Raw genomic sequence first — 144,179 nt, 5'->3', positions numbered from 1 at the left:
GAGTAAGGGAGAGAGAGAGAGAAAGAACAAAGTCAAATAACCAAGGCGTTACATTAGAAAGAAAGGCCTTTTCCTTGGCACAAGGTAATTGGAAGTAGAGCCAGGAAATTATGATTCTTATACCTACTCTGTCATCCGATTCCCTGTGTGGTCTTGGGCAAGTCCTTTAACCTGCCCGTCTAATTCCTTTGACTTGTAAAATGGGGACAACAAACCACAGAGGAGTTTGATGAGTACTAGCAGATGTTTTCACAGTACACCAAAAAAATGTGAGAATCCATGGATGTAGTATTGCTAGTCCCTAAGAGTACATCTAAATAAAAGGAATCTGAAATTTACAAATTGCATTTAAGATGCAAACAACGCTCCTCTTATTGCAGTGGGCAATTTTATTTATTTGAATTGAGTTATAAAAAATCCTTACCAAGACTTCTTGCTCTAAAGCCGGCTGGAAAAGAGCTTGTTGCAATCTTTCATCATCAAAAATGTCTGCTGCTTTTACTGGATCCCTAAGATTTGTTGTATGTTTCTGTTTCTTAACTACTAGAGTAGGATATTAAGGATTAAGTTGCTGGAGAAAATATGAGAAAGTTTTAATTTTTCTCAAATTTGTGGACTCAGAATGGAATTAAATCCACCCTTTCAAGGTAGACAAATCTGGAGGCTGTGTTCTGTCTCTGTATTTAATATTTCTTTTAATTATACCAGCTTCAAAAATAAAATAAAAAAAAAAACACTTCCCGGAGTCCTCACATAAAGAAAATGCAGGAAGGTTGTGCACAGGGACAAATGGAAGATATAAGAAGTTAAAATCAGGAGACAGCAGAAAGACGAGATGAGAACCTCCCCAGCTTTACTACTTGAGTGTTCAATGGCTTTCACTACAATGAGAATTGCACAGCAGAAAGTTTAAATAGTTTGATAATTTGATGTCTAAAAGCATTTTCCTTTGCTCCTAGCCAGTGTCCTAACATGGGGCTAATTTGCAAAGATGCTGACCATTTGCTAGACTTCACAGAAATCCACAGAAGCAGAGAGATGCTGAGCAGGGTCAGAAAGCAAAGCCCTAGCCTAGGTGCCACAATAAAATGTGGAAATCTAACCCTTGGTGTCTCTGCTTGAAATTTCTCTCTCATATTTGCTTTAAAATGTCTGCTGCGCTAACTCTAGCTTTGGTACAAATCAACAGATTTAGGAATTCCTTATTGGCTTGAGATACTCTGTAAAGTCCACTTCCAGCAGCTGAGGACGGGGTAAGGATTTCTTTAGTGTGGAAATCGGGGCATGACAGTACAAATTCCAGCTAATGGAGTGGATCCCATTCAAATTTCAAACACTTTCAATTCTCTGGAATAAGTGTTGCTTTAGACAAGTAGCACAAAACAAAACATCGAATAAAACTGGCACTTCACTTCCATTCTCAAAGAGTATATTCATTCAGAAGATCACCTTCTCCTAAAAACTTACACTGGTGTGTTTCCTACAGACAGGCTTTAAATCCTATCATATGTTCCTCATTTACATATCACATTAACTAGTGAAGACAACAGAAATCTAATCTTACTTCCTAACCAGCTCAGGATCTCTGCATCTCATTAGTCGCCTCTTCCCTCAGAGGACTTGTGCTGTGCTGCATGGTTGCAGTTAAGAAGTCACCAGATGGTACAGAGTCAGCACTCTGTTTTTTTACACCAGAGCTTTTAGTGTAGTTTAGTTTAGTTTTTTGTTTTGTTTTATTTTGATTTGTTTTGATTTTCTTTGGTTTTATTTTTTTCAGCATTTTGTTGTTTTTTGGTCTTTTAAGACACAATTTTTTTAGTGAAAAGAGGAAGAAAAGAGCCTCAGCCCAGGAGAGGCATGCATGTAGTGGGAGTGAGTGTTGGTCATTGGGCACTGAAGCTGCTTGGTGTCTGTGCATATGGGCTGGGGTGGAAAGAGCTCACAGCTCCGAGATCATCCCCGTCTTGGAGAGATGCTCCAAGAGCTCAGAACTGGGCATAACCTGTAGGCAGGTGCACTTCGCTGCTTCCCTTGCCAACGCTCCCAGAGCTGTACAACCTCACGTACACAAGTGTCGAAACAGTGGCCACTAAATTAATTTCACTGTCATTTATTAAAAGTGGAGCAGCTCAGCTGGCCACAGAAACCAGTAATAAACTTCTAAGAAGGAAAAGGTCTTTCAAGAGAGCTTGTTGATTTCTTTTCCTTAGAGGTCTCTGGGAAGAATTTAATTTCTTTGCCCCGTGAAAGAGAGTTATTTAAGCTTTTATGTGGCACAACATTGGTTTCATTTAAACCATTTAGCAGCTCTGTTTAAGGCATCTCCTTGTATAACCAATGCTAAGTTTGTGCTCCCAAATCTCCAGAGCTCATATGCTGTTGTGCCAACACACTAAATGGCTTCCCAGCTTCAGAAACTACGCGTTCACAATGCCTGAAAGATGATTTACTTCTGTAGCTTGCCAAGTAAACTTAATTCAAGACCATTACATTCCAGTAGTGGGTTTAGGGTATGTGTCAGCAGCTTTTGTTTAGTGCAGTTTAGTTGGGCCATCATAGATGTGATGGATGTTATCAGGAAGTAACTTTTGGGAGAGCTGAAGCAAATCTCCATTTTGAAAGCATTACAGTAGGTGACAAGTCCTATTAAAGCTGGTGGGGTTTTTTACGCAGGTAAATTTCCAGGCTCCTTCAGGATCTTCCTTTTTCAGGATGTCACTATGGAGGGGGAGTTGGTGACTTCACTTGGAGAGCCACATCACAGAAAGGATGGTGGCGTGGCCAGCTGCATTAGCAAGGAGTGTCACACAGCAGAAGAAGAAAATACCCTGGCAGACGTTTTTGGGGAAGTTTGCACAAACTGCCTTAATTAAAATTCGGATCACTGCTATTAGCCTTTTGCTTTATCAAGCAACTTAGTTTTAGAAAAGATGTTCTTCTTATAATACTTGCCCTTATATATATGCCCGACTTACATACATAAATACATATTCCCTTGAATACAAAGCCCTTGTAATCAAGGCTTTGGTTGTTTCAGAAATAATCTATTTTCTTCTTTGGGATTTTAAATTAAAACCTTTTGCACTGTAGTCTTTCCACTTAGCAAGTGGATTATTGCCACTTAAAACAATGAGGGGCAAGTATTTCCCTCCTGTTACAGAAGGATTTGAAAAAAATACAAAAGCAGTGGAAATATTCCAACTTTTGTTAACACATTTTTGAATATCAATGGTTTACAGGTGCAAGCACATGAGAGAAGGGCTGGAAAGAAAGTGACGGCATGATTGATTGCATTTTCCTATTCGTGATTATCTGTCTATGTGACATACATATAACAGTACATATGGTTAGCATAGACCTCCTGACTCAATGTATTTCACATGTATCCACCTCAAAATCAAAGCTATGACTTCTTGCTCTTGTTTATTTTGCTGGACTAATATAGAGGGAAAGGTGACCCAAGGAAAATGAAATTAATCACACCAGAGAATTCCATTTTCACTCAAAACTCATCAAGAACTAGACAGTTTTCCAAGGCATAGAGAAGACGAGGGAGTTCTGTGGCTACCTGACCCTTTTCCCACGAATGCTGCCATCTCCATCATCAATCTTTTAACTACTCTACCTATTTTTGGAAACTTCTCACACTAAATTTCCCGAAGTTGTCTCAATTGGGATAGAGTGAATGAAAAGGGAATTAGGTCCAACATTTTGTCTTCTATACCGGCAATATATTTGGAGAAAGGACCGTTTAAACCTTTTGTCTTGCTCAGAAAGAGGCACATTGACCCTGCTACACAACTGTCCATGAATAACCAGTCTTTCAATGCTACTTCCCCCTGTTACTGTCCCCTCCCCTCAGCATTTTTCTCAGGTTTATATATCTTTTCTCAGGACTCTAGGAAGTACTGAAGTCACTTTGAAAGATGTTCTTTTGATAATATTTCTGTCCCAATGCAAGGGAAAAAAAAACACCAAAACCCAGACAAAACAGAAAAAAGACAAAACAGAAAAGGTGAAAGATTGTTCTGGGAATTTCGCCACTTAGTTTTTGGCTTTAGAGGTAGAGTTCCTGCAATTTTCCGAACAGTAACCAAACAAAATCTCTTCCCTTTCAGGGTTTTAAGGTTTCTTGCGGCCTTGTTTTGGAAAAGGCACACTCAGACACATGGATGGTTGTTGCACTATACATTCTGACTGTTGATACTACAATTGCATCACCTCATGGACATGTCATTTAAAGAGAGACCCTCAGTCTCCCAGTGGATGTCATTCTGACTCTGGGTAACAGCAATCCAGTGATGCTAGATTATACCTGACGTCAGAATCTGGTCACTGTCTTTAAAATTTACTTGTCTTTGTCTCCAGTTTGTTTGGCAGTTCATTTATCAGAGAAGAGAGGACAAAAGATACTGTATTCAAAGCCCCTGGTTCAACAAATACCTTTTCTTCCCAAATGCACACAAAAAAGCACTTTTTTTCATATTTTTGTTTACATTTTATTTAATTTTAATTTAGTTTAAATTAAATTAATTTAGAATGAATGTAATTTCTTTTTTATTTATTACTTTTTAAAAGTCCCCCTCACAGCCTATCAAAAATTATGTTGGACCAAAAACATAGCTCTTGTTTCATATGAAGTATGGAGAATAATAACTATTTTAAGAATAAAAATGATACTTGAACGAAATTCTGTTACACAATACTCCCCTGTTGGGGAAAGAAAATAAGCCATAACCACGGTCTATCCACTTACTTTTTCCATTTCTATTCTCTTTCTGTCTAAGGAACATTGTCAACATTTTGAAGAGAGAACTAAGTGCCAGAGAAAGGAGCAAGAGGAATTTGATGGCTATCTTTCCAGCCATTTGTTTTCTTGACCATTTATTCCCAGTCGTTTGCTTCAGTGCTGTCTGGGAGTGCAGTGCCTGACACCCTGTAAAAATATTACTATTTTTGGTGCATGATACTTGGTGCAATTCCCATTTCCCAGGATGCTCAGTATGATAACGGGGATCTGTCCTACCTCTTCCATATGCTCAGACCAGAGCATCACCAAATATGTTTTGATGTGGTTTTTAGTTCATACATTCCTTAACTGCAGATATCTCCCACTTAAATGCACTGGCAGCAATTAGCTCTCCCAAACTTTGCAGTCTCTTCTCTCATTTTCTCTGTGTTTTTTCGAAATGCCAAATGAAAGCACTTGTTTTTCTTCACAATGCATACCTTGTACCAAATACACAGCTGCAAAGAATCTCCCTCCTCCGTGTGATCTGCAGAAAGGTCAGAGACAATTAGATCCTCCTAAAGCTGCACCTACTTCCTTGGTGAGGACACAGCAGCCTTCCAGCCACGTGGCACAGAGGCTCCTGCACTCCTTCCCCTACAACAGCCCAGGAGGCAGCACCAAGCCATGGCAAGCTCTCCCTTCCTATGGATTTGTGGTAGGATGATGCATTATCCTTGCATGCCAAAAGGGTCTGGGCATAGGTCTGCCCAGAGAGCAGCACTCAGGAAGGCTAGGAAACTCATTTGTCAGTCACCACTTCTTCTGGAAGAAGCCCTACCTGACTGCAGGCAGTTCACAAAGAAGCAAAGGAAAGAAAATTGCTGGATTGAGTCTTCCGCTCAGACGTTTTTCCCAATCCCGTCCTTTGCTTCTTGTTGCTCTGGCCAAAATGTCACTGTCCAAGCTGTGGGTTCAGTACACATGGGAAGAGCAAAACACAACCCTCAAAGAGGGGATGGGTGAGTACCCCATGGCCCTGCAGCGCAGACTGGGGCTGCTTCCAGGCCTCTGCCTTTCAAGAGAGTCTGATAGGACAAAGGTCCTCAGATCCCCCATCAGAACTCATCTTACACTAACCAAGGAAAACACGCATAATTAAATTAAGGCACTTTGTTTTCATATCATCAGTGCAATTTGTAAAGATACCAGTGTGACAGTTTCTAGGCACAGATACAGCCTTCATATTTTTCCTGGATGCAGCACATTGTTTTCTCAGCCAGAAAGCTGTGCTAGGGAGACTCTTCGGCACAAAGCAACGCTCCAGGCTATCTTCCTTAGTAAGGAGAAGGGGTGTTATCTGCCCTTAAATTGTGTTTCTACCTAATTAAATTCAACAAGATGCCTTCTTTAACCAAAACCAGTCACATGGAAATATTTGGAGCAGGGAATGATGATATATGATATAAAAGTTCACACCAGCTGTCATGCCTTTCAAAGATGATAAAACATTCAGGCAAGCCATAAGCTGGACTCTTACATTTTGACAATGTGTTTCCTGCATCCAGAGTCTCCAGTTGTGACAGGGGGGACATTTTTAGCTCACTTTTGGTGTAGACAATTTCATGAGTACAATTACACATTTACATGAAGTAATGCTTAAGTTTAGAGTGGGAAGTATCTCTGTTGCAAATTGCAGAAAAAATGTGACCCTCACAAGGCATTGCTGTGGCAGCAGAGTTTGCTGACAAGGATCTCCATCGCTGCATCCTTGAAAGCAGAAGAGGTTCCTCCCTTCTCACACTTTTTCCAGTAACACTGAGCACTGTCTTGTTCTGATCCCTGCGCTCCCCAGCGCCTTTTTTGTTTTCCCTTTACCAGAGAAGATGGGAAACGAAGAACAAAAGTCCAGCAATAACAGCATCCTGATGAGTTTCAGATCATATCTGCAGCTGCAGGAGTGGGATATCCATCATGGGGAGCAGAAAGTGGTGGAAGAAGATAGACAAAATCTCATGTGGTGCAAGCATAGAACATGTCTGAGGGAAGAGGCCTAGGCAGAGAAAAACATGTAAATCAGTGATGCCCAAATCAGTTATCCTAAAGTTTCCTCTCCAGAGCTGTGGTCCCCTAAAAGGAAGGAGAGTTTGACGTTAACAGCTCAGGATGTACACCAAGTGCTTTCCTGAGCTTCCTACACTCTGTTGAAGATCAGTTGCACCAGGTTCAGTTCAGAACAGCCAAGTTTGGAGCCAAAAAGGGTGAAGAGCTAGACAGTTTTCCAGTGACCTGGAAGAAGATGGTTGCTGCTGGCTGAGTTGTCAGACCGGTACCAAAAGGGGACTCCAAGCACATTGTCCAGCATGCACACGGGAAGGCTGCTTTAGACATGCAAAAACAGCATCTCCAAGGCCAGTGAATTAGCTGTGAAGAAGAAGGAGTGGCACCACATTCAGGCCACCACACTGGAAGAACTTTCTCCTTCAGGACAACCTCATACTGCAAGTCAAGTTAGCACCAGGCAGATGCCTCTGGAGTCTGTCCTTCTCTGGGAGAAGGCAAACCTTCCTCCCAGGAATGTGGGGAATGGGCTGCACCTTGCCTTCAAAAAGAGAAACATCCATTTTGCTGGAAGGCAGATGCCTGGGCATCATATTGCAGGCAACTGTCAGCTGGCATGTTGGGTCTGAGCCTGGACTGGCCCCGACTGAACTCAAAATTATTGTTGATGTAATTTATAGATTACTTTCTTTGATGTTTAACAAAACTGAACATGCTGTAAATTAAATTAATATTCAGGGATTCATCAGATGCAATCATTGTCAGTTACAGAGTATAGCAATAGCCCACAGAGGGTACAGAACAAATGAGATCTGGCTATAGTTTTTATAGGGGCATACCTCTGTGCCCTTGGTCACAATGAAATAGTGACTAACTTTAAAAGTATAATGGTTTTTTATTAGCATAAAGATTCTTTGAAGTGGAGGTGTTGCAATCAGCTTGGTCTAGATATTTATTCAAAGCAGAATTGATTTATTTACTATTAGATATTTATCTGTTGTCAGATGTTTATTATTTTTAGATGTTTATTATTGTTAGTTGCTTACTATTGTTAGATACTTATCTGTTATTGAATACCTATTATTAGTAGATATTTAGAATAGAGACTCGACTAGGAAAAGGCCTTGGCAAGCCTTTAAAGAGGGGAAATGATGCTTTCGGTTTTACCTTTCATGTTTATCAGTTTCTGTGCTGCTTAGGTGTGTAGTTCTGAGCCTCATATTAAGTGTCAGTCAGCTCTCTTCACAAAGTAGGTAGACAAAACAAATCCTTTTCCAGATGGAGACCAAGGACAACGGTTACAAGTTTTCAGGCCCAAAAGTATAAACAACAGTGGACTGAAGAGAGAAAGCAAGGATGGGACTACATAATCTGAAGCTGTAGTTGGGCAATTAAACCCTAATATGCAAATAGACCAAAACTTATAAAAGTGTGAGACATTGTGACTGGTCATCCATTTTGTGACCATTTTGGGTGTAGCCCTGGCCAGGCTCTTGTACTGTCCAAGGTGTACCCTTAAAGGCCTTTTAATAAATACCTACTTCATTCTCTTGGCTCTGTCTAGTCTCTGTTCTAGGTCAGCCTTCCCGAGGCATCAGAATTATTTCATGTACTTGAGGAATCAGCAACTTGGAAATTGTGCTTGATTCCTTTTGCTATAGAGAATGAACGGCACTGGTTGTGATTTGGGCTAGTCGGGGTTAATGTTACTGGCTGCACTGGGACTGTGCCAGATGTCCTATCTGCAGACATCAAGAAAAGAAAGGGTGGTGAGGGTTATTTTGAGATAACCAGCTCTCTCATAAAGTTAAACTGGATGATCCCAATAAATGCATTTCGCTTAATTCACAGCCTCCTACACTCACTCGTCAGAGGATGCTATGACACCCTTTTGTTGTGGGTGCATTGCAAAAAATCTAATCATTTCTGCTGAGTTGAGAAAAGAAGAAAAACAACTCAAGTACACATTTTATCTGTGATATTTTCTTGATTTTATGAAGTTACGTAGACATATGGTTTATGCAAGCGTAGCCACTAAAAAAGTAAGATCAGGCAGAAAAATCTACAGGCTAGAGATGGAAGAGAGGACCATCACAGCATTCATCTTTGACTACTTTGTCTTTTTGTCATTGACCCACTGAAAGCCAGTGGGTTACTTCAGATAAAAAGAACCTCCTAAAAGCAAAGTCCCAGTGATGTCAGATCAAGTTTATATTCAACAAAAAGCGGAGCATTCAACTTTCAGAGTTCAACATCACAGGCATGCAATCACCTATCTGTTTCCTGAACTAGCTCTTAGCTAGGAAAACAAGAGCAGTGAAGGGAATTTTATCAAAGACTGCAGGAGGACTATGGGGCATTATGTATCAAACAGTAAATATTTATGTCAGTATAACAATATCTATTTTGGCTCACAGGGGCAAAGGAGAGTATTTGAGTAGTGACCAAGGCCTATGGTCTTAATGGGAAGTAAATTTTCACCTGTAAACTGGCTTGGCCGTGATAACACCAGAGGGTAAAATTTTTAATCCCCTTCTGAAAACAAAGCAACCACTGGTGCTTCAGATAAGTCCTAGTACACCCACCTAAATTAGGAGACACCCAGCCATTGTAACAGCTGTGACCCTGAGCCTCCTCGGGAAAGCATGCTGTCTGCTTCAGCCATGAGTCCAGAGAGATTAACTTGGGGATAAAGTTCACATTTTCCAGGCTGACTGGCTGGACTCCTATTCAGCTGACTCAGAACTGAGGAAAAGGAGATCAGATACTCGAACATCTGCTTGAACCTCTGCAGACCTATTTACGGGCTTTCACTGAAATAGTTTTGGAAAACATAACCACTTTATGGCATTCTGTAAGAAAATGAGACATTTGTTTTGTTATAAAAACAGATTGCATTAGGAAAGGAAAGGTATAAAAGCTGTTTATGCCTATTGTGCTTTACATATAGGCACACAGGGTGGGACTTCGGCTTGAGACTGTTTTCTCCTCCCTGCATATTCTTTCTAGTGCCTGTGTTGATCCAGTGTTGATGAAGAGTTATTGTCCATACAAGGGGATTAGAACATCTTGCACCAAGACCCGTGTCTGACAGCCCTATAAAAATGTCATAGAGCATGCTCACCTAATATCTTGATCCTAAAAAGTTCCCATTTGTGGAATTTAAAATTCATTAGAAAATCAATACAACCTCACTTACCCTTAGTTTTAGAGAAAGAGTTGTGTGAGATATTCAGAGCTTTGGGATTTTTTTATTCATTTTATTGGGATCATGATGAAACATATAATTCACAAGCCCCATTCATCATATCATCGTATTCATTTGTTCTTCTCTAACTGGGATCAAAATTTTAATAAGGAATTTATACCCATGTAAAGATGAACTCAAGCTCTGCATTTGGTTTTTCTCTGTGTTTTCAAGAAACTGAAAATGTTTCATCTTCTTCATCTTCTCGCAGATAATTTGATGCAATGTATTTTAGAACATTTCTTGTGTGTTTACATTTTGGCATGAATATATTGTATTGTTACATTGTTCACAGCCTTACTATTGTCTCTGCCAACGTCTTTTGCAAAAAATCAAAGAAAAGCTGAGAAAAGATATATCAAGCCACAGTCGTTTGGCTGCCTAATATTTTATTGCTCCCTTCTTTCTTACTGGTTTCCAGTTGTCAGTCTTGTCATTAGTACTTCTAAATAAACTATTTTCTTGCTTGTTTAGTTAACAATTTTTTAACAATCCAACAGAGCTCTTTGAGCGCTGTTGTTGTATGAATCATACTCTTCTTCATGTCACACAAGTTAAAGCAAGTCCCCAAAGCTACTCTGTGGTTGACTAATTTTTGGAAGATTTCCTCTTTATGATGGTATATTCTAAACAGAAAAACAAGGTGACTTTCACTGAGCTGATAAACAAAGGACACACAATGTAACCGCTTTGGGATTTTAGGACTTTAATTGTTGAAGCCTCCTGACTCTAGAGAGTCTCACAACAAATGAATGCAGTTGCCCTCACACATCTATTTTCTCCAAGTGGTCTTACTTATAATTATGTCTGCATGTATTTACATAAAAACAATTATATCAGAGGGATAGAAAATGGTTTTTCACCCATCTGTCTCAGCCACAATCTTGCAGCAGTCTTTCTCTTCTGAGGGCTTTCATGCATTCAGTAAAGGTTTCAGTGAACTGTTTGTGCCAACCTGACCTAATTCTCACGTATAAGCCAAAAAATAGTCATTCATAAACCCTAAAGAGAATCTGCTATGGTTTGGTTTATATTGTTTTTTCCATAACATCCAGCACAACATAGATGGTTTCCTAAGAAACAGTCCATTTCTGCCTGTGGTCCCTATAATGAAAAACCAAAGCCCACTCGAATTTATTCTCAAGATATAAAGTCTGGTATTATAGAGGAACAGCAAAATCCCTTCAGTCTGTGGTAACTCTTCAGAAATTTAGGGTGAAGCCATATGAGATGTGATGAGTCAACCAAGGAGCTTGTGGTTGGTTGTACTCCCTATCCCCACCTCCCTAACTTTTCTGCACCGTGGTCCTGGGGAAAAGGAAGGTTAGCTCAGATATTTCTCTGTGTTAGGAAGGATTTCTGTTTCTGACTCCCCAGAGCCTCACAAAAGTTCCATATGGGGTAATTTTGAGGCAGTGACCAAGCAAAGAATCAAAAGGTCTTTGCCATCAAGCAAGCGTTACCATGCATCCACTGTATCGGGATTCCCAAAGAGGCAGCAGGGGCAACATCAGGCATCTCCAGTGCTTCCTGATGGCAGTTCAACAGAGGATGCAAGCTGGCTTCAGGTGTTAAATAAATAAGACTGAACTGGACATGATTCTGAACATGGGCAAAGCACCCTTTTGAATCAAGCCACTCTGCAGTCTACATTAATGGTCCCCGTAGACCTCATTAGGCATTATTTTATTTTTTAAAGTTATTCCAATACTATACTTTTTCAGTTATTCTTCCCGTGAGAGTGGATGATACTCTTTCTTTAGGGCATTTATATTTTTTTTTCCTTGCCTATTTTTCATTATATTCTCTTATTTAACTACAGATGTAGCACTAGTTAGACTCAATGAGTGTCTGCTGTTTTTCAAATCTCCCAATACTAACCACCATGTTTTCTTCTATTCTCTTAGGAGCCAATTCTCCCACATGTGGGGCAGTACAACAGCACTTCTCCGCACAGCAAAACAGAGTCCATGTTGCTAATGACACCCAGCACTGATGAAGATTTCAGTATCCCCCAGATGAAAAAATGGTCCTGGATGGGAGGGTCAGCCTGTGCTGCCTCATGGAGCATCTGAACACGTGCCCTCATAACAGATTATGTGATACCCACTTCCACAGAGAATCCCTGAGGATTTTAATTTCTCTGATGGTTTACACCACATTTCACCAAAATTTTATGGGCCTGATCTGTCCACCATCAGTAGAGCACTTCAGCACATGCTTAGCCTGAAGCATGTGCTCGGGGCCATTAAAGTTAATGGTGCTTAGGCAGATTTCAAAGTTAAATTTCTGTTAAGGGCCTCTCTGCAGCAGAAACTGTCTTTCAACAGTTTGCCCAAAAAGAAACTCCACAAAATACAGCTAGGTTGAGTTGCATAGTATTTTCACTGTGGCCAATTTGTTTGTCACAAACGGGGAAGTGTAAACCTCTGCACTAAATACTGCTAGAAGAATGATTTATACACAGCACTAAAAAAATATATTGTTGGAATAGAATAGATTAGCATAAGCTCTCTGGGGAGACACTATGCTTTCCTTGGGTTTTACAGAGTGCCTGGCATACTAGAGATGCCAGAGTTAACAAGTAGTTATTAATAATAATAAAATACTTCTACTGAGAGAGTAGACACCAGTTCTTGGTATCAATCAAATGTCAGATAGACAAATATCAGATAGAAGACAAATACCTGATAGATAAATATAAATGTGCTCAAATTTACTCTTCGCAAGTTAATAATTTTTTAAGATGGGACTGGCTCTACTTGGTATATTTTTTTTCCATTTACTCTGTCTCTTTACAGTTTAAAATGTCTTTTATCAGCCCAGGAGAGCTCTCTGCCTCAGTCACATCAACCAGCATAAAGACAATAACGTCAGCCACTCCTATTTTGCCATAGGAATACTGTAAAGCCCAAGTGTCAGCAGAGCACAAGCTGTTGACAATTAGTGCCTCTCCAGCTCACATCTGACTATTTTTCACAAAGTAATTCCTACACATTAATTTGTAGGAGGTTGGAACATCTCGTATGTTCACTGCTTTACTGCTCAGCCACGAGACGTGCCAAAAGCTCTGCTCTTTCAGATAGGAGTGACATCTGAGAGGGGCAAAGGGCACACGCTCTCAGACTAATGCTACCAACTTCAGGTGAAAAAGGTAAATTTTACCGAGTTGCCAACTGCAGCAGAACTGTTGCACTGGGTCTTGCTGGCATTTGCCAGTAAGGCTGGAAGTACCAAAACGTGCTGCACTGATAATTCACCATTACAGTGTTTTGGGGATGAAACAAGACGTGGAAGCAAGCTGGCCTGCCATGAGGTACAGGCGCTCCTTTTCTAAATCTTTGGTTTTCTGTGCCAGCTGTTCCCAACACAGCCATGGCCCACACCAGCCTAGCCCTTGGGAAATGTCCATGTGAGGCAGTGAGGCCGCAGTACAGCACGTGGCCAGGACACCTTGAGCTTGTTCTTCCTTTCCTGCCATGTCACCTCGGCCAAGCTGTGCCATGGCCTTACACCTCTGCTCATAAAAGGATTGAAACTATTGCAAGCCAGAGAAAAAACCCAGAGTTTAAAAAAAGACATGTCCCAGCCCTGCAGTCCCAGCAGAGCTCTCTTTGTTCCCTTTCTGATTTTAGCACATCCAAAGCATGTTTTCAAGCTTCTTTTACCACAGCCACAAGAGCTAGAAACTTGTTTAAAAAAAAAAAAAGAGAGAGAGAGAGAAAGGAAAAAAAAAAACCCCATAAAGCTAGGATTCCAGCCTAATCAAAGCACTCTGGGGGCTGGAACAATAAAAATAACACGGGAAGTTTTGAGAGCTGCCAGTGCAGCAAACGTTGCTATTGTGCCCCCGCCACCTCTAGCTGCCTGAAGAGACAAGTACAGGCACTCAGCCTGCTCAAGAGCCCAGAGACACTCACACTTTTTGAGGAAAACAGGATTATTTTGACAAGAGCTGCCAGGAAGTAAAAGATTCATACATACGAGGAAGACTGACTCTTCTATTTACAATAAACCGGCCCGGCGGCTCCCAGCCCAGCTCCTAAAGGCTGTCCAGGGCAAAGGTACAAAGAGGATTTTTGGAAGCCTCAGTGTTCTCCATCTGCCTCCAGGCAACCGTCCTATATTTTCTCAACAGGATCCTCCCAGCTGAAACAAATGTCCCAGACCAGAAATCAGGCACCCAATGACACCTCAGGGACCAGCCAGAAATGGGGCACACCCACCCACACCTTTCCCCCCACAGGTCCCAGTCCATCTTACTGCTGGTGTTACAGGAGGGGGAGATTGCAGGATCACAAGACCTGCCTCCACAGCAGGGGTGTAAGCTGTGAGAAAGGGGCAGGGCTCCCTCCAAACGTGCGTTTAGCCCATCACACTTTGCCTTCCACCGTCTACACCGTCTTTAAAAGCCGTTTCACAAATACATGCATTAGTATGTGGAAAGTTATCCTTGATAGGGTGTATAAAGGGTTTTGGCACAGAAAAGGTGTGTGATAAAGTGCATTCCAAACCACAGTCCTGATTAAGTATTTAAGAACGTCTTCCAGTGGGGATAAGGGATGAAGGAAAAAAAGTAAGAAACAAAATGAAAAGAACTGAAGCAGTTTGTGAAGACACAGATGAATCATAAACTGCCAAAGTTTCAAAAACACTTTCAGGTATGATATATGAAATCAACCAAGTAAGATGTGCTTGAAATTACAGATGTATGCAGATGTTTTAGGACTCCAGAATTAACTCTAAGCCTATTAAAACTTTAAATACTCAAGTGTGCTTGACTGTCAACAAAGGTTTTATATAGTGTTGCAGTTTGCAGATCGCCAGGGATTCAATTTTCCCAACTGAACACCTTAAGGCTGAGGGCTCAAGGGCTGCAGTCCACTGTGCTTTAATGAGATGCAAACCGCAAAAACATGGAACATGCCTAGGAATAAATCACATTAGGGGAACGTCCAGCAGACCTGCTGAAACCATGGTGTGTCAAAATTTAAGAATGAGATCCTTCTATGAACATTTAAGATGGTTTGAATAGGGCATCTGCTGATATGTTCATTCAGTGCATCATGAGGTATTTCAGCAAGGCACAAACTGGGCACCCCCTACCTCACCCCGCTGTTCTGGAAAACAGAAAGTTTAAACTTCCAGGAAAAACAATGGAGTCTCCCCTAATGGTGTGCTCCGAGACCTGATCTTGTGCCACAGCACTTCTGCCCTATCAGCAGATCCAGCTTCACCTGAGGTATCTTCATTTATTGATGATCTCTGAAGGGGACAAAATTATTAGAAAACTAACTTACAAAGTACAATGTTTTTAACAAAATCATGCTCAGAGCATCAAAGAAATGGACTATCATCTATTAAACTAAGTAAAAATTCCATCCCAAAAATCAAGGAACAGTTCAGAAAAGAAAGTGGTGCACAACAGACCACATTTATGGGTTTTAGTGGGCACAAAGAGGTTCAATCCTCATTTACACCAGATGAGACACTAGTCTTTGGATGTTAGTGACTCTACCAGGGCTGACTCTATCCTAATGACAAAAAAAAAGCAAAATTAATGCAAACACAATGTAGCCTTTTTTAACAAATCCACCCATGCCCTTGGGAAAAGGTGAAGCAGGAATCCCTCTCCCTTGTTGATCTTAGATTTCAAATTTTTCCTTTTCTATTAAAACCCTTCATACACTTATAAATTCTTCTGTGGTACATGGTATGTTTAAAGCCAAAATAATAAAAGAATGAGAATGTTTCTGCCCAGAGATACTTAAATATTGAATGCAAATTTCCTGATAAAAATCCTGAAGAATCACAACATAGTCTAGTGTACTATAAATTACGCTGAATCAAATAAATCAGACTATATCATCCCTGGTGGCTCCTACACAGTCTTTAAATATATTACCCACTCCTCATCAGTCCATTCCACTCAATAACCAGCTCTGTCTTCAGTCCCCAGGCCCGCTTTAATCTGAACAATATATTAGCCTTTGCAGCATAAAGGAGAAAGAAACTTCAGGAAGAAGGAAGGCCGGCTTACAAATGAATCTCCCATGGCAGCTCACTCAGACGTGTAGGATGGATGGCTATTCTGAGCAGTCCATGTCCCAAACACAGCCAGGGCAATAAATCCTTCCTTGGCCAGCAGCTGGGAGCATGAGCGGTCCCTGCCTCCACCTCCCCCAGCCCTCAGCCCCCCTCATCCCTTCCAAACAGAAAGGCTTGCAGCCTTTCCAGCTCCACTCAGAAGGCATAGCTCACGGCAGACCTGGGAAGGAGAAAACCAGGAGCTCAGCCTCCAGGGAGAGGAGTCTCCTCCAGTCTCCCTTGGTGGGTCTCCCAGCACTGGGTGGCCATAGCCATCCTTGCATGGGAGGTAGCCCTGACTTGGCACAGCCAGAGCCTCCATCCACCAGCCTCCGAAATGATGGGATATGAAAAGGATGGATCTGAGCACTGTGTCCTATAAGCTGTCATCAGGAGGGTGGAAGAAGGCAACCAAAGGTAGCTGCTCCTCCCTGAGGAGTCCTTAAAGCAGGGAGACCAAACCACCTGGTTCCTGATCGGGGTACAGGCTGGTGTCCAAGGTGCCTGAGACAGAGGGTCACAAGCTGAAACCTGATGGTGCTGAGCCAAGGCTTTGCTCAACCTTCCCCCAAGAGCAAACAGCCCTGTGTCTAACATTGTAAAACATCTGGTAAGGCTATCAGGAGGGAGACTGCTGAGGATACGGTTTAACAGAGCTGCTGGGAATTTTTTTTATTGCATTTATTTTCACAAATCATAACAATAAAAAAAGGAAAAGTTGGAGTCCACTCAATTGAGTTAATGCTTTCGGAATTTTATTAATCAACATCTCAGCATTCATAAAAAAATAACACCTTTTAAAACTAGTGGAGAGAAACATTTCCAAATACTTCCAATCAAAAGAAATTATTTTAAAACTCACATTACATGTATTTTTAAACCAAACCCTCAGGGAGATGGGTGTGAACTCTGAATTATCCCAATTAACTTTAGTGCCAGCGATCAAGGCCAAAAATTGCAAAGTCAGCTCTAAGCTTTCCGAGTAGGTTACTGAGGGTGCTACATTGTCAGTAAAGCAGCTGAGCTTTTTCCTGCCCTGTTCCTGGGTTTGTCCTGAAGCACCCCTAAGAAGAGCTCCAGCACAATAACATAGAGAACAGTGGTCTTGTGCAGAATAAAACAGTGCAGCCTATGATAGTTGGGGTATTAACTAAATAAAATCTGCCTGGTGAGGAGAAATTGGAAGCCAAATTATGTTAATGCCCTTAAAAAGATGTTTACTGACCAAGCAAATGCATTCCTTTTTCTGGTCACATGGTTAGTGTTCACTTAAGGACAGTAATTTCAGTTCTGAAATTCTGTATTTCATGCCCTGGCAGGGCTGAATACCAGTATTTTCACTGACAGTCTGTGGGTAAGTAAGGGGGCAGCACATTAACAGTGCAAGCAGCCCATGATTCCCTGTGAGTCTTCTCCTCCTAAACGCCAAATGCCACATAACAGACCATTTAACACAGAGATGAAAAACGTAGTTTGAAAAACCTGAATTTGGTGCACCAAAACTGAATCCCCAAAACCAGGGTCATAAAGGAATTACTTCCAGGGTGAACACAAAGGCAGTGAGAAATGTGGGAAGACACTAGAGTCTTTACCCTTGCTAGCTGCATTTAAGAAGTCATTTACCCCCTCATTTTCCAACACTTTCAGTCTCTTTTTCCATGTTATCTGACTGAATTTCTCTTTTCTAGGAAGTTCACTCTCCTCATCATCCTACTTTCTCCACTTGAAATATATGCTTGGCACTCCTCTCCCAGCCAAGGGATTTCATGAGAGTTCAACCTGTCTCTCTCTGGTTAGGACCACCATCTCTGTTTTCCCTGCTGTCTGAGTGAGGAAGGAGGGTGCAGACAGGGAGTTGATAACAATGAAGTGGATGTGAACAAGTAGATCTGATGGATGTGCCCAAGCTGTGAGGGTTGCACCATGCAGCTCAACCAACCACGTGAAAGAGCAGCTCCGACTCATTGAGTAGGAAGGGAGCACAGATCTGATCATGACCAAGGGGACTTGAGGTGCACAAGACGTAATTACTCTCACTGGAACATCATCTCTCTAAACAAACAAAACAGGATGCAGAGCCTCGTGTTGCAGCAGCCCCCAGCAAGGTCCTGTCTACCAGTGATGCTGCTCTCCCCTCCAGAGAATTGACTCAGCATAAGCACAATCTCCTGAGCCACTTCCAGCAGGTGCTACGGAAAACAGATGGCCATTCAGTGCACTGATTTGATTCATCTTGTGAAATCAAATGGAAGAAGAGCAGAGTTGACAGAAGGGAGTGGTTATCATTGTCCCCATGAGATACAGACACTTTTTTGCAACTATGAATGAAAGAATAACATTCAGAAACTACTAAGGTCATTCATCCAAATACAAACTGATACTACAGAGCACTATTCATGCCACAAAGGCTTATTTATCCAGAAGACAGTGAGGGTCCAGGAATCAAAAAACACAGGGTTTGAAAATTTTCAAGGGTGCTAAGATAAATTCAGAATGATCCCTTATGAAGGCTAACTGTTGTGGAGTTCACAGAAGTTCACTGTGAGAAGAAAGTTAGCAGAAGTTCACGTGAGCAGAAGTTACTGTGCACACCTGAGCTTTAGTGTCATACAAAGACAAAGCCGAGAGTCACTTAGCCACTCAGAGCTAGGCAAAGTTTCACAAGTCCCCATTCTTTAAAACAAGTTCTACTGCAACAGGTAACACTTGGTGAGGTACTGCCTGAAACAGCAGCCAAGTAGCCCATGATCCTCAAAGGACCAGATTTCTTTCAAACATGTTTGAGCCAGTACTCAAACCCAGTTTGCAAAGGCAACTTCCAGTTGGAGTGAGTGTGAACCTACTCATTCAGCAGCTGGTGCTGTTCAAATAAGTGTCTGGGAGGGAGGAATTCAATAATTCCATAATTGGATCTTAAATTGCATTGACTCATCCCTCAAATAATTCAGCAGACTGCAATATTTACAGTCCATTGTTTTAAGAAAATGATGCAAACTATATGTCTTTGTCAGACGAATTAGTCACATGAGTAATACGCTCCTACCGTTGTTCACAACAAATTCAGCTCCTGACCCAGTTATTTCTCCAGTTGTCTAACTGCTGCTTCAGTTAGCTCAGGCTTTTGAGAAGTTAGAGGCTTCATCAAAAACAACCCCCCCCTCAGTAAGTTAACATAGCTCTGCAGTGCCACAACTCCTCTCTTGGTTAGGGCACTGTACAAATAAGACCAAGATTCTTACCTTAATTTTATGTATAAGGCAACCGAGTCATGGTAAAGGTGCTGTCATATCTAAAAATGAACAGTGATGGAGCCATAAGCTCAATCCTTGTTGAAGGTGCTCAGTCCTGTACTGAAACCCACATTTTTTCAGACAAGGCTGGCAGCCTTTCCTCTTGAAAAATGTCCGTTTATATTCTCAGGTGTGTGAGATGTTATATAGTTGTCGAGTTGGGAATGGAGTAACACAGGAGGACGCTTGGGGATCCCAGCATGATCCAAGACTGAATCTCATGATGCTCTGGACACCCCAGAGAGCCACAGATCCCATTTGAAGACATTCAGGTCAGAAAGGTATGCATAGCCTGAATTCAGGAGGAATTTTACATGGAGATCCATTTTCTGTGGCACAAACTAAGCAGAGAGTTGGCATCTGGAGAAAGAGTCCAGATCCATAATAAGATTTCCTTGGTGCATTCAAGTTCTAAACTAGGCTAGTGCCAGGAAGAGTAACATTAACATTACAAGGAAAACAACAGGAGACATGAGTGTTAATAGTGAAAGCACTGGTATTACCAAATGGAGAAAGGAGAGGCAAGGAGGCAGAGAGAGAGCAGAAATAGTGAGTGCCCAGACTTTGCAGAGGGGCAGAAATATGGCCAAACCTTTAGAAGTCTTATTTATGTAGATTATTGAAAGAATGTAACACAGAAAAATGGAATTTTTCCATCTCAGGGGAGAAGTCTTTGGGGAGGTGGTTGATGCTATGTGCTTTCCCTGTGCTTGATACAAGGTTTTGGCAGGTTCCAGTGCACAAATGGAGCACAGATTTGTGTTCATGTAGCAAAGGAGAAGACCTCTACTCTACAGGGATTGAAAGTTCAATGGCTCTGATGATTTGAATGAACACATTACATTTTTGATGGTGGAAAGCCTGAAAAGGTTTACATAAACAAAGTTTTGATCAGAGGGAAAATACCAGGGGTAGAGACTCTGCCCAAGACTGAAAAGAAACAGTGCTGGCCTAAAGCTGAAAAATTAAAGATACCCTATATGTGTAATATAAATACATTCCTAGGAGAAAAATGAACAGAACAAAAGGGCCAGAGAGGTAACATGACTAAGAGCATCACAGTAAGTATGCAGAGGTGGGTAAAAAAGGACAGGCACACCTCAAAATTAAAAATGAAAAAAGGAAATTTATACTTAATCCAGCTACTTGACCTGAGAGTCTGAAAAATGGATCCGTGCAGATAGGACCATAAAATGCTGGTAACATTAGAAGGTCTGAGGTAGTTAATCAGACGACTTTATTGGAGAAGTTCAGCCCTGAGCTGCTAAAACAGTAAGTGAAAAACAGAGAAGCCCTTGGACTCGTCCATGGGAGTTACTGGTGAGGTCCTCCCTAAAGCATGAGTTTAAGTCTCACAGAGTCTAATAAAAGTGTCAGCGTATTTTAAAAGAGAACAAGGTTTGACTATGGCATTTGGTTTCATGTCTCCATGGACTGGTTGCTTGTAATAGTTGGAAAGGACACTATGTCACCTACTGCTACTGCTGAAAGGAGCATGACAAACTTGCCCTGGGAACAGTGAAGATTTCATTGTTTTTAAGGGAGAATATTAGTATAGCAAAAAAAAAAAAAACACCTAGAAGAGAGATCATAGTCAGAAACACAGTCTCTAGAGCAACACTCTAAAACGCAGGTGAAAACACCGGCGGTGGGTGATGCTGCAGTGGCCTCTAGTGAATGGAGCAGCTGAGTCCTCCTCCTCCAAGGACTGCAGTACAGGCCAAAGGGAGCACGAGACACATCTTCATGTTACAAGGAGAATTGTCATTTCCTTCCCAGTAAGGCAGGGAGGGAAGATCAACCAGCCATCCTTAGGATGCTCTCTTGGTACAGACTTTCACAGGGACAGAGGACTTGCCCTGCTTCTACACCTCAAGCCCCACTCTGAGAAAGTGACCCACTCCAAGCTCTGCCCTTGCAGAGTCCAACTCCTGGCACAGAGCATGCAGTGGCTGAGCACCTCCTGACACAGCTCAAAACCTCCCACTCCCGGAGAGAGGATTAGCAGGAGAGAGCACCACTAAACAAGCACTACTGTACTAAGCATGTCACTCTTCACATAATGGTACATGACCATGGGCTGCACTCACCAGTGATCCAGAATTTTAAATAAATTGCAGCAAAGTTCCAGACACATGCCTGCAAGTCCCCTTTATACCAGCATGATGGGCCACTGAGCAAAGCCATCAATGTAAGAAAGCACCTATTGGCAAAAGAGAGAGAGAGAGGTAATCAAATCTATATGTAGTACTCTCAAATTATAAAATAACAAAAGGGGCACATGGGCTGTCAGCTGCAGATATTTTTTTTGAAAAGAAATGAGAAAGCGAGATTGCCTATGCCATTAGAAATTGAGCTCAGGAACTTGCTGGTGCACGAAGAAATATAAATATTTCATAAAGAGAAGCCAATAATAAAACACAATGGGCCATCCTGAAAGCTGCTGCTGTGCAGTGGAAATGATGCTGCACATCTGTACAGGAAAACAGAGGTGGTTCTGCATGTCTGTGAAACAACTGTCTCAAGCACCTTATTCAGACTGTAGGCAGGAGGAAGATGAGGAATGTGTCTACAGAAATTTTGACCAGAAAGGATAATTGCAGTAGCCTGAGCTCCCCACAGCACTAAATGGTTTGCTTCTGCCCAGTGCCCATGGGGGAACCAGGAGGAGACAGAATGTAAATTGGATGATCATGGTTATTTTGATTAACAAGAAAGTGAGAGGCTTTTCATATCCTTTCTAATCTCAACGCTGCTTGCTAAATGCTGTTAGAACAACAAAGCTTAGCTGGGTAAGGGCAAGGTAGGCAACTGTGTGTTTACAGGCCTCTGGCATGACTTGCTTGGACTGACCACTGTGTTACACAATAGTGGGCATTTAAATGTCAGCCACTAAAAGAAATCCTCTCTCTCAAACTTCAAGACCTCATGGGCTTTTTGACCCAACACACAAATGCCAACTGAATTATAGGAAACTCTTGTTACTACACAGCCTGTGCACATGCTTCTGGGATCTTTGAGCAAAGATGATGCTCAGAGACAGCACAGCAGTTTCTTCATGCAGACGTCCCACCAAATACACAGATTCCTAAACATGAAAGGAACAGTAAATATCTCCAGCTATGGCCTGGTTCAGTCAGAGGACATCTCTAGCTCCCTCATGGCAAGCAATCAGTGGAGTTTGTTTTGTTACCCGCTGCTACAAAAAAATACTCCCGGAAACTTGCCTTTCTTGACAGGAGAGTTGATGTTTCTACGACTGAGGTTTCAACACAGCTGAGGTTTCCCTCACTAAAAGATGTGTCTCTGAATTCACAGTTTCCTACAGACATCTGTAGAGCCAAGAGCTCTCCCAGTCTCTGTAACATGAGTGGGATGTATGAGAGTCTGTTTGCCACAGATGCCATCACTCTTGCAGCAAACACACACATGGAAATGAAGCCGTTCCTTCAGCCACAATTATCTGGTTTCCTTTACACAAACAGCAAAGTATGAGACAAAGAGAAGTCCTGGAGGGTACCCATTTCACACTGGTTTCACATTGGTGATCTGAAGCCATAGATGAGGTTTCTTGGCCAAAATATTAAAAGTGCTTATTTCCTCTTTGCAATTACTTGGGAACAACTGCACCCAATGCTGTAACAGACAGGAGTGCTGTGCTGAGAAAGGGGTCGTGTTTCCATCCCTGGGGATTCATGAGCGGGCACAGATGTTAAGCCTTCCCTTCCCCTCCAATCCATATCCCTTATTCCCCTGTCAGTCCGTCCTTGACAAAGCAAGAAAATAATTTGCAGAAAGAAAGATGCATTTCTCCCCTTTGTTTGGATATAATGGCATATTTCTCTTTTATCCTTTGAAGTACATACTTGTTCCATAGAGTTCATGGAGATTCAGAACCAGAAAATACCGACTCATGATAATGGCTGATTGTTCGTGTCTTCTGCATGTCTGTCTCTGCCAGGCTGTGGCCTACACTGATGTTTCATTTGCAGGCAGAGACAGCAAGACTGCCCCCTGCAATTGGAGAGCAGCTTTATTGCTCTAAGAGGTGTCATTTAAAGCAACGCTAAAGACAACTTTTTGGTAGCTACCTTGTATATAAAAAGTATTAAAAAAAAAAAAAAAAAAAAAAAAAAAAAAAAAAAAAAAAAAAAAAAAAAGATTGCTGTCCAGCACAAAATTAGTGGATCTCCAACTTGCTGGCACTTGCTTTTGGACTGAAGAGGGAAATATCTCTGTGAAGTTTCCATTGATCTATAAAGCAGAAACATCTGCTGCAAGTGTTGTCCCAGGCCATCTCTGACTGCAGTCAGCAGGAGGCGAGCCTGTGGTTAATAAGCTTTCTCCCTCCCTCCCACAGTAGATGTCATTGCAATGAATACGAAGCACAATAAGTAAGTTTACAGGATACGGTCTAACTCAGCCAGAAAATACAAAACACAAACATGGAAAAAAGGCATCACTAGAAGACTCTCAACAGCTTTCAGATTAGTGATGCACTCCTGCCAATGAGAAAAGAGAAACACTGGACCAGCTGCCTTGAGCCAGCCCTGGGACTTGCTTCCATTAAAAATGCCATAAGGACCATTTTAAAGCTCTCCTCTGCAATCCTATATAAAAGTGCTTGCAAGGCTGGGATTCAATAAAATACTGTCCTCTCTGGCAGGACTTTTTGAGAATATAATTCAATTTGCAGTCTAGTTTAAGCCACATACGCACACTGAGAATTTTAATTTCCTCAGTGATGCTAATCGGCATGCACTTCCAATGTGGCTAATAGCATCCCACAGTATCAGAGTAGTGGAAACTTCCCAGCACAGAGATGAGCATGGAATTTACTGCTAGCAGCAGTATTTAAAAAAAAAAAAAAAAAAAAAAAAAAAAAAAAAAAAAAAAAAAAAAATCAAGCAACGTTGGTGCTCTCTTGGGTAAGGTTCTCCCAGGCTGCTTTTCATGACACTGCTGGTTGTTTCCACCTACAGGACATGTCAGAGAGCAGAAAGCATTTCAACTGGATGCCTTCCCTGTGAAACCAGCATCACTTCTCCACCACAGCCATCAGTGATGCAGGGCACTGGTGGGTCCTCCACAATTCCCACCACAGTGCCTGCCACAGCTTCCTGCACCCTGCAGTTCTGAACACCTGCTGCTTCACTCCCCCTCCTATGGGAAAACAGAGACAACAGAGAGAAGGACAGTTTTCTGCACCTGATGCAGCCAACAAGCCCCAGACTGGTTTGTGAAAAAGGCTTTTTGCTGCACTGGGGGCATCTGCTGGTCTGAGGCTGAGGTGGCTCTCTCTGCTCGGGGAGGGCTCGGTTGGGATCAGCACCCCGAGGCAAGCGCCCCAGCTAGGTCCACCCATGGCACAACCACTCCTGCCCCCAGGGAGTGCCAGGACCTGCTGAGGCTTTGCCACCCCCAGGGCCCTGAAGGGGTCCTTCAGAGCCTTGGGGTAAGTGTCCAGCAAAGGGCATGGCTATAGACACAGCCAGTGCTTCTGTGAGGCTTAGCAACATCGCCCTTCTCCTGGGGAGCCACAAGTTAGCTGGTACAGAGAACAGCCTTTTTAATAGCAGGATCAGCAAGACTCTTCTTATTATGCCATGCTGGTTACAGCATGTCACTCTGTCATCACCCTATCATTCCTCTGCTGCGCACACCACTTCTTGTAACTTTAATGGTGTTACACTTACCAAGGTTATAATTACACATTATGGTGCGGCTTTCCTGCGCCAGAAAAGGACTAAACGTACAATTACACAGCCCATAAATAGGAGAGGGCCATACTACCGCACAAGTGCACATGTCCACATAAAACCTTTAATTACAGTTGCAGCAAACAGATTATAGAGATTTTACAAATATGTTATTCTGACTGTGGCAATTGTTAGCACCGCTTGGAGAGAACCTCCAGCCGCACAGGGCTTCTCCCAGCAGTGCTTCTCTGTGTGGTGCTGAGGGCTATCGTACCTGCAAAGCCAGCCATTAACAAGAAAAGCATCATTAAAAGCAGTTTGATAGATTTTATTGTTAGTGTTCTTGTTTCAACTATTTAAATATCTGAACCTCTTTAAATTATTTGAGTGTTTAGAAACACTGACTCCTGATAATCAAAGGTGTAGTCAAATGAAAAAGCGTGTGCGCCAGATTCAGTGACCCCTCAAAAGTTTAACATTAGAGCTAAAGAGAAAAACATATGGCAAATACAAATGACTAGACAATTATAGATACTAAGATTAACTGCCACTATGACAAGATGAGAACTAAGGGCTTTCCTCCAAAACCACCTCTCATCTGAGCCATAAATACCCATCAAAGGGGATCAGAGGGAAAAATAATCTCATCTCTCATCTCAAGAGGGTTTCTGGGAAAAACCTACTGCGTGTTATTGATGTGAAAAATCATGATGCAATCACACTCTACCAAGAGGATCTCCTAAAAGAAAGAGACATTTATTCTATTAATTCCTTTCTACTTAGTTTTCAATTTTAATTGTGTAGAACAGGAAAATAGAAATGAATGATTGATGTTTTTTGAAATGTACAAAACCTGAAAAGTATGTACTTCTCTTAACATATATTTTACATTACTTACAGCACTTTGCACTCAGAGTTGTTCACTGTGGTGCAGAGTCCTGTGATTTATGAGGGGCAAGAGTTTCACAAATGGGAATGAGCCACATTTTCTTCCCTTCCTTCTTTTTCTCTCCTTAGAATATCAACAGACAAACAAAACACACAAAATATGACAAAAGTATCTCAGTGTCACTTAGATTTCCTACCTTTGCCTCTGTTTTCTAGCGTCATATTCTCATGTGTATTTCTTCAGGAGGGAAAGTTTTCTACTTGGCTACAGTAATTTTATCTCCCTTCCTCTTAGTTTCAACAACAAAAACATCTCAGTTTGTGGGGTCATAAAGGCAGAATTAACAAGAATATACACATTTACTGAAACACATAAATGCTGATCATAGATTCAGATAGGAGTACACACAGGCATAGATACAGTCAACTTCTGCCTCCCTTATTCATTGCAAAGTCCAACTGGAAGTACTTAACAGAGGGATATGAAGAAAGTGTGCAGGATATGGGTCTGGAACTTGGAGAAAGATGAAAATTTCAGTTCTGAGGGTCAAACGAGTTTGCGATGCTTTTTGTAAAATAGCAGGAGCTTAAGTCAGCATCTCAGGATTTATTTTCAATTTTAAGTGTTTTAAAATGAGACTGAGCCCTGATCTTTTTAAAGGGGCATGATGATTTCTCAAAACCAGACCCCTTGCTCCAGTCACATGAAATGCAGGGCAATCAATATCAGTTGTAATTTTTTTAAATTCCGCATTTTGACTACGACGGTGTTTGGCTTTTGGCAACACTATTGGCTGTGAAGTCTGAGCTGAAAGTGTGCATACTCACAACTTAGCCACCTTTCTGTCAATAGGATAAATCGACAGGAGGAAATGGAAGAAATTTTACAGTAATTTTTTGCAACACAAATTAATTCTCTGCCAGGGAAAACAATGGGAAAACACACATGTATTTGATGGCCTCATTCCCTGAATAACGAGTTTGTGATGCTTTTTGTATAATAGCAGGAACTTAAGTCAGCATTTTCAGGATTTATTTTCAATTTTCAGTGATTTAAACTTAGACTGATTTTAAGATGATCGTGACAATTAAAAATCCCATGAGCCCTCACACCTCCATATTCTGCTACATTAGGACAGTTTTCTAGTGAAAGAAGGACATCCCTGTGAGGAGACAGGAGAACTTAATTGTACCGAGGCCTTGAGACAACACTAGTGGCATCCACTCCAGCAGGAATGGAGGGAAGTAGGCTGGGAGAGGAAAGCTGAGTAAGGTCCTCTCAGATTTTAGAGACTGGAGTGGGAAAATAAACAGGCATAAAGCAGTCCCCTGAGTCTGAAGGCAAAGGAGAAATGAGAACAAAGTAACTGAGAGGAGGCACAGGACAGCATTCAGAAATAAGAACTGGGAAAGAACTAGTTAAAAGCAAATAACGAGTGACTGGGTCATTTCCACCCCTTGCAGGATACTCTGAGAGCTGTATTTGTTCCCAGAGGTTAAAATACTGACCGTTCGACACAATACACTGATGGCATCGGTATATCAGTCTAAAGAAAAGAACAAAAAAGCACTGGAGGAAAGACTAAGCTCACCCCTCAGTACACAATGAAATAGAGCTCCCTTCGGCGTACAGAGAGTCATGGCGTGTTCAGCTCAGTGCTTCCCAATCAAAAAGCGGGAGCAGACAGCCCAGGTCCTGTCAGTGTTACAGGGAAATAGCCAAACCCACTGAACGGCATTTACCAGCGGTTACAGGGCCTTAACAAAAACGGCCAAGTCAGCATATCCTTTGACCTAAATCAACAAAACAAAGTGCTTGGGAGAAGCACTGTCGTATTTGCAGTGGACAGCATCTTTCCAAGATGAATGCCCAAGTTTTATTCCCCTTTTAGATGCCGCAAATGGTTTTTGGCAGATTTTTCTACACCCAGATGGCGCCAAGTTAACTACTTTTATTATGCCTTTTGGATGGTAATCCTTCCACAGACTTCCTTTTGGCATTGCTACTGCACCCAATATATTCCAAAGGAAATGACAAAGCTACTGCAGCACCTGGAAAGGGATAGTTGCTTGTACAGAGAAAGTCCTGGGATATTGCCATTGGGAAGAGAAACATGATAAAAGCCGGTCTAGATTTCCAGAGACACTTGGTATTCGGGCCTGAAAGGCAATAAACACTGGGCTACATCAAAACTAGCTGAACTACTGAGATAACACACATGAAATCTAGCCTTTAAGGCAAACAGAGGAAGGGTAAACTGGCCTAAGAAAGTAATAAATTAATGCTAACTCCTGAATCTATGTCAAAGTGAAATGAAGGTGGGTTTACGAATGGTAGCAATATATCCTTGTAATGAACTCCTGGAAAATGAAATCACATGATATTTGAATATAATACAAGAGTATGTTTTCAACGGAGTGGAAGCCCTACCCAAAGTACATAATTCTCCCTTCCCATAATCACTCAGAGCCACCTGCAACATTACAACCTGGTCAGACTGGTAGGGCTGCTACGTACTGCTCCTAGACATTTGCTGATGATATAAATCACTCTCTGCAGACTGAGAACTGTCTCATTGTAAAAGAAACATGTGAAAAATGTAGGGAAAAAGCTCTTCCAGAGAGTTAATTCAACTTTTGACTGACCACAAACCACTTGTAGCCCTGATAAATAAGAAAGACTTGAATCATGCGCCAGTGACTTGTCAAGCCCTACTTAGGGCTTAACTAGGTACAATCCGCAGACATAACACAGTATTGTGCCTGGCACAGCCTTGCCCATTGGTGTTACCCTGCCCAGATACCTTGCAAATGTGACAGATGTATGAATATTGCAAATCGTTAAGGAAATTAAAGCTTTATGACAGAGGTCTGCAAGCCTTAAAACCAGTGTCTGATTCATATTTATAACACATCTCATTGGCTAACACCAAAAATGTAGAGCTGCAGTATTAGGGTGTGGGAAAAGTACATTAGAATCATACCCTTATTCCAGAAAGAAGTAACCTTTCAGAGCCAACATGGTTATCCCAGCAAAAATATCCCTGTGGTACTGCATTACTGAGTATTATGAGTAAGCCAAGATGTCCATTTAGTGGTGTGCCACAGGCAGAACACATTCTGCTCTTTCTAGCTACGCCTGTGTGTAGTTCTCTGTGAAACACATAGACTACTGCAGTCTCCCACTAAAGGCTGAGGTACCTGCCTCAATCCTCTGAGTTAGGTGCATTCCTCACAAATGACCTGCAGACCCAGTCCTTTCCCAAGGGGACTCTGCTGGTTAGGGCAGTAGTGATGGAGCATGAGTGGAGAAACACAATTAGTTCCCACTTATTCGCGATTCTCTTGGCTAGGTTATTATCCTTTAACACAGTGACTTCTAAATTGGAATGCCTTTACTCAAATGTTTTAAGGTTTAAGTCTTCCAGCAATGCATTGTACATCTCTATCTGACATTTTCTCTCTCTCTTCACCCTCCTGGAATTCTTGCTTTCAGCAACCACATCCCTGGGTTTTGATTCTTGGAAAAAATTCTCCTTTCTCATGGTGTCTCGCTCGATCATTGAAGTTGACATGCCAAAAGCTTCCCACCAAGAACTTGTTGGCTTTTTTGGCATCCCACTTCTCCACATCTGTTATTTTATATAGCTATCCATAATATTACAAATTGTGCCAGTAGCTTGTCCTCTTCATATGCAGACCATATCTCTCACAGATTTCTCCCCAAATGTAGCCTTCTCTGCTACATTAGCTACTCCAGTCCCCAAAAATCCAGCTGTCTAAAGCTCTGTGTTTTTCCAAAAACATAAATCACCGAGGCCCAAAATATCTGACAGCCTCATATATCATAAAATCAATGACCAGAAAGTAATGCATTCATAACTTGTGATTGAAGGCCAATGAAAGTGACACAAGAAACTTTCCCTTCCCTCATGCTGTTGCAGCTTAAGCAACATCCAGAAACTTCCTAATGACTGATGCCCACAAAACCAGAAATTAATACTATTTTTCAAGGTATTATCAGGATTACTTTTTATTTATATTAAAGGGAACTTCTATTTGTAGACCCTTAAGTGATACCACACATCATTCCCTTACAAATCAGGAAAAGAACACAACCAGTGTGTCTCAGATGATACGCCATCTTTTGCACACAATCTAAAAATTTGCCTTGAAATGCTGATGAAAACTATGAGACGGGGATAAAAGAAGAGGCATCCCCAAACAGAGGAACATCATCAAGGAGCCATAACCATTTTTTACCATATTCAGCAACACAAAATATCTAAGTCTATAGAAGGCAATTGGATATGATCATAACATGCTCTTATTCAATGTAAGACAAAAACTAACATTTATTGCCTACTTAACATTCACACTCATTCTACTAAAATTTTGCTCACAGTCTCATTTCATCTGTGCAATTTGCTGGGACCTGGATACTGCCTACTGGACATTGCTCATTTTTGGGGAGAGGGGGCGGAAAACAGATGAACAGGCACCACAGCTTCTCAAGCCACAGCTGAAACAGATGAATAACAAAAGCCAGTGGGTTATAAACCATGATAACAGTACCACTTTTCCCCTTATCCTACCCTTTCCATAATGCTTTTCTATCCTATCCCCTATAACTTGAAAAATTTACTCACGGGTCTACAACGGTGTATGGGGTTTGCAACTGTCTATTGGTTGGGCACCTTCACCAGCCAAGGTTAAACCACTACAGCCTGTCAAGAATAACATGATTTGTGAGACCTTACAGGAAAAGTATTTTTTTTCCCCCCAAGTCAGAGTTAAAAGCAAAATCAAGTATATTTTCTAGCCAAATCTCACAATCAAAAAAACCCACGACCCCAAATGAAAAGCCAGCAGAACCCCAAACCCCAAAGCAAGTAGTTAATGAGTCTTAATGACTAAATTATCATTAAAAAGTCACAAACAGAAATAAAAACTTCACCAAATATTTGAGAAAATCAACATAGAGACTGATCCCAGCCCTTCTCAGGAACTGCTCAATACTAGAACAGGTCAAAGCTCTGAAAAGCAAATGTCTTTGTCTCCAAGCATGTGCACAGCTATGCCTAAAGAGTTCAGTGTTCAACTTACACTGGTCCTTTTTTGGAGAACAGGAAATAGGTGCTTTCTTACCTGCCTCTTAGAAGAAGGAAGAAAATTCTTGTCACAGGGCACAGCTGAGCACAGGAACTCAGAAAGGGACTGCAGCATCCCTGCTCCCAGAGAGAGCTTCACCAAACTAAGCCTTGGAACATATCATCTAATTGCAAAGTCAAGTCTGCTTTCAGCATGGGGTTGGACCAGATGGCCTTTAAGCACCCTTTGCAATCTATAATTTGATGATTCTAATCAGTAAACAAAAATTTTAATATTCTGCCAGTGAGAGGGTTTTGATATGTTATTGTCATAGCTATAATAGCTGATCTAAAGTATTCACTGTGAAAAATATATTGTCATGCAAATTCCTCCTTATGCACTGTGCTGTTCATGTTTTTTATAGCACACTTTAAAATTAGGACACAATGATACGCGTTTACTTTGGTTGACTCTTTACAAAGAAGAGTAAAGAGGAAGGGAGGAAGAATCTCGTGCTAAGAGGCTTAGGGCTAGCACATCTGCAGGGAAATCATGAGCTGCTCTGACAAGCATCTTACATCTTTTTCTGCCTCTCCCTGTATGGTCTCTGGTCCTCACGGCACACATCCTGCACTGCCCAATGACTTGCACTTATCTGCAGTATCTGTAGAACTTTCTGGGTTTTGTGACCAGCCATTATTTTTGTACCAATTACCTTGCAGCAATTGCTGGTAACCACAGCATTACCTTTCCAAGCTGTCACACAAGCTGTGTGCTCAAAAATGTTATCCATTTCAATAGCAAAGAAAGCTCAAGGACACAGATGTTGAGCAAGAATCTAACTGCTTAGCTTTCTACCGGACAACCAAGGGCTTTTGCTTAACTGCCAAAAGCAGAAGAACAAAACTGTTTGCCAGATCCTACTCACTGTCTGTGCAAGTCCCTTCTCATCCATTAGAGACTGTTCAGCTCCAAGACAGGACAGGGCAGAAGAAACCAGCCCTTTCCTTCAATTTTATTGCCCACTACAGGCATGTGTCCCACCCCTGAGCATGTCAGGCCACTGGCCATTGACATAATAATTCCTTTGAAATGCCAGTGCTCAAAAACAGTAGAGTCCCCAGCTACCCCTGCAGTAGTGAAAGCCAAGTTTCCAAGGACTGCAAGGCAAGGGCAAGAACAGCAGTCATGCTCCTGACTGGTTGCTGTCCTTGAAAAAAAAAAAATCTGTCTTGCATGTGTGAGCAGCTGGGGTAGGGCATGATCTTCCTCCAGGGACATCCTCTCTTCGCATTGTTTTCCCTTTTTAAGAGTACAAGTGTTGGGCAGCTGCCTGCAACTGTTTCACTGTAGGATGAAATGAAATACAGTGTTCTTAATAAAAGAAAAAAGTAACTCACACAATAGGAAGATTTAGTTAGGTTTCTGCAAAAGGAAGAGCAAAGAAGCAGTTCTCCCCACATGTCTAAGGCATTCAAGAGTGAATATTTGAGTCATATAGCTGCAAGGAGTTTGGCAGCATATGCCAAATTTCCAGTGGGACAGGCAGAAGGGCCAATGAAAAGGGATGCTGACAGGCTAGGAATGGAGTAGCAGTGTGGTATTTTAACAAAGATGAAAAGTGTAGCTCTACATCTGAGAGTAGCTTTGTTAATGCAGTTGAATTTCTCAGGCCACATAGCTGAACTGTCAGTGGGTTTGGCTGTGTCACCTCAGTATAAGCAAAGCTTGATGAAATGTGAGTAATTTCTAAAAGAAAGCATTTTTGTGGGTTTGATTCTCTGTTTTGTGGTCATTGTCTTGGAAGGAACATTACTAATTTTGGGCTTTTGCACTTGTATTAAAAAAAAAAAAAAAAAAAAAAAAAAAAAAAAAAAAAAAAAAAAAGAGTTGGAGAAAGTTTTAGCAGTGGTTAAATGCTTGCTGAGGGCCTGCAGCCAGAGCCTTACTGGACCCACAGGGTCACCTGGACTGCTGGCAGCCAGCTGTGTAAGGGCAAGGGAAATGCCTGCCCTGGGACTTGGCACTGGCTGCTCTCCCCTTCCACCTCCTCCATGCTGGGAGCTGAGCCGAAGGTGAGGCAAGTACAGCCTCGCTCACTGCCATGCCAGACGGAGCCTGGGAGGGCACACACACGGCTCCTGCTCCACATCCAGCACAGGCTGTCTCCTTCCCATGCAAACCTGAGGGTCAGGAACTGGCAGGATGAGCAGGAGACACTGGAAATCAGCCACTGCACAGCAGTGACCATGAGTGCTCAGGGTCCAATCAACATCTAGAGCCACTTGAAGGAAGACACCTACTTCCCTTTGGCTTCATGTCCCTTTATGGTCCCCTTAGAGATATTGTCCCCTTAGAGACTGGTCTCCTACAACCCTTTTTTTTCCAGAACAGTTAAACACTGTGCAGAATGGTAAGACTCATGACTTCTCAGCCCAAATTAAAACATGCCTTTGCCTCATAGATGCATCTGCTGTTAAGGACACTTTCCCCTCTGACCATTCGGGAGCACTCTGGCAGTCACAGTCCCACGCTTGGAGACTTTAAATACTGGGACCGAAGCTCCTTCGCAGAGGGCAGCTCCAGTGACCTGACAGGCGCCCTGCCTGACTCCCTACACATCCCACATTCACACGAACAAGATTTCCTTAGCAGCTCGATCCCAGGTTTCCCAAGGCAGGTGCTCAGACCTCTGGTTCCTTTAAGTAATTTTATCATGGTGCAGCAACAGAATAACAGCTCAAGCTTGTGCCTTGGAGAAGGGACTCTGAACAAAGGAAACACTGGGCTCATACCCAGAGGCTGGGGTCTTCCATTTGAGTCCTCAGCTCCTGCTGTGTTTCTGAGTGTCTGGTCACCTAGCCAGGCCAAAGGTCCTCATGTCGTTTGTTGGGCAAAGGGGTAGCACCAGGTCACAACCTCTTGCCTTGAGCTGTCCCCACCCAGGGCTCAATCCACAGCTGAACTACCTGCACTACATGGATTTTTCAACAACTGCCTTACGGTTAAGGGCCTGGCAGCTCCTACCTCTGGCCAAACCTGGCAGGAACTCACCTGTGAGCTCACAGAAATCTGTCAAATCCAAGGCATTTCAAAAGCCGAAGTAACTTGCATTATTAAAGCTATGTAGATGTTTCCAACAAAATTTTGACTTGCTGAAACATTTCCAAGGAAATCCAAGAGTTGACTTTGCAGCTGGGAGTTGAGGGGAAAAAAAAAAAAAAAAAAGGCATGGTCTTACTTGGGTTGTAATTGTAGTTCAGTTACAGTTATCTGCTCTAAAAAAAATCTTCATTAAAATTTTTGAACAATAAAAAGTTGCCTCTCTCCCCCCCATAAATGCAGCGTAAGCTTTGTAGCTAACTAGGAAAGAGACCTGTAACATGTATTATGCCATTTGACACATTCCAGAAATCATTTTCCTATCGCATTTAAACAGAATGAGTGTAGTGCATATAAACAAACATAAAGTACTTTGGGGCTTGTTCCTTAAGGGTTTACCTCCCAATTCTTCCTGCAAAAGTGGTGTCTCTGACACTCCTGCAATGGATGTGCAAAAATTCACAGATTTAGCCTTGTAACTGCCCCAAAACATGGGTTTGATTCCCACATAAGCCGTGGCTTGCTGATTTCTTTGGTTTACAAAGCTTGCAGAGCTACATTTTTCTGACAGATTAAAGGCTTACTACAGAACTGTTTTAAAGGGCATGATGGCTGCATGCACTTGGGCTTATCTCAAGCCATGACAACACCTTTCCACAAGCAGGGAAGGGAAGCTTCTGTCCTGTGTACCTGGCAGGTCTGCCGAGTGAGAGATGCCTGAAATATCTATGGAGTGTAATACCATAAAGCAAAGACTGCACTCACCCATAGCTCAGGTGAAGATGTTGGCATTGTTGGTAGATTTTTCTGGACTGTTGCATCAAACTTAGTTGTCAACAGTGGATGCTGTAGGCAAAGGCAGCTCTGTGATAATGGAGGAACAATGACGCTCCCTGCCCGGAGCCAGAGAAAGGGCCAGCCCAGACCAAAGATCTCAGTCCAAGAATCAGGTCTCCCTCCCTATGCTTAAAGAGAGGTTTCCATCCTGCCACGCTGATGGTTTACGTGTTCCATCCACAGGGTTTAGGAAGCCGTTCAAACCAAGTACCTTCACTCAGAGCAGCCACAGAGGGAACATGGCTATCACAAGTCATTCACAATTACTCACAACTTAGTTCCATCCTTTAAATGGAAAGAGACCAAGGAAATCAGTGAAATGCATTAATAGGACTATTTCAGTTACTTTTCTCCACTTACTTACCAGTCACTTTTACACTCTGCATCTGTCTCTCACTTACTGGCTTGCAGATACTTTGATAGCAAGCCACAGAAACCACTGCAGCAAGTACTTCACCAGTAGTGGGGAAACTCTCAGGGGAGAGGAGAAGAAATACGTACAAAATTGTTACTCTTTTTGCTCTCCGCGTTTATTTATTTTGGACCCATTGGGCTAGACCGCAACTAAAACTTTATGAACCTAATAAAATTCCCAACATTCTCAGACATGGGTCGTGATGTTTATATATTAGGCAGAATACAAAGGTGTATTTATGAGGAGATTGGAAGTACTTAGAGATGCTTGAGCTCAGGCAAAGCATAAAACACACATAAGAAATGTTTTCAAACTTAACATAGGTAAAATCAAGCTAACCAGATGACACATCAAAACCAGAAGTGCTTCAGAAATGTTGTGCTCCTCATCACACGTAGCCATCCCACATAGTCACAATGGTGAAGTACAGGACAAATCCACTATTTTTCAATAGATTTTATTTATTATTGTTTTGCTATGTCTAAAATACATCTCCCTCATTATGGTAGTGGCAGTAACTATAAACACTAATAAACAGGAGAAGGTTGCAAGAGTAAACTTATAGTTTCCTTTCTGTCTTCATAAAACACACTATTCCCTGATTCAATAAGCAAGATGTACTGTTTGACTGAAGTGGAAGGATAATGGGTCTTGGCAACAGATAAGGCTTTCCATCTCTGTAAATAAGAAAAAGCTAGAGGGAATATATGCTGGGATTTATTTCTGCCAGGGGCAAATAAACAGTTCTGTCAATATACAGATAATCCCAACTCACCGCTTGCCCCATTTCTGTCTTGTCTTTGTCCATCTCCATTTCCACCTCATCAAAAAAAAACAAAAAACAAAAAACAAAACACAAAACAAAACAAAACAAAACAAAACAAAAAAAAAAAAAAAAAAAAAAAAAAAAAAAAAAAAAAAAAACACCAAAACCCACCAACCACTTATGTGTTCATTTTCCTCCTGTCACGCATGGTTGTTTTACTGATTTCAGCATTAACTTTTTTTGATACTTCCTGTCACTGGAACACCTCTCACTCTCTCTCCCCACAATTGAAACATACGTTTTCAATTTTGGTTATGTTCCAAGCAGATGTTTCAGGACATGAAGGATGAAGGTCTTGCTTTCTCTTTCATTAAAAAGGCACTTGTAATACATTTTATTTTCTTGGATGGAAAATGGCATATATTGCAATATTCAGGAATCGGTCCATGTGATTTCATAAATTCTATCTTTAAAAAAAAATTAATGAGTTAACAAGAAAGAATAGAAAACAAGGTCTGTGTGCCATTTCCCTGAAGAGTATTTGTAACCATCCTCCAAAGGGTGCTATGGAAGGTAAGTTTTAGTATCTCAGAGGATCTCCCCAACTCTAACATCCACACTCATCCCAAGAATCACTTCTTGTTTTCATGATATTTTATATGAAAATTTCAAGTGCATTCCGGTGCCTTTGGTTCTCCATGTGGGTCTCTCAGCTGTGCCATGTGCATAATTTAGACCTGTTAACACAAATCCTCTTGTTCCCAAGGCGTGACACCAACAGCTCACATGGAGCCTGAGGTATGGGTTGGAGTGTCATGTCAAGATATGCTATTCTTGACTGCTTGCTGCTGGCCATTGGCCTGGCCAGGGCCACATCACACGTCTTCCTTGCAGCAGGACTGATTTAAAATGGATCGGAGCACCAAAAAACCTCAGTGCTTTGAGCTTACCCAAGAAAGACGGACCAGAACAAGTAAGCTCCTGCTTCATTTACTGTCACCCAAGAGCAAGGCTTGAAAGTAAAGGAATAAGGCAGGCTATATTGAAAAATAATAGACAATGAAATCTAATTAGAAACTCAATATACCAGAAAATGGTATATTACAGTCCTCAATTTTTTTTTTCAAAACCCTTTAAGCTTATGCACACTAGGAAATTGTTGTTTGTAGTCTGTAAGATGTTCACAGTGTCATAGAATCATCTGTTATCTGACTTCACAAATACCTACTACTAAACACATATATGTGTGAATGTGTTGCATCTTTGTGCGTATACTTTACATGCACTCGTATTTACTTACTCCATCCTTTGTGTTGAAACTAGGAACAAAATGAGGTTACACCCTACAGCAAAACATACACAAACATAATGTGGATTCACCAGAGCTGCCAAAAAATCCCTGCTGTAGAGAGAAGATTAAGTCATATGAAACGGACAGCAAACCACAAGTTTCATACAGAATGCTTGTTTCCAATATACTTAGATTTTATCAATCCATTGTTTCTTCCTGTATTATGGAAGCAATTGCTTCTTACTAAAGCATAGGTATGTCAGAGCCAGGAGCAATGGTCCATCTAAACCTTCATTTGTGACAGTAAGTAATACAGACATCGTAAAATACATTGGTATCTCAGCATCTATTCCCAACCACATAAATCCAGCCAGTGGCTGTGTCTCAGGTTTCCCCATTTTCCATAAATTAGCCTATCTTCTCTTCAGCTGATACGCAGCGCTTTTTATTGCTCACTTTGGAAATTGCTCCATAATTTAAAAACTATTTGTGTAACAGAAATCTAGCTTGGGTTATAACTGAGGTTGGTGTTTCCACCTGGGATATTGGGTTTCATGATTACACACACTAACTTTCCATTTGTACCTTTCTGTAAGCATTTGAAGAAGAACTTACTGCTTGAGGTGGCTGCTGGCACCCTGGGACCAACAAGGAGAGATCAGAAGCAATTCTGCACAGTGTTTACCTTCTCCTGGCCATAGGCTCCTGGATCTGGGTGGTGGCCCCACGCTGGATTAAGTTCAGTGTGGATCCTTCCTTCCTGGCTGCTCCTGGCTCTCAGCAAGCAGCAGCAGGGCTCAGCAGCACCCTGCTCATCCCTGAAGCCCATCGGATCACTCCCCAGCGATCTGCCTCCCTCCACATGGATTTATTTGTGACCCAGGACCTTTCTAAGCAAAGGAATCCCAACAAGGGTCACACTGAACTCTGGTCAGTCCATCAAATGATCTCGTTTTGACTGGGCACTTGCCACCGTGGCCAGGGGGGCTGCTTGCCCAGAATCTGTGCCCCATGGGGCACACTGTGGCCCTGCTCCACCTGCCAGAGATGATGCAATGTCCAGATGATCACAACTGAAGAGCTATCCAAGTTATTTTCCATCTCAGCAAGAAGCAGACATTTTCTCAAACCCCAGGGAAGTCCTAGTGCTCAGCTAGTGATACCATAACCTCCTGAGCCATGCAGGCACCAGGGGCCAGCAGCAGCCCTGTGAAGTCAGGAACACTTGGGAATTCAGCCACTAGGTCTCTAGGCCCAGCAACCCTCAGCGTGGACTTGTTTTCCTTCCTGCAAATTACCTGTTTTGTTTTATTTTCATAACTAATCACAGCAAAACCAAGCCTGAAATGCCTCCTAGCAGCGTGACAAGCCCTCTCCACAGCGCTCCTGTACCCGGCTGTGACAATCCCCATCCTGCCGGCATTGCGGCGGGGCTGCCCAGTGCCCAGTGGAAGATGGACCCTGCCTGCACACCGAGGGACACCACCCTGGAGCTGGGGTAGGGTGGGCTTGTCCTTCATGGCATTGGAGGGCACTGAGACCCAGACAAAACCTGGTGCTGCAGGAGCAGCCCCAGCCCCAGGCACTGCAGACACATGAGCGCCTCAGGCAGAAAAGGAGCTCAGGGGCAGAGCTAGGATGTGCAACAGGAGATGAGATTTCAATAATCTGTCAGAAATACTGCTTACAAACGCCAGCTTGTAAAAATTATCAGTGTGCAGACTGAAAAATTCCTTCTCCCAGGATACCTTTTTTTTTAAGATTGAAATTTTTCCTTCTTCTGTATATGCTAGTTGTTTGTAGCCTAGGAACTAGCATTCTGACATATCTCTATGCCTTTTCAGGCTGCATGCTGCTGTGCACAGAGACCCCTCTAATTTTTTCTTTATGCTCCTGACACTTGTCACTTGTCAAGGCTCCAAGGCCTTGACACTCAGGCTTGCCTTTGCACATTTAAACAGTAGCACAAAGCTGGGCTTCAGGAGCCCAAATGAGGCAGACAGCCCCGAGGAACACAGAGGGATGGCAAAGAAAGCAGCTGAGAGATTCTGGAGTGCACCAGTGAGTGGGAGCAGCGATATCAGGGTGAGGAGAAGCAACTGAAGCTGCAGGGATGGACATCCTTGCTTCCCTGTGCATGAGAAAGAATCTCCAGGAGGACAGCCCCCCACAGGGATGGGGAAGGAGAAAGGCAAAAGGTTATCTTCAGGATACAGAGGCTCCTTGCAGGCAAGAAATCTGAATTGAGCATATAAACATCCCATGCTTCCCAGCATGGTTTTCAATTAAAATAAACCCATTCTGTAACACCGCCAGGGAATAGTTCACTGAGAAATTTGTAGTCTGAAGTATAAAGGAACTCAATCACTATTACTCTGTGAACATTTATTAAGAATATAAAAATGAAATTAAAATTGCCAGATTAGAGAGATTTGATGCCCTTTGTGGACACATACTTTTATTTTCATGACAAAGTTACTTTGCTTTCAAGAAGTCTGATGAATTCATAGATGGGAACTCACTAAAATCATCCACCATGGTATTGCATGGCACTCATTTTGCTTGCTGTTAAGTGATATTTTTTAGTTCCTCTGTTACCTCAAGAGACTGAGCTGATTGGCCTGGGTTAAGCCAAGAAACCAAAAATAGAAAACCACAAAATAATGTAACATATATCCAAAATCATAAATCTGTAATCAGCAAAGAAGAGAACCTCTGTTAACATCTTCACGTAAAACAAGTATTTTTTGAGGCATGCAAATAAAGAGAGTTAATGAGACCAATTTTAAAAAGTAGCTTTTGCAAGCCCAAGAGTTTTGGATTACTTGGTATGCCAATTGCTGACGGCTGGGCTGCTCTCAAGAATCCCACTTTTTGACGGCTCAGTGCTGCACATTTACATCCCTGTGAGCTGTGCTGGTCCTGCCTGGAAGAGCCAGCCTTCCCAAGGAACTAGTAACGCATTTTCCACGAGCTGGTCCCTACAGCTTTTTAACACAGTTTTGCACCGCACTTATAACCAGATCAATAACATAAATTGGCACACCAATGCCAAAATCCCCACATGCTTCTTTCTCCTGAGAAATTCAACTGCTCAATAAAAATGAACAGGAAAAAGGCTTTATCACATGCATTATCTTATATGAAAACCCACCAATGTTTGGTCTTAATTTAGGTTGTTTCTTAATGCTGCCACAAGATGTTAGCACCTTGATGTTTTATTATTATTATTGCTGCTTTCATTTCTAAGCTGGTGCATTTTCCACCTTATTCTAGACAGGTCCCGTGCTCTTGCCCCAGGGTACAAAACTCCACCTCTTTCCTAGTCTTTTAGTGATTATCAATGAACATATAGTAACTATGAAATAAATAACCTGTAGATCAATCTCTTCTCACAACTACACAACCAAGTCAACTGGTAAACTCAGTAATATGTGCATGTTTTTCAAGAGATAAATATGTTTCTGTGTATGGCATATACCTGGAAAATATCCAGCACGTCTGAAAAAAGTTACTTACTAGATGCTTCCGTACGTATTCAATTTTTACCTTTAGATCCCAGTTTTTCAGTTTGCTGTGACACATACTTTCACCCTGAAAGCTACACAGCATCTAACACCACAGTCTTGGCAGAAAAGTCCTTGTTGATATTTCTATCACTGTAAAATCCACTCATGCTGAGTGAATTAATTACCTACTAAGCTGACAGTTTTTAAGACAGTGCAAGATAAAACCAACCAAAAAGAAAGCCAAATATAAAATTCCAAATAAAACCACAATGTCTGTTTAAATGTTAAAATAAGAATGGGATAATGTGTGCAGTGTTGAACGTTGGTCCTTGGATGAGTTTTTAGTATCACGTTTCAAAACACATTGCTCATACAGCTTTCTTGCAATGCTTTTCAACATGCATATCAGCCAGTCCCAAAACCTCTCGGGCCAGCTCTGGAAACTATTTAGCACCTGAATCTCATTTATTTCTACATAAACATCTCAGTTCCTTAATCATAACTGGGAGGACTCTACTCCTCTACCTCCTGGGATTTATTTAATAAATTTTACATAATATTCCTAAAGTACTTTAAATTCCACTCTCTGGGCAAGAGGAGAGACCAAAGATATCCTAAACAGATCAAAGTGAAATAAAAAATTAAGTGAGATCAGCAGCAACAAGATGAGCTTTGCTTAGGCTCCCAGAGATGGAGATAGATAGATAGATAGATAGATAGATAGATAGATAGACAGACAGACAGACAGACAGCATGTAAGCACACTACTAAAAGCCTCAAATATCAACTCATAATAAACTCAAATATCAACTCCAGATAACAGCATTTCAGTATGCATACTAAAAGAAACTCAAAACTATTCTTAATTCATGGCATTGAATTTTTCCTCTACTGGCACTTATATAAAATTATTTCCATTATTCACTAGAACAGATAAATAGCAAAATCCATAAATTCATACCACAAGTTATATTAATGGAAATATTGCCTAATTTTTGAAGAAACAACTTTGTGCCATGTCATTGGTTCAAGACAGATGGCCTCATAAAGCTCTCAGCAATGTATTAAACCCAGGGTTATATTTTACAGGCTCCAAGACCTGTATTTCACAGAGATGACTGAGTGCTGCAGCAGAGAACCAGAAGCCATCTCTGCCTAGTGGTGGGATGTGAGCTGAATGGGCCCATCACCTGCAAACAGAGCAGGGTGAGACCAAAATGTGGAGTGACCAAGAGCTGCTGTCCCCACCAGTGTGTTGCACCATGCTGCACTACCAACAGCAAGCTGAAGATCCATGAACTTCTGGATTTCTTAAATTAATTTTTTGTCATATGCTCGCTCCCAAGACGGAGTGGTGATGATGAAGCAAAAACCCATGGAATCATGCATCTACAGCTATGCTACATAGCAGAGCCTGAATTTATACACTCTGCCCTTTCTGGCTCCACAAATATTCATAGGCAGCGCTTCTCTGTTATTAGTATACATGGTAACAACCTCAGGCTTCATATGACATATTCTCACTTACTTGGCATTTTACAAGAGACACCTGCTTACTTTAAGTCAACAGATCTACAGCTGAAACACTCCCATTTATCCCACTTATCCCTACTCCTACCTTCTCCCATGTAACAAATCTGCCTGAGGTTTAATTACTGGAAAACCTCTGAAAGAGTATGGATTGCAGATGTTAAGGGATGCCCTGTCCCAGGCCCACGATGTGCTTGCTCAGGGATGCTGCCCATGCTGGGCGCAGCTGACTTACATGACCACATACCTGTCTTGTCTCCTCGGCCCTGCTGGTGCTTTGTGTTGGACGTCGGTGCTGAGAAGGAATAATCCATCATACTCCAAAGCAGAGTAGCACAGCTGGAAGGAGGAAGTCTAGGAGAAAATATTTCCACAAAAGTAGTCTGCAGAAAGAGTGTGGCAGGGAAGTAATACCAGGAAATTACGCACAGAAAACTCTGTTCAAAACAGGATATTAAGGTTTCTCCCAAAACACTGCTGAAGAAACCCAGAGTAAAAATCATCCATGCTGTTTAATTTTAGCCCTTGCAAGTACATCTTCCAGGGACATATGGGCCCGGAATGCCATTACCACATAGTACTTTCTTCTGTGTCTCAACACACAAGGTGGATGGCACAACCTAATGAGCAGTGGCAGCAAAATATCTTTATTTCCATTGTCTACAGCATTGCCAGCCTTCTGCATCTGAGCAAGGAGAAGCAAAGAGTGAGTAGTCTGTCAGAGCTCTCCAGGGACATGGACATGTGATCAGTGACCTCTCCAGGCATCTGCTGGCAGCAGAGAAAACATGAACTCATAAATCTCACTGTTTTACAGATCCTTAAGGCAGTTGTGGGTCTCTCTCACAGCCGTGCTCAACATGCTGAACTTCAGCTTGTTTTCATCCAGGTCTGTCTCTTCCACCTCCTTGGCCAGGCCTCCTCAGCTCTCCCCAAGCCAGCAGTGCTTGGTGTAGATCTAAGAGTCCTGAGGAACATCAGCATGGCTCCCAACCCAACCTGAACTGGAGACCTAACTCACCCCACCCTCATCTCCTCCCTGCCCAGCCTACCTTTCCTTGTGTCCTCCCTGCCATGGCTCTTCCCACCTCACCCACCTTCTATTTAGTCTTTGTTCTCCCCGGGTCACCTCCTTGCCCCAGAGCTTCCAGTTTCCCTCATTCACTGGTGGTGGGTGGATGTGTGGCTGTTTGCATGTTGCCATGCCTGAAGACTTCTTGAAGAACAGAGAAAGGAGAAGAAACACCAGGACACACATTCATGGAGGACATGAGCATATGAATTATGCAGAGACCATGTTTCACTCTTACTTTGGTGGCCACAGGATTAAATATGCCAAGTTTTGCTCTTCCAACTAGTCTCCATATTCTTTTTTCTATTCATCTGGAAAACATGCTCATGCTGATGGCCACTTAAGAGAATGCAAACAACTAGACAACTGGATGGACATTATGTGTGGGATCCCAGGGCCACTTCAGAGGGCTCTGTGAGTTCAGAACTGTGAATGTCATAAATGCTATCACAAGTGGTTCACTGACACAAATTCCAAGTGGTCAAGAAACAATTTCCCCACAGCGACTTGTGACTCATTTTATAGCCATAGCCATGCTAGCCAGAAGAGCGCTCTTAGAAGGCTGTACCAGTGACATTTTTTGAATAAAATTTTCAGGGGTCCCTACCTTCAAGAAAGTACAAGTATTCTTCACATTTTCTACCCATTTTTTACCCTGTTGCCTGTTTATTTGTACACTGGAGACTGTCTGATGCACACATTTCCATCTGCTGATTTTTTAGCACTCCTGGTTTTGAGACATCTTTCTTCTGTTTTGATCAGTAGATACTTTACTTGAAACCCCTATCTGGCTGCTAACATAGCTTGAAAAGGAAATTGAGTATCTGCAGTGTGGAAGGTTTTGGGTTACTTTCCTCACAGCGATTATCAGACCATTTCATGGTACCATTAAAATGCTTATAAATGCCCCTCCCCATCCCTGAATTGCTGTGTCCTGCCCAGTTTTAACTCATCATGGCTTTTAACTCTCATTTTTCCCCGCTAGCAGTAACTTAGGTTATGTCCTTGTGTAGCTGCCACCTCTGTTTTCCATTTCCTGAGTTCATTTGTTAACCTCAGATTTCTTAAGTAGTCCCTTGTGAAGTCACGTTGATTTTTAACTTGTTCTCTGCCTATCTTTTTTCAGAGGAATTTTGATATTTTGCATCCTAAATTCAGATTTCTTAATATAATTCTCCATCTTGTTTACACATCCTTGTACCACATCTGAGGTGCTTCTCATCGTATCCAGGCCACTAAGACCCTGATCTAATGAGGCAGTTAAGTGTGCACATAATTTAAAGAACATGTATAATCCGATCCCTGTTTAACACATATACCAATGGCTGTTCCAATGGGACAAAAGCACATGCTGAAAGTTTCTGTAAATTTGTAGAACTTCTGTTCTTGAAATCTAAGCCTTCAGTACTACTGCAGCACCTTCTGGTTCCTAAATATTTTTTTCTCAACTAAACAAAAGGAGATTTGCAATACTCTGTTGTTTTCATCCTTTCATTTTCATAGGACTTGTCACCTTCAGGACTTTTAGGTCACTGCAGGTTTTTTAACATCCTTTAGAGAAAAGCAACAGCATGTTTTACTATACTGGGATGATAAGTCACAGTGCTCTTGAAAAGCAAGAGATCACTTACTCAGACTAAGCAAAATGAAGACTTTTCAGACCTCCAATTTCTGACCAGTGGAATTTGCATTTGTGGAAGAACCTGAAGAAATCAGCTGTGAAGGCTCAAGCTTACACATCTTCCTCAGGGTTCAGGCTGAGAGGCTGCACAAAGCCTATATGCTCTCAGGCCAGGCTTCAGCTCAGTTCTTTGTTCAGGTGGCTTCTTTTCTTCTTGCAGAAACTAACACCTACCATGCATACAGAAGTCTGATTCCATGAGATGAAGAAAAGCGGAAGAAATAGGAAAGCAAAGTTATAATTCAGTAGTATAGTACTGTCCTGGTGATTATTTTGTTTATTTTCACCCCAAACTTCCAAAAATATTCATTTTTGCTTTAATAACCAAATGCAAATTGAAAAGAAATGGAAATTAAGTGACATGACCGAGAAGCAAATGTTCTTTTTACCAGTCAGCTTTGCATTTTAAATTAGAGATAATATAAAGATAATGCTTTAAAACTTTGCACCTTAAGACAATCAAATAACATTCCCGCAGTCAACCAGTTGCAGTACTTACAGCTTCACTCACTGTCTCCTAAGAAAAAAGTTGTTTTGCATCCTGGCTAAACTGTTGACTTGGGGTAGAACATCATTTTCAGGCAAAAGGCAGAACAGAGCACAGGCCTGTTTGATTCCTGGCTTGATGTCCTGTCATTGGCTTACACAACATTTCAGTTTAAATTATTTTGAGCCTTTTCTCTCTCTATTTTCTTTCCTTTTCTTTTTTTTTTTTTTTTTTTTTTTTTTAAGATTTGCCTCATGTTTCAGTATTATCTGTTAAAAAATGCTGCGCAGCTTGATACTATCACCAACACCCCAACAGCATTTTAGCACTTTATCACTTTCTCCCTTTCAAGCAGAAAAGGAATTTTTCTTGGTGTTAATGGAAGTGCAGTCAAGGGCTGTGTGAGACCCCTCTGAGAAGAGAAGAACATACTATACATTTAGTTTAAATGAGGTTTGGAGATTTTTTAATTAAAAAAAAAGGGGATTTATTAACACAGGAAATTATTCAGAAGAATCTGCATGCTACAAAGCAGGGTAATATCCCTCACATGGTCCAATTACTCAGACAACTGGAAAAGCTTCCAATTATACAAATAAGGCACAGCTCTGCAAAGCTGATAGCAATGTGGAAAGTTACAGAAAGGTATTCAGCAAATTCTTCTAGAGAATAAAGGGCGAGCATGTTGCAATCAGCAGCCAAACTTGGATAATATGATATTAACGTATTAAAGATGTTTGACATTTCTTCATAACAAAATGGAGGAGTCATAAATCACAAAGCACTGATTCCTTTGGGTATCACAATTCTACAAGTTTGAAGACAAAGAACATATCAAGTTTCCTTCTCATTATAATCTCCATGTAGTAACCCTGAAGTTGGAGAGAGAGGTGAGAGTTTGTGGAAATACGCCTTCAATGAGGGAGAGGCAAATATGCTTTGGATTGCTTGAATTTCTTAGGGGAAGTGTCTGCTGCCTGAATAACTGCATGCGTTTTGCCTCATAGGGATGAAATAACAGGAAAAAATGGTATCATATTAAGTGATCTGCATATTATTTTGTAACCAAGACTGGCCTTTAAATTTATCCACTTTCCTTATCAAATGCTCTCTTCCAAAAACTAATTATTGAGTCATTCTTTTCTTGTCTCATATAAGTACTGCTTCTTTCCATCTTCAGGGGGTTTTGTGTTTGCATGAACTATTTCTGTTTCTCCATGCTAAGGCAATTTAGCTACTGAAAAACCCCAAACAAACACAGAAGGGACACTTCAAAGTTGCCAGACATCATGCGTCAGAGGAGAACTAGAGAATTCTAATAACTGTCTGGGCATTTATTTGCAGTCATTTGCCTGATAATTTCAAAGTACTTTTGAGCCATTAAAGCTTTACAACATCCCACAGAGTTGGTGGTTTTAACCTTCTTTCACAGACAGTAAAAATGATAAAGAAATAGCTTAGCCCCCGTGCTGTAGGTCATATGCATCGTAAGAGAGAGGTGCTATAAACAAGGTGACAAGGCTACAAAGTTCCAGCCATTATGCAACACCATCTCCTGGAATGAGCCGTCAGTAACGTGGCTGTCTGAGGGTAATGGGGAAATCACTGCAGCTTCTTGAAAATTATTACACAAGGCAGCCTTCCCTTAAAACTGGAGAGCCAAAGGTGAATTCTGAATCACACCATGTATCTTTCTACATTAAAATAAAACCAGTCAGGTGCTCAGATGGTGCTCTAAACAGCCGAGGGGGACACATGAAAGAAGATCCTGCTTCCTGGCATCTGCATCTCCCAGGAGCTGTGGGGGTACAAAAAGCCCACGTGGGCAGCAGGATCAACAGGAGCATAGGGACAATGGGTGGGAAGAAAGGCTGCACTACGTGAAAGCCCATGAGCAAGCTTTTGTGTGCCGCTGCACCTGGAGCCCACAGCCCGCAGCAGTTTGCCTGTTTGCCGGGCAGGGCAGCTCAGGGGTGGGAACACCTGCGCTGTACCTGTGCTGTGCGTAGAGCCACTCCGCCCACCTGGTCCAGTGCCACACGGGAGGGTCCCTGCAAGTACAGCTCACAGACTGGACCTGAGGGCATGGCACAAAGCTGTGTCAGGGGAGGCTGGGCATCAGGAAAAGGTTCCACAGCCACAGGGTGGTTGAGCACTAGAACAGGCTCGACAGGGGAGCGGTCACAGCTCCAAGCCTGACAGAGTTCACAAAGTGTTTGGACAATGCTCTCAGGCACATGGTGTGACTCTTGGGGATGGTTCTGTGCAGGGCCAGGAGCTGGACTTGAAGATTCTTATGGGTCCCTTCCAGCTCAGGGGTTTCTATGATACTGTGATTGCTTTGGAGGTTTCAGCTTTGTGCAGAGAAGCCTCTCCAAGCAGATTGCATCCAGCACTCGGGATGTATGGAACTGAGATCATTACAGTGCCGTGACGACCACGGCAAACGTTGAAAGGAGTCCAGGCCATTATTGCATAAGATGAACGCTTTCCTGGCAATGACTGCAAAGAATATGAAAATGCTGAAACTGAATTTATCCTCAGTTTCAACATCAGCTCTCAGAAAGAGTCAAACAGCAATGGAATTTCAAGGGGGAAAAGCTCCTATAAAACCAATGGCTTTTCACTCTCCCTCTGTCAGCAGATGATTAATTCCTGGTGCTGGAGGAGCATCTGAGTGACTTAGAATGGAGTTCTGGAAGTCACAAAGAAGCAAGAGAGGTTTTGACCGAGGCTTAATCATTCTATTCTCAGCCCTTGCTCTGTCCAAAGCTTTGCTGAATGGAAGCCAGCAAGAATTTTCCCTTGAAAAAGGCAAAGGAAAACGTCAAGATAATCTTGGTTTTCAGCTTGGGATCTCACACTGAGAAGAAACTAAAGCAAGACAGATTAAAAGTAGTATTATTGTTTCTCAAAATCAGATGCCTGACGTTCAGCACCTAAATCTGCTTTAAAAAAAAAAAAAAAAATTGTATGTCTACTCCCAAAGCCAGTACAAACTGGCTGATTGGACACTCTGAAACATATGCCACATAGGCTGACACATTAATTTGGAACTGCAAGCTAATCAGAGTGACCCAAGTTCAAAAACTTTCTCTAAGTGATTCCCCAGCCCAACACTAACTTGTCATGGTCACTGCAAAGTAGGCCTCAACAATCTACCTCTAAAAACCTCCTGTGCTAAGAATAGAGACATGATAATACTAAAGGCTTTATCATAATTCTATTTAACTTTAAAAAGTACTTACTAGATAAGATAAATCCAGCATACAGATAAGATTATTGTATTTTTAATAGTTAAGATTTTTACCAGTGTTTATTAATCTACACTCCAAATACCTAGAAATTTTAATTGATAAAAAATCAGGTTTTTTAGGAAGCAGTAGCATAATCAAAATTTTTTTTTGCCAATCAAAACATTTCCAAACACATATTTCACTTTTTCCAAAATTTCATAAAGTATTTTTTTAAAAGTCCTCGTTATTATTTTTCCCAAAAGGAAATTTTGGCTTAAGCGGTGCTGCCATCAGAGACAGAAAGTCCTACTGTAGATATTCAATAGTATTAATATGCACTGTTATCTTTCTGCATTCCCCTTCACACAATCCATACCTTTACTTCTGCAGAAGAAAAAGCAAGTGTCCCTCAGAATAAATTGCCTGATCCACCTCTAACTGTTGGATAACTCCAGCCAACTTTACACGAAACTCAGCTGACATGCTATGAGGAACAGTAACTAGGGATCAACTAATTAAAGACTGTTTAATAAAGCAAGCAACTGTTACTCAGCATAGGAGGTTACATTAAGTTGTCTCATCAAAGGAATGTTTACTGAGGTGTTAACTTCCTTCACCTTGTCCTTTGCCATGCTGTATTTTGTCCAACTGCTCACACGCCATCCAGAAGATCCATCTGATTTCCCGGGATATTATTTCAAACCTTCTTTCAGCAGGCGACAATGCCGCCCAGCTGGCATCTTCAGCCCGCGCTTCAGCATGCTGTGACTTCTGGGGACAAAGTTATCAGTGGCACAACTAAACAGGAACACTTTCCAGATGCTACAGGAGGAACACTGTGGCTCCTCCAGCTCAACCCTTGCCCTTTCAGGTGGCAGCTCTGTGGCCTCGTCCCTAAACTGTTCCCTGTCACTTGAGAGTCTGCCTACTCTCAAATTCCCATCTCCCTCAGGTTCTTTCAGACTCCTGCACAGCTCAGCGGCACTGAAGCCCTGCTATAATGAATCTCTACACTTCACTTCCTTTGCAGAAGAATAACCTCGTAAAAGAGAAATATCACCTAACCTGGTACAATATACCTTTGAAAAACTCCTGTTGCTTTTAATTTTACATTCTCCACTTGCCTTTCTTTGGTCTCTATTGTTTCAAATCTCTACACACAACTGGGGTGACACTAATGAGCTGCCCAGGTTATTTTTCCCTTTCTGTAACAGAGGGTGCTACAGGCATTATCCCCCAACCATGGAGTTCACAGGTCATGAAAAATCCTTTCTACCAGACTCGCAATTTCCTCTGCTGTATCTCAGACTGTTATGAGATGGACATTATCCAGCTACTCTTCAGCTGCAGGCACGCGTATTTGCACTTCCACAATTACCCCTGACTACCTTTGTTCCCATAATCTCTCTGACAAAATATAGTCTCATTATCAAACAAAAGCAAAGTGTTCTTTAGTTTAAGATAATACTTGGACTAGCTTTACCTTGGCCCCCTCCTCTTTTGACTATGGAGAAGAAGAGCGTTTTCAGACCCTGCTTCTAATCAGGTGAAATATATTAAGTTTGAAAATCGTCTTGTCTCCAGTTACAGACCTCAACAAAAGGTTCACATCAGCCATTGACGGCACTGAGTTATATGACGGAAAGGTCCCAGTACTTAGAAATAATCAAACTTGAAAGTTCTTTGCCCTGGAATTGCACTGGCTAATATGCCAGCTATCATCTAAAAAACCCACTTGGTCCAAAGAGAGAAGAAAACCATTCCAACACGGATTTCAGATTTCAACACATTTGTAATTTTGAGTATCTATGTTAGAAAACACAGCCCAGAAACTGTTTCAATGACTACCTTACCTTATGTGCCACAACATCCCAGAAGAGGTCCATCCAAGTAGAACAGCCCCATCTGGATCTGACGGGCCTTGCCCAACGCTTTGTTTCTGCAGAGCACTCACTCATGTTCCAGCTCACCCAGAACATACCCTACACTTCCTGCCCACCCATCATCCTGCAGACAAAAATAGTGCTCACAGCAAATATAAAAAAATAGGGGGAATTTGTATACATTAAATCCCCAAAACCCCTCTTCCCACTCCTCTGGCTTTAATGTGTACAGAAGATCTTCCTTTCTATGTCTCAAGCTCCTTCCATCTTCACCATGCCAAAATCCCAGATCAAGCCTCATTTAAGCTATATACAAGGAGCAATTTCAATCCACTTAATATGTGTAATCAAATCACTCGCTGCTCGATATATTGCAGAGTTTGGGAATGTTTATGAAGCTGCCACAAACCTTTCAGTACACTGTAGAGCTCTGCTTTGAACTGCCAAAGAAACTGGAGGTTCTTGCCATAAAATTGAGGTCCAATATGTCACAGAACGCACATTGTTTTGTCTAATTTGAACCTGGAAACAATTTCTATGTTTTCTTCAGAACTGGTGAATAACCACTGAGCAACTAAATTCATGCTTCCACGTTAGTACTGAAACAGATTTTCACAGTGGGTTTGGCCTTCTAAGAACCTTTTACCCAACAATGGCATCTCCTCTCATAATATCCACATTAAAGAACAGCTGAACTGGGGAATGCTTTTTTCCCCCTCACGTCACACTTCCAAGAAAACCTATACTTTTAGCTCCTATAGGGATTTAATGAAAGACTGAGGGAGCAAGACATCCCAATACAACCTCTGTATCACTATTGTATTTTTAGCCACTGTCCATAATGTTTAATACTTCAATTAAACGGCATGCTTGTGTACTATATTCCCATGAGAGATGCCTCACCTGACAGTGGCACAGTGGTGCTCCAAGGAGCTATATATTTTTGCTTCTGGATGCCCTAGTACAAGCCATGCAGGAATGTTCCTGGGTTTCTGAGGGCTTTAACAAGGCAGGCACATGAGAAATGCACTCTGGGGCCAGACCAGCTGTCCACCCAGTCCTGCAATCTATCCGTGACAATTGCTATACTGTAAATAAGTGTGTACAAATACAAACGCAGTAATATATCTGGCAGAGCTTACTCAACTCCTGTTGTAATCATTTTAACAGAACACTCATTTTGGATTGGTAATGTACACAATTATATCATGTTCTGTACAATCCTAATGACCAAACAAAATAAACGTGGTCAGTTTAATCACTTAAGCCACCCTCAAAGAGTCTTTCTAATTACAATGACCAGGCAGCACCTCTTTATGAAGAAAAAGGGAGAGAAACATTAAATGAACATACAAACCCCACAAGTTAAATTGGATTATTAAAATGTATTCAACCTGGCTGGCGTATTTTATTGGGCAGAACCAGAAAATCTCTCTAAGTGGGCATGGAGGAAGTCTCCCATGTTGTTAGTCATCTTCCAAAGAGTGAAAAACCCACTGGAATAAACTGTATGGAAAGGAAGAGGGAGGTCCCTTTTCACCCCTGAAAATCCCCTAGGGCTGCACGACACAGCTGTAGCCAGCCTAAAGCGTCTCAGAGGAAGGATGCCCTGAAGACTTCTCCTCCTGTGATGTACCTCATCTTCCCTCACCAACAACTCTCTTGGGGCGCAGGTAGGATCGCAGTACAGGCAGAGGTACAGACCCAGCTCTCTACTGGTAATTTCCAGAAAAAACAACCAGTTTTCTTAGACGTAGCTGTCAAATCCTTTTTCAAAAAGCAAGGATGGTGAGGAATAGTCGACCAGACCTCCCTACAGTTTTCTGGAAGAAAAGACTACTGGCCTGTGGCCTCCCTCCTCTTGCCCCTGAACTCACACATAGTGTCAATAATCTGTGACTTGGAGGGTGCTGCCTTTCACACTGCTTTCTAGCTTTGATCTTGTCAGCGGCGAAGACAAGAGAGACAGAAAGGGATAGAGCACTCAAGGAAGGCAGAGTCCTTAGAAACAACCAATAAACCTCTCAGACAGACAAGTGAAATACTGTAAAAGGATACTGTCAGATGTCCTCAGAAATCGCCTGCAGTGGAGAACTGGCCAGTCATACAGTGCTGGCTCTCCCAGTTCCAGCTCTTAAAGTGTTACAAAGTTTAAGTTGCATGAAATTCTTTCCTAACTTCACTTTTCCATGGATGTAATAACTATCCATACCACAAAGGTGTTTCACAAATGCAGAGTGGGAAGAAGAGAGATACACACAAGACACTTGGTATTAAAATGTGACCCATGCTATGAAAAACAAATGAGAATTCTGGATCTAGCCTAACTGTGAAGCAATTTCAAGTGATAATAAGACACCAGCGATAAATTTGTTAAATCTGCAGTACATGTGGAACTCATCTGAAACATACAGCTGAAAAAGAAATACACTAATTTTAAAAGGGATGTAACAGGACATTCTGTCCATAACAACTAGCTGAGGACAATCTAGGCTGTAATTATACCTTTGTAAACATAACTTTGTTAAACTTTTTAATGTATGTTAATATTTATTGTTTACATAACAGTTCATTAAGACAGCATTCTCCTCCCCATTTTAGAGACACCAAAATTCACAGGGGGCAGTACAGCAAGGGGTTTACCACTACTTCATGGCGTATTAGTCTTTCAGCTCAGATGAGAACAAAATCAACATTTGGTTTCAAAAACATCACAATTATTTTTAATTGTTTATGGATTTCTAATATCAGCAGGTTCACAAAAGAGCTAGAGCCAATCGTTACTGCAGCCATGTTGTCAGTATGTCCATAGCAGGACCAAATAAGTTAATCTTTTGAATTTTTTTCCAGCATATTTCTGTGATTTCATCCCATTAAATATGTGCTGGCTTTTTTTGAATCAAGCTCCAATGTGCCCAGACTGTCCCTCCTAGATTCTGTCTAATCTCTTCTTGAAAGACCTCGGTGACAGCAATTCGGCTACTTCCCAACAAAGTTAGTTCCAAAATCTAAGCCTTCTGGATATGTCTATGGTGGATCTCTGTTTTCCATCTACTAAGAGGTTTGTATTTGTTATTTCTTTGTAGTTCTTAGCAATTCTCATTACTGACATTTATTTTGTAATAACCTATCCTGTTCTCATATGCTGATTTCTGTTTATTCACTGGATATGGAACTCGAGTCTCTAAGCTGGATTTCTTTTTTCTGTTTCCTGTGCTAGGGGCTTATAAGTCAAATGTAGAGATGCTGAACACTGACGTACTGATGGGTGTAAGTATCCCTAGCCAAGGAGGCTCATTGACATATAAGCCTGTATCAGAAGAGAATGCAGCTTGAATTCAAGTCAGGCTCAGAGAAGGTTTTAGTGGCTAAAATAGCACATCAGTTTGCAGCTAGCTTTTAGAGAAGGAAAATTAGATGCACCCTCCTCACCATCAACAATGTAATCTAATTCCAGGTATCTTGCTGACATTCATTTTTCTAACAGGTTTTGATATTATATAACTCGGGAACATTTACCCATTTGGCAGAGACTTCATTTCCACTGTACAGCAAAATCTTGAAACAGGTGACTATTGCCATATAATATGGATTAATGACCAAAGTCAAAGCATTTTCTATTCCTTACTTTTTTGCTTCACATCCAAAGCATCGCTCCTTTTTTCTATAGCCTAATACTGAAATAAAAACCAGTTAAGCTGTACTTTTATGTTAAACACTGGTAATTTTTTAGTAAGGGGGAGGGACAGAGATTTATGCAGCAGACAGTGACTCCAAAGTACTGTGACAATTAAAAGGGCGCATTCTAAATTTTCAAGGACTTTTTTGATTACTCCATGGAGAAATCAGGATATAGGATGCACGTTATACTTCAACCTTTCACAACACAACAGCCTAAAGGCAATGAGAAGATTTTCATACTGCTGAGGGTAAGTGGTCTGTGAATACTAAGTAAAATATAAGGAAATATCAGGAAATATCAGTAAAATATCAGGAAAATTACCTTGATCTTTGCCCTCTGCATGATTCATATTCTTTCAAGTTAACATTGAAAACAAAACATATGAAAATGCAAGTATGATGAGTGACTAGCTGTTAAACACAGAACTCTCTGGTCAAAAAAAGATGTAATTTTTACTCCCTTCATTTACTTTTTACTTACTCCATTTACTTTACACATTACTCCTGCATGCAAGGTTACCACAGAGAATTAAATCCCACTCCTGGATAGGTTTTCACGCTATATTCAGTTTATTGAGTATTCAAATGAATATGCAATGAACATGGGACCCACCCTAAAACTCTCATAAAAAACTATCTTTTAATCTTCACAGAATCACAGAATCAACCAGGCCAGAAAAGACCATTGAGATTACTGAGTCCAACCTATGACCTAACACCACCTTGTCTTCATTATTTAACTTTCAGAACAGAAAATTCAACCAGAAGAAAAATTTCTATTGATTTCACAAGCTACAATGCTTTTTTTTTTTTTTTAGCCTAACATTTTTAGAGACTTCCTATGCCTGTAGCACAACCATGTAGGCAAAAATTTCCCAATCAAGAGATATTTTCTAAGCACAGATACTGTAAATACTGGGTTGTACATTTATAAAGAACGTCATAGAAGAGAAGTGCTATGTTACTTCTACACCCTAAGAAAGTGTCTTGTTTTGAAAGACAGTTGTCTGCCAAGGAAAGCTAGAGCTTTCCTTGGAATGGAGAATGTAAACCCCCTTCCCTCCAAATTATTATAGTTTTGCAATTAGGGCTTTCCGGCAAAGATATGGGAATAGGAGTAACAGTTCTTTACTAGGAATATTTAAAAAAAAAAAAAAAAAAAAATACAAACATAGTAGTACAAAAAAAACAAGGAAGCAAACAAAAATCCTGGAAGAACCCTGACAGAGTCAGGAATACAACCTGGCACCCTGTTGGTCTGGGTGTTGGAAGCAGTCCAAATAAATCCTCCTATGGTTCTGTGGAGTAGAGATGGTCCTGTAGAAAGTCCAGTGGTGAAGAGATGGGTCTGGTCTTCCTCCGGGAATCCAGTGGTAAAACTGTATACCTTGTGTCCTTCAGTCCCAGTTTTTATCTAGCTAGGAACAGCTGGCTCCTCCCCCACTGTGTGGAGCATCTCACAATGGGATGATGGAATGTGTCATGGCATTGGTGGGCCCTAATGACCCATTATCAGAAGACGTCCCCCTGGAGGATGGAGGGGTGGTGAAAGAGGTAAGAAACACTGCCCCACCTGGTTTTAATGGCTGGGCCATTATCAGAAGGCATCTGACCCCCTCCCCCCCGGAGTTACAAGAGATAAGGAAAAAAACATCTTTCCAACAGCTTTCAGCAGATGAAACAGAATACACATTTTTTTTTTGTTACATAACCCATGACAGAAAGTTACTCTCTTTTGGAAACATTAACACTTCCTTCCAAAAAAAGAGCAGTCCAAACCAAATTGTAACTCCGCTCCATATACTGATAAAGTTTCAGAACAAGCTGGTTTGTGTTGATGAGAAAAGGCCAAGGAAAGGCAAACAATAAGCCTGTCCCTCTCTACACCAAGTCTCTTTTATGCTAGTTTGGCATTGTAAAAAACAAGCTTTTTCTGATGTGTGATTTATATTTTCAACCACACAAAGACTTTTACCTTGCCAAAAGAGTACAAAGAAGGCCTGGTAAATGAAAACCAGCCCAGCATTGGTATAGGAAGTATTAATGTCTCCTCCCTTCTCACTCAATGGGATTAGCTTACAATAATGTGTATTTTCGCAACAAGAAGCCAACATGGGTGTCCTTATCATTACAGAATTGTTTATGTTTCTATTATGATGTCATATACAGGGGTAGGACTCAACATACGACATGCAAACACCAACTTTTCATCTTCAGTTACGGCAAATGTGCATCACAAAACAGGCCTAGGCTTGGTATTACCTCTGAATCTGTGTGAGCCTTACACTAGGACTGCAATCCTGGTCTTGAGTGTCATCACTCTAAAATATTTCACAGCATAAAGCCCCTGCAGCTACCAAAAGCAATTTTCATGCACCAAAGACCCTACCTACAGCGTATAAAGATACTCAGTTTTGTTTAAATTTCACAAGCATTTTCTTAGTCTTCCCAGGTCTGAAAGACTTGTAAACTCCTTATTGGAGTCAGGACATTTACCCAGGAAAATGGACTGTCTTCCCCAGTGGCAGGAGGTTCACTGCACACAGAGCTGGGCCTCTCCATCCACACCGGGGCTGCTCACAGCACTGCCTTCTGCTCCACAGGCACAGCCACAGCGAGGTGGACAGGCTTTGCACATGTCTAGTAAGTCAACATTACGATGGGAAAAATTCACCCAATGCCAAGTGCTCCAGCAAAACCACGTAACACTTCATTTGTGTGCTAAAAACTCAACAGGGATTTAAATGAATTAGATCCTTGTGCACAAGAGAAAGTTAACCCTTGCTGAATAAGCCTTTTTTCTTAGCGTATCAGAACGCAAAAGAATATGTTACTTAAAAAATTGTTTCATTTGAATGCAGATTAAATGACTGACGTACCGTGTCTTCAGACATTCCTGTTTCATAGTTGTTTCTTCTCGTTTGTTGTTGTTTTATTAGTGCAATGTTCCACCAGGGTCTTCTTTTTCCTATGTGCAACAAAACAAGAGTTATCTTCTAAGAGCAGATGAAATAAATCAGAACACTCAAAGTCAAGGCTGGTTTGACTTAAAAGAGAAAAAAACACATTATAAAGTACACCAAAAAGTTTGCCAAGTCTCTTTAGTGACCCAGAAACTGATTATGATGTACTGAATTTTGCAAGTTACTAAATCTTCCCACATATACATCACCAAAACAAAATGCTGGGAACTCTTTCACCAACAGGATCTTCTGTTCAAAATTAGACAGATGCAGTAGCATAGTAACTCTCAAGGAAATCCCGTGGGATTTAACCCCTCCCACCACTTAACCTTGGTAGTTATCTGGATGAAGCCAACAGGCACAGGATTCTGTGAAGATATCAGCAGATGCACCTTGGTAGTTATCTGGGTGAAACCAACAGGCACAGAATTCTGTGAAGATAGCAGCAGATGCACCTTCAGTGGAATGTTTCTATCAGCTGTGCTGCAGAGCCATCCACAGTAACCTCTGGCCCTCAAAAAACCTCAGTTGAGACTGGAGGGCTACAGAAAAATCTTCATCCCTGAAGTGGCTGTGCCTGCCCCCTCTTACCTGTGCACTGTCAGTGCGTGAAAATAAGCGCACTGTTCCCAGCTCCCTTAGGGAGTGGTGCAGGACAAAGACAAAACTTTGCATTCAGAAGTATAATTCCTTTTTCATTAGTGCAAAGTCCTAACCCAAAGCCATCTCAAGCTGGCTGTTGTCTGTCCGTTTGCTCCCCTGGGCTTTTGACCAGCACAGGTTGCAGTGTGGTATAAAGCTGGGCACAATTATTTTCACACACAAATACAATTTACAAGAGGTCGCCACGGCTGTGCCTATCAAAGCCAGGGTATCCTAAATGTAAGAAGTGTCTGAATTAGTGCACAGAAGGACAAGGCTGGAAAATAAAATTCTACGTGCTACAGAAAAATCTGTCTCTGCTTCCCAAGCTGTTCTTGCTTTCATACTCAAGCGTTTTGCGTTTCCCTCATCAGTAAGCACCACCACTTGGGAATGGCTGTGTCACTGGGTGGACACATGATTCATGGTGTTGTTGCTGCAACTTCTGTGTGTCTTCCTGGAAAATTTCTGTCTCAGTGGTACTTTTTTCCTTAAAAAAATGTACTTTTAAGTCGAACCGGGTTTACAAATGTCTCACCAAGTCAAGTGAAGTCCATGTGGGTAAAAGGCAGTTTTATTTTCTTACTACAAATTTTCCAATCACACCTATTTTTATGTTACCAAGGGAAACCTCCATGATTTACTAACTACAAGCCCTTTAACAAACATGAATTCAAACAAGCACTTGTAGAGAACAAAAACAAATGCTTCATTCTGAAAGGTATGTTTTCCTTTTAAACACTTATTCCATTAGAATAGAAACATAAATTCAACTGATTTTCACTTTTTTTTTTTTTTAAACAAAATCCTACTCCCCCCCACCTCCCATCCCAGATGGCTAGATGTTGACTCAGTGCAAAGAACTTGGGAGACTAAGCAAACAAGAGCCTAGTTTGACAATCCATTATAACTTGGCTAATGCTCCTCTGTCACCAATAATCAAGGCTCTGCTAACACTTTCATTTCTTTCTTTTTTTTCAGCTGAATACACTTCACTCTGCTCAGCTGAATCACCAGGATTTCTCTTCTGTCAAGAGGGCACTTTCTTTTAAAGCTTCTTAAGGGAAAAATATTTCTTTCTTCAATGAATCCCTTGAAGTGGTTTGCTTCTTGCAGGTGAATTAGCAGAAATGTTGGTTTGCAGAATAGTTTCAGGCATAGCTTTCTCTCTGTTCCCTCCCTTTTCCAATGCAGCAGTGTGCAGGGCAACAGTGCCCAGCTGCAGCACCTAACCCTGTACTGTCTGCCCTGCCCCAGCGCTATTTGATAGAAAATCCAAATCTGAGGCTTGATTTAACAGAAGTCCTGACTCTGCTCCTTACAAAGTTCCTCAACTCCATTAGAAAACCTCCGAACAAAACAATCCCACTACTTCAGACTTCCTCATCAACTTCTTCATTGGGGCCTGAACCAGCAGTTTTAAAGGCATATGGGGCCACAGTGCTAGCTTGTGAGCATAGGTTCTCCAAACACCCCAAATCAGGTTCTCCCAGGGGAAGCCTGGATGCAGTGAACAGTTCAGCCATGGACACACAAGCCTGTGTGGATCCAAATCCCTGGGGGGAGAATATAACTGCACCTTGGCTTGTTGGTACAGGTGTCTCCAAAGAGGCTTTGGTATGGCCACAGGCTCCGCTCTTGCCCTGTTCCCATGATGGAAGGAGCTGTAGGAAGAACACCAGCACCTGTCTCAGCAAAGGAGCCTGAGGGGGCCTTGGCATGGCACACAAATCACAAGTAGTGCAGGAGGGATGTGTGTCCTGCTTCTGCCAGGCAATACATCTCTTCTGGCCAATCTCCAAAGAGTGTCAGACCTGTGCATCTCTCAGTGTCATGAACCACATGCTGAGCTGAGGTAAGCAAAGCTTGGCAAGTTTGCATTTCCCTGTGGAGCATCACTGCTGCAGGCAGGGGCAGCTCTGCACTGGACAAAACATAACAAATGGGGATCTCCAGCTTCTCTCAGCTGGGGTCTCTTGGATGAAGCAAAGCAGGAGCAAAAAATAAACTCATTTTACCCAGTCTCTGTGGGAATACAAACATTTAAGAAGATTCCATAATCTGAAGTTTAATACTTCAGTGTTACAAGGGTAACATTGAAAAGATCCTAAGGCAGTAAAACTTCATTTAAAAGGACAGTGACCTAGAAGCCCTGAAAATTACTCCTGCCAATGCCCTCAGACCTGGGGTTTTAAATCACTTTGGCACTCTCAAAGATTGGGAATTTCAGCATTTAAAAGTGATGTCTAAGGCCTTCATTCAGACAGCAAGCTTTAAAACTGTCATATTTGCAAAGGCTTTGAAATCTCATTCCTGCCCTCATCATGGGAAAGACAAACCCTCCCCAATGCAATAAGTTCAAGGCAGAAATTTCCCTAAGGCACAAGCACTTAAGTGAAGCCATTTCCTATTCCTTTCCTCACTGCCACCAAGGGAAGGCACAGCCCAGTAGGGGACCCTCTGTAACATGAGGTTGTTCTGAGCAGGGAGTGACAGCACTGGAGTTGAGTCCATGGGATGGGTGGTCACATCCTGGAGAGCAGTGCCAGGCAGGCACATGGCAGGCAGAAGGCTGGGGACCATGCTCTGTGGGGCTGTCAGCAGGACAGCATGATCCACTGTGGCCCCACATGCTGCAGCATGCTCCTACCTGCTGGGATGAGCGTGGGGCCAGCGAGCTCATCTCCCACCACAAATTAACAGAGAAAAGACGTACCTGCCGAGGCAAGCAAGGCCAGCATGCCTGTCCCGCTTCTAATGCCGCAGAGAAGAGAGGGCCCAGCCTTCAATGGCAGGAGCATCCTAAAGCATTTGCAGAGCCAAACAGTCCGTGAGCCAGAAGAGATGGAGGGAGCCAGCGGAGAGCACAGCCTACAAATCGGCAAATCCCTTAAGCACGTGTTTAAGAGCTTGACTAAATCTGGACCACAGGCTGTCTTCACAAACGGCCCTCACAGATCCTGGGATACCTGCTAGTACTCCATGGAGCGACAAGAAGGCTGCTCAAAGCCCTGCAAAAGCATACGATGGCAAGAAAAGAGAGCATGGGGATGTGGGTAGAGTCTGCAGCCCTCTGTAGCAAAGATGATCTGCATCCAGAGGGATGCTCCTTGGAACATTTCACTTCTCTGGGCAGCCCCATTGAGTTATTACCATACAACAACTTTCCTCTCTTTTTTCTTTAGCCATGTTTATTTTTTTCTCTAATGTTGTTTATTTCAAGTTCTCATCTCCAGTGGAAAAGCCTTATCCTACATATGTTCTGCAGATTATTGGACCCACCTCCCCCTCCAAGTGTTTCGACAATAATCACTTGTTTTCTGTGCAGTGAGAGGGATTACAGCCCTGTGGCATCTTTCTGCATTCTTTAAAATCTTCTTTCCTCTCTGGGGAAGAATCTGTTTCTGATGTTAATGTGGTGCTACGTGTTTTTAAAGAGCTCTGATCCTGCCTGCTGTCACCACAACATAGTGATAAATTAAGAGTTTAATTTCAGTTTCATTTGCACATGCAGATTAAGAAGCTCAGGGGACAGGGCATGGAAGGACAAGAACAACTCTAATATCTTTGCCTCGCTCATGTTCATTTCTGGTGACTGTAAACTGCTCCATCCTAGTGTTGATGAAGTAAGAAACTTGAAGATTTAATAGATTCGATATTATTTTTACTCAGATATTATGGAAGGTGAGAACTTAAGAAAAACTCCTTGGCAACAGAGTTAACACAAATCCTTCTCACTTTCCTTAAGTTTCTCCTCCTATTTCTTAGTACTGCAAGAAGGCAGTAACATGCTGAAGTATGCCCTTAACCCCTTAACTGAGCTGAAGAAGTTTGGATAAACAATTATTCCAGAACGGGAATGACTCATTCCAGCGAGATGGATGGAAACAGAGACGCAGGCTCTGCAATGAAGGCACAAACCCTCCAAAGGCATCCAGAAGGAGACAATCTCATCTCTACCGAAGTCATGATGGTCCTTCAGCCCGACCAGCCACGGTGGAGCCATTCAGGATGCAGCACATCCAGGTCATGCTCACCCTTGCCATAAGGACAGCGGGTCTTACTGACCCTTGCAAAGGCATTGAGTCACTGGGAGGACTGAGGGACCCGTTTCTCTAACGCTTAGAGGAAACAGATAAGGTCAGAAAATGTTATAAAGAAAAAGGTTGGAGCAGAGACCACTCAGATCTTGGCAAGACTGTTTAAATTGATTGAAGTGATAAAAATGGAATGCCCACATTTGGACTGTAACATATAGAAAATGTGCTAGGCATCAGGAACTTTTCAGAGTGCTAATTTATATATGCTTTTCTAAGGAGGACAAGTGAGTATATTACTTTTCCTTTAATGTGCAGCTGCGACAGCAAACCACACACACTGTAGATTTTATAACCTTGCTAATTTTCCCTAAGTCTTGGGAGATATTGGTGGTAATTATAAAAGTATTTTGTGTCAGTCTAAGAGGAAAAAGAAAACTGAAAACAAAAGAATTAATTTTCAGAGTACAGTTAATGGCTAAACTGAAGAGATATCAACTCTGATCCCTACAGAATTGCCAGTGATGCCAGGGACACTGGTTTGTACCTCTTACTCTCAATTCAAGCAAAGAAATTGGAGAGTTGTTTTTATTCCTGTCAATTTTAATGAGAAAAATGGACATCTAAGCAAGCAAGAACAAAATGGCAACCTAAAGGAAATGCTGTACCAATCAATAACCCAATTGGCTGCGTGCAGCTATGAGAAGGGCTATGAGAAGAGACATCCTGGGAATGTTGCACTGGATGAGATAGGCGCATCAAGAGGAATCAGCTTCCAGCTCTGCAATCTATTTTTCCACTTTCACATTCCCATTTCTGAAATAGACAGCTACGAAACCAGTTCATTAGGGTGTGCAAGAGGTCCAGATATTGAAGAAAGGAAGAGCATGTAAGAGCTGAGCCTGAAAGCCTCATCTTCTGTTAGCATCACCATCCGATGCACAGACCAGCCATTTTATTTTATACCAGCTCTTAAAACCTTGATTGTTGCTTTTGTCTCACAGGAGAAGAAAACAATGATTTTCATGGCGTCATGTCAGAATAGCTCAGTAATGGGGTACCAGCCTACATTGAGTTCACCTTTCCATTTCAAAAATTCTGGGGGAAAGCTTTTGATCCATGTCAGAGAGAAGAGAGTTTCGATTGCAGGTTTGCCTGACTGCCTATTCTGAAGGAGAGGAAGTAACTTTCTATATGACTAAAACATTTTCTGGGGACATAAAATGAAAATCTTCTGTCCAAATTCTAACCACAGTCCAAATTTTTAAATAAAATATTTCAGTCATGCCTTAAAGTGAGGGGGCAGGCTGCACAGAAAGGTAATTTGCTTACAATAGACCCAAAATAGAACCGGAGAACTTTCTCCCCATTCTATGGATTTTTTTATTCCTTGCTTGTAGATCTATGGGAAAAATTCACTGTCGAACTCTCAGAGACGTCCACAATGCTTCTCACGTTCCAAAATGACTGGGACAGCTCACATAATAAAATATTTGCTGGAAAGGCACCAAGGCATATTAAGAGAGGCAGCCTTAACTTTAACTTAACACTTTCCACAATTTCATGAGCTTGAGTCAGAACTGCAATGTTTTTTGAACTATATATGGACTTAACTTATGGCATTTCTTCACCCATCCAATACCTTTTTATTTGCTCCCATATGTTATCTCATATTATCTCATTAGTTAGGTTATTTTAGCTGCACTTAACATGCAGGTGATATTCCAGTTTGCTACCTAGTCATAAAACTGTGTACCCTTTTATTGTCATTGGGGTTTTCCAAAATATGCACTAATTCTACCATCCCAAGATATATTACACCATGCTGAAGAGCATATTATTAAGCATTTCACTGCTGTGAAAAACAAAGATGAAAAATAAAAATGTACAAACAGAAAAATCTGATTCTTTTGTACTCCATTCTCATTATTCTAATTTTCATTTGCTTCTGATTCTGTATATATATCCTGATTAACAAATGCCACATGAGAGACTTAAAACTAAATCTGGAAATGGGAATAGAAGTTAAGGAAGTTCATAATGATACCCAGAGATCAGCCAAATAATTTTTAAACTGTTCCCCACCAAGCTATTAAAGTACAAGGCTAGCTACACTCACCAGCACAAAAGCAATGATATCATCAGCTTCCTAATCTATCTTCCATTTTAAGACCACTGTCAGTCAAGCAGAAGACTCAGCCTGTTGGGTTCATTCCATAAATAGTTATTAGCCAGCACCGAGCAGAGTGAGGAAAGAATGTTAATGTCCAGGAATGAGGTTGTGCTGCAAGGAAGGAGCAGCAACAGAAATTAAACCTGCTTTGTCCTTAATCCAAGAGATCATCCTCTGGCTCACAGGGAAAACACAACCAACTCTCTCTCTTTCCGTTTTGCCTTACTAGCCTGAGGCCTAAACTTTTCAGATGACTTTGGCATAAAAATTCAGCATACTAAATTTATATACTCATTCACTAAATTCACGGAAAAACAGTTTATTCCTTAAATATTTACATTTGAAAATTTTATATTTTTGAGTTAGTCAGCACTACCCACAATTCATGGTGGCTTCTTCCTTTCTTCGACATCAAACATGAAAGGCTTCCTGAAATACGTATTTCCTCCTTCTGAAAGTAATTGCTGCTGTAGTACATATTAGATAGGTTTCCTAACCTACAGCATTCACGTTATATTCAAAAAAGACTAGTTGATGAAGTGCCATGGGGTAAGATGGCGAGTAATGAATTTTCTCAATTATTTTAGAGAGGACAAGAATTTCTGGGTGCCTCTGCTGAATTTTCAGTCTTGATTAATTATTAAATTAAACAGGTGAAATAATAGGCAAAAGTAAACCACATCAGTTCTTTTGATTCATTATAGGCTGTACAAAAAAATCGCATTCTGCCACAGATCTGTGAAAAGTGACAGCGAGACCAAGTTGCAATGACTGAACACACCAAAGATAAAAGTAAAAATAAGAAGCAAGTAGCTTGCAGTGTTCGAGTTTCAGGTGTGGGGTTTTTCAAAATAATCTGCAAAGATAGGTCAAATGCTACTGGTCTTAAAAAGAACCCTGTGTATCCAATCTGGAAACTCAGCAGCAGATAGGATCTTCAAACTCACAGCAGTTAACTTGAGGAGTTTATTTCAGCTCTAATGAACCTTTCCAAGTACGTACTTTGCACTGGAGCATGTATCAGCAACATCTTCCACAGCACTACACAGCACTCCCAATTCCAAACAAGGAAATAAAAAGGACAACCAGCAGGACTTATCTTCTCCTTTAACCAGCAACACATACCTTACAATTAGCATGCCTATGGTTCACTGAAGGGAAAAAGTAACAAAATACAACAAACATAATTCTTCTCCTAAAGGAGTGCTGCTCCAGAAGCACTATGATCTCCCGGCTCCAGTAGGTCCATTGCCAGAAGCAGATCAAAATCTCATTCCTGTCACTGAGGCACAGTTTTGTGAAACCATGCATGCCAAAGCATAATAAATATTGTGCAGAAGTCAAACTGTGTGCTTTCTGAGGAACATAGCAGTAACACAGAAACCTGTGTATTCACCCTTTATACAGAAACAACACTGGTTCAGATGTTTGCCATCAGTACAAACCTGCACCCTTTTACGTACATCATCTTCAGCTATGCACAGAAAGTTCAAGAACTATCCTTGAGTGAGGAAAAACATACGGTTCACATGTACCCCTTAAATCAATGAGAAACAGTGCCCTGCAGGGGTTAATGCAATGAGGACTCGGCTGAATCAAAATCTGTATCTGACTTTCCTACCGAGATCACGGGATCTTGACTACCCAATTCCTCCCTAATTTCTCAAAATAGAGGCTATGCATGCCAACTATATATAGAAATGTTTAAAGAGCTTAGTATTCCAGCTATTTGTGTGGAAAGCAAATCTTAAATACTATTAATTCCATAACTCTAACCACACAAATACGTTAGCACTGACTTTCATTAACACAGCATGGAATTATATTCAGTGTGAAGGTGTCATAGTCTCACAAGAACCCTAAACTACTGTAACTTGCAAGTCAAAAGAGAAGAATGTGTTGGTGATGCCTTCTAAATTATAAATCTTCAATACTTCTTACTAGGGCTAATATTTGGCATCACTTTCCAGTTGTTTCACACTGCTACATTCCTCAAAATGAAACCTAGACCATACAAGTCTGATGAGGTGAAAGCTGTTGGTGTAAATTGTATTGTCTGTCAGAGAATTATCTATTGCATCTTGCAAGTTCTCAATTATGTATTTAAGTTTCTACTAATTATTAGATGAATAAGCAAAAATTAAGATATTGTACAGTATTTTAGTGTCAGCTGCCACATTAATTATGATTTCGCTCCTTCACAGACACAAACAATGCAAATCTGAATGCTTCCTCAAGACAAGATCAGCTGAAGGAAGAAGAAGGAAGAAAGTGGATAATATCTTTCATCTGCTTCTGAAACTCCTAGCCACCTTCTAATTTGCATAGCAAGAGAAAATACATCTGAGAAATGTTGCTGCAATATAAGAAATTAATGCCGGTAGTCTTGGAATTGTTCAAAAGTGAAATAAAAATGTAGATATCAATTCCTTAAAGCCAAAGTCTTTTGCTTAGGGCTGGTCAAAATCATGCTAAACTTAATACGAATTTAGTGATTTGCTTTAATATCTGCCTTTCATAACCATTGTTCACGTAATATGGGCAAACCCACATTTTGAATTCCCTGGGATATACCACATTTCTCTTACAGGTTCCAAGAAAGGAAAAGAGATATTACATGATGAATATGGTGCACTTAGCTGTGATTTTATTGTCCCTCCATTTCTGCTGCCCTGTGGAATGTGCAGAGAAGCTGGCTTCTGTGATGAGGAAAACAATCCAAAATGAGTTGGCACTAGAAGGTAAAAAATTATTATTAAATTCAGTGTATATTCATCGGGCTATGGCTTCTATCTAGTCACTTGAAAATTGTGGTTCAACAGACACGCTGTCTGTCATCAGTCTGCTTTCTCAGCAATCCAAATAGAGCACATCTATTTACATCAGGACCACTGATGTTACTGGGTATATGTCATATAATTGCTCTGGGACAGCATACTCTATAGATTTAGTACATGACTCTGTACATGCTACTGGGTTATTAACAAAAATGACATTAATCACTGTGACAGACAGAAAATAGCACTATTCTCACTCTCTGAACTGAGACATCAAACAGAGAAATTGCTAATTAGGATGATGACAGCTAGAAACTAAATTTTAAAGACTCTGTTTATTCCTCACTTCTAAAAATTATTCGTCACTGTCCGACCCTATTCCTTCTCACAAATCTAGTAGTAAAACTTTAGGCAGCTCTTCTGTGATTCTGCTGAACAGTTTCTTGTTAACAGACACATAATAATGACAAATGAGAGGGAAGAAAGTGGTTATTAAGCTATTAGAAGCTAAATGCACACTCTTGGAGCACATCCTGCATTTATCTAGCTTTAACTCACTTTTCAAAGCCAGGAATAGAAAACAATACAGAGTAGAAAATTTAAATCATCAGTGATGTAATAGTGACCTATGTGATACCTTGGAAGGGCTTAAGCATACCTTTATACCTTCTTAACAAAAAAAGACATTGTCCTATCCTGACAGACAAGTTCCTGCTTACTTTCTTCATGGCTTTCCAATGTAAATTAACCCTCTCTGCTATGTAACACTGCATGGGCACTCATACCTCTGTCTGAAAGGATGCAGCAATATTTACCTGCATGTGGCTGTGCAGACAGCCAGGAGGATGGGACTGAATACTAAGTTCTGTTTTCTTAACTTGTAAGAAATATTCAGCTACGCCACCACTGAATTCTTCCTGGTGTTTGTTGAGGGGAAAACATAAAAAAGGCAAAAGGGAAGCACGCTGTGCTTCCAGAGTGATTTGTCATAGGAACTTGACAAACTCTTGTGCACTGGCACCTAGCAGTGGATTAAATTACTCTGGATGATTTCTTTTTGGCTTGCCAAAAGAGGAATTAATATTAGGAACCTGACACATATGTGCCTGGAAGGAGCAGACACAGAGACAGCGAAGGATGGAAGAGCTTGCTGGGAGATCCGTGAATCCAAAAAGAGCAGATGTGAGCAAAGCTGCCCTCAAAACCAGATGGCACCAAGAAACAACAACTGAATCTAGAGAAACAGCTGAGGTGAACCTCTTTCCAGAGATAACCCTTTCTTTGTCTCATTGAGTAGATTATTGAGCTGAGAGGTGGCAGGTATTATTTTTTAAAAAAATCTTTATTGGGGGAAATCTGGAATGTTAATTTTTTTGCCGTTTTCTGAAGTTTGAGATTTGTATGTTTGTCGAGTCATGCTTTGAAACAGTCTTTTATCAAAAGTGGTTATGGTTGGGGTTTTTTAGACAAAATATTTTGATAATATGCTTTGAATATGTTCCAATAACCATTTCAAAACAAATTACGGCTGACATTTTCAGGAGGTGAAGTGTTGGAAAAGCCTAGCTTTTCCCACAAGTCTTGTTGTGCTCTGGAAGAAACTCATGCTGGAATGAAAACATATTTCTCATCAAACTTCAAAAAGCTCATCTGGTAATTTGGGGAGTTGACTATTATTGGAGATGATGATTCATTCATTAAAAAAAACCCACTCGAACATAAAGAGTATCCCACAGGGAAAAACACTGCGTGAGTGTCAGAGGTAATTTGCAGCTGTGACTTTCTTACCTTGGTTAAATGTTCATAGGAGAAAGCCTGAGCAGAAAAGTGACCTCTTCAGTCTTTTTGACCAAAGACAGCATCTGTTTAGAAATAAATGGCTTGTTAGCATACATAATCTATCTTTTTCTGAGGATAGGTATCTTTTCTTCATTTTTCTTATGTTGAAATTGGCCTTTTCAACCTGCCTACATTTTGCAACTTGGTTTTATTTTTTTTCTGTGAGGGTGTAAAAAAGGAGTTACAATGTAGTTGAAACTATAATTTCATTGGTCTTGGTTTTATAAGTCATTGTTGAATTAACTGCAGGCTGACAAATAAGACATAAAAGAAGAAAAAGAATTTCTGCCTTCAGCTAACTTAATATATAATTAATTGTTATATATAACATGTATACAACAGTATAGAGAAAAAGAAACACAACAATGGAAGTGTTCAAATAGTCAAAACAACAATGCACAAATTTCTTCATGAAGACACCAAAACCCTTCAGAGATGATCTTGGACTCAGCCTACGAGTATGAGGCAAATAAGTGAAAATATCCTCCACCAGGACTTTAGTAACAAGGTATGTTCAGCTTTTAAAGGCCCACAAGAAGAAAAAGACGAGAAAACTCTTAATGTTTCTCATAGCAATGAAACAGCTACTTAAATGGAAAAATGAAACTTAAAAAACAAATGGAGTGTAACTTTGATTAAGGATTTGTTTTTCAAAGGCATTTATCTATGTCATATGACTGGTGGACTTCAGTCCCTGCAGTGCAGCATGTTCAGATTTAAGCTCAGATTTTAGGGAGTATATGATGTTTTGATTGGAAAGTGGATACAAGGAGACTCTTTCAAACAATAACCAAAATAAAGACATTGACATGAGGAATTTGGTTGTGGTTTCACAGAAAGCCCAGACAGTCTAGAACCTCGATGACCAAGCCAGGGCTGCTGCTACTCTTCCCCCCACCAAATTTTCCTGCTGCTGCCCTGGCCTCAGCCTTGCTCAGTCCCAGGCTTCCCTATTGCTCCTGCCCTCCATTGCCCATTCCTTCCACAGCCATGACTCACCAGAAGGCAAAAACCATCACAAGGCTTCTAATTTCCTTTTTTTTTTAAGTTGTGGTGTTGTGGGGTTTTTTTTGTTTGTTTGTTGGTGTTTTTGTTTTTTTTTTGTTTTGTTTTTGTTTTTTTTTTTTTTTGTTTTTTTTTTTTTTTTCCAGTTTTGCCTACCTTGGGGGCCAGTCTCATAAGCTAAATCAGCTAACAGAGTGGCCTAGCTAGTGCCAGAGGCAGCACAAGGAGAGCACTGGGAGTACACAGCATGGAGGAGGTGCTGCGGAAGGTGCTCCTGCTCCCTAGGCTGACACTGAGCTCCAGCCACTGGAGTCAACAGTGAGGGTCCCACTGACTCCACCAGGTTCTTGTCTGATGCCACATTTGCTGGGACTCATATGTGAAGCCCATATTGATTGCATATGTGCCCGTGCACAGTTATGTAGATAATTGTACGCAGCGGCCAGGCTCTTTGATGATACTTTGGGTGCTTCCATCAGGGATCAGTGGAGCTTGTACCAAATTTTTCACAAGTAATAACCTATGGAAAGTCACCTCATATCCTCCTCTTGCCTACAATGTTATTTACCTAGAAGACTGATCCTATGAGTCTTTTGGCTCATTCCCTGGTTGCCCACACAGCCAGGTAAGGACTTCAAGATGCAACAGGAGTTTGGTCCCTTTAGGCCAGAGAAGCCTCTCTGAAACAGAGACCATCCTGCATTTCATGGAGAATGTTAAACTGCAGAAAGTTAATTACAGACAAGGTAAGAATGAGCAGCGTGGCACCAGTTAAACCCTGAGGTGTACTCAGGATTTATAAACAGGTACTGCACTCAGTTAATGCTTTACCATGCAGAAGTTTGCTCAAGTGAAGAAAGAGACTGAGTAATACAATGCTAGACGCTGCAGAACTTCATTAGTTTTTTTCACACTGAACTGAGGACCTCATTAGTTAAGTTAATTTAGAACTAAAAGCACGTTTGTCACAACGGCTGTTTCATTCCTGAATGTTTTACATAAAGTTCACAAGTTTGGTATTGCGGCACGCCAAAAAAGTGAGAAATGCTTTTCCCGCTCTTGAGAAATCTTTCTCTAATTATCTGGCCATTTTTCTGCCTACATGCTGAACTGGGAAGATTTTTTTGGTTAGAATAAAAGGTACCAGGAGCACAGATTCTTCTGGATTTGAAAGTGCTTATTAGCACATCCATTCTAACCACTGATAAGATGTCCCATAGTTATTCATAAAGCTGAGGATGCAAAACAATATACAAATCTGCCCATTGATTTAAATAGTCAATAGGCTGGTGAAGGGAAACCACCTAAACAGCTATGTATATTAATCACATTAATAATTACATAATATAAACCTCAAAGTCAAGGCCTCTTTTCCTCATTTTGCTTTGTGCAGTATTTACACCACCAAGACAGTAAGCATCAAACCCAGCTTCCATTCCTGCTTACTCTTTTAAAGATTTATCAAGGATTTTCTGCTTCTAAGAAAATGCTGCCGGTGGCAGCCCCTTCGCCCAAGCCCTCACAGCTCCCTGCCTTCAGAGAGGGCAAAGATATGGTGACAAATACATGGCACATGCCTAGCCCAAAGATTCTGTGCAACCTCAGGTTCTAATTACAGTAGTCAATTCTAATAACACATTTGTCCAAAGACTTCCAGTAATGTGCTGGTGTTATCATAGGAAGAGGACACACTGCCACAGATCACGCAACACTTGACAAAGGTTAACATAAACTGCACATACACATCCCACAAACCCTGCTTTGCATACGACTATGAAAAGTCTTGAGGGGATGAAGTGCCTCAGATGCAGAAAGAGCCTGGCTGAGCCAAGAAGAGAGTCCACATGCTAGCTTCCATTTGATTGCTCAACATCCCAAGCCTCTTTTCTAAAATTCCACTGGCCAGTGCTATCGGAGTAAATCTAGGGTGAAAGCAGCAGGCATGGCTCCCATGCCTAATACAAATTTACAGCTGAATAGGTAAATGAACCCAACAAAATAAAAAATTATGCTTGCAAACTTTTAAAAAGTTAGTTAAATGTTCTTTCAGAAAGAGAAAGGAGGCACAAACACCTCCCATGATGACTGTGGTCGGGAAAAAGAAAGAAGCCTGAAGACAAGTCTCTGTGCTCTGCACAGGTGTCCTAACAAACAGCTGGCTTAACACAAAGTGCAAAAACCATTCTTCATGCATGGACTGCAACCCAGAACTGTCTCCCCACATGTATCCATGTTTTCCCAGCTGAATGCCCTAAACACTCAGTAGTGAGTTACACACACTTGTAACTCCATCCACCTGCAATGGGATTTATTTTATGTGACATGACATAGCTTCAGGAGAAGGGTGTTGCAAGTCACACGCCCCACACTGTGCTGCAGCACACCCTTTTCCCTGTGGCTACAGCTTAGTTCTGTTTTGAGACATGCTAGTTTCCTTTCTAAAAGCAAAATGCTCCTGTGAACACACAGTACGATGGGCATGCTTAAAAGCACCTCCTAGACTGAGGGTCTCAGATTAAAACAACATGTCTGGGTATCATATGGGACACAGCACGAGAGAAGATAAACTGTTCCCTCAGCAGTGCATGGCAGAAGAGTTTTGTGGCCTGAGCTGCAGTCCAGCTACAAGAGCCACGGAGGTGCAGAAACCTGAGCAGGCATCTTGAGTCCCCAGCTCTGGCCTCAAGCAATGACATTAGGTTCTGGACCTTTAAAAGCAGTGTTTTGGAACATAAATATACAGATAGGGTTTTTTTATCAAGATATAAATTTTTCTTAGAATGGTTACTTTGTTCTTTTATTATCTGTACATGAACTATGCAGGGCTTTTGTTTAGGATCTGTAAAAATCTGTTTCCCATAAGCATTCCCATGGCATTCTGTCTTTATTAACTACCACATTCATTGAGAATGAAAACATTGTACTATCAAACTTTGAGAGAAAACATTGTACTATCAAAAGAAATCATTATTACTTTGACTTTATCACACTAGGTGATTACAACTGAGATAATTAGAGGCTAATTTGAGAGGAACTGAAGGGGAAGTGTAAGCAGAGCTAGAAGTTAATCAGAATGTGCTTGTATTTAAATCAGGAGTGAACAGAATTTGATTTCTAGCAGATTTTTGCAACTCAAACACAGGCATAAGACGGAAAAACAACATTGAAAAGAAGGGGAGAGAGGAGTGGTGAACACAGCTTGGAGAAGAGCGTATTTAACCTGCTGGGCAGGAGGGACCTTCTGCATGCATGAGCCTGCTGGCCCAAGTGTGCTGCCCTCTCCTTCCAAAAACCAAGTGTGAGCTCAGCCTCAGTACAAGCTGTGCCTGAGCAAACTCCACACAGCCCTTGGCTGTGAGGATGAGCTAGACTGAAGCAATAGGGCAGGCAGATCATAATCTTGCTAGAGGGAATATTTAAAAAAAATAATAAAAAATATATTTTAAAAAAATTCAAAATAAGAAAAAAGAAAAATACAGCTCTGACCTTGATATCAGGGGATGATAATAACTCCAGGGCACAGATGGGGTCATCCAAATGAGAACAATGGCTGTTGGAGGGCAGGCTAGATACCCAAGTTCTTTCCAGAGGACATCACAGGAGGGAGTGGGAGCTTTTCCAAGCTCCTTCACCAAGTATGTGCAGAGAGCAAGCTGCCTTGTGTAGATTCTGAAGCAAACCCTCACGACCACTTCTCCAGGGAGAAAGAGGGAGGCATCAGCCCATGCCATACGCATCAAGCTGTGCTGTTTCCAGCATCCTTGGCAGCTCAAGCAACTCCTCTTATCTCTGTATTAAGGCACACAGGTGTATCTCTTGGCATAACCCACCACAAATATCCAGCTACAGCATCTCTTGTGCCACCACTAATAATTGTCTGCTCCATCATGAGATACAGTAGGGACTAAGCCCTGGAATTCTTGTTTGCTCTTGAACAGACCCCTTAGAAACTCTTATTGCTGACCTTTGCAGAGGAGTCACTCTGCTCCTGCAGGGACTCTCTGAACCTGTGGAGGAGGGGAGGGCTCTGCTGGCACAGACGGCACAGCAGAAAGCACCACAAGTTGAGCTGGGTTTCACAGGGAACAGGGGATGCAGGACCATTTTTTCTGCCTCACTAGGAAATGTTTAGTTGTATATTTTTTCCATCACAGCCCTCTCAGAAAATCTTCTTAATGGATTGTTTGCTTTGCCAGAATACCATAAAACAGGTCACGGTGTGAAATAAGCCATCGCTAATAAAAACAGTGTTATGAGAGGATAAAGGAAATTTATGGTAGGGCTTTGGCTTGTATGGCAGTGAAGCTAAGAGAAGAATTAAAATGGGAAAACCAGTGCTTGGTACTCCTGTCAAGTGATTAAGGTACTTATTGACTCCTGTTCGCTTCCTCAGATAGTATTTCAAAGGGGGTTGAGTCTGTAGGAGCACTGGTGCCTCAGTTCTGCGAGAGTGCTTCTGTCCATCATCCCAGACTCGGCCCTAGGAGCAGCATTCCCATCTTCTACTGGTACCTTGTATATCATCAGGTATTCTCCCAATTAATGAGCAAAGTTAATTGAAAGACAGAACATCCTTGTTTCCATTGCAAGGAGATTCAGAAATAGACTTGAACAGGGAGGGAATCAGGGACTCATTACTTATAGACCCAAACCCCAGTAGTCTCCTTTCTCCAGAAAAAAATGCCTTCCCATGCATATCTGCTGTGACAGACCTGTGACGTGGGATTTTGCCAATTGCTTGACATTGCCTAAAAGACAAAAATGAACTGACACACAAGTACTAGATACACTAATGTCTGGCAACTACCCCATCTCCATTTTCCTGCTTCCTGTTTAATAGGCCCTTTAGGGAAGTTTATTGCTGATCTATGCTAGAAAATAGCTCATATAATTGAAACATCAGTGTAATATTGTTTCCCCTATATAACTTTTTCTTTGGGAATTTCTGGATGCAATTATCCCTTGTGACTAATAAAAACAATACCTTAATCATAAATATATGGTTCAAAATGACATTTTATGATTAAACATAAAATGCCTCAGGATTTCACATCAAATGGACTGTCCTTCCTGGGAGCATCCAAAGGAATGTGAAGAACAGAAATGGGGCAGGAATGACAGGAGCTAATTATCCTTTCCTCAGGAATTTTGTTGAATAAGCATTTCAGATCTGACCTTCAGGACAGTCCTCAGATGCTTCTAAGAGCTTCACAAACATTTGAAATGCCAGGCACCTTCAAACCAACCATAAATTCAGGATACGAGTCTCTGCCTGATGCAAGTCAACCGGCACCTCTGTCCCACTGCCATGCATCCCTCATTCCCTTTCCATATGAGCAGGAGTTGGGCTACAGCATGACCATGGGAGCTGCTTGGCATTTGTCCCCTCGTTTCCAGTGGGGAATAGCAGTTCATAGAAAAACTACTCTGGAAAGGTTTGATAGGGTGATTTTCATTTTGCAGTTCTTTAATGAAAGCCACTTGATTTTATATATCTCTATGTACATATACCAAACATTCTACATATACAGAAACGTAGAGGCAGTGAGGAAGAAGAGAGTGAATACTGAGTTCTGAGTCCCAATAAACCCCCAAATTGCTCAATTTAAAATCTTCGTATTATACTGAAATGAATAAAACTGCTTTACAGTCCCACTAACTGAGAAATAAGAGTTACTGGCAAAGCATGATCAGGCTCAATACTTTTCAAACCTCCGCACAAGTTCACCAAAAAACAATCAAAAGGTACTAAGAATTTATTTACCAACTAATGTTAAACGATTAGCACTCAAACAATCCCAGGCAGTGGCCTTAAAATTGAAAGATCTGGTACTCAGCTGTCAGCACATCAGAGTCCTGAGCTCATAAAGTGAACAAACCCTGCTGTCCCCGTCTACATGAAGGAGGATTCAATACAAATAACGATATATTGCCCACATTTGGTGAAATGGAAGAGAATTCCCACATTACACCATCAAAATGTTTATTTTTATTAATTTAGAGAGTTTAAATATAAGTCACAAATATTAAGGTATTAAAAAAAAAAAATTAAACCCTAGACCTCTAAATAAAAATAGCTGCTTTGAATCTCCTGTGGGATCACCAGTCTACACATCAGAAGTGATGCTGTCTCCTTGCAACAAGCCAAGTCAGAACTGTACTACATGAGAATCACCAGGAAACTTGGATCCCAGTTATCATGTCCACTCAAAAACAGCTCCTGTGTGTTTGCAAGAGGGCAAAGCTGTCTCCTAGCCCTGAACACTATGCATACAGAGGAAGCCCAGATACACCCTGAAACTGCAGCTGATGCTGTCCTTTAAAGTACCATGCAGCACATTCACTTTGGGTTCTGAATTATTTACTACCAATACAGCTTAATTGTACTAAATTGAAATCAACATACTACAAGTATTGAAGCAATTTTGGTCTTTCGTTAGTTTTCAGACAACATCACTGTAAGTACTGGCACCAGCTTCAGTATAAGCAGAATGCACATTTCTATATGTACTCTAAATTAAATATGTATGAAAGCCTGAGAACCACAATGACAATTACTGCACCTTGGAACGAGACTTGGAATATTTCGTCTGGCAGAGTACAAAAGACTTCTCAGCTGGGAGCAGCTGTAGCTTGGTTAGCGCAAGAATGGATTGATTGCAATTCATAACTTGGAATATGGATTAATGCAATATTCATGGAAAACTGCGTGTGCAGAGCTCCATATGGCCGGTGAAGCTCTGAAAGCATTTTGCTTCAGGGAAAAATCATGTCACCAGAATGCATTTGCCTTTACTGTGTCCAAGTTAGGAAGGAAGGAAGCTATTTTCCTTGCTTAGCTGGTATGCAGATTGCAGAGTCTAAAACTCCCTTCATCCCTACCCAAGGAGGCTGGAAGAGACCTCTGTTCCTAAAGCAGGAAGCTGGGGTTTGACTGTGCCCATATTTGTACCCTGCAGATCACAAGACACATTCTCTCTGTCTAGAACATCCTAACAAATCCTCTAAGACAACTCCAAGCTCAGACTGGCAATACAGACAATCAGGAGTTACTCAGAGTCCAGGTGGACTCTCAACAGTAAAAAAGCCACCACAAACACACCTGTCTGCTTTGCACAGTATGAATTAAAAATGTGGCTACTGAATAAGACACTAGGCAAGCTCAGACTCAGGCATATGAGAGGAATGTGAAGAGAACAGGCAGACTGCAGCACTCATGGTTTTCTATCAAAGACTGAAGAGAGCATTACAACCTCCCTTATGCTGAGTACCAGGGAAAAGCCAGACAAGCTCCATAATTATTTATTTGGCATCTGCTTTCTTGTTCTGGTGCCACTGAAGATCATAAAGTCAAGACTAAACAGCGTATCTGGCAGATCTCATCTGGGGAGTCAAAACAGGGAGACAAAAAGATGTGGTGTCAAATTGCCCTCCTAGCTGGGTCCCCATTCTTCACATGGCTTTGTTTCAAAGCACTTCATGAAGATATCTTTTTAAAAAATAGAAATTGTCCTAGATGACAGAATGGTTGCTGTTGGAAGAGACCTCTGGAGGTCACCTTGTCCAAACCCACCACTCAAATAGGCCCACCTAGAGCTCGCTGCCCGTGGCAATATCCAGCATGTTTTGAACATACCTCCGAGGATGGAGACTTCACAGCTCCATTGGACAAACTCTGCCAGTGCTTATTCATTCTTACAATAGAAGAGGGGGTTTTATGTTTATTTGGCATCTCCGGTGTTTCAGTTTATGATCATTGCCTCCAGTGTCACTGGGCACCACTGGAAAAAGCCTGTTTGTGTTCTACAGACTTTCCCTTCAAGTACTGATGAGATCCTCTCCAGAACTTCTCTTCTCCAGGCTGATCAGTAGCAGTAGCTCTTTAAGCCATTTCTCACGGGAGAGTTCCAGTCCTTTCACCATATTCATGATCCTTTGCTGGACTCTCTTTGATGTGTCCATGACTTTTTTGTACCAGTGGGCCCAGAGCTGGACACAGCACGCATGGTAAGGCTAAGTAGTGCTTAGTAGGTGACACCCTTGACCTGCTGGCAACACCTCTCCTAATGCAGCCAGGGTACATTTCATTGTCTTTGCCACAAGCACACACTGACGATTCCCCAGGTCTTTCTCTGCCAAGCTGCTTTCCACCTGGGTGGCCCAAAACATGCACCAGTTCCCAGGGGGTTTTCTCTCCAGGTGCAGATGTTTGACCTTCCCCTGGATAAACTTTGTGAGGTTCCTGGACAAAAGATTCTGTGCATAGATGCTGCTGTTGGAAGGAGTAACCCAGCCCTCACTTACTCTGCAGATTTGGGTCGCTCTGGTTGGCTTTGTGCACAGAAATTGTTCTTCTTCAAATAGGCTGAAATACTGCAGCTGTACTAACACATGAGGCATGAATTTTACGTTGGAAGTAAATAATATTCTCCTAAAAAGGATGCATGCATCCTGCATCCTCTGCAGGATGACCATGCAAAAAAGTCAGAGTGAAATTCCTTGAACTGAGCCAGGATACTGAAGCATGATGCATGTTATCCCCCCCTCCCTGTAGAGAACTCAATTAGAAATGTCTTTGGGAGACAAGGCTTGAGCAGACAGATCACCTTCCACTGTTCAGCAGGGGGTATGCTGCTCTGCAGCACCTGTAGCTCGCTCCATGCTTGCATGTGTACAAACCAGGAATCTCAGCCCTTCCAAGAGACATCTGCAAAGCTTTGTGGTAAGAGGAAAGGCAAGGAGACACCCAATGCACTTTCCAGGCATGTATTTGTGGGGAGATAGTTAAGAAAATTACAGCTTATTTGAAAATGTGGCCTAGTTCCCATATATTAATTTCTGTGGGAAGCAATGTGCTAAACATGCTTTCAAAGTCTTATTATAGACACTGTACTTCCCAATGGGCAAACCCTTTTAAAGACTTGACTTCCCTTTGCACTACTGAGACTTTTTTTCTCCTAGACTGGTTTCACAAGATGCATGGTGCACTTTTACATCTTTCCCTGCTGTAATTTAATCTCTTCCTACTTTTCTGTACTATCTGATGAAGTGGTAGAACACTGGGAGCACCCACTGGTTCAGCAGAGGCTGTGATCTAACTTACAAATTTCTGGCAAAACCACAGTGTAGCTCAGGGAAACAGAGGCGTGCTTAAAGCAACTTGTGCAACTTGTTAGAAATCACACTACCTTCCACAAGGAGGAAGGTGCAATTACTGCACGTTGTTATCTGACTTCCGAGAATTTGGAGGAGCATTGCCCATAGTGAAACAAAATCCCTCAGTTTGTGCCATCAGAGGGTCAGCAATCCAGTTCTAGGTGCTCAGTGCTCAAGGCTAATGCTTTCTTGAAGTTCTTTTCCAGAGTCTAAAAGTGGTTTGGGGGAAAATAGTTCTTAAATTCCAGTATTCCTGATTCATGTCAGTGCTCACAAGCTGTACATTTTCAGCCTTCTCAGAATAGCAAACCTTCAGCCTTTCACATGATGCTCCTGAAAACACGCTTGACGATTTGTACTTCAGCAACATCCCTGGCTGGTAGGGGCTGTGCAACTTCACTTTATTATGCTCTTCAAGTTGATTGTTTTCTCTGCCACATGGCCTCTAATGCATAATGAAATGATCTAGGATCTGGCAGACTGGATTTGGGGAGACAAAATGATCAGACTTGCTGCTAAATTGTGTTTCAGTTTGTGTGCCTTTTCATTCAATGCATGGCATGGTTTCAAAGCATTTTTAAAAACTAGAGTCTCTCCAGAATCCATGCATTAACAAAATGTTGTGTCTTATCTTCTCAGAACAAGTCTACAATTACAAGCACTACCTCATGTGATTATATTTCACAAATAAATAATCAGTCTTTCTAGAAGGCAAAGTCAAAGCTTTCCAACCTACCACCACTTTTTAAACAATATGTTAGAGAATGTGTGTGTCTTCTTACAGTGATTTTCCCTGCACTCAGGTAATTCTACCTCATGGAGTTCTTGTGGTCTTCCGTGCACTGCACCACACCTTCTGATGAACTCCCTTTCCTAACCGCTTGAGAGCTCTTCGGGTGGGTCAGGGCCACGTGAGGTTGTGACAGAAGACCCAGAGGTGGCAGAAAAAGAGCTAGAGGCTGCTGGGAGCTACAGAGTGAGAGCATCCATCTGATCTCCATCTGCAGCTAAGAAACGAGAGAAACCTGCCCTCATGTACTTTAACCCCTATTTCATTGTCAAAGGCAGATGAAGAGCTTGCCTCTGTGGTATTTACATCTGATTCAGAAAACAAAAGGTCACAGTATCACCCTCACACAAGACAGATCAATACAGCCTGAAGCATACACTCTCCCTCTCTTTCTCTACCACCCAGAAATTCAGCCAAATGAAAAGCAAAGCCTTCCCTCCAGGAAAACCAAACAAAAGCCATGTGTCTTGAACCCTCTTTATGTCCAGACAGGCATAGGGAGTTTGCCAGAGCAAACAAGTTCCAGAGTCAAAGGATTTCCGCTGAGAGCTCTCTGCAACCAGTCCTCCTCAGACCGGCCCCGCACTTCCCAGCCAGCTCTTGCTGCTCAAACCGCGGCAAAGAGGCCTCCCATTACAATGACACATTTGACAGCTTTGCCAAGAGCACTTGGGGAAGTGCCAAAGAAAGAAGCAGTGCACTTTCCTGAAAAAAGCAGACACTCTGGGGAGGAATACTTGAAATACTCCTTCTAGTAAACCTGAATGGTTGAGCGCCCACACAGAGAAGCACTTGGGCTGCTGTCCCAAGGGAGAGCAGAGAACAGGCTCCACCAGGTTTCTCCCTCTCCAGAACTTGCCCCACCCCATTCTCAGTGGCATTCAGAGTATCTGCATTGAAGAGTGGCCACCCCTTTCCATGCTTGGGCTCAGTTGGAAGACACCTTTGGTTGCTGAATTGCAGCCTGATACCCTGCCTGATATCTGCCTTTGCCCCAGTCGGCCGTGCTTCAGAGCCCTGCTGTTCGACACTGGGCTTTCACTAGGCCTCCTCATTACCTAAATGCAAAGTCCTAAGCCCAGTTCCAGCTGCTCCCATGGGGAGAAGTTCCACAGCCACCAAGATCTCACAGTCTACATGAAAAAGCATCGTGAGAAAAATGAAGATGTTCTTGAGAGGACACAGAATTTGGGCAGCAGCATCAGGAAGATTTACACTGTGCTGAATGACACAAAGCCATTTGACTCCATAGCAAATATCACCCTGAATCACCAGACTTGTGTAAGGGGACAAGGATTCAAAATAATTATACTTTTATGTCTCTAGACAGTGACAGAAGCCATAGCTTTGTTCATGTTTTCCTGCTGTAGGGAAAACGAGGAGGAGGACAGAATGCCATTGCAAACACTAGAGCACTTCTTCGCCCTGCTCACAGTGACAGGATGCTTCCCAGAGGCAGAGCTTTAAGGGACTTACAGAGCAAAGTAGAACACCCACACACATGTGTATGGGTGTGTGGAATGAGTGTGTGAAATGTGTGCATCATAAGGCCTCCAGTATATTTATCTGAGGCATCATTCTACTTCTAAACTTGTATCTTGCAGAAAGATTTTAATAGCATGACATAATCTAAGTCATGTACGACCTCTGTTTTTAAGACATTTGACTTCTGTCTGGTTTACACAACTCCCTCTGATTTTACACAAAGGCAAGCATAATGGAGGGCTCTTCTTCCATTGCTTTTATGTGCCATATCCTTTCTTTCTGTTTCTTCTTTAAAACACGTCGGTTTTTTTATTTAATGTAGGATTGTGCATCCAATGCCTTGCAGATGGAATGCATAATTGAACATTATCATCTACTCTTGAGAGACACACCATAAAATTAATATTTGAACCATATTCTTGCTGTTCCAGGGCAGAGAGCAAAATAACACAAAGAAAATATTCTAAAGCAATTTGTGGCCTATCTGCAGACTACTTTCTAGACATTAGCATAGTGAGAGAAATACTTAACATTAATAAAAGGTGAGGTTTCATTCACAGGCACCATTATACTGTGCTAGGTTGCTTTGGGTAACTTTGCAATTAAGAAGTTGGAACAGAGTGATGAGGAGAAAACTAAGAGTGAGAAAAGACAAGATTTAGGGCAATGGTCCCTGTCCCCTCTCTCACCTCCCAACACACACACACACACACACACAACTGTGCAGTGGGGAAACACAGAGCAAGAAACTGTTAGAGATGAAACCACACTGCAAATGGAATCACAGTGGGGTCAGTGTTTCACAGCATGGAGGCCCTGGCCTCATGAAAGGCACTTGAAACACTTAGGACAAAAGATTATGGGCAGTGTTTGATGCAGTACCACTGTAAAGCCAAGGGGAAAAAAAAAAAAGAAAAAGAAAAAAAAAATGTAAACTCTATTCAAGAGAGAAACAAGGCCAGGGGAAACAGAAAGGGGATGGCCATTACTAATCAACTACTTCTGTCATTACCACAGCCATGAAACTAAGATACGAATTTGGAGTAAAAAGTGCCTCATATGCGGGTGTTTTGCCCTGGGACACTGGTGTGAACAAAGAGATGTCAAGTCATTAAAATCTGTGCTGATGCCAGACAGTCTCAGATTGCAGAGTTAGGATCCAGAGTTTCCAATTATGTTCAAAACTGTTTCTAGACATAGGAAAAATGAGTTTTAACTTTATCATAGGAGCACTGATGCCTGACTTTGATACCTACTAGCATCCAAACCCACCTGAGTTCTGTATAAGCTGTGTTTTTGTGCATTACTGCGACTCTGTTTTTCATTTTTACCGGATGGTAAGGTTTTCTTAGTTAATATGTTGAATTCTGGTGATGGTGGCTGCAGAGACACACCTCTAAAAGCATACAGAATGCAAATAGCATTGTTTTGCAGTTGTAAAGACAGCTTAAAATTATGGATGAAATGGAAATGTGCATTTTTAACTGGGCTACCTCTGCATTGCACAAATGGACAAGGAACAAAGAGAAAATGCATTATTTCATCCTCAGAAATAGCTAAGGTGCATAACCATGACCTGCAATCACCAGAGTAATTAATGCTAGAAAAGTTTGAGGCAACAGGTACACCTACAGTACCACATCTGCAGCTCAGATGTTTATTAGTCACAACTTGACATTAAAAGACCTTCTAATTGGCAAGGATTTATTCCCTCTGATCTCAGGAAGTTTATAATTGTGAGGGCCATAGACACAACATGAATAACATCTAAGTTTTCCAACCCCCCTAATGGGTTACAGAAAGCATGCGTTTTGGTGCAGAGAGCAGGGTGGCAGCGAATAAAAAGCAGGTGAGCTCCCCTCTCTGGTCTACAGGAAAAAAAGAAGGAATCCCCCTCAATGCCCAGAGTAGGCATAAAACCTAATTTTTATATATAGCTTTGGTTAATTCTCAAATTTTCTGATTCTCTCCAGTGACCAGCAGTCAAGTGTGCCTGACACGCTCCCGGTTCCTTCACTCCGTGCAGGAGCCAGCCAGCACCCCAGTGGTGCTGCTGCTCCCGGGGCGCAGGGCCTGCCCTCCAGCCAGTGGGACTGCGCTGCGGCAGCTTAGGGCACAGGTGCCCCAGGAAGGTGGCACTGGGTCACACACGGCGCTGGCCACACACAGAGCAGTGACAGGGACGGCGCAGCGGCACCAGTTTGTCACCACCACCCCGGCATTTCCCTCACTTGTCCCGGCTCGGCCACCACTGCTCAGGGAGGAAGTACCGTCTCTGTTGCGATGCCAGGGATGTTCTGGCAAGACATATTTCCAGAAAGCTGCACATTTGAGAAGGCACTTAAAAAGCCCAGACCTCTTTGTTTAAACTCCGATTGAAGACAGACCCATAAGCTCTCTATATTATTTATTAGTTATTGTCTTATTTAATCCCCTTTGGAAAGGCAACAATAGAGGAGTTACAGTTCTCCAGTTTTTTTCCCAAGCTAGTGATGTTATTCCTTAACTTAGAAGCTGAAAGCAGACCATACCATGCACTTAGCTACCAGCACGGATGGGGCACTGTTATCCACCTCATCTTCCCCATTCCTGACTCACTCCCAGTCACCATTAGAGATACACTGGTCCCCAGCACACCACTGGGGAACACGTCTTTGCCCAGCTACCTGAGCTCAGCAGATGCATCCTTGCCCTCATGCAGAAGTGCACCTTTCCTAATCACTCTTGAAGAATACAAGTGTTTGGGAGCTGGGAAAAAGCCCCTGGTAGGCTGCAAGAATCTCACCCCATGTGCACAACCACACTACTTTCAAACTCTCACCTCCAGGCCAGCCTACGAAGAAAAACCAGGAGCAGAAAGGGGCACTTGCAAAAGGGAAGGACAAGACGGTCACCAACCTAAGAGTGACCCACTTCTGATCGAGGAGCACCAATGCTCCCAACAGCTTCAAAAAGACTGGGTGACAAACAGAAACAGGCTTCTGTTTTTCATATCTGGTTTCTTAGTAAAAACAAACACACCAGGAAAAAAAAAAAAAAAAAAAAAAAAAAACCACACTACCCCCACTCTCTCCTGCTAGGTAAAATCCTATTAAACAAGTAGAAAGATCACCAGACTTCATTCTCCCTTCCACGCTGAAGCAAACTGCCCTCAGACACAAGGTTACTTTAGGTACCACTGCTGAGGTTTTCATTTTGAAGAGATATTTGTTTTCAGGGAAGACATACATAAGAGTCAGACTGCACCCTGAAATCTGATTTCGCTCCTTTAATGGTGGGCTTGGGCATCTGGAGTGTATATGAGCAACAGCTAGACTCCAGCTCAGCTTGTAAAAACTTTTTGTGGGGATTAGTGCCCTTCCCAGTATTTTTCATGTTAGAATAAGTTAATTTAAGTGTGCATGGAAGGTAGAAATACATATGACTGAAAAGTTGGGCTAAAAATAGCACTACAATTGCATTGTTCATAGTGAAGGAAAGGAAACCTGAGGGGGAAAAATAAATATATTTTAACAGCTGTCTCAACATAATGTCAGATTTATTCAAGATTTCTAAAATGGTTTTTGACAAGCCTTGACTCATTGGGTAGGACTGGAAAGGGTATTGAGAGTGGACTATTTCTTGTGATTTGTAAGAGACCACTGTGACTAGTTTGAAAAACCTGCTTACAAGTGCAGTAAATTAAAACAGAAGCCTACACAAGACATGTACCTTACAGACAAAAGGCTTAAAGCATTCTTCAGTCTGAATCACCAGAATGTGGTTTGTAAAGGGAAATTGGTTTCAAGAATTTCTGCTAGCCAAAGATGTATTCTCCAGTATTTAAAAGAATCTTCTATTAGTATACTTTGGAAACTAAAACCTAAACTCATCCAGCTATATCATGCTTCCAAAGGCACTGCACTTAGACTCTGTATCAAAAATTGCAGAAGTTATCAGTGGTTCACAGCTCACACCGGATCATGTAGTAGTCTCACGTATCCAAAAGCTTGCATAGTGCATACAGCAACCTCTAAGCAAGTGCAATTTATAAAACTTTCAATTTTGCATGTGCAGAAGAGTGGAAAATGAAACCATGTGCATTTGATCAAAGACGGGCATGTTGGTCCTCCCCTTAGCTCTGAGAGATAATTGCACAAATTTTCACATAAAATTTGAACATTACTTAATTCATCAACAGAGCCTTGCACAGGCTGCACCACAAAGAAAACACTCCAGACATCTTCACAGGAAGTGAAAACCCCACAGCTAGAGGTGCTCTGCATAAAAAGTGTATTAGTTTCACAGATTGAAGAGAAGTCAGATTGTGATCTTCCTTAAAACCCTGGTTTTCCCTCTCCCTTCAGGCAGATACATTCCCCTACAGAGTCCAAGAAATTACTCAGTGAAGGTTTACTTCAACTCCCACAGCTCTCTCCAAGGCCCATGAGTAAATCAACACAGGCAGCTCCTTTTGTTTCTACCAAAATGTCTGCAGAGGTACGTGATCTACACCGAACAGTTTTGGAAAGGCATAACACCTTTACTGTGAAGCTCTAGCACCAGTTTGGATGTCCAGCACAACTGCACACACAGTAGGGCCACTTCTCTTTGGAATGAGACACAGAATTTGAGATTAGTTCTAAAATCCTGTATTTTAGATCCCCTAGGGTACAGTAGAGTAATAGCTAGCAGCGTCCTACTAGAGAACAGACTGGGGAAAATGACATCTTATGGATATGCTTTGCTTGCTATTACCTCTTTGTGATGCCAGCTGGTGATTTGTAGAACGTTCACCTGAAATGACATATGGGCATTCAGGAGCCAAAAGGCTTCCATGAAGGTTACCTCCCAGACTATATGATGACGCTGTAGCCTTTGTGTCACCATGCAAATTTAAGGAATCAAAATCAAACCTCCCAGAGGCTTCTACACAATGTTGTAATTCCCCTTTTCAGTCATGGGGATTTATTAGCTGTTGTTTGTGGAGGAATGACCAGGAATAGAGCAGCTGATATTCTTATTGAAGGCTTGACAGCTCTTTTTGTGTAAGAGTAATTAATACACTCTGCATATAACAGCCAAGAAGGCTAAAGTAAAGTGCTGGAGAAAAAGGAAGTAACCCCAAAGAAAAAGAAGAAACTAATAAGCAAGAGAGGAACCTGAAACTTCTAGGCCCTTCATCATCTCCCATTACACAGGTAAAAACAGAACACAATGTTTCAGCCACTTCTTTGTGACTATTGCTATTGGAATAAAATATTTTCTTCAGTACATCTGGTCCCATTGGCCTTGCACAGCTACAGTCAAAAAGATTCTGTATTAAACCTTGGGGTAAAAGTTCCCTGTCCAGTAGGGACTCCTCCCTCGTTCCACAGAAACTACCAAAGGTATCACTTCCAAACTTGAGGGGTTATGACTGCCTATAGCAACTTCTCCCCTTATTTCGTATCAGTTAAAATAAAGCAACCTTCTGAAATTTGAATTCCCATTCACATCCATACAAACCTAGCTTCAAATCAGCACAGCTCCACCAGAGAAGAACTGCTGGAAGATGCAAAGCGCCTTTTATCTGCTAGACTGCCTACACGTTGAGCTGAAACAATGGGTCAATTATCCCAGCACTATGTTCTTCCTGGGCTGAAAGAGGATAGTAAGTTGAGATCTCATCAATCACTCCAGCTCCTATTGCTCCTGCAGAGAGTATTGTTATGACAACAGGAGGCTGAAATTCAGGTTTATTGTAACAGAACAAACGGATTCCAAAAGTCTGGGACATTCTTGCAATGGAAAAGCTGATGAATTACAGAAGAAAAAACATATGTCACTTATTTAATCTTCTGATTTTCTTTGACTCATTGCTAGGACAAGCAAACAAGTCTTAAAAGAAAAAAAAAAAAAAAAAGGAAGAAATAAAAAGAGCAAGTCATTATTGTTTCTGTATTTCATACAGTAGTGATGTCCTCTATGCCAGCACACTGCCTGGCCCTTGACCTTCCTGCCCCAAATCCCTGGATGTAACCCTGATTTCTGAAAGAGGTGGGGCTTACATAGTGCTAGAGAAAGTGTCTCCAGTTCCTCTCCCTACTCTTTTTTTCCCTACTGGCCAATGGCGTTAACTTTTGACAGAAGGGTAGCAGCCAAGAGACTACACTTCTATCTGGAGATTGCCAGCTAAGCAGGGGAACCAAAACCCAATGCTCCCACGGCTAACAGCAGCTGCCAGAACATCCACACTCTCTGGGCAGAGGGAGAGCAGGGGAAACTGGAGATGGTGTGCAATCCACAGCCTGGGATTACAGCAGGGGATGTAGGACACTTGGTAGGAAAGCAGGTTACACTGCTCAGGAACAGATCTCTGTACACAATTGCAATAAAGATTTCCCTCTCCCCCCTGGCAAAATAAAAGAGAAACACTTCTGAAAATGCATTGTAATGGGAGAATGCATGCCTTGTGGCTTTGTAAAATGGCAAGAAAACAGTTTCTGAGTCCAACCTTTCCTCTGCATTTGTGTGTGTGCTTGCACAAGCCTGCACGCACAGCCAGAATACACCCTCACCTACAGAACCCAAACGTGTGTGTAAGCACACAGAATGCAGTACACACTTAACGTTCACTCACACACGGGAACGGTTAAACACAGCAATCGTTGCAAGTATATCCATGCATATGTGCACAGACAAAACCTGGGATTTCCAGCAAAGCTTGAGCAATTCAATGTAATAAAAAAGGGTTCCTTGCAGCAAAGCGCTTAACAAATGGCAGATTGCATCCTAAGGGTGCTATTACTCAAGGGAGCTGGAGGATTTGGCTGGAGCACATAGTATAAACAAATGGCCTGAAGATTTGTCAGAGTAAGGACTGCGTTCAGCACAATCAGAAGGCTTCATCTCCTCTGAAGCCTTATATATTCCACTCCCAAAGCAGATAAAGCTGCAATATTTCTCCAGACTTTAAAAGTAAATTTTTTTTTAGAAGAATCTGATTTCTGAAAACTGTGGTACCCTCCCAGTATTTTCACAGTCATGTTCTCTCAGGCCCATTAGCAAAAAAACATTATCACCTTTCATTTTAATGTAATTACATTATTCATTATCTTCCTACACACCAGCTACAGAAAATTGAAAAATCTAACAAGAGACAACAATAATTTTCTGTTTTAAATGACTGGTAGAGACAAATAATGGCTCTGACATTGGCTACCTTCTAGAAATCACTTCTTTGCTTTCCCCTATAACCCATAATTTGAAGAACTTGCAACTCCTCTGTCTTGAATAAAATATATTATTTACACCATGTTTTCTATTCTGAGATCTTAGAATTCCTCCTGGGCTACAGCTCACTTGTGTCAGGCTCTGATGGAGCATCTATTTCTGATTATGATCTGACAAAATAAATCATAGAAAATTGGAATTCCAAGTAAAAGAACATTTCATGTTTCGTCATGTTGTTATTATGAGAAAGGCAGACTTTTAGCTTGATTGTTTTATTTTTGCCAAGGGATGCTTAGTCCTATGTTTTATGTGCTCCCAGAATATGAGCCTGTGTACTCATGGTGTTCCAAAACCTCAAAACCCACAGTCAATTAAACTGCTCCAGAATGGGGATTCTAGATTCCTTACCACCAGTTTCTCCAGCAGAGGTACTGCTGGCTCCACCTGTCCCACACAGCCATATTCCTCGTGGCTTTGAAAATGCACTGACTTTCAGAATGCTTGAACTTGGAAGAGACCTCTGGAGGTCACCTGGTCCAGCCCCACTGATCAAACAGGGACAAAGTCAGTTGCCCAGGTCCATGTCCAATCAGGATTTTAATATCTCCAAAGATGGAGATTCCACAACCTCTCTGAGAAAACTGTCAGTGCTTGACCACCCTCACACTGAAAACATTTTATATTTTGTTTAGACAGCACCTCCTGTGTTTCAGTTTGTGTCCATTGCTTCTGGTTCTGTCATTGAGCACCACTGGAAAGAGCCTGACTCCATCCTCTTCTCACCCTCCCTTCAGGTGTTTATTTACGTTGCTGAAATCCTCCCAAACCTTCTCTTCTCCAGGCTGAACAGTCCCAGTTTGTGGGAATATTGTGGGAACTGAAAAAGCAGAGCACTTTCACAGCGTTGCAATAAGCTTACAGGGATAGAGGTTTGAAACGGAGTTGAATTTTAAGCCTTGAAATATTTGGAGTATAAAAAATTCCTGAGTAATAAGAAGTATAAAACAAGCACCTATTGTTAGATATAAGGTATGTATGTAGTTCTAATGATTGGTTTATGCAGGTGTCTGTAAGCTTTTAAAAATTTGCTATTAGTTAGAAAACTTTTAAAAGGCCCTGTAACACAAAGAATTCTGGCTGCTGTTGGCAAGATGTGAACTGTTACCACCTCTCTTGTCTCACCCTGTACGGAGACTGATGTCACAATAAAAGCTCAAGGAATATCTCCCAGCAATCGTATCCCGTTATTTAGAAATATAATATCCAACACCAGTTCTCTCAGCCCTTCCTCATAGGAGGGATGCTCCAATCCTTTTATCATCTTTGTGGCCCTCTCAGGGGGACTCTCTCAGGTAAATTCACATCTTACTTTTATTGGGGAGCCCAAAACTGGACACAGCACTTCTATGCTGTGCAGAGGGGAAGGATCATTTCCCTCCACCTGCTGGCCACCCTTCTCTAACAGCCCAGGGTACTTGCTGGCCTTCCTTGCCACAGGAGTGCCCCGCTGGATCACAGTCAGTCCTGGCCCCCAAGGCACCTTCCAGATGGTCAATCCCCATTATGCACTGGTGCCCCAGGTTGTTTGTCCTCAGGAGCAGGACTTTGCAATTTGCATTCATGAACATCATGTGATTGTTATAGCCCATTACTCCAGCTTATCGGGGTATCTTTGAATGACAGCACAACCATCTGGTCTCTCTCACTCCTGAGTTTTGTGTCACCTGAGATAATGATACATTTTATTTCAAACTTGATGAGGGTTCACTCTGTATTAGTGACCAGGTCATTAACAAGGAGGTTAAATGGAATTGGCCCCAGAGAAGACCTGGATGAGGAAGGCATAGAGAACCTCGAGTATTTTTGTGTTCTTTGTCACCGAGTCCTCGGTCCCATTCAGAAGCAGAGCCACATTTTTCCTTGTCTCCCATTTACTGCCAATGTATCTGTAATGGCCCTTCCTTTCATGTCCTTTATCAGATCCAACTCCAACTAGGCTTTGGATTTCCTAATCCCATCCCTGCATGCTTGGACATCATCTCTGTGTGCCTCCTGAGTTACCTGTCCCTGTTTTTACTTCATGCATGGTGCCTATTGTGTTTGAATTTTGTTAAAAAGAAACTTGTTCTCCAGTGCAGGCCTCTTAGCAGGAAACTAAGCTGCTTTTGCTTGGTTTTCCTGCTCAGGATGATGGACTGCTCTTGAACTTGGAGAACGTGATCCTGGAAAAAAAACCACCAGATCTCCTGGACACCTCATCTCTCTGGGTTCATATCCCATGGGATTCTTCCAAACAAGACCCTGAACAGGCCTGTTTTCTTTCCTGAAGTCCAAGGCAATGGTCCTGTTATTTGTCTTGCTTCCTGATCTCAGGATCCACCATCTCATAGTCACGACAGCCAAAGCTGCTCCTGGCCTGTGCCTCCCCAGCCAGTCCTGCAGAGCATTTCCCCTCACTGACTGCTCCATCACCTGCCTCAGGATATTACCATGAATGAGCTCCAGAAATCTCCTGTGCTGCTTGTGTGCTCAGCTGTATTGTTGCTTCAGCAGATGTTTGGGTGTCTCTCTGCCACGAGAACTAGGGCCTGGAGACTTCTTTCAGCTGTCTGAAAGCCTCACCTCCTTCTTCCCAATCAGGGGGTCACAGTTAAAAATATTCTTTACATCATACTAGTCTGTGGCTTGTAACATTTTTGGAAGCATGTCTGCGCAATGGTTTTTCAGTGAAATTTTTTTCATTGAAAACCTGAGTCAGGAAAAAGTTTCTCTCCGTACAGACTAGCCCATCCTCTTTTTTTCCAATAATTTCATCTGTAGGCTAAAGGGCACCCAATAATTAGGACTACATCTGAATTGATACATAGTAAGTTAGTTTGGGATATCCAGACTTACACCTTCAAAAGCACAGCTTGATTTATGTATGTCTGGCTGGAAGATATTTTGTGCTTAAGCTCCCAACCATGGCATAAGTACTGCAGTGCATAAGATCCCATGCTCCAAATGAATATATTTGCAAATACTGAACAGCATCCCCCATAATGAACTGCCAATTTAGAGGAGGGAGCAACTTTTAAAAAACAGTCTTGATTTGGTAGCCACAAATGGGGATAAAGCTGTACTTGTTAATACACCATCACAGTATGTCAGGCCCTTTTTCGATTTATGCAAATCTAACACAAAAAGTAACACATAGCTGTACATTTCTATCACCTCCAACTTCAGCATGAACAAAAGAGTAAAGTAACTGATGAGTGTCAAGGAAATAATTGGTATATTACCTCTTCTCACCACATACAAAACCAACAGCGTGATATCACCAGTGAGTGACCCAAGTTCAAATATGCATTAAGGTGTAAATGCTCCTAAAATAGCTCCAAAAATGGAGTTAAAATAGTCCAAATTTGTCCCCTCCTTATGAAGTAAAAAAAAAAAAAAAAAAAAAAAAAAAACCAAACAAACCAACAACACTAAGTATATTTAAAAATTATATTATATATATTTAATATTATATATTTCAAAATATTTAACTGCAAGGAGATGCCAGCCTCCCTTATAAGCAGAAGACATATTGTCCTATAAGGTCACAACTGAGGGGTTTTATTTTATCTGTGAACATTCATACAGCCAAATCCTAGCCTTGCTTAGATTGGTGACAGGGCTGAGCATCCCCGTGTGCTGGGCTAAATAATGAGGAAAGTTTAAGAGCTCAGTGCTGGAGCCTTGGTGTGTTAGTGGATTGACTCTAAAAATGTCAAAACCCCATTTGTTAGAAAACAAAACTTATACAGATAGTTGCAACAATTCGTCTGAAATCTCACTGAATTAAGCAAAGGTAAAAATAGAAGAATTTTTTTTCCCGGCCCAGTACTTCTTTCATAGAGCCACGCTTCTGCTTTCCCAGAACAAGGCAAGGTGAAGAGGGAGCATATACACGCACTGCTATAAAGCAGAGAGAAGTAGCTGGGAAATGACACAGCTAAATAAGTGCAATCTCATTCATCTGCTTAATACAGGAGGCAGATCTGAAGGGAAACCTCAAGAAACTGCTCAACAGTTATCATTCTCTACTAGCGAACAGCCAAAGGAAATCTGCTCAAGCACAAGGTAAGTATTCACAGACATACTGCAGATACAGGTAATAACGCTAATAGGTCTTCTACAACTATAAATAGGTGAGAGATGCCAGATGCTTCTCTCTTTTCTTCACAAAATCAAGAAACAAAAAACATCCAAAATTCACAGACATATCCCAAAAATAACAGCAGGCGTTTCAAATATGCAGCTAGCCCCTACGGCTATAGCACAGCTGCGCATTGCATAGCTTTAGAGAATTAAGGATGTTACCTGCACACATTATAAATGCACAACCAGCATTAATGACACAGGCCATCTAGGAAGGATTAAGGATTAGTTATCATTTCAACCCAATGAAAGAAGATCTATATTTCTCTTTTAGACACGTAATTCACAGGAGAATCGTGCTTGCCAACACTCTGAAAAAATAATCTTTCAGAATTCTTGCAAACCCACTGTGTTATGATTTCATCTCATGAAATACAACACCTTTACATTAAACCTCATAAAACTAAATCCTGCTGGCTCTCTTCCAGACTCAGAGAATAAACAGCTATATCAGTGATGCCTAAAACAGTAAAATCTGGCCCACTGTCATATGGCATGTTCCCATTTACAGAGGGGAACAGGTCTGCAAACAGCTAATTCACTTTGCTGTTACAAAATCCTCACATATAACGGATTTCTCACATAATTGTTCTAAGAAGAAGGGAAAAAAAAAATGCTTTGAAAACCCTAATATATGTTTATTTATACTAGGTTTTGGGGGGAGGGACTGTTAACCTGTTTTCTCGCTCCCCCGAATCAAACGCGCTGCAGAGCTGCTCTGGTCTTCAGCAAGCATGAGGAGCAGGTTTAGTGTCTGAGGCTGTGGTAGATAACAAAGGGGGGAAATCTCTTGTCAAAAGACTTCAAAAGCACAGAAGAATACGCCTAATGAGTTTGCTGTGTAAAGCATGATTTTGTCCCTTTGCTGTCAGAAGAGCTAGTCGAATTCCTTTCAGCCCTGCTGGTCCAGCCCAGAGCATGAGTAAGGAATATATCCAAATAACCAGTGCAATTACACCAAGGCAACACAGATCAAACGCCCGAGCCCTCCTCAGAATCTGAAGGCAAATGTCTTCCACAGAGATGGAGACTGGTGTGTGGCCAAAGAACAAAAGCAAATTTCTTTCTAAATCTTTGTGATTTAGTATCTTCTCTATTGGCCATATAGAACCATGCTTCAGTCCCCTGGTTCAGGCAGAGGTTTGCACATCTTCACGTGGAAACTGAAGTTACAGACCCATATATGCAGATGCCACACATTCCTTCTGTCTTGCCTATCATTTATCTGGCTAATTACATCTCAGGTGAGCCACAACCAGGCCCACAGTGCAAGAACAGGAGCCAAGGAGCACATGAACTGATAGCAGCTCCTTACCAGGGCTTGAATTCCCCTAAGCTTCTCCCCATTTTTTCCATTCTGATCACAGCATTCTGGATTTTAGTAGCCACAGCTGGAGGATGATACTTCTACAGTCAAAGGGAGAGCTTAACAGTGCTGTAACCTGCCCATGTCCGGTGACACTAAGCAGAGGGAGAAATCCCATAACGTGGTCAGGCAGGAGCCAACGGGGAAGGAACAAAGGTTCCCCGGGAATTGCTGGGAGATCTTAAGTGGTAGAAGCGAAACATCCCTGTTAAGATAGTTCATTAGAGGACACAACAGCAGGACAAGGTTGCTGACCCCATCACCAGGAATAATGAGGAAGGGACGTGTGTGGAGGGCAGCAGATTGCACTTCCAAGCTCCCTGTCAAGCGGAGGAGTATGCAGGACACCTTCAGTGGCCACACATCGCACTCCCAGTCTTTCCCTGGGGTGGGGAAGGCTGATGCCCTAGGAATGCTCTCCACGGATTCACGGTTCTCTCGACCAGCAAGTGACCTCTGTCAGAAAACTACTGTGTACATAGGGTGTCAGAATTACAAACGCTTGAGGGTGGGAGGAGAGAATGGCAGCTCTTTATGTGGTGTGAGAAGCTCTAACTTTGAACTGGCTAATGACCCCAGCCCACAATTAGCCACTCTCATGAGGGGCATACCCAGGCAGACTGTGCAACACAGCGTCCACAGGGGCAAATAGTCATGAGGGAAAGAGAAGCAAAAAAGAACAAAACACAGGTGACAGCACACCAGGGTAAAGGGAACTGGTATTGCCCCTCTTAAGGGTTTAGTCAGATATTTCAAGCATAATTTTCAACATAACTCCATCATCTTCAACCAAACCAAATGAAGATAATGCAACACGGTTTCAGCTTTGTTCATCTTGTTCAGCATGAATTCTTTCAAGCCCCAAATATGTAACTCTATACACTAAGTAGCAAAGGATGCATGCCTGTAAACCGTGGTACTTTTATTTTTAATGTTTATAAAACTACTCAAAACAACATGATTTCACTAATTATTCACAGATGTAAATATTAATTCTAGACTGACCCTAACACACTTTCTGCTACAACTTTACTTAAAGCATCTAAACAAACCTTGTTTGCTGTGAAATCTTCTAGGGGGGGAAAAAAAAAATACAGAAGTAAACCAGAGAAATACATTCTCACATTTTTTTCCAAAAATGAAGTTTTCCCTGCAGAAAGTAAATCAACTCAACTACGTATCAATTGGAAACATGGGATGCAAGGCACTAACTTCCCTCAAAACTTGCAGTTCCAACCAGAACAGAAGACTAAGCAACAACAAACTATTTGGGTAGAAGGCAACTAAGATGGATTAGTCCCACAGTCAACAGAGTGCTGAGAATACTGAAAATTTAGAATTTTACAGAAACAAATTAGTAATTTAAAGTACGAAAATCCACCAAAATAACCAATAAATGTGCTAGATGGTTCTAAAACTTACCTCAGCTTATATGACAAGTATGCATTTGCATGTACCAAGAAAGAAAAATACATGTGGAGAAGAACATGTTTATAATGTATTTCAAACAGGAGTTCCTTTACAAGACTTTTCAGCTTTACTTTTTTGCACCAAGTTCAGGAAGATAAAACTGTACAATTCTAGCTTGAAAGCAGAATAGTAGAGGAAGGAAGATAATTGAGATGTTGAACAAAAGTTTTAATATATTCCTTGAATACAGGTTAAATGGAAGTTGCTTGCTTTTTTCTCAGTTATTTCTGAACTTGGGAAAACTGCAAATGTAATACCAATAAATCACAAGCTGTGTCATGCAGATTGCCTCTGGGTCAGCTACTTCAAACTTCTGGATTTTGTTGTTTTTTTTTTTTTTAAATACCAACTCTAGAGTCTGCAAATATATTCAAATTACTGATTATGTGCCTACTAGCTTGGTTATTTGAATCACTGTGTAATTTAACTCCAATGCAATACAGAGGCTTGCTGATTAGATCAATCTGACATCACTGTTTCATTGCTTTATTTTAAAATAGCATCGCTTTGGGGAACAGGTTGATTTTGCTTTTTTTAAAATGTTTTACTACAAATTATTATTATTTTAAAATAATTTCCCTTGACAAGTAACGGGTGTCCAAACCTTGAGGCCATTAGACTATCAACATATAGCCATTGGCCTTGAGGCCATAACTATCAGCAAATCTGACCATTTCCCTGCAAGAAGCAATTAGTTCTGAAAGTGAATTTCTATACCTGCCCCACTCACACGCTCAGTTACAGCTGTTTTCTCTGTTAAGCGCTGCAGAAGCAGAGCAGTCAGTGGCTATTTTTGGCCACGCATCTGCAGATTGACATGCCCCCCCCAGCACACAGATCCACACCAAATGTCTACAGCTTCAGCCACTCATCAGGGGAAGTACTAATGGCAGCTTTGGATACAAACGGGCAAAACCTGCCAAAGTCCTAACAGGGAGTAAAATTTGGAGCTAGACCCTCATGTAGACAGTAACAACAGCAAAATGGTGGGCAATGGTGGCAGCGTTCCTGCCCCCTGTCACCTAGCACAGAGAGAGGCAGCAATTCTCCTTTCTCCCCACCTGAAGCACCCGTGCCCCACACAGAACCCAGGAATTTTGATATAAACACCCTGTCCTTTTGTATGGCTCACAGCGTGGGGCCCTGCTCTCTGCTCAAGCTGCTAGCTACCAGCAGGCTGCAAATAGCAGCTAGGGGGAAAGAAAGGAAAGATTTATTACATTACAGCTTTTTAAACAAAATACACTAGGAAAACCAGGTACCATGCAATTATAGTCCTCCAGGGCATGGTTCTGCTACCTTTGCTATCCAGCACTTAGATTAGATAGATAGTAAAGGGAATGGTAATTACAAACAGAAATTCTGCATGAGCAAAAATGCTCACCACGACAAAAACTGCAGCGAGATATAGATACATGTCTGATAAATCTGAAGGATCGTAACTTACTGAAGTACTAGAACACAAATAAATCTGGTTTTATATATATATACGTGTGTGTGTGTGTGTATAATACAACACCTAAGCACCTATATTTACTGTTTTGCATAAATGGAAAGTACAAAGCAACATTAAAAAGCAGAGGTTCGGAGTAATATTCAATAATGTTCCAACAGAAAATATTCCAAACTGGAAAAAAAAAAACCTCTGAAAATTTAAAGCTACTAAATGCAGGGAAACTATTGAGGGAATGACCACTAAAATTAAGATAGTAATAAAAGTGAAAACCGAGAAAACTCTCTGTGACTTGGTTTCATTTCCATTTGAAAGCAATCAGCCTCAATTTGATCTTTCCCTTCCATGATTTCAAACCCTGGCTAAAGATGGCCTGGAGTTCCAGTCCCCAAGCAGAGTTTCTAGAGAAGAAGGGCAGCGAGCAGAAATACAGAGCATCGTGTTTCTCGGGGGGAGATCCATACCCCGTGTCACCGGGCAAGGGAAAACACGACATGGTGTGCACAAGCGCCACCAAGAGGCTCTTCTGCCACCGCCCAAGGAAGATTTCCCCCCACCCTGTGCCGCACAGGAACATCCTCAACGCCTTTCGAGAACGCTCGCTGCTGCATTTTCAGTGAGCATTCCAAATGGAAAGCAGGAAAAGGATAACTTATTTTTTAAGGGCTCCTTCCAGAAAAGAAGGGGGGGAAGAGGGGAAGATATATCTATAGCGCGTGCAGTTTTTTGGAACTTTAAATGTTGTGGCAACAGAAAACAAGATCGCTGCCCAGTCCAGATCTGGAAAATGTTAAATTCCACCTTATCAGCCACCAAAACAGTAACAGGAGGGATCTGCTGCTGAGCTGCCTCACATCAAAATCGACGCAATCCTATTTTTTTCCTGTCAAATTCAACTATGACATTCAAAACGTAACATTTCTGCAGTGTAATGTTGGAGACAATTTTTAAATGTAAGCAGAAATTTTCTTCAGATGTTTACATCGTGGTGAGAAAATCAGTTTTGTCCTCATCGCTGCCCTTTTATGAGCTGAAGAGAATGAGCTAAAAAGCCACAGGCCCTTTGTTCCTCTACAATGTTAAGGGCAAGTCCTCAAGCTCCAAATTGTGCTTATAAAGCCCCTGAGGTCAGTATTCCCCTAATCTGCCTGGCCTGGCAACTCTCACCAGTCCAGGAGCTGGACTCAGTTCAGGGGTGAAAGCATCACCCAGACATTTGGAGAAGGTGAGTGTTCTGTGCCACGTAAGCCTCGGCTGCCCTCCATACCTCCCTCTGCAAATCATTGCTCTCAAAGTGGCAAATCATCCATCCTAGTCTCACCGTCTCCCACAATGGGAAACCAATCTGTGGGCTGCCCAGGAGCTGAAAGCTCAACCTTTTCTCTGAGAAAGGGAGAAAGGTTGAGACACAGCCTTGAATTAAACCTCACAGCTGAGGATGCAGGCATCCCAGAGAGGCCTCGGGAGTGTCAGACTGCAAGCCACCTGGCTAAACCCAGAAATTGGAGCACTGATTTGGACTAAATGTTCTCTAGAGGTTCCCTCCAGCCACAGTTATCCCATGATTCTGCAGCCCAAAAGGACAACGACACCTTCAGGTCAGTGACAAAGGACTGTGAGACCCAGGCTGGAGCAGCCATCAGTGACGGCAGCTTTTGCCTCAAAGCTTATCACGTCATCAAAGCACCTCATAAGGTCGTGGGGAGGGAGAAGCAAAGAAGCTCCCACACAGAGTACATAGCCAGGTAAAGAACTGAGTAATCACAAAGCAGAAGATATTGAAAAGTATGACACATTAACAAATTCATACTCTTTATTGCTGCCTGTGTTAAACCAAGTGTCTTACCTATTCTTTAGCAGACAGGCAAATGTCAAAACCTTTTCCCTTTTCCACATCTCGGCTTTCAGGACTGGTCAGAAAAACGTACAGAAGTTCATAGTCTTTATCAAGGCTTGAAAACAAGGGGAACCAGCATCACTGTTTTAACTTAGAGGACACAGAACAAGCAAGCTCCTTAGGACACGATGCAACACTGAACTCGGCGCAAGTTCCAAGGACTCCCCACAGTTCATTCATTTTTACCACCATCCATCAGGTAACTGAGGTTGGGGGTGAACTGGAGCTGAGGGGTTTCTTTCCAGGCGGCTCATTCTCTCACCTAACTCCCAAGATTTAAGGTGATTTAAGCACTTGAGGATTAAAGGCGTTTTAACAGCTTATACAGATTTAAACATCTAAAGTGGCTTAAACGCTTATGCTACTTTCAGGGCTTTAAAGTGGCTTTACTGTCCATGGCACTTGATGAATTTACTGGTGCTCAAAAACCTATGCTGCCTTTAAAACAATAATAAAAACCTTAATACACTAATTATATATATATATGTGTGTGTATATATATATAAATAACACAAAAAAGGAGGTATACCTTAAAACATCATTGTGTTTTAGGAGTGCAGTCCTGCTTGGCTCCTGGCAGGCCGCCCAAGCCTCCAGCCCGATGGCTTTCGTGGGATGTGGATCCCAGCGCCTTACCTGGCGGCAGCGGGCCCCGCACCTACGCTGGAGAGCCGGGGCGGGGCAGGGCGGAGGGGCAGCACCGCTCCCCAGCTCCGTTCCCAATTAAGCGAGACAGGGGGTGTTTATCGGCTGCCGTGGCACGCCCCCGCGGGCGGTCCGTGGGGACGCTCCCGGGCCGTGCCGGGCACATCCCACGCCCGGTCCCGACGCGTGGCCCCGACAGCCGGGGGCAGAGGCACCGGAGCGGCCAAAGCAGCCCCGCTCCGCCCGCCGCGCCGCGAGGGGCCGTGCTGGCATCATGCGCACCCTGGGAGGGCGGCTGGGGTCACGGTGAACGGGCGCGGCTGCCCGGCAGCGACGGCGAGCAGCGTTCGGGTCGGCAGGCTGGGAACGCCGTGCCCGAGCTGGCTGCCAGGAGCGCTGAAGGCGGCCTCGCCCTCCGGAGCTTTCACCTGCAAGGGATCAGAGCGAGCACGCCAGTGGTTGCTCGGGTCTGCAGGCGTGGGCTGGTTTTGTTTACGTGATCTCATTTCAAACTTACAGTAAATGAGTTCACCGGGGGTCATTAAAAATGGAAATAATAAGGTCTCAATAAAACCTTATTTCAAATCGAAGCTTAATCCACAAAAACCTGTGGTTTTTCTGCTTATTTCCTGTGGGCTGGAAACAAACAAGCAAACAATTCTGGTGAAAAGAATGAGCAGGTTTCTGTCGGAAGTGTCTCCTCCTCCACCACAGAGAATGGTTATTATCTCCAGTCTAAACAGTCTGCTCAGATCTGGGCCTTTGCTCCCACATAGCCTAACTGGCTGCATCCATGGAAAGCAGTGTACAGGGAATTACGGAGCAGGCAAATTTTCTTCCAGTCGTGCGGAAATCCACCTGAGGTGATATCAATGACTCCAAAAAATAAGCAGTGAAAAAAATAAGGGAGAGGAAAACAAGCCACAAACTTGTCCATTTTACAAAGACCGGGTGAATAGCCCGACCATTCAGGGTCAGAACAAACCTGTTGGTAGATTTCCTTCTACCAAAGTGGAGTTTGGGGACAGAGGCTTGTAGAACCAGCACGAGGAGCTGGAACTGACATTCCTGGCAAGTGACAAAGGCTACAACCTCTGTCACTTGGCAAAATAGGCTTAAAACGGGCACCATAAGCCATCAGTGGGGCTCAGTCTTACGGAAGGCAACTGAGGCCAGCAGCTCACATGTGCTCTGTTTAGAGGTAAGTAATGGCAAGAATATGTGGCGCTGTAAGAAATAAACTACTTTTAAGCCTTACCACAAGTGATACTAGACATTCAGGACATTTATTTTCCAGGTATAAAACAACTTCAGGAGAGAAGCTGGCCTACAGGGAGACTACATTCATTCATTGGATCCCACGGGATGGGATCTTGGAATCTTCTCTGAAAGCGCTGGCTTCACTGTGTGACAGCAGCCTGCCTGGGGCAGCACTGCAGCCATTCCAGCATGGCAGACCTGTGCCTTCCTGCTGGGAACATTGCAGGTCCCATCTCCTTCCTGTGCCACAAGCAATGAGCCACATCTCTGGGAAGCCCAGTAGGGAAACTGGATGTACGGAGATCCGGCAATTCACAGAACTCATCATGGCTGAGGCTAGCTTCCCATAAAACATCTTTATAAGGAGAAATATTCAGTAGCTGATTAATGAATGTGGTTTACCACAAAATGATACTACACAGGCCTTCTCTTTTCAATAATAATCCCATAAATAATATTACTAAATATCCAAGAGTTATCCAAAGCACACTGAAGCTGAGTTGTGATCCCAGCGCCTTGCCTGTTGTCTTCCCCTTGGTGTTAAATCAACACAAACACAATTCTTTAAGGGAGTTTCTAGGTGAAGACAGGAGTGAAGGGAAAGGGATGTGCCTGTGCTGCACGGAGCCAGGGCCGCGCTTTTAGCCTCAGAAAAACGGGCTAGTATTTCGAAAGCACTTGGATTCTTCCACTCGGGGAAATCCCCCACTGGCAGTCCGGGGCCAGCCAGGGGCTGTAAGCCCGGGTCCACTGCAGGCTCTCGCTCCTGGGAGGGGACAGCCGGGGGCAGGAGGGGCTGGGGGGCAGCAGGAGGGCCCCGCCTGGCAACCCCCAGGGCTGGGCGCTGCCGAGCCGGAGCGGGGTCGGAAGTGCCGGCAGCCCCCAGCCGCTGCCCGCGGCTCCAGCCCCGGCCCCAGCCCTGCCAGCATCGCAGGGAGGGGCCGGAGGTGCCAGACACCCCCCGGGGGATGAGGGAGCCGCCAGCCTCGCCCCTCGCCTGGGAAGGGGCCCGGCCACATCTCCCGTCTGCTGGCAGAGAAGACTCCAAAGGCGGGCAGGGGGTGCCGGGGGGAGCGGGGGCAGCTCCCAGCAGCTGTGCCAGAGGCAAAGCTCACCTCCAGCTCCCCGCGGCGGCCCCGCGCCCCCTGCCCGGCTCAGGAGCTCCTCGGGGCTCTTTGTTCGCCGGGATCTTTCCCTCCTTCTCCGTGCTCGCACGGTAACGTTCCTCGCAAGGATTTCCTGCCAAAAGACAATCCCCCTGAGCAAAAGCAGACCGAGAAAGTAGTGACCAATCCTTTCTGGATGGCTGTCACCAGGCTCCTCCCAGCCCCCGCTCCCCCTGCTATTTGCATACAAAAAAATCCAGAAAACTCCCGTTTGCCCCAGCATCTCGCTCAGACTCTCCGTCCCCGCCTGGCAGCAGGAGCCCGGGCTGGGGGACGCTGCCTGCGGCTGAGGTAGCGTCGCGCCGCCCGCCCCGTCACCCCGGCCCCCCGAGCCTTTCGCCAGCCCCCCCTCCACCTCCTCCGCGCCCCAAAATGCAGCGCCGCCTCTGCGCCCTGCTCCTGCTGGCGTCCCAGTGCATGGGCTCGGTCGCCGGGCTCTTCCCCTTCGGGGAGCCCGACTTCTCCTACAAGCGCTCCAACTGCAAGCCCATCCCCGCCCCGATGCTGCTGTGCCGGGGCATCGAGTACCAGAGCATGCGGCTGCCCAACCTGCTGGGGCATGAGACGGTGCAGGAGGTGCTGGAGCAGGCGTCCACCTGGATCCCCCTGGTGCAGAAGCAGTGCCACCCCGACACCAGGAAGTTCCTCTGCTCCCTCTTTGCCCCCGTCTGCATCGACGACCTGGACGAGATCATCCAGCCCTGCCACTCGCTCTGCGAGGAGGTGAAGGAGAGCTGCGCCCCGGTGATGTCCGCTTTCGGCTTCCCCTGGCCCGACATGCTGGACTGCAGCCGCTTCCCCAAGGACAACGACCTCTGCATCCCGCTGGCCAGCAGCGACCACATCCTCCCCGTCACCAGGGAAGGTAAGAGGGAGCGGCCGGGTCCCCCCCGAACCGGCAGCATCTGCCCCCGATGAGGCGCCCCGACAGCGGCGTCCGTGCGCGGCTTTCCACGGGGGAACGAAGGCGTCTGCCTTGAGTTACAGCACGCCCCGGTGCTCCGGGACGGGGGGACAGGGGAAGTGGCCGCCGACCAGGCCCAGGGAGGCTTTTCCGAGGGGGCCGGGGAAACCGCAGGCACCGTCGGGGAACTGTCACCGGCCTGCACCCATCTTCATCCTCGAAGAAGAGGTCTGGGATTCGGCACTGGAGCCGCGCGGCATCCAGAGGGGCATCGCCTTGTACGAGAGCCGTCGCTGCAGCGCGGTGCTGGGCTGCTCTGCGTCGTGTTTCGACCTCCCTCCCCACTCCCCTTGTACTTTTTTACCCGTTAAAACAAAAGCTTTTGTTTGAGGCGTGACCTCAAGAGCCCAGCGTGACCCCTGCAGCGGGTCTGCAGCGGGATAGGGCGCCACAAAGTGCTCGGGCAGCTCCGGGGCTGGGGGGAGAAGGAGCAGGCTCTGGGGTGAAGGGATGGAAAGCGTTTCCCAAAGGGTTCCCAACGCCACCTGCTGTTCCTTTCTCCCCGGGTCTGACGGGGACTGTTGCTTCCATTTCCAGCACCCAAGGTCTGTGATGCCTGCAAAAACAAAAATGAAGATGATAATGACATCGTGGAAAACCTCTGCAAAAACGACTTTGGTAAGTGGAAGCAGAGCTCCTCTAGCTTCCAACTTGAGAGTCGAGGATCAGGTACTGCTCCACTCCCAGTGGAGTCAGTAAGACCTGTGCCTGAATAAATTCATGGTTTTGACCATTGGGTCATGAAACACAAAAATTCCACCTTGGAGTAAAAAGTAGCCCTTCTTGTCATATTTTTCTGTTTACTGTTTTGAAGTAGTGCTCTTTTATGTGGATGTTGCTGGCAAGCCCAATAGAAAGTAAAATGGAAAAAAAAAAAAAAAAATAGAATCTTTCATGCAGACTATTGCCTGGGGAGAAGCAGAGCAAAGCTTCATTTAGATGTTTGAGACAGAGCTGCATGACCAATCTCAGTGTATCGTAAGAAAGACTCTCTCCACAGATTAAGAATGCAGCTCTATATATCATTTGACAGAGAAGGTAATGCACAGACAATTGGGGATATAAACTTAATGGGAAGATCTGGGGTTAGAAGAGGACAAGAAAGCCCCTTCAACACAGACAACTGAAGGACACATTATCCACACATTAGCATTTCAAGAGCAAAAAGGAATAAGGAGGAGAATCCTTTTACAATAGGTTAGTGTTTAATACCTGGAAACAGATTTGTAGTATAAGTATCTATAAAAAATCAGAAGTCTTTCTTTAAAAAAAAGAAAACAAAAACCCACCCAAAACCTGAAACCGTGATTGTGGGACATAATTGCTAAAACAATCAATAGTTTTGGCCTTGCAAATGGCACTCAGATAAATCCTCCTAAAGCTAAACATGCCCCACAGCTTCTTACAGGGCCCTGTATCCCCCTCCTAGTTATTTTACCAAATTGAATGCAGCTGTTGGACCAATTTGCCCTCCATGGGATCTATTCTTTCAAAAAAACAATGCATGTGAAATATCATTTCCTTACAGGTTTGCCTAAAATCCTCTCCAGCCTAATAAATTAAGTGTAGAAGTTTTGAGCTGCAGCAGAGATCAGGTTTCAGATTAGGTCTAGGTACTTGCCTCCCCACCTCCCCTTCAAACACTACTTTCAGGAAGGCTGTCCTCTCCCAGCAAAAAAAAAAAAAAAACAGTGCTCTGCTTAGTGTAGCAAACGTGCCCTCTCTCTGTTGCAAAAAGCAGAAAGGCTGGAAAAAATATTAATTTAGAAAGGAAGGGAAAAGAGGGGGAGGGGAGAGAGGAGAAAAGAAATCCAAAAAACCTCAATCCTAAGGTTGATTCAAACTGAAATGACTTGCATGCCCTTTGTGGCTTTAGAAATGGAGCCACCTGCTGCCTCTTCTGTCAGCCCTGACAGTTTAATTAGCAATAGAGCACCTCCCTCCCCAGGTCCTCTTTATGTGCACTAATGGGAAAAAAACCTCTCAATCTCTCTCCCTCTCCCCACTTCCCCCTCCCCTCGCTCTATTAGCCTTGAAGATAAAAGTGAAGGAGATTGCCTACATCAATGGGGATACCAAGATCACCCCCGAAACAAAGAGCAAAACCATCTACAAGCTGAATGGGCTGACAGAAAGAGATCTGAGGAAGATAGTGCTCTGGCTCAAAGGTGGCCTCCAGTGTACCTGCGATGAGATGAACGACATCAACGTCCCCTACTTGGTGATGGGGCAGAAGCAAGCTGGGGAACTCGTGATCACCTCGCTGAAGCGGTGGCAGAAAGGGCAGCGGGCTTTCAAGCGGTTCTCGCGCAGCATCCGCAAACTGCAGTGTTAGTGGCTCCGTCTCTGGCCGTCCTGCAGCAGCCGCCCCTGTCCCGAGCTCTCTGGGCCTCCCGCACCTTCCCGCTTTGGCCCCTGGGAGCCTCGAGATGCCGTGAGCACAAGACACAGTGACCGCTCTCCGAGAGGGGAAGAACCCCTCCGTTTTTGTACATAGTTGAAATGTAATAAAAAAAAAAATAATAATGACTATTTTTGGGAAGTATTAAAAGTATCTCGCTTAAAGCTTGGGGGGTTTTTTATGGTTGCAAACGTGACTTTGGTCCGAGGTCTCTCCCTCTTGGTCTCGGTAAAGCTGGTTCATTTATACTGCTGCTTCTCTGTATGCGTGCATGCTTGTTGTGCCACAGCAGGAGCCGCAGAGAAAGCCAAGCGTGCGGCTGGCCCGTCACCACGGGCACGGCGCTTCCGCTGAGGTGACACGGCTTCCCGTCTGTATTAACACTATAAAGGTCACGTTACGACTCTTGCATGCGATACATAGGCACCAGAAAGAGTATATTAACCATTCTGACGTATTATTTTCCACAAGTCTGAGCCCTTCTCTCTCAGAAAATAAAATAAAAAAAAAAAAAAAAAGAAAAAAAGGAAAAAAAGAGAACGAGTTTTGGAGCTGGTTGATCTGAATGCAGCTTTATTATTATTATTACTATTTTGCAAATTAAACCATCTGTAGCCTAACTGTAATATACCTAGTGGTTAAACTGAAAGAGTTGTAAAATATTGCTTTAATTAACCTTGTAAATACTCCAGATAAATGTTATATTCTTGTATATAAACTTTACATCATAGTTTACTCATTGTCTCTGTCTGTATTCACTTCAATCCATTTTGGGAGAACTGGGAGAAAGATGTCCAACTGGACTTTGTCATGGCAAAGCAGAATTTGTTATTCCACCCTAAGTGGCCGGTAGAAAAGCACAAGGAAGCCTCTAATGCTGCAATCAGAAACTTTGTAGTGGACCTCACTTCCCCGAAGATGAGCCCACAAGACACAGGACCGAGGTTCAGTCAGCTCATTTTAATGCGTGTCTGTTGAGCTCTTGGAGATGAGGCTTCTTTTCCGTGGTTCCTTTGTCCGACTGCCTGCATTTTCCCATCTTCTCAGAGGACTTTTCCTGACATGGAATTGCAATGAGACCACCGTCTTGAAAATTAAATCCATCTTTGCATTTCTTGAAAAAGGCATATTAAGGAGAAAATGTCATTTGCAACTTGCAATTCAGAATAAAGGTAGAGCAAGGCTTTTTTTTGTGCACATGTACACTCACTATTCTTATGGAGAAAGAAAATAAAACCTACCTAACAGTGTAACTAAATGAATGTTTTTCAGCATTTTTCTTACAAATGTTTTCTGATGAAGAGTATTACCTGAATTTTATTGTACTTACCCTGAAAAATAATCTTGCTTCCCAGTGCTGTTACACATAGAAAGTTCTCCTTAGCTTCACTGACAGGATGAGCAATCCCATATTCCCAAGAACATTTTATATTAACTCTTCACTGACAGAGTACGAATCCAACACTGGACTTTTCGTAAAGTAAAAAAAATTATTTTCATAAATTTAGTGTTATTTTTCATCATCAGGATCAAAGGATGAAAAGTAAAGATCCAACACATACATTGTTTTAGAAAAATGAGTTATTTGCCCTCTCCCACAGTCTTAATGCACTCAGTATACCCGGTACAAACAGTGGTAGGATGTTGACCAGGCAAGAAAAGAGCAGTCCTCACAAATGTCTTCAAAAGGACAAGAATTAAAAATAAATAAATAAATAAATAAATAAATAAATAAATAGGGGAAAAAGTAACCATTCAGCAAACAAGATCCCCATTTCAAACTAGCTCTTAATTATTTTGCGAAATGGTGTCTGTATTTAAGGGCCAATACCTTGCTGAAATGTCATTAAAACCTTTCTTCTGAATGAACCTGACTTACCAGGAAACAGATTTGACTCTTTTCATGTTATGGTGTAATTATTTTAGCACCAGCACTCTGTCCATCATCTTAGAGAGCCATTTGCATTCAGGTGTTTTATCACTCTACCCATTCTGCTCAGCATATGATGTAATGCCTGTACCTGAACAGCCTTGGGTTTAGAGGGAACAGGCTCACAGATACAGAGGAGCTGTGTGAAGATGAACCTGCAGAAAACAGGCATGTGTGCCCTGTGCTGGAAAGCACTTTGAAGAAGCGGTTGTTGCAATGCAGACACTGGGGGCTGAAAACGAACAGCCAGGACTGTTGCACACAGCCTGCCTTACAGATACCAAGTTGTCTTAGAGCAGCCATAAAATTATCTTAATTGGGCTGTCCTGGAAGGCAGCAGTACTGATGCTGATGAGGACAGACAGGTCACAAGTTACTCATTCTGGGGTCATGTTAAGGCCAAGACCACATAACATATTTTTGCCAAATTACTTAAACGTATGAAGACACATCACTTACGATCAACAGTACCCTGTCTTGAAGAAAAACCCCATAGCACATTCCCCTTCCTCTATCGCAACATAAACACAATGACATCAGGAAAATCCTGTTCATATCAGGGCAAATTCAGGAGAAGAAGAACAAACCAAACTGTCAAACCTTCAATTTTTGCTAGTACAATCAGCGTCCTGGATTAAGAGATTAATACAGATGCCCTACTGATAAAGCCTTCTGCATGCAGCCCTTGGCTGAATTGTGGGGACTATCCACTCCCAAGGTGAATTGACAGGGGTAGGGTTACCTTTCAGATGAACAGGATTCAGGCAAATGTGAAGAGTAACGGGATTCACCTTTCCCCAAAGCTCCATTACCTTGTTCTAACAGTATTGGATTTAAAGATGGGTCGTATCCACCTCACCAAGAAGTGTCAATGTTTGTCGTACTGTTTCTAGTGATGTAAGACCCAGACATTACAAATTATCCAACTGAAAATTAGGATTTTAAAGTCACAGCCTGAGGAAACTTCACCTCGTATACTGGCAAAGAAGTAAACACATACATTTTTATTCGTACTTGGTCAAAAATAACTGAAAATTTTTGACTGTGCTAGGAAAATAATGAGCCAAACATATAACAAAAATTATCAGAGGCTGTTACTTCCCATAATTTTGCCACATATACTTCAGAGTAACTTTATTACCTGGTGTGGTTCACTCCTAACAAAGGGGTTTTTTGCAATTGATGAAAATGAAAACCCACTGCTGCATTTTTTCAGACACTTTTTGTCTTTTTCTAAATAAAACAACATTTTTATGCAGCCAATTATGTAGCTTCTATTGTATTTGCTTTCATAAAAACTATAAAACCATCTGACTACAATGGATTAGCTTAATAACAATAATAATGACACTTGACATTTATACAGAAGTTTCCACTTAGTTTCTCAGACTGCCTTCACAAAAATAGGCATTAATATCCTTCTTTTGCGTATCAGGAAAATGAGGCACAGTGAAGTGAAATAACTCATTCAAAACCACCCAGCAAGTCTTTTACAGTCAAGAAAAACAATATTTTTTTCTCCAAGTTTTATGCTCTAATCACTAGCCCACAGCAATCACAATGATGTATAATCAAGGCAGCACTTAGATTGTAATTTGAAAGCATAACATCAACCAAGGCTCCCTCCAACTTCTTCCCCTCAAATGTGTAAAAGAAATGTCTGCCTGTCTGCCCAAATTCAAATTTAAAACCCATCAGCAATATTCCTCACAGTCTTTTCCTTTCTTTCTTATTGATGGTTCTCTTTATCCTTTAACTATTTCTTAATCCTTTGTTTTCTCCCTCACTTCTCATTCACTTCAGACACCCACAGAGAAGCCACCCAGCCCTCTCATACAGACACTTTTGCCCTCAGAATGGTTTATTAAAGAGCTCATGCAGTATAACTACACACAAGGCACAAAAAATCCTAATGACCAGCTCAAGACTCAAAAAGACCCATGTGGAAAATCCAGCAAGAGACATGTAAATTTAACTAATGATTTTCTCTGAGCTGGGGGGCAGTTAGATGCCACAAGGAGCATAACACACATGCTGGTTGGCTCAGGCCACTATACCTATTCTTCAGCAGGAGAATATAAAAATATTTAAGGAATATGTGAGCAAGAATGAAGAATAAAGAGGTAGAACACACATCTCCTTGCTGACCAGGTCTCCTGCATATCTCCCTGTTGTTACAACCCTTTGTTCTTCAGTCTTGGGCCATGAAACACCTCTCTCAACCCTCTTTCAGATGTCTCACTATCTCATCAGCCATCAAGGTGTATCAACCAAGAGCAGAGCCAACAAGACTCAGGAAAGGACCACCACATTGTCCTCTGGGGGGCTGGTGGGACATGAACAAGCCCCTGCAGCCAGCAGAGCAGTTTGGCTTTGGCTGCTTTGGCAGCCCGCTGCCATCCTCACCAAACCTACCAGCTCTGACAGCCTTTGTGATGCAGCCGCAGTTGGCAGTGCCAGAGGAAGAGCGATGGATTGATTGCTACCAGAACAGTAGGCAGCCTTCCTTAAGCTGGGCAGCCAGGCTTTTGTTACTGGAGCCAGAATTTCTTATTTCTAGGCTTCAGAGACCTGCCTATGTGATTTATCTGGAAGTTGCTTTCTTATCAGCAGATGCAGTTTTAGTACAGCCTGACTGTCTGGTGAAACAACCACAGGAATGGATCTTATTTGCCTCTGTACGAAGAGAGTGCAAGATATTCACATCACAGGAATCCAAGACCCCAAGCTCTCTTGCAAACATAAATTAGCCCACACTATATCCCTTTGGGGTGAGTTTAATAGAGTAACATTTTCCAAATGCATCAGCTGCTTTCAGGGTGAGCCATGGGCTCCTAAATCACCTAGATGCCTTGGAAAATATTAGCCGCTATCCCCCACTGGAGCTAAAGCCAGTTGGCTGGGGTCAGCCAGCAAGCCTGTCACCCAGCCAGGAGGAACACCTCAGCAATCAGCCAGCCAGCCCATTGCTCTCACGACTGATCAAAATAGCCAACCAACAGAGAAAGCTGCACTGTGGAGCAGCTGATGGAGCAAACTTCAAAACCAACCACCACACACACAGAGCAGCTGTCCGGCCACAAGCACCGGCAGGGGTTAGAGGTATGCTCAGTGTCTTACAGGACAGGCACAAGAAAGAACTTACGTACTTTTGAAGACTCACAACAAGGCAATACTATTAACGCAGCTCTTTCAAAACCCAGATGCTGCAGATGATCCTTTTGGAGTAATTTTTCAGACCACAAGAGTGATGCTAGAATTGTGGCAAATTTTCTGTTTGGACACAACGGATTCCCGTTAGAGGCACGGCCAAAATTAGCAGCAACTGGCAGATTTAGGACTGATCTAAGAGGGTAGCAGAAATGCTAATTTAAGAACACTTTCAACTTTCCAGATCTTTGTTTTCGGAGCTTAACCCTGACAGTCTTCATTGGACATAAAACTTTCCATATGGAGCCGCTATGGAAGGACAATTAAAGAGTTTTCCAGTGATACCTGTTTTTATCAGGCAAGAGATAACTAATCCTTCCCTGGCAATTTCCCTGCATTGTTAGTTAAATTCAAATCCCTAACATTGTCTAATTGCCTGTTTTGTTATGTGAATCTCCAGCCATGCCCCATAGGGAACCCTGGCTGGTTACACACTGAGACAGGTGCTTTAGTGGCTGCAGGGCTCACATCATTAGGCACACACAGAGCTATTAATCATTTCAGTTTACTCTGAGGCACAAACCTGAATTAAGTCAGGCCACTTTCCTAGGCAAAACAATAGCTTAATTGTAACAGGTAAGGCAAAAGCATTTTGGGAGGTAGAATTTCAGGAACCAGGGCAGCTCCCCCCCAAAAAAAAGAATCAGGAAAGACAAGAAAATACACTGTAATTTAAGAATTAGGAGGTTTAATCATTTGTTTTCGACAAGAGAAGAAAAATGATTTCAAGATAATCTATTTGCCTCACACAGCCTGTTACCTTCAGATGCTGGATTCCTTGATATAGGAAAAGTTGTCTCATTTACATTCTGTGATCAGTAGCACTGCAATCATCCCAGTGATATGAATGGAGGGTTGTTTGGGGTTTTTTTTCACACAATGGGGAGTTTTAAATAGAGATGGATTTTCAAAAGCATCTACTAAAGCACAAATTCAAAGATTTCAAAAGTATTCTTAGGTTTTAATTTTTAAAGTAACTTACACAACAGAAGGAGGAAAAAATAACTTTGTTGGAAACAAAGTAAGAAGGCATTTAAAATCCTGTTAGATGCCTACAGAAGCTTATCTGTTTCTTGAGGTACCCACATATACTTAAAAATCTGGCTGCAAGGCATCCTTAGAGAGTTTAATGTACCTGGCACCCAGGGATTTTGGAAATGGGACCTAGACTGCTGAAAATATTAGCAAGTAGTGGTATTATAATCTATCCCACACATGTGAAATGATAAATTTCTCCTTACTCTTTTGTTTCAACATTTGACTAGAATATGATACTTACTCAAAGAGCTGAAATAAGACATCTTTGCTTCCCCACCGAAACAGACTTTGTAAATTCATAAGGTACCTCTGGAATTCTAAAGCTAGCTCTGTCTTCACAAGAAAACACTGCATGGAATCAGTCCCTCAGTTCAGAACTAAGCTTTGGAAACCTTGATAGAAAGATTAGCATCCTTCTCAACTTTGTACTGCTACAGTAGATGAACGAGAAAAGATTTGTATTAAATACTTCTGTCTACAACACAATACAGCTGGAAACTACATAAACTGTTAAGACTTGCCTTGCAACTGCTGCAACTCGCTAGCACATAGCAAGGAGTAGTATAAAAGTCAGAAGTATACTTAGAGTACACAGAATCACAGAATATTTTGAATTGGAAGGGACCCACAAAGATCATCAAGTCTGACTCTTAAGTGAGTGGCTCATACAGGAATGAGGCCAGTGAACTTGGGATTATTAGTACCATGCTCTAACCAGCTGAGCTGATATCAAAATGGATGACAGAGATGCATTTCCTCACAGGTGAAACTCAAAAGGATCACGGGAGACATCTAGAACGTGGATTGCAATATAGCCCATCTATGCTGGTAACGTGCCACAACTTACCTTAGGGTGAAGTTCACCCAGCAATAACTACACTTGTTGTTTGCATATTGTATCCAAACGTGAGCTGCTCCAGAGAGGAACCATTTTCTGCACCTTACTACCAACAGTATGTTCTCACCATCTTCCTGGATCGCACAAGGCAGACAGTGTGTGGGCTCAGATGAGCCCTGAATGAAAACAGCTAGATACCATGAATGGCTTGTGATGAGTTTGGCAGCTGAACAGGGGACCTACCTAGTTCCATGGCTGCACCATCTATCTCCATGTCTGCTTGGGGACCAAGCGATCAAGCAGGGAGATCACATAAAGTGCACCTCAAAAACAGGCCCTCGGCCCAGACATTTACAAAGAAACAAATATATTACAGCAGGCTCAGTCTTGATTTGCTGCTGTGGCTTGCCCAGCCCCGAGATAAGTTGGTGAAGGCAGCTAAAGTGTTTGCAGTATCAGCTTCATCTTGGTAAAGCCTGTGGCTGGAGCACATTAAAGGGTTCCCCACAGATCTACCCTTCACGACAAGGAGCCGGGGCTGGGGTGCTGTTCCAGCCCTTGATCTCCCACAAGCCAGGAGAGCAGCAGGCAGAGGATGCCAGTCGAATGACCATCTGCAGGGCAGGGCTCAGCTCACCTGAGTCTTGGACAAGAAAAATATAGCTTTTCAGTCTTATGGTAGTCTTGATAAGGCTGAGCACCTCGAGGCCCAGGCTTGCAGCATTTGCCAGCTGAAATCTCCTCCTGCTTGTCTGTCTCTCGCACTCATTCTATCTTTGATCCTCTCAAGGAGAAAAAGGATCTAGAAGAACTTGTGGAAAACTTTACACACAGCCGTACTCAAAAGAGAGATAAGAAGGAGGTGCCAGTGAATACTGCAATGGCATAATCTACTTCAGTGGGAGATTCTCGTCTGGCTGATGCATTTCATTTCTGACACATTATTGAAAGGATAGTGCAGAGACAGGGGTTAAAAAGAAAAAAAAAAAAAAGAGGGCAAAATTTGCCAGGGAATTTGGTACCAACACATATTCTAGGTGGACTTAATGAAGTGTGAAATGATGGCCTAGACCTGGTCCTAGGGAAATAAGCAGTAAAGGTCCATATACATTAATAGAAACAGAGGTACCAGCATTGACTATTTTGAAGAGTCTGAATGTTCAACAGCAAGACAATCTATTTTCTAATTTTCATGCAATGTATATGTCAAGGACACCAAGGATTTAGAAGAGCCACTCCTGCTCAAGCTCCAAGGAGAAGAGAAGCACCGTGAGTGGATTTAGTGGAGCCCTACCGAAGCCACTGCTCTAATATAGCTGACAGCTAAAATGCAATAGCTGACTAAGTCCAAATAAAACATGTGTTTATATACAAATGCAATAGCAAAAGCTGTTGGGAAGAAAAAAAAAAAACATCATCCATGATTGTCATTGTGCGGACATATAAAGAAGTGGAGAAGTAACTGTGGTCAGAATAAAGTCATTCTTATAGTATAGTGTCAGGCAACTGGCTAAGTGCAAAGCTGCCCAAAGTTCAGTGAAGTCAGCCTGGTGACATGTGGAGCAGATGCTGAAAGCCTGACAGCTGGAAATGTTGGAAGCACTTGTCATCAAAAGGTGGCAGGAAGCTTATGTCAGCTGGAAAAGAGCCTGGATGCTTGTTGCTAGGGCAGCAGAGAGGGTTTTGACAGATAAAAGTGTTGGTGAGCAATGACTAGAGATAAGAGCTCGGTCCCTGGGAAGGCGGAGGAGGGCTGGTTCTTCACGTTTATCTTTAGTGATAGGGATACAGAAGGTCGCTGCAAACCCCCAGTTTGGGGCAAGGCCTTGCATGGTCCTCAAGTCATCTGCTGCTAGCTTAACCCTAGAAGGGAATTCTTAGTGTGACATTTCGTGCTCATTCTCAGTGTTATGGTATAAATACTACAGCTAGCAGGGAGGCTGCAGATGGGGCAGAAAGCAAGGGGTGTGGGGAAGAAAATATTCATCTTTGGGAAGAGTTAGATTTGTTACACTTGACCTTGAGAACCTGAATGACAAAAGTTATGTCCGTGCCTGGCAAAATGCCTTCTTTTTATATTTTACTTTCCTCTAGATACATTCAGGGTAAAGCAACAAAGACATGGCAGACCTGTCTTCGAGTAAATCTTATTCGGTCCTGTAAAAAATAGAGGGGAAAAAAGACCCAAAAGTCCTTTATTGGGATAGCTAAACCATAAGTATATTAAAGAGCAGGAAGAAAACCCAAGGGCTATCAAAAACTTCACAGTCTTCAGAAAGACTGAAAATTAAAGCCTTGTTAGTGGCTGGTTTCAGTCCAGATCCAATTAAAAAAAATCTAGAAAACAACAAAAAAAATATAAGTCCTTTTGCAATTTTTTAAAACTAGTTTCCCCAAATGTGCAATATTGCTCAGAGATTTTCCAGAGCAAAAGCCTCTTCAAAAAGCATTATAAAAGTTACGGTATTGATAGCAATTTCAGATAAATGGAACACCCAATGTCTTTGTCAATTTTCACACTATGAGAAGTTTCATTAATCAAGTACAGCTGGGTGAACATTTTTTTCATTTTATGGTTTATTGGTTTGGATGACTCAAATAAATCGGGGAAATTCACCCAGTGCTGTTTCCCTTTCATTTCCGACGTTGGCAGCGGACATTTCTGAAACTATATATTCCAGTTTTGGTAACAGATTTGTACACTCGCTGTCATTAGCTATACTCACTCATGCACACTCAAAGAGATACAAGTGAGAGAAGGTGGCAAACACTTGTCCAGGATGTGGGTGACCCAGGTTCAAATCTGTCCTCTTCTATATTCTATGTCTCCGTGAACATTGAGACCTTAGGCAGTATCCAGAGAAACTGGTAACTACACACTCGAATGGGGAGCATGCTCCAAATTATATAAAATTATAGAATCAATTGTAAAGAGAAAGAATAAGCCTATGGCCCGATGACTGCGTTACTCACTTTGCACAGCAAGCAGTGAGGACATGAAGTAGAAGGGTCAGAGCCCTTCTCTGATCCTTAGTCTCTCTCTTGCCTCTGTAGATGCGTGCTATGGTCCCACATCAGACTCACAAACAGAGAAGATTCAGCACAAGAAACCTGACCCACAAATTCTGATTAACTGGCTTGATCCATTTGGACTATTTTTTTTTTTTTTTTTTTTAATCTAGATAGCCTAGGAAAGAAACAGGGCTCTACCTCAGAATACTTTATTTCCAGCATTAAGACTTTCATCCAAGTGTTAGGCAAACATTTTAGTAAAAAGTTTGAAGAGGTTTGGAGTCTTGGATTTAAGTTGTTAACATCCCAGGTAAATTGCCCTACTCACTCAAACAGCAGATAAAATGGGAGAGCTGGGACTACTTCCCTCTCATGTTTATGATCCAATCCTTTTCTTTTATTAAATGTACATGAAAACCAAATGAAACAGTTTGCCAGGTGTTAAAAAATGTTTCTATAACCTCAAATCAATACTTGTGCTGTGCTAACAATTCTAAAGAAATTAAGTTTCCATTCAGTCCATAACATTTTCTTTGCAGCTCAGCTGCCAAAATACTTTAAACCCAGCAACTATTTGCACAGCCCTATAAATTAGGTTTACTAAAGGAAACAATTAGCAAGCCTGTAGCTTACAGGAATTTCAGTTGGTACTGCTACAGTGCATTGTTTAAGTAATTAGAAATTTATTCCAACTATTGTAAGTATTTGCAACACAAATCTGGTGCACATAGATGCTGTCCTATTAATAATGGAAGCTATAAAAAGCTTGAAAAGCTAGTCTGCAGAGGAGGTCACATGCTTATTATTAGTCTAACCAGTATATGCTTCTCATTGTTACTAAATAGCAATATTAAAATAAAATAGGAGTATACAGAGAAATGTGCTCCTATGCTGCTAAATTTGTGAGAAATCTAAAGATTTAGATTTGTCACTTACTCCATTCAAATTTAAACAGATGAGGATCTGGATAAAGACATGAACATAATAATTAATGAATTTAAGGTGTACCACTGAGCTAGAGTTCTGCATTAAATACTTAGCAGAGCTATAAAATCAGTAGCAAGATATCATGAGACCAAAATGACTTTCCAAATGAATGTCTATTTCCATATGGAAATAGCATCAATCATAAATTAAGTGCTTTAACCACCATTTTATACTCTCTACTATCTTGAAATGGAATTAATTTGCTAGAAGACAGTAATACTTCCAATAACGATTAGCAGCCTTAAAAAATTCTGCACCTCCGATTTAGCTATTAAGCTCTAGAGATGGGCCAGCAGCCAGATGTTTATAAACTCTTTTCAGGTTACAATTTAGTTACGGTTACAGGGTTAGACAATGTGCTCTCATTTAGCCCTCCAACTGACTAGCTTAACCATTATCTGTCACTACCCTGGGCACATGCACCCTGCTGGCTGCCGCTGTCCAATGCCAAGTCATCTATTTCCCCGCTACCGCTCGGCTGAGGCTGCTCCATTCATCCCCTAGACAGCCTCCTTTCAGGGGAGCATTACAGGCTCAACAGAGCTCTTTGTTGGAGTTCTATTTACACCACCATTTTTTGTTACTCGGATTGTGAAAGGAAACAACAGGAGATGGAGGGGAGACGGACTGCTAACACTGTGGACCAGAAGTCATCATCCTCGGTTCTTTGAAGCCATATGCGCAGTAAATACGGAAACTATACCGATATGTGAAATAACCTGGTGGTCTAAGTGCAGTTCCCAATAGGCGCGCGGATCTATATCTACGAGAAGTCAGCATCATAATCAGCAATAACTGGCAACCTTCCCCACTAGTTATAAAGAACTGCAGTGTAATTATTCACCCAGCTCCCATTGATTATAATGGGATTTGGCTGGATAAATCCCCATGTAACCCTTTGAAAATTTGGGAGCTTTAGGGCAGTTGCTGCTCCGAGGTGTAAAACCTTATGCACATTCAGATGGAATGCGCTCCCTTCTGAACGCAGCTAAAATGCCGCGGTAAGTACTATGAGCCCTTGACTTGATTACTGCTATCTGCAAGCTGTTGTGAGATAGAAATGCACCTCCCTGCAGCAGGACAGCGCAATGACCGCGTGCCTCCGGGGCAACGGAGTGCTGGAGCACATGCCAAACTTTGAAGATGTATTTAATTCCCTTTGACTTCCACGGGACTAAAGCACGCACATGACTGCTTCGTGGCGTGGATTTCAGCATGTGACCCAGGACGCAAGGCATACGGCAGTGCTCCAGCGGCCTCGCAGCAGCTTCAGTTGTCAGGTTTTATTTGGGGAAGCTGCTCTGCACACACCCCAGGCTGCTCAGCAGCTGCCTCCCCGGTGCGCCGTGCGCTGGCTGCCCCTTGCCCGCGCCACAAAGGCTTTTGCAGCCACATTGCTTCACTCTGTTGACTCCAGCAGGAGCAACACTGCATTTCAGCCCGTGATGGCAGCACCAGGGCTTTATATACTGAGTGACAGACACAGTGTGTTGAACCACCAGCTGAGCAGGCATAAAGGGCTTAGAGAACCATCTCTGTGCCTTTCAGGCAGATCTCCTACACCAGACAGCAGCTCCATTAAGGGTACACGTGTATCGCTCATTTCTTTGCCAAACTCTGACTGAAATACACCTGTTTTCCCGCAGCCCTGTTATCTTCATTCTTTAGTGCAGCACCTTATCATCCAGCTGCATCTTCCTCCCTCCTACTCCTTCCTTAGCCTCCCTGAATAGCAGCTCTGAGCCTCTTCAATTACCAGATTTTAAGTTTGCAAGGCTGTGACACGCTGGTCCCAGTGGCCATGTTGTCCATTGGCCCTTCCAGCACTCTCCACTACCTTCTTACCACTCAGTGATGCCCTAGACAAAATAAACACCACCAGGGGCAAATTTAATGTCACTTCTCTGTGACAATCATCTCCTATTTCGATAGTGGGAGAGACCCCAAATAGTGGTGGTGTGGAAGATAAATCTGCATGTGCTGCATTTACCACGGCCCACAGCCAGTCTTACAGAACATTTTACTGGTGCACAGATTCTGGGGTTCTGGGATAACAAATATCTCACCTGCTTTCATTTTATAAGATACACTTTTTTTAATTTCCTTTTTCAAACAACAACGAAAAAATGAAATAGAGAAACCTAGTATCAAAAAAATTAAAAATTAGTATGTTGTTATTACAGAAAATTTTCTCTTCCTCAGACAGTCAGATCATTGGGGAAACAAGGGTATTGGTTCTTGAATTTTCATTATTAGAAGTAAAGAGTCTTGCTTCATTAAATGTTGCAGATATGAGGAGAAAACACATTTTAATGTCTTGCTTTTTTTGGCAGATTAATTTACGATCTCTTGTCTGGTGTGTTTTGCTGCTTTTTAAGAACACCTTTGCAAGCTAAAAGTGTTCTTCTTTTATCTGACAGTATCCAGAAACTGGCCATAAAATAGACAATGTACAGAGCAGTGTGTTTGTGTGCATGTTTCAGTGCATAGAAATTTGCACTTTTAATTTTAACCAGTGCAAATGACAGCTAAAAGCAATAGCCTTCCAACTTTTGCAAAGACAGTTCCCCATTTTTGTATTCTATGGGGAAGTTAGAAAAACAAAATTTTATGGCCTGTAGAGGAGAACAATTTTCAGTAATTTGAGCTTAAAGTGAAGCCAGCTGATCTCCATCTTGCATTATCTGTATTACTTTATTCTTTGGTCATAAATGCATCCAATTAATATTTTAATGATGGGGTTTTTTGGTAAATTGTATGCATCATGAGATTAAAAAAAATATACTAGTTGCTATTATTTTCCTAATGGGTTTTCCTTTCCAGTACAATATTATTTTGTAGTAATCACACTAAGAATTTGCCAAAATTATCTGACAGACCCAGCCTAGAACTTCAGCAATTCTGACATTCCCGCAAAAGTTCCAAGAAGAAAAAACAATCCACTATTTTTTACTTCCTTGGAGCCCCAGAATTTAGCCTAGTCAGTCAGAAAAAGTTGTTGTCTTGTAAGGCTAAAGCAAGCCTTTGAAGCATATCAAGTTTATGAAAACATAGACAAATCCAGAAAAGCATTCTTCAGGGAAGAGCTCAAAGAATAAAATTTAAACTGTTTGTTGTGTTCTGTTGATTGGTGGGTTAAAGATAACTTACAGGGCTGCCTGGTCATCAAGAGGTTGGGATGGAAAAACAGAGCCCCTGATGTTACTTGCACACAATTTAAATTTGGCTTAGGCTATCTTACACAGCTCCTTGCTTCTGATTAGATTTCTGCCAAGTGCTCAGACTCTCTTGTTTGGTAAGTGTTACAAAGGCACAGCGTGCACAGACTGAACTTGGGTGATGTTGGTTTATGCAGAAACATTCCTCTATCACCCAGTCCCGTTTTGGCTGCCTACTCCTGTTTCTTAAAACACTGTAGAAAGAAAGGGGAAAAGTAGGATAACAACATATAAATTTTCTCTTGAAATTTTCTGTTTTGTCAGAGGTAGTCTTTAGACTTCCATTTTTTTTAAGACATTCTGCTATTGCATATTAAAGAGCACTTAGAAATATAAACCAACTACTTTTATAACAGAAAAACATCCAATAATTTAAGGTTATTGCAAAGATATTTTTTTTTTTTAATTCATATTCTGGGTTAAATGCCCAGAATGGAAGCTATACAATGAAACTGCATTACATCATGACATGCAATATACTGTATTGAAATATATACATATTTTTAAAATATGTACTTGTAGGGAAATATCTAGGAAAGGTTCACCACTCCACAGGGATTAGGGACCTGTAAAGGGTGGCCATCTTTTCAGGATCCTCAATAACAGACTCAGAAGGGGTCAGAAGACCACAGCCCACCACCATTTTGGTGTTCTATGCATCAGATAAAAAAACATTAAGCCATTACATGTCAACAACAAACAACAACAAAGTTCCATCTGCTGTTGCCTTGGAAGGCTTTGAGGAGGCTGCTCAAGAGATCTCTCCGGCTGCTTGTGCGCAGCTGCTCATCAGGGGCATCAAGCAAACCCGGCGGGGAGAGTAACAAACACCATGTCCTCCCTCACGTTCAGAGCAGAGTGAAAGGCCAACCGAGGCGGGCTGGGCTGCACTGGGTCAGACGGAACGGGGAGCAGCCTTGCCCGCTCTTGATGCCAGGCTGCCAGCACTGCCGCCGAGACACCGCGGGCTTGGGTGGACGCCTGGCAGCGCCACCTTCCTTCCTACCCACTGCGGGGTCGTGACCGCCCCCGTGGCTGTGGCACGGTCCCGGAGGGGCAGCAGCAGGGCTGGAGGGAAGAGGAGGGCAGAGGGTGGCTGAGAGAGGCTGGCGGTGCCAGGAGGTGTGGGGCAGCTGTGGTGGAGCGTCTGGCTGCAGCCATGTGCACGTGCAGGTCCATGGCTAGGAGGTGGTGTTGGCTGTGTGAGGAGAAGCCACGTGTTCAGCTCCAGTGTCCCACAGGCTGGGAGGGAGCACAGGTCTTGGGGGAGGCCAGATGCACCCCAGGCATCTGCGAGAAGAGGCGGGGACAAGCCTGCACCTCTAAACGAAAACCCAGTGCTCCTGGGTCTAAAGAACTCATGCTTCTCAGCGCACTGGCTTGGCATCACCCATCCTTCCTAGCCAGCCCAGCAGGACTGGCCACTCTCTTGCCAGCTCACTCCTGGGGACCAAGACTGTCAGGCCCTCCTCTGCCCCTGTGCATTTTTCCTTTGCTCTTGGAGAACGGAGCCATCAAGAGGCTTTCAACTATTTCCTGACCTAATACAACTTTCACAGAATTTTACAGCAGCTGGCAAGGGCAAGATGGGAGGTCTCTGTGCAACACCATGCATTAATCATTATCATTCCTCATTACAACTGTAGTAGTATCAAAAAGCCCAGGCACAATTTCTGGGTAGCGTTCATTTACACCTCATTAGCAAGTACTTTTTACCCAGCCACCAGAAGCGGGGGGCCTGATGGCACAAAGGGTATCTAGTCTTTATCTGACTCTGCTGCTGACAGACACTGTGTTTACAGGAGGGTTTAGCATTTAAGCAAATAGTTTTTTGCCCGGTGAGTTTGCCACTACTAAGGGGACACTGGTGAGGGCAAGTCATGCACATGGTCATACATTCACTGATCATCCATTGCACGCTGAAGTTACAGACTCCTGCCACGTGCAGGGATCTATTTTTTTTTCTTGGAGGCCAAATAAAATTTTCACTGTCACATCTAAGTTCTGGCACAGATAGGCTGATTTATGAAGAAAAGATGTCATTATCGCAATGTGTAGGGTTAAAAACAACAACAACAACAACACAACAAACTAAATAAACAACAAAAAGTCAGTATTTTCTATAACTTCCTCACTTTAATAAGCTGGAAAGGAATATACAACACCATGAAATACTAGCGAGTGGTGTTCTGCCTTTGAAACACAACTAATTTTATTAGGACTCAGTTAACTGGGTTAAGTTAACTCTCAGCCGGTCCCTAGCTTGCTACAGAGTCAAATTATGGTGTGCAATGTTGAGTAAATTGGGATCTAAACTATCCCAAGCAATTTCCAGTTTTATTGCACAGTGACAACAGACATCAGATTCAATTAGCGAGACATGAATGCATTTTCAGAATCTGCAAGTTTTTATCACTTGCTAGCTGGTAAACAAATAAATTATGCAGTGTGAATTGAAACACATCTCTACTTGGAGCTATATAATGTAATTGTTGTAATTTAATTCAGCTCTAATGAGATTAGAGTCTGCGGATGTGTAATCCAGTATTTTTGTAAAGAAACATTACCATACATTTGAACTACAAAAGCAAGTCTGTTTTATCATATTTGCTGACTTGTCAACACCTTTACTTGACTCTGCAAAAGTTTAATGAGTGTTCTCTTTACCCTTGTTCCCTCAATTTGATCCTCATGACCTTCAAAAGACATGAGATCAGGAGCTTCTTGCCTTACACTTTTTCTGACAGAAATGGCAAAAAGAGCTGAGAAAGCAGAATGGCAGTTGGACCTCTGGATGGCTTTGAAGTTCCTACTAGGTGAAGTTGTATCTTTTGATATTTAAATCCTTCTAAGAGTGTACATTTCTCCCCACTGCCACGCAGCCCTTTAAGGCAGATGGTAAAAGTGTAGCATATTGCTCAGTATTCGGGAGCAAAACCCAAGGGCACATCACTCAGAGAGCTAAGGCATATATGGCAAAAAACAACATAAAGGGACACAATTCAATTCTTATTAACCATAACAGCCACCACCATACGTGGACATTGCAATTGGGGAAAAAAAAAAAAAAAACACCACCACAAACAAACAAACAACCACAACCACACAAAATCCCAAAACAACCAAAAAAACCCAACAATATATATTTGTAAAAGTAATCTGTTTTATAATTTCTACATAAAATTTAAAGACATTTACAGAATTGGAAGATTTAAGAGGAAAAACAGAACCAAACGCCATCTTTTAAAATGACCTTCTCTAAGAAAACTCAGTTTGGAACCAGAAGTACTATCTTTAGACTTCATTGAGTACTGAAAGCCAACTTTTCAGCCTCTCTCTGTGTGAGCTATACCATGGGCTTTATAGTGTACCTGTACAGTTGCTGGATTAAAGCATCTGAAAGATCAGACCCAGACCTTTTTGATTAAGCCTGGAAGACACTTTGTTAAAACCTCAGCTTGCTAATTTTATTGCAGTGATTTTGCCCCCACGTATTGAAGAAGAAAAGAGAATTTGCTTCCACAGGAGGTCTGGAGAGACAGTGAAATACCCATCCATGAAGATTTTAATAATTCAGCTGGACTCAGCCCTGAGCAACCTGATGTCCTGACTCTGTTTTGTGCAGGTCCAGGTAACTGCCAAGGGCCCTTTTGGTGGAAGTCATGCTATAGCTGTAGGTGTCTGGAATACCCCATCATCCCAGTTGATCAGTCGTTCTGAAGGAATGCATGAGCGCTGTTCCTGGTGTACTGCAAGTTCCTAAGCACTTTCTGTGCAAGAGGGGCCCCGAGGGAACTCAGCAACATATCCAGCAACTCACAGGACAAACGCGGTGGTGAGGGCGAAGGGAGGAAAACCTTCACGTGGCTGTAGTTCAGCGTGAAGTTATAGTATTTGTTCGGAGTGCATTTCAGGAAAGTGATTAATTATCAGCAGAGGAAGAATGGAAGTAAGGTACATTTACGTATTGCTTGCAAATGTTTTGATAATCATATTGTATATTTATGGCAATACCAGAAGCATTTATTTATTTTTTTTCCCCACGGAAGTATATTTAATAAGGAATTTTCTCAAAAAACTGTACTGGAATTTCTCTTACGTCAGTTTAATCAGTTCCTCGGAAAAACAAAATAGGGAGCGGCTTTACGGCGACGATTATGGAGACGGCCGCTGCAGTACAGTGCTTTCCTTAAGGTGCAATAAATATAACGCTTCCTGTCCTTGCAAGGGTAACATAAAGAAATAATCCTTTAGCCACAATCTTAAGACCTGCTTCTGCGAGGGACGGGTGGGACAGGGTGGAGAGGAAAGCTTGCCACGCCTCCCTGTTTCCTCCTCACCGTCTCCTAGTCCCGTCATTACTCGTTCCCCTCCCGCCGCCGTCTCCGGGCTGGGCTGGGCGCGGCGCTCCCCGTCAGGGGGCACCCTTGGCCGCGTCCTGGGGCAGCCGGCGGGCGGCTCCGGCACCCGCTGCAGGCATCCGAGCTCGGCATCCATCGTCTAACCGCTCCCTCCCACGTGGAAAAAAGGGTGGCTACAAGGGCACGTTTTCTTCTGAAGAAGGAGTGGCAAGGAGCCACGTGCTTAAAACCCGTGTCCAGATTTCTGCAAAGTCAAAGGTTTTAATTGGATGCAAGCTTTGGCTGACGTGAGATAGTAACTAACAGCAACAAAGAACGGCTTCTGGCTTGTGCCTGGTTGCTTGCTCAGGTCTGGATCCCAACTGGTTTAACACTGGCTGTGTCTGAACAACGAAGCTGCTGCCCGTCAGCCACCGTGGCACAAGGTCTGGCTCTGCAACTCATCCGAGGCGGGCATCACATAGAATGTTGCAGCTCTCTTCCAGGAACGGAAACAGTGCATGTCAGTGTCTTAAGATTGATTTCAGGTTGTAATTGAGGTGCAGTCAATGCACACACAGACCTGTAAGCCAGGAGGTGCTGCTGACTCCTGAACTGTAGGCCCAGAAGGCACCAAGTCAGAGGGGAATTAACATCCAGGTTAATTTGAGCCGAGCTCAGATGAAGAACAAGATTCTTAACTACAAGAACATGAGGCTCTGATCTAACACAGAAGTTTACTCAGACTTAGATATGAAAAAGAGACTGATTTATAACTCTAAGACAATCCCCTCCTTCCTTAGGGACTCAAGGAAACTTTCGTTAATTCCAGAAAGAGAAATACCCCTTACACATCTCACATTATATAGAAGGAAGCAGAAACAGGGCTTCAAGCCCTCTTCTGAGTTTCCATTTACTTTGGCTATTGCAGCCTTGGCTGTTGCCCAGATTGTGCTTGTGCAGTGGAAACAAAGCCACTGTTGGTCCTACGATGTGAATGGCTTGTCAGAAAGAGCCGTTTTGGAGCTGTCTTGCTTAAGACAACATTCTTCTCAAGTTACAGGTGAGAGTCACGACACAGTCCTCAGGGGTTATATCTAGCAAGGCAACCGAGCCTCTGTGGAAAGCAGCAAGCCATTGCTTTAAGTCAGGTGGATAATAGCTTTTATATAGGAAGAAAAAATGTGTTTTATTTTCTGTGTATGTGCACCGATGCTGCTGTCAGTCTTTAGTAGGTTCAAACTTTTAAGGAAAATACTCAGAATTTTCAAATAATGGACTACGTAGGAGAAAAAAGCCACTACCCTTATCTAGATGAAATATTGCTACAGAGGGTTTACTGGAAGAATTGAAGACCCCTATTCATTGAGTTACTCAGGCACATGGCTAATTAGAGAGAAAGCTTGCTTTGTGGTTAAGGTACTAAAACTGGGGCTCAGGGTGCTTTGGCTCACTTTCTTCCCTCTACCGCAGGCTTATCTGCAAACCTGAGAAAACTAGAGTAGTATGTTTCCCACACCTGAACTCCCTCTTCAATAGGTTAAAAAAAAAAAAAAAAAAAAAAAGTAAGGCATCTCAGGGAGACCAGTCCTTAAAAAGCAATTTGTGAGTTTTAAGGAAATGTTAAAATAATAATGGGAATTGCATAGGTAATGCACACAGGCAGAATTATAAGAGCACAAGTAGCTTCTCTGTTTTTCCATCTTCATTAGGTGATGTGTCCTAAGCCACCTGTAGCCTGAAATCCAGTTTTTAGTAACTGATCTTCCTGAACTGTGATATGAGTAACTTACATGATCAGTACTTTATCTCCTGACAATTGCACCTCACAGTTTGAAGCATTGTACCCCATGACGTGACAGATCTGCTAAACTCTAAAGCATACAACCTTGATACAATTTACAGAAACTGTTTCAGTACAAGATATAGAGCTATCCTGATCTATGACAGCCTAACTATTAGGGGATTTTCACAATGACATAAAATTGTAATGCAGAGATTGTGAAACAGGTTTGCTAACTATACAGAATTAGGAAAAGTGATGAAGTGTTTGTCATGGCATTATATACACAGGTCAAATAAAGTCACAGATAGGGCAGCTCATTCAGGGTTTTAGCCTCATGTCACTCTCTACCTTTACAAACACAAGCTCCTAACCCTGAGTACACACAATACCTGAGAGCAAATATTATAATTATATGGAATACTACTTTATCATTTTGTTCCCTTTAATTCTCTGCTAGATCAGTTTGCTGCATGATTTAATAATTTTATTTTCATGTTAGCATCTCAGCTATTCAAGTTTAGGGTTTTTTCCTATGCATGTTTGCCTTACTGATTTTAACAGACATTTAGAATAAAGAGCACACTGAAGTAACTAAGGTCACTCGTGCCATCCATGTATGTTTTCCATTGAAAAGATTTTGCACAAAATTGGTATTGAATCAGTGCTGGAACACTTGAATTCAAAGTGCACATATTGGGAAGATTCCTGTCTGCCTGGGAAAGCCTGGGGGGTTCTAAAAACCTTGCACTCAGTGTTGCCTTGGCATTATCCTCCTCAGAAGTATTTAAGGTTAACTAAAGTATGTGTACTACAGAGAACCCACCACTGCATTTAAAAATAAATAAATGAATAAATAAATAAATAAATAAAAATAAAAAAGGAGAGCCTGTAAGCCTACAACCCTTACAGTTCTATTACTTGTGTAACTCAGTTTTCAGCAAATGAAACTTCATTCCTAGCCATTAGTATACAGGAGCCAGTCACACCAACTGGTGACATAAGCAATACAGGAAAAAATACATTTTTAAATATGTTTAATCTAATTTAGAGAGCATACCATATGACTATACCCGTACAACACTTTTATAAGATTTTGTGATGGTTTTTGTATTGCATTTAAAAATAAACAAAATAGCTGCACCAGAAACCTGTTGGGCCCTCAATTTCCAGTGCATAGCTGCATGACAGCAACAAAGACTCCTTCTCCAGCAAAAGAGGAACTGAAGCAGAGCCTCTTTCAGTAAAAATAGCATCACCAGAAGCTAAGGTTCACTTTGTGCTGAGTTTTCACAGTTCTGCTTCATGGTCTGTTTAGCTGGGAGAGCAATGTACCAGTCAGACCTACCATCTATCTGCGTATGAAGTTACTTTATAATAGTGAACACTGGTCACCGTGGGTCTCTGCCAGTAGAGGGTTTATCACATTTATTCCATGGTAGATAATTTAAGAGTCACCAAAAGCACTTCCAAGTTTGTGTGCTAAGTAGCAACTGCCCTAATGTTTCATATCCAGATACTTTTGTATAGTTTTCTAAAACACGGTTGATCTCCTTGCATGAGCTTACTTTCCTTAAAATCATGTCATAAAGCAATGCTGGAGTTAAAAATTTCTACCCGTAAAGTAACTGCCAAAATCCAATCCCTATATTTCAAAGACTAGCAAATAGGACAAACAGTAAGAAACAAAGTTGGATGATTAATGAGATAAATGAAAAATAACTAGCATACTTTTTTATCAGATAAGAAAGCCTTCTGGTTCAGGAGCAGAAAATGTAATGATGGTTGTATTAAGGATTTAAACAGCTCGGTTAACGCGTACAGGAAATTGTCCATTTGAGATGAAAACAAACAGGAAAAAAGAAAAAATCTACTGCTCCCCTAAGTACAAGGCTGGTCTAGACCTCTGCATTGCTGTTCTTGCAGGTGGCAATTATTATTCTTGCATTCATGTGCATATAGTTTTAGTTTGATTTGGTGAGAAATAAGTCAAAATTTGGAAAACAACCACATACTCATTAAAAACAGCCCTCTGCTTCTGCTTGCTTACAGATTTTTTTACTTGCCATCCAGCCTTTGGCTACTTGGTTTATGCCTATATAGTTCATACAGGTTACACAGCAGAGTGTCTGATACTGGAAGAGAAAACACCAAACACTTTCCTCTGCCCATAACCAGATTTGCATCTTTAGGTGTAAAACAGAAGGCAAAACAGATGAAGAGGTAGAACACACTATTTTCAGTGGGAGGGGTAAACCTAGGACTCCTTTTATCTGATCAAAAACTGCTTTCTTTTCCATTTTCTGTTCCAAGAGCCCAAATGAAGCAAGTAGCCAGCCCTCCATTGCATATCATGGCTTGATAGACAGCATCAGCTGGCAAAACTTTCTGAGTTTGAGGTTGTGGTGGGTCTTTACACATATACACATCCCTGCTCTGGATAGTCATGCTATTCTCCAACATAGTAAGAGTCCAGAGAGAATTGCACAGTCCTGTTAGTAGAAATAAAGCAAAGGATTGCAATTATTGACTCCCACCCTTCCCTTCAAAGTGCTTTGCAAACATGTGAAAAAGAAAAGCTTGGTTTCTTGTTGAAAGAAAAAGAAAATGAAGGTCAAGGGGAGCATAAAATCAGCCCTAAATGGAAAGGGCATTCATTAGCTTTCTCAAAAAGAGCAAAAAATAAAAAGCAGCAACTACTTACTAGATGCAAGAGAAACAGCAACAGCCTGTACCTTCCAAAAGAGCCTTATCCAGGCTTATCGGGAATGTAAAACGTCTCCTGAAGAAAAAGGCATGCTGCGGAAGGCTCCTATTTCAAAGAGGCCAGAGCAAAAAAAGTTGCAGCAAAGCAACCAAGGTTCAGCTGTAGATAATTTTGGGCAATAGGGAAGAGATTGCCCTTCACCAGATGGCCACATATAAAGTAGTACAAAGGAAGGGGGTAGGGAAAAAAAATAGATTTGGTTGTTTTTTGATTTTTTTTTTTCCTATAAGGTCTTGGTCTGAAATAAAATGTAGGCCATTATGATACCTGTATTTTTTTCCTCCAGGTGGTAGCTGACAGTTTGGCGTTTGCTTCTTCATGAAAAGGAAGCATTTAGAGAAAATTACTGTTTCCCAGCTACTTCTAAGAATTTTGTTACTTTGGATTTTGAAAAAATAAACATGGAGCCTGTGTTATGCTAATTCACCTTGTAGAAACCTGATTTCCAGTGGGTATGCATATGTGTTCAAATAACACTCTTGTTTCTCCGTTTTACTCACGGGTTTTGCACTTAGCAAGGTGCAGGCAACTGCTTGCAACTCTATTATGTAACCTGGGATCTGGAGTAGCAACGAAGAACGCTAGTCAGAGAATTACCATCCTTGAAAAAACATTCTATCCTCCCCCAGCCTAGCCTATCCATTTTTCTCAACATAAAGGCAGAAGTCTAATAAAGCAACTGGAGAAGGAAGGAGAACGCTTATTAGTATTCTGACTCTGTATTTTCCCAAAGGAAATTCTGACTATCAGGTCCTCAACTGATTCTTATAATGCAATTTGCTTGCCATTGGAAGCTGTCCATTGGTGAAAAATAAATAAATAAATATGACATATAGGAACAAAGTTGTTCTCCCCTGGCATAATACTAATCTTAAACATCTCAGATAGAAAGGTAGATCAAACACAAAAGCCTTGCATCTGGTACCATAGGTGGCTGCCCATTTTACTGATTACATAACTTTTATCATGTGGCAGTCACAGAATAAGAACCTACTTGGGAATATAGTTGAAAAATGAAACAGCATAGTCATGACAGCATTGATGTCTGTACCTAAGTAATGAGGCAAATCTTGAAAAAATAAGGTTGGTTGATTTACTTAACATAGAAATTCCTGCCAATTTTCAATGTGCTGTCAAATATAATCATATTAACTAAGCCTTAAAAACTCCAAACAGCCTGATTTATTATTTCTCCAATGCATATGTTTTTGGGTATTTGAATATGCCTACATCAAAAACTAGATTTTTAGGGAGCCAGTTATCTTGGCTTGCAAAGTTAACAAGTTCTGGTAAGGTCAATCTCTTACAATAAATCTAATTATTACACAGTTGCTTTCTTTATATATACAGTTTTTACCTTATTCTATAAGACAGAAAGGATGGTGGGATAATGCTCTTATGTTGAATTTCCTGGTGACAGCCATTCTTACTTCTTCAGAGCATTGTAGGGAAGCAGAGGACAGATGGATGTTTTTCAATTGGTGTTTGTATGACCTATTTAATCTGCGTAATTAGAAAATGGGAAAGTTGTGTATGATGCTGATGCTGACTTCACTTCTAGGTATTTTTGAGCTTGTTTAAAGTATGGTAATGAGAAAAACATTTTACCTTTGGGCAGCAATCTAATTTGTCAGGAAATTCCTCTTGCTATGATGAGTGGATGAGGAAAATTTGGAATAATATGATCCAGATGTTAAAGGTCCTATTTAACAGCAATGCAAATGTATTCTTTCATGGAATTGTCCAGATGGTGACCTTCCAGTATTAATAATAAATCAATACTGGGGTTTGCATCTGTATGCAAAGATTCCCATCTTTGTTCTCATTTACATGACGAAATACTCATGCATTTCTCGTGGAAGCTAATAGTATTAAAATTAACAATCTGGAAGACATAAAAATCAATAAGGAAAATTGAAACAATTACTGCAAATAATATATACCAATTGATCTGATAACAGCATCATCCAAGAGAAGGTTGTGCTACCATTTTTTAATTCATTAGCATTTAATTTTGCAGTTAACATGATAACAAAATTCTATTACAATTTTGTATTAGAAAGTAGCCAATTTAATGAATATGTGTACGGATGTAGTTTTGGCTTTGCTACATAAATTCAAACTTTACTGGAAAACAAAAAAAGCAACCTACCGTACATAAGCACAGCGGAGAGGGGTCGTGTTGGACTGTAGCCAGGCAGGCAGGCAACAGAAAACCTTCGGTGGCCTCTGGTGAAGGCTGGGAAACCTCAGGATCTGCAGTCAGGGGTGAGCAGAGGCCACTGACCTGTGGCTTGTCAGAAGGGCAGCAGGGCATGGAAGGAGCTCTGTCACTTTTATGGTCACAGACAGCAGACTGAGCTCTCCTAAAGTCAGGGTTGCAGGGTGGAGAAAGGCCTAACACTGATGTGATCTAGTGATGCTGTACTGTTATCTTCTACAAGCGTTTCTATCTCTTAATTTATTTAAATTTGTATTGTAAAATACCGGTTTGATCAAGGTTCCATGCTTTCTGGAGCTTGAGGGGATTATTTTTAAGGGTCTCTCCTATTTTCTTAGAGAAGAATTGACTCCTCCTACAGTTGAAATCTGTGGCAAAACTGTTTTAAATTTCACAAGGAATAACACAGATTCCTTCAGAATTCTACATTTTGGATCAAGGAAGAAGATTCATCTTCCATAGAAGTATCTTACTCTAGGTGAATTGTGCTTATTGTTTGCTTTAAAGAATCCCCCTGCACCAAACCAAACATAATTTTTAAAACTGTCTCCCCTCAGAGTTTCTGGGGATTTTATTTTTAGCAACGTTTCTGTGAGGATCCAGGAGTTAACTCTACAAACACTACTAAAGTCAGTCTTGCTTTATCTTTGCCATCATCAGGCTTCCACAATCCCAAATTCATGGCTATTAACATGACTACAGAGAGAACTGACAGTAAAGGGCTTTTAACTCTTCAGTGGGTATCAAATGTGCTTATTGGAAGAGAAATAGAATATTTCATCACTGTGGGCAGCTCAAGCTAATATACGTATTGATTTTGATGAAATTTCATTTGGGAAAAAGCATTTAAAATTTCAAGCCACAGCACTTTGTGCTGAAGAAAGAGTTTTTAGGAAAATCCTCCGTAAGTGTGGTTGTGCACCCAAGCACCATCCAGAGCAGTGCAGCCAAAGGTGCCTCTCTGAAAGTGCCTAAGAGCAACTCTAAGGCGTAAAGGGCAAAGTGCCTCCACTAATTTCAGAAAACTTGCTCCCAAACCTTTAACCTTGTGGTTACCATACTTAATCTGAGTTCAAAAACAAACTTTAATGTTTATTCCAGTAAAAATAATTCTATCAATAGACAATTTAGATTCTAAGCATATGATGTGAGGGGTATGATGAGTTGTATCTCATTGTTATAAGCAGTTACTACATTGGATTTACTAATTATTTTCAGCATGCAAGGCAGACTAACATTCTAGAGTCAAAGGCACTCCTGGGTCAGATGCTGTACAAGTAACATTTTGTGTCTAAGTTTTGCAACTTGACAGGCTGTTAATCAAACCTGACCACGCACAGTGGAAACATGGGATGTCATTACTTTGAAATGACTGTCTCAGTTTTGCCAACAGTCCCTCTACTGCCTGTGTGGGTTGTTTCTCTTTATTTCACCATCAACTTTTGCTGGTGGAAAATCCTGTCCGTGTGAGGAATGCTCTCAGTTATTACCATTACATCACTTTCGGAGCAACCTCTGTTGGGAAGAACATCACAGGATGTCCCATTTTTGTTGTTTTTTAAGTGGTTTTGATAAGTTTCATAGATGGCATATTGACTTGGCTATATATGACTTACCTCAGTTGTTTTCTACCTATCTTTGTCCTGTTCTGTCCTTTGTATCTTTCCTTGCTTCACAATTTCAAACTGTTAGTTTTAATTATATTAGCAATCTGTACACAATTTGTGAAGACTGAAGCAAAACAAACTGGGTTTGATGGGGGTTCATTCCTGTAATTTTTCCTGTATTATACATTTTTATTCACCCTTAAGTAAGAGTGAAATACAGAAGTGTAAAATTTGTTGAATTTATATAAATACTTCAGTAGAAGCTACACATGCAGCATTCTGTGCCACTCTGCAAAATACACGTCTTGAGCAGACTTTCTTCTTTTCTATTCATATGTTAGTGTACAAATTGTTCCTCATGATCCATAAAAGCAATTGAATTTTGGGTTACCTAGGTATAATGTTTACCATGTTTGAACTTTATTAATCCGTTAGGTAGGTAATTTCAGGTAAACTTTGGATTGGCACCTGTTAGGATTTTCTATTTGTTAGATTTTGCTTTGCATGAAGTGAAATTGCTCCAGGCTGGTCTCTCCACCACCTGCCTCTACATAAGAAACATCTTTTGCATTGTGAGGCTGTATCTCCTCTTACTTCTTGGACGTTTTTAATTGCATATCTGACCTGAAGTTTGATATGAAGTCATTTTACAACTCGTGTTTTTGGTGTGAAGAGAGAAGGGGAAAACCCTTCAACCTTGTACAGCCGCTGTGTTCACTCATGTAGTGGTTTCACGTTTACTAAATTTTGGTCTTGGTACTTATTTTTCTGTGGGAGAGAGACTAGGAGAAAAACAAAGCAGGCTCAGCTTTAAAATTAACAAATAGCTTATTAACATACACTAAAAGAATAGAAAAAAAGAAAGTCGGGGAAAAAACTAAAACAGAATGAAACTTTAAAAACACTCTTCCCTCCCCTTATAAACTGTTCACTTTCTTACAAAACAACATACAGAGACAAAACTTGTAATTTTCAGTCAGTTTCACTATCTGACTGTAGTCTTTTATTAATTCATTAGGGGAAGAGTATCTTCTAAAGTCAGGGATCCCACTGACAACCTAGAACAGTTCTCTTGTGGGTTTTAAACAGTCACAAAACCAACCGCCCAGAGAAACCTGCCTTTGTGACCCTGCCAGGAGCAGGTTCCCAAGCTGCTTATTGGTCATAGGTCTTAGATTTTTGCATACTGGGGTGTCACTTTTTAAAGATGAATAACTCTAAAGCAAAGGATTCTTCACCTTAAGGTACAGAGATATCTTCTCTCTTCTTCACTGGCGCAGGGGGCTTCTCATTTTTATCTCTGTTTAAGCATCTTATAGGATATTACTCAGTTCATCACAAACACATTTGCTTAAATCTACACATAAATTAAAACAATCATCTCCCCAAATGCATATCTTTCCCATGATTTAAAGGAATGATCTAAATATAGAGTTCATTTCCATAGCTCAAGTAAGAGTAAAACAATTAACTCTTCAACCCTTTGTCTTAATAGTTTTTTCACTCTTGCTCTACTGACTTTATGCTGTTTTTTCCTTATGTTCACTCTGTCCTTTCTTACTCTCCCAGAGAAGGGCCAAGCTCTGGAAGCTTCATGTTGCCAGGAAAGAGTTAAATCTGCTCAGAGTCTTTGTCTGTCCCTCTGTAGCTCGTGGTGTTAGATGTTCAAGGCCGTGCTGATGAGGGAGGAAGAACTCACACAGAAACATCAGAGATCGGAGCACTCAGGCAGTCCGGAATCACAAAACCCAGGCAGGATCATAAATGCCTTCTCAGCCCACCCCTCGGTGTAAATTGGGGCGGCCTCAGCCTAAATGGTGCCCATAGCTCTTATCAGGGGCCCGGCAGAGATCTCTCCCTGCTCCAGGGAAGGTTAGAGAAAGCAGTTGTTGTAAAGCAGCGACCTCTCCTTCCCCCCCACACCCGGGAGCCGATGGAATCCGGCCAGGCTCAGGCCAGCTCCCCACAAAAGGAGCTGAGGAGACTCAGCTCGATGTTACCTGTCTCTCTCTGGCCAAAGGAAAGGAGAAAAAAAGACCCACCTACAGGAAATCCATGGGGTTTTATATAGTACTTCCCGAAGTCGCAGCTAGTAATTCTCAGTGGTTAAAACAGATGCCAGTATTCTAATTAACTCTCTGATAAGTTCCTGTCTCTTCCAAAGCAATTCCCAGGTCCTGATCTGGAGAATTATTCTACATTCTTCTATAACTAAAAAACTAAACTGTACTAACCCATGACAACTCATCTAGTGCCCTAACTTCTGAGTTAATCCTCAGTTCTCCATTTACGCACCTGAAGGTGATGAGACATCAAAAGGCTTGACGTAACGGATAAAAATAAATAAGTACATTCGTATCAAAACCACATTATAATTATTTCTGACGATCATGATTTTCTACTCTACCATGCTATAATGTTGCTTGGAGATCTTCTCTCTTTATTTACTGCCAAAGATTTTTACTCCAGTGAATTCCTGCTTCCTTCAAACTGCAAGCTTTTTTTTTTTTTTTTTTTTTTTTTTTTTTTTTTTTTTTTTTTTAACAGCAGCAGCAGCAGGAAGCAGCCTAACACTTAAAGTATGAATATGCTTGACAGCCAGCAACGCTGAGAGCAGGTTATGTATGGGCAGTAGTTCTGAGACTTAAAGGAACAGCTTATTTATATATGTGCAATACCTGCCACCCCTTCAAGAAGTCTGAGACTGACATCAGATGCATTATGAGGTTGATCTACTCGTTCTTGAGGAATCCCTGGAATTTCTGGTCAGACAGCAGTTCAAACTGGGTCCAGCATAGTAGCTGAGTGGGATGCAGAAATCCTGGACAAACAAAGTTCAAATTCTACCCAGGTAAAATTTCTAGGTGCATTAGGAAGTTCTGGTGTTTTGATGAAGAATAGATTGACACAAGAAATCTTTCATGGTCCTATGACAGAAAAGAGTCTGATGACTCTGGGTTTTGCCATGGCACTGCCTTTTTATGTATTGTACTATGGGAGTGATGGGAAGATGCTTGTGGAGATTTGTCCTGCCTACATGCCTTCCACCACTGCTGCACCAGCCATGGTACATCACCCCAAATACCACTGGCAAGGACCAGAAGTGAACTCTGGAATCTCTTGTGCCCCTGGGTTCATGAGAATAAGGTGTACTGGATACTCCTGCAGTAAACTAAACTCTCTTTTCCTTGATAAGAGCTGTTCTTGTGCCCCAGACAAATGATTGAACTCCCTCATCAGTTTTATGACTAATAGAATACTCTGAATGTATCAGCCAGTGACATATGCCAGGCCTTTGGGGATTCGGGGTTTCCAACAGGCAGATCTCTATGTGCAAGAAACGAAACAATTTTCCCAGTTGCCAGAGGAAGGCAAGTTTCTTCCTCCCTCAAAGTCTGGGAAAAAATGTCCTTTCCTTTTTATATCTCCTATCTTCCCCTTTCAAACAGGAGAATTATGCTGACATAATCACCTTACGTCCAGTTATTTAACATCAAGCAGATGGTTGCTGAAGTTCTTGCATCAGCAATAAGATTTTAATTATTCTTTGGTAACTGTGAATCCTGGCACTAGTAAACCTAGAAAATTGTAGCCATTTTCATGTTGTCCTTATCTTTGATGGCAGCTGAAATGTGTTTATGCATCCTTGACACTAAGCAAATATTTTGTTGTTCTTTGGCTTCTTTATTTCCTGCAAATTTGATCTTGACAGTTTTACAACATCAGTGGCATACCAACAAGAAATTTGTCCAATGACATCTGTGGAGTCTGTGGACAGAAAATCTTTGTGGATATAAAAAAAGAGGGATCACTGAAAATACCTAGCAGCTGTCCTGTAATCATGGATACCCTTTCCATGTCATTATGAAACGATTGTTTTCTCCTCTTTTATGCTGTATTAAAAAATAATGATGAGAAGAAATACCAAGAAAGAAAAGGAACCAAAACAATGTTCAAAAACAACATTGTGCAGAGGTGAAAAGTAGCAACACAAGCTGTTTTTCAGTTCTGTAACACAAGCTGAGGCCATTCATATTTCTGGCTGGCAAACTGATGCAAGAGTGGCCATAATCCTATAGTTCTAGGCTTAAATCCCCCTTCCAGGTACTTGGTGCACAGCTTTTGTGTGTGTGCCCAGCAGGACATTAGACCAGGTATGCTGACCCATCAGTCAGGTCTGCTAATTCAGGCTCCACTCCTGTGCATTGCAGAGGATTTCCTCCATTTGTGCTTGGGGCTGTTTACCAGGTAGTTTTAAGACAGATGTGGAACTCTTCTCAACCAAGGTCCTGTACTCTAGAGCTTGACAGAAGAGCCAGTGACCCAGGGATACCAAACAATTCCACATCTTGCATTCAAAATTAAAAGTATTGAATCTGTGCTGGAACAATGTTACTAATCAGCCACTTCTACACTCCATAAAAGTATCCTGGCTTCTTGCGAGCTGGAAAATATGAATACCTGTCTGGATGTTCTGGACATTGGATTTGGCTTTACAGTGACTCCAAATAGTCCAAATATTTTAAGTAATTTGAAACTGCTTGGTTTTAAAACCAGGCAGTGTCCATATTCAGTCATTAAAATTATCTTCTGATGGTTTGACCAGGTTTGCAGATGTAAGCACTCAGTCTTTTTTGCATTTGAAAGATTCTTTAACAATACACCTGATACTGGGTTTCATGAATCCTGCATCCACAGCTGGTAAATAGTTGGCAAGAACCAAACTCGCCCAGACTGCCCTGAGAAAGCTGGTTTGAAGGGGTTGTAAAGTAACCCATACCTTCTCTGTAACATGTGTGCTTTTCATTTGGATTTTCTAAACCATAGCCTGATTACTTTCTTATTTTTGTTTTGATCTGCAGCAGAGGGATGAGATGGCCACATTAAATGAAAGGAAAAACTGTTGTTATTAAGGAAAAATTATATTTAGGGAAGACAATAGTTCTGTTTGCCTTTACCTTATCTAAGACCCCAAACAAGCTAGGAAAAGGAAAGTACATATATATTTTCCTTCATGATTTCAAGACATCCAGAATCAATTTTTATAATGAGAGAAACACCTTAAAGAATATAAATCACAATTTTATAAATAGCATGCAATGGATTTTGTTCTTTAACAATTTTTTACTATTATTATGTAATGCACTTTCAGAACAAGCTGTCTTTTCCCTTTTAGTAGTAAGAAAACAAGATTTCTCTTTAGCAAGTAAGAAAATAGTTGAAGAACTGCTGCTGCTTCTGTAGAAAACTGCTTGAGTGGAAGCAAAGTTTGGCTCATTTTCTTAGAGAATATTTTAACCACAGGGTACTTAATTTTAACCTTACCGCTATTTAAAAAAAAAAAAAAAAAAAAAAAAAAAAAAAAAAAAGTTATTTCAAAAAATTAACCTAATACTTTACTGTATCTTTGATTCTGACTAAGAAAAATACCAAAATTTACCTATTGTTGCATTTTCTCTCCATTTTCCTTATGAACAGATTGTGTGGGAGCACCCAAATATTTTGTGGACAACCTCTGGACAGCCTCTGCACTCTGGTGTTTTGGCAGTCAATTGTTACAGGCATCATCCAAGGCATTACTTCCTTACTGGTTCTAGAATAAGATGCAAATTACTGGCGAGTATTCAAGGTGTTGGACATTTTCCTGCCTGCAATAATATACATATTCTGTACTTAATTTTAAAAGACTAGAAAAAATAGCAATTGGTGGAAGTCTGGTATGCTAGAAACACTTTTGCCTCTTTTTGAACTACAGCAAGGCTATACAGCATATTATGAAACCATATTTTCTTTTCTCAAAGTAAGAATTAAATTCATGGTTGTAATGGGAAGCTCATGCTATAAAAAAAAATAAAAACTAGAATTAAGAAATAGAGAGCAGAAGTAGCTTCTGAATTCAGAATAACCATGATCAGTATTTTAAGAATTTCTGCATTTTTATTAGAAATCAAGGATACACTTACTTAACTTACACTTTAATATATATATAAGAATAAATCAGATATTGTATGAAGCCATCTATAGGTGAAAATAAGGTTTAGATGCCAAAAATGGTAAATGATGTGCTTTAAAAAACCCAAAGTAATTAAAAGAAAGAGCAAATCTTGAATACATAAAAAGAAGGTGGCTTCTTTTAGCTTAGATGAAGTAACAAAGTTAAAAATTCTTATTGTGTGTTATGTCTGCATTAATAAATGCAAAAATGTATGTAAATAAGCTGTTAATTTTCATTGTGCTGTCAAAGTTGCCTGCTTGTGGATGTAATGGAAGCAGGTGTGTCCTCAGCCTTCTCAATGGCTAGCAGAGAACAGGGATATTTTGCTCGTACCAACACTTTGGTTGTGCAGAAGACTTGCTAAAAGCAGTAACAGAACAAGCCACCAGCTGTGAGAGGAAACCTCCAATTCAATCAACTCAGTTACAGTGAGGTGTTTGAACAGAGTTTTTGTACCACATTAGATGCCCAAGATCAAAACAGCAATAAAAACACTAACTTGGATGTCGTCTCATCACAGTGACAGCCAAATGTTGTAGGTGTTTCCATTTGAAAGCTTTTAAAACCTGCTTCTGTATGTGCCTGGAAATGTCCTGAGCTGCGCCTAAGTCCTGAACTGATCCAGAAGTTCATAGTCCTTCTGGCCTACCAGGACCAAGCTATTAGGGTTCACGCAAAATTTTCTGTGGCTGCAAGAAAAATATCACAAAGACATTCTGTTCTTTTTAACATCAGCTCTGAAGGATGAGTCTGCTGCCAGTTTTCCATTTGTTCCATTTTTTCACCAATTAGAACCCTTGTCCCAGGAACCTTCTCAAGGAAACACAACCCCACCTGGCAGCAGACAATGTCCTGTGTGGGATGTTCTTCACCCACTGTAGTTTCTTGGACTACATTTACAGAGAGAGCCAAAGGTAGGAAACACTTTTCATGCCTTTGTTAAGGCTGCTAAGCAAAGAGAGGAACATGGCATTGGATTCAAGAACTATATATTTATGTTTCCCACACTAGCTGAGAGCAGCTTAAACTCCACTTGTGCAAGTAAGAAGAGTATTTGAACCCTGTTCTGAAGCATCTATTGTCACATATAGTGCAATGAAATTAGACAAAAATCATTCTCCATAGATGTCTTTCATAAAGGAAATTATAATTACAACTGCAGCAAGAAAGCACATTTCTACATTAAGCCTTGCAGCCATGATTTTCAGGAGATCTGGGGATTTAACTTTCTGTGACAATGAAGTACAAAGTCATTAGATCCACTGACTAGAAGAGCTAGGACAAAATTCTTTACTGCATAAACTGACTTTTATAGCATTTGATGAGATGTGGTTTACACAAAGAATGCACAAAACCCTAGGCCGGATCTCTCCTGAAATTTTTGCGAAGATGCAGGCATAAATTACGTAGCTGTATATTTAAAACAACTTTTCATCATTAAATATTTAAATGAAACAGCTTTTGCTCATACTGCTGATTAACGTGTAGATAACTATTGTTGTTTAACCTCAGAAGGCAGCTCAGCACCACACATCCACTCTCTTACTCTCCCCACAGTGGAATGGGAGAAAATCTGAAGGGTAAAAGTGAGAAAACTTGGGAGTTCAGATTAAGGCAGTTCAACGGGTAAAGTAAATGCTGTGCTCACAAGCAAAGCAGGAGAAGGAATTTATTCACTGCTTCCCATCAACATACAAATGTTTAGTCATTGCCATGAAAGTAGACTCCATGACATAGAACTTTTACTTGGGAAGGCAAATATGGTAACTCCAAATATCCTCCCTTACTCTTTCTTCCCCACAGCTTTTCGTGCTGATTATGTTGTCATGGGTCATGACATTAGATGTGGGAGATCCTTTTGGTCAACTGGGATCAGCTGTCCTAGCTGTGTCCCCTCCCAAATCATGATGCACTCTCTGCCTGCTTGCTGGCAAAACAGTGTAAGAAACAGAAAATACCCTGATGCTGTGCAAGCACTGTTGAGCAATTACTAAAAAGCCCCTGTGTTATGGAGACTGTTTTGGGCACAAACACAAACCACAGCACCACAGAAGGAGCTGTGAAGAAAATTAACTCTATTCCACCCAAACCTGTTCAACTACTCAGAGCAATGGCTACAAAATGTAATTACCTCATAGCAAGTGTTAGAATTTGCAGTAGCCCAGCTCTCTGTTCTTGAGATGCAGATAAGTGATGGGACAAATAGGCAAGTGAAACAAATCCAAGTAGATTCACTGCATATTTATTCCTTAATGTCACTGTCTAGGATCTTAGAGCTATTTTCAAATTAAACCAAAACACCTGCTGCTGCTCTTCACCAGCAGGCCACTCCAGGTAAGTCTTTGTGTTCATGATCTTCCGCAGCTTGCAGAACCTCTTGGGAATCGCTTTGCTCTGGATGGGCTCCAGGAGGATGAGAATTGCCGCATCGTTGTTCTCATCAAAGAGGCGGAAGTGCGAGAAGTCCAGCTCGTACTTGCACCACTCGCTCTGCACAAAGTGCTCGGACAGCACAAAGAGCGTTTTGTGGCTCTTCTCAATGGAGTCGATGATGTTGTCCACAATCCATTTCCCAGGCACAAAGTCCCGCTTGTGCAGGCAGAGCCGGAAGGGAGGGCAGGCCTGCTCCAGCTCCTGCACCATGGTGTTCTCCACCCAGTCGGAGTCGTTCTCGCTGTAGGAGACAAAAGCGTCGTAGCACACGTCCTTCGGCGGGGCGCGCTTGGGCTTCCGCTTGGCTTGCAGCCATGCCCACGTCATCCGCAGGTACCAGACCACGTGGTACTTGTAGCCGACTGCCACCAGCACCAGGACGACCAGGAACACCAGGACACAGATCAGCGACACCACCAGGGACCTGTGGCACTCCATCAGGGAGAGGTGCACGGCGCCAACCTGCGCCCCTCTCACCGCCAGCGGAGAGTCACACACGTACTTGTCCGGCCACCCCACCAGCACCCGGGCTATCCCGGCTTCGTGGTGGATGAAGGAGAGGAACTCACAGGAGCAGATGAAGTTGTTGTCACTGGCATCCAGCAGCTCCATTCTCTTGAAGGACTCAAACTCCTGCTTGGAGAAACTGTTCAGCTTGTTTCTTCTGACGGACAAGGCCACTAAGTTTGGGAAAGGTGCGGCACCCGGCAGGGTCTTCAGCTGGTTTCTTGAGAGGTACAGCTCTTTCAGCATGGGCAGCTCCAGTCCAAACTCCTTCAGGTTGTTTCCACTAACATCCAAAACTTCCAACGTTTCAGGAATGCACATTGTTACTTTAGGAATTTGAGTGCTGGAGAGGTTTAAATATTTCAGGGCTTTTGGCCATTCACACCCATCTGGAATCTCACCAAAATTATTTTGGCTAATGTCTAAAACAATTAGGTTTCCTAGATGAGACAAACTTTTACTTGTCATTTCTAAGTCACTCAGTGAATTCTGACTTAGATTTAAAATTTGTAATGATGGCCAAGCACCCTGACAGGCTGAATGTTCTAAACTTTGGTCTCCAAGCAAATTTGCACTAAGGTCTAGATATTCTAAAGACAGAAGATGTTGTGAAATTCTGCATGGTACCAAAAAAACCTTGGTGTTTTGAACTGTGACTCTCGTAAAATTAGACAGTAGACCTTCCACCGACTGAAGATCTGTAAACAAGTAAAATTCTTCTATAGATAAGTTCTCTATTGTTAAAACTCTAAGTGTCTGTGACTGATTTGCTTGAATTTGCATTTTCCATTGTCCAGTTCCCAAGAGTCTACAGTCTACCAGCTCCAGCTCCACTAATTTTGGCATGTCTTCTAAAATGCTGACAATCTTCGGAACAGTAGCATCTGTTAGTAAGGCCTGTCTAAAAGTAATTTTTTTCGCAAAAGATGAAGACATGATTCTCAATACTTCCATTTCTGCAGCAGTGCTGAACGCTATTCTTCTCACTTCCAACCAAGCAACAGAGTGCAGAATGTCCCTAACAATTTCTGAGAATACATTAATACTTGTTATGTTTAGGATCATATGATTTACCGTCTTAATTGAGTTCAAACTTCCCTGCTCATACTGACTGAGATTGCTAGCATCAATCCACAACTTGTGCAGAAGCTCAATGCCTTCAAAGTTCCCTTGCCTTATCACAGAGAACTGCGGGTTGCCCAGGCGGAGAGAGGTCAGGTTCCTCAGGCCAGAAAAGGGGGAGCTCTGCCCCAGGTCTCTGTAGGAATTGCCTTGAAGGTGGAGGTGCTGAAGTGAGAAAAGGTGCCCAAACCACAGAGGGGACAAGTGAACCAAGCTGTTATTTGATAAGTCCAAGAGCTCCAGTTTTGCCAGGGACTGAAACGAGTCCTCTTCTATGGAGCTGATTTTGTTGGACTGCAGCAGCAGGGCTCTCAGGTTCACAGCCTGCTTCAGGTCCTGGGATTGGATGCACTGTATCCTGTTGTGGGCTAGGTTTAACACTGTGATTTCAGCCATGAGCCCCGGGGGAATGAAGTCCAAGCCCATGAAGGAGCAGTTGCAAATCTGACTGGCATCACATGAAGGACAAGCTTGCTTCAGCACTTGCTGCTTGGAGAGGTTTGTAGCTAAGACCATGTAGATAGCCAACACTTGCCAGGTGTATGTAGTCATTATATTGCCTAAAACATGAAATACAGTCACAGCAAATATAAGATGCATAGCTTGTTTTGGAGAAGGTACATTTTGGATAAATCTAAAAATCTAAAATATAAGTTCTACTCTTCTGTCTTGCCAAAGGCACTGCTAAAATATTTGGTTTTAACGGTTCAGAGTTGAAACAGATTAGTTACTACTCAGATCCTCCTCCTGTTTAGTAAGGAGCCTTGATACTTCAATTTCACCTTGTGTCTTTTTCTTCTGAATCTGAATATTATTTTGTATATTCATTTTTTACGACAGGGAGTCTCCTCTACGTTTTTCAATTTCTGGTTACATCAAGAAGAGTCAGCATCTTACAGTAAATACTAACGTTCAGGTTTAATACTTACTTCAAGCACATGTCTAATCTCTATTCTGACAACAGAGAGAAAAGGAATGTGTTTGTTTCAGTCCATTCTTCATTTTATCTGCCTTTTCCTGCTCTGATTGTAAATGTCCTGTGAGCAGGGAAACAAACACTTGCCTCAATGATTCTCATGTTGTCATCAGTCTGACACTTGCTAATGAAATTTAAGCTTGTAAAACTGACCATCAGTGTCTACTGACTCAGCTCTTCCTTTTTACTGCCACATCGTTCTCCTGCCAGTGCCTTTTTCTGTTTTGGGAACCTGTGGCAGAGAGATCAGGCCAAGCCGTAGGGAACAGCAAGGGGTCAGATCAGATCAGCTGACTGGACTAGATAGCTTTTTCCAGCCCCACAGGCTGTTTCTGGTCTTCTGGGCTGAAATGATTCAAGAGAAGCCACACAGATGTGGAACCTGTGTCACTCCACTTTCCTCTCACAGTTTTCATAATGATGATTTGGCAAGGCTTTTATTTTGTTACAGAGCTTCCTGCAATATCCAGCTTGTCTTTACTTTCAACAGGATGCCTATAGCTCCTCTATCCTTCTGAGGAGCTGGAAAAACAATTTTTTAAGCCAGAGAGGTCTTTTCCTTTTAAAACATTTATTGCATATTGAAATATAACCTTTCTTGACAAGAATCAAGGAGCATTTTTAGAATGTAATTTTCCCCAGCTTGCCACAAACCCCACCTACCTCAGTAGGTATCTTGCTGAGGGTGGAAAGAGTGAATAAACCCAAAGAGGCCAATCAATGAGTTCACAAAATCATTGTGGGC

General features: G+C 42.0%; 2 protein-coding genes and 2 long non-coding RNA genes across 4 annotated transcripts; 1 reads left to right on the top strand and 3 right to left on the bottom strand.

Annotated features, from left to right (window-relative positions):
• Positions 1 to 67,038: 67,038 nt before the first annotated feature.
• Positions 67,039 to 99,671, bottom strand: LOC120753518 (uncharacterized). The gene is made up of 3 exons (XR_005701135.2): positions 99,544 to 99,671; positions 68,963 to 69,036; positions 67,039 to 67,131 (listed from the first exon to the last, which is right to left on the bottom strand). It is a non-coding gene; the product is annotated as an uncharacterized LOC120753518 (long non-coding RNA).
• Positions 99,672 to 102,031: 2,360 nt separating this feature from the next.
• On the bottom strand, positions 102,032 to 128,613 carry LOC120753519 (uncharacterized). The gene is made up of 3 exons (XR_005701136.1): positions 128,511 to 128,613; positions 103,535 to 103,605; positions 102,032 to 102,158 (listed from the first exon to the last, which is right to left on the bottom strand). It is a non-coding gene; the product is annotated as an uncharacterized LOC120753519 (long non-coding RNA).
• On the top strand, positions 102,419 to 106,701 carry SFRP2 (secreted frizzled related protein 2). Its single transcript, XM_040065803.2, has 3 exons — positions 102,419 to 102,950; positions 103,587 to 103,667; positions 105,080 to 106,701. Exons 1-3 carry the CDS (start codon positions 102,458 to 102,460, stop codon positions 105,382 to 105,384), a joined length of 879 nt encoding a protein of 292 aa, XP_039921737.1. The 5' UTR covers positions 102,419 to 102,457; the 3' UTR covers positions 105,385 to 106,701.
• A 12,045-nt stretch (positions 128,614 to 140,658) lies between the features above and the next one.
• LOC120752902 (toll-like receptor 2 type-2) lies at positions 140,659 to 143,010 on the bottom strand. Its single transcript, XM_040064674.1, has one exon. It carries the CDS (start codon positions 143,008 to 143,010, stop codon positions 140,659 to 140,661), a length of 2,352 nt encoding a protein of 783 aa, XP_039920608.1.
• Between the last annotated feature and the right edge of the window lie 1,169 nt (positions 143,011 to 144,179).

The sequence above is a fragment of the Hirundo rustica genome, chromosome 5 (genome assembly GCF_015227805.2).
Source record: "Hirundo rustica isolate bHirRus1 chromosome 5, bHirRus1.pri.v3, whole genome shotgun sequence".
Classification (NCBI taxonomy): Eukaryota; Metazoa; Chordata; class Aves; order Passeriformes; family Hirundinidae; genus Hirundo; species Hirundo rustica.
Note: the sequence above shows the minus strand (reverse complement) of the source record. Positions and strands in the feature narration are given on the sequence as shown.

What these genes read in the sequence shown, in the direction of transcription:
- SFRP2 (XM_040065803.2), top strand. Translation starts at nt 102,458, where the DNA reads ATGCAGCGCCGCCTCTGCGCCCTGCTCCTGCTGGCGTCCCAGTGCATG. An exon ending in CCTCCCCGTCACCAGGGAAG is followed by an intron (nt 102,951 to 103,586) that starts GTAAGAGGGAGC and finishes TTCCATTTCCAG; the next exon opens with CACCCAAGGTCTGTGATGCC. An exon ending in CCTCTGCAAAAACGACTTTG is followed by an intron (nt 103,668 to 105,079) that starts GTAAGTGGAAGC and finishes TCGCTCTATTAG; the next exon opens with CCTTGAAGATAAAAGTGAAG.
- LOC120752902 (XM_040064674.1), bottom strand. Translation starts at nt 143,010, where the DNA reads ATGACTACATACACCTGGCAAGTGTTGGCTATCTACATGGTCTTAGCT.